Source organism: Pogona vitticeps, chromosome 2 (assembly GCF_051106095.1).
Source record: "Pogona vitticeps strain Pit_001003342236 chromosome 2, PviZW2.1, whole genome shotgun sequence".
NCBI lineage: Eukaryota > Metazoa > Chordata > Lepidosauria > Squamata > Agamidae > Pogona > Pogona vitticeps.
Window position 1 is genome coordinate 290,219,945 of NC_135784.1, and position 131,413 is coordinate 290,351,357.

A 131,413-nucleotide genomic window follows, 5' to 3' on the forward strand; every position below is an offset into this window, starting at 1 on the left:
GAAGACTGCTCTTAAAATAACAGGCTGTAGTGCACTGCAGCATCCCTCTGACAATTTTTATGACCCTCATAACTCTGTCTTCTTTCACAATGCAGTGTAAACTATGAATAATTACTCAAAATCAATAAAAAATAAATTCCAATGTTTTAAACGGAGCTGACTAGAAATGGACATGAACCTTGGTTTGGAGAAGCACGGACTTCCCTTCTCCGCCTCCTCCAGCAGTTGTCCACTTAAAGGCAGCATGGCAGAAATTCCTGTCCCGCCTCCTCATCTGAGTGGGCAGCTACCAGAGGAGGTGGAGAAGGGCAGCATGTACCAGCTGGTGAGTGGGGGAGCCAGCAGGGTGAGTGGGGGGAAGGGAATGCACAGCACCTATGGTGCTGCACCAACAAACTGGCACGAACCTCCGAACCAAGGTTCATGCCCATCTTTAGAGCTGACTCACTGGCTTGTTTAGATCTGGAGGCCTACCTATCACAAGCCCAAGGACCCCCAATGTAGCTTTTACATTGCAAATCCCCTCAAGATTCCTGAAGGTATTATTTGACATTTTCTGGACAATTGAGCTGGATACTTGGAGGTACAACTGTCTGGAGCCCCCTCTGCCTTTAGAAGTTGCTTTCCTCTCGTGCAGGTCATTTTCCTCCATGTACCCTCCCTAATAGGGCAGGAAAGTGCAAGTATAAAGGGGAGTAAACCCCCTAGCAGTGGAGACACACACTGATTATTAATACAGCAAATTTTAGGCCACAGTCATGTACACATTCACCTTGGAATAAGAGCTTCATTTGACTTTCAGAATAAGTTGCTTTTTGCTGTATCGTGTGAACCAACTAAATATATTCTAAGTCCAGGCCACACTGGATTATATGTATTAGCTACATTTTAAACAATAAATGCCTTGCTCATCAGGAAAGACAATAATGCTGGGAAAAACTGAATGAAACAGGAAAAGAGGAGGACCAAATAAGGCATGCATTAAATCAATAATGCCTACAAGAGCTGATCAGAGCTGTTGACAATAGAGCTTTTCTGGAAGCCACTCATTCATAAGGTCACCATAGGTCTGAAGTGGCTTGACAGTATGGAACAGCCACCACTAAACCTTGAAACAAAGTGTTTCCCACACCCTTTCATCATCATCATCATCATTATTGCCTTGATAGCACAGGAGGGGCATAAACTCGTTCAGCACAGCATGCCAGTAGGTGGAAGCCAATGGCTTGTTAGTACTTTTATCCATCCCTCCCACTTTTGATCACTTAGTAAAGCATTCTGTTTTCGCACAAAACATATTGAACTGGAAGTTAATTGGGTCTCTTCCATTCTTTTACATTTTTTTTCAGATGAAGAAATGTATAGCTGTCTCCATATTCTCAGAACATAGGGATGAATATTTCTGCTGTGGCTACCGGAGGATCTCTGTTAACATCTTCAGGTAGATTTGTACAGAGTAAGTGACATCCAGTGGCCACTGCAGCTCATTGCTAGCTCTTACACAAGAGTACTGAATAGTTATAAATTCTGCTCCATCTGACCTCCCAGTTTTACAGAAACTGCAGAGAGGAAACTACTGGGATCTAGGATAGGGAATCAGAAGTTAGAACTGGGTTTTTTCCTTTATTTATTTGGTTTTTTGATGACGGCTTCCAGAATCCTCTGGCTAGCATTACCAATGGGCATGTTATTTCTTCAGTTCTGAGAAGATTCCACCAATGGCTACTAAAAACTTCATCTAGGACCTGAGTTTTTAATCACTATTCCTTCTTCTCAGTTCATCAGTTCACCAAACATGAATCTTTTTATAAAATGTTTACTCCCTTTTGCTGTTCCTCTTCTGTGTACTCTCTTGCATCTGCTTATACATGGAACTCTCTCTCTTTCTCTTTTTTTTCCTCTCTCTCTTCATTTACAGTATTTGGTTGGCAGTCTTTGTTCCATTTAAGTCATTATTAAAGATTCATTTTTGGCTCTCACATTTCCTAGTTGACTGTTTTATTCAACTTCTTTGATTCTTTTCCTATTCCAAGGTCACAAGCTACATCTCTTTCTTGCTTCTTTTGCAGTGCGTGTTCAAGCAGAGACCTATACATGTTTTAAATTACACTGTTTTCAATGGCAAAAACAAGAGCCTTATGACATCTTAACAAGCTTTACTTGGCATGAACATTTTGTGGACTGCAGCCCACTTCATAAGATGCATGGAGTTGGCAGATATTTAAACACACAAGGGTGGGAGGTGGCTTATGAGAGATGGGCAAAGAATAAAAATGCAAAAGGTGATGATCTTAAGAATGTCACAAGAATTGTTATTGTTTTTGCTGGAATGGAACAAGGTGGGCTTTGCAGCCTCAGGAAAATTGACAACTGGCTTGGGTAGCAGATGGTGGAAGTCCAAGGGGTTAGGATGAGCAGCTAATTCTTCCTCTTTAAACCATTCAGCCATTTCACTGAACAATATGCAACATATCCTACATGTTTAACATCCAAAAAAGATAGATCATAATGTTAATCAATCCGGATGACACTGGGTGGGACTGGGATCGTATAAAACATCAATCAGAGGGACAGAAAGGTTCTTCTAGTGTTGTCTGCATCGTTGGAAGGACTACCCTCGGTGAGATTGGCTGGCCTCTTTCCTATGGTGGGAAGTGGAATTTATAGACAATGGCAACATTCCCATTTTCCAATGGAGCAAAAAGGGGTTCCAGCCAGTGTAGGAACACACTAAAGTCATGCATTCTGGGTGAGTCAGTGTCTGGACATCCTTTCCCTGGAGGGAGTTAACGTCTTAGGATCCTCTCAAAAACTCACCTGTCAAAGGCACCTCTAGGGGTCAATGTATTATAATTTCCAAGGTAGGTATACACTACAGTCCCGCTTGTTGGTACGTATATGATTTTGACACTTTATTGTTTGCTCAGGTCAGTAAATGTCTTCCTTCCAGAACTTGGGCAAAGTAGAACAGCACCCAGACAAATCACTCCAGGTTCCAGGTTCACAATAAGATCACTCTCCTCCATGGACCAACGAGCTCTTGCAGCCAGCTTCCCAGTCCTTCAGACATGCATCTCCTCATACAGGGAGCTCCTCTCGGCCGTACTGCCTTCACCACTGGTAGGCCTACACCTCTCATAGTGTAATAAAAAGCTGAGCCTTCCCCTTTCACCACGGTGGCAGCAGTAAGAGTGATGACAGTGACTGGATGTTGGAGTAATTCTGTCCCTTCCTCCCCTCTGTGTATGTAAAACAAAAAATGGAATCAGCTACATGAAGCTAGCCTAGTAAATGGCTTGGAAAAGAAAGATATAAAGATCACTACATTGCAGGAAAGGCTTGTGTCTCTGGAGCCCTCCACATCTTTTTTCCTGCTTCTCCTTACTTGTACTTTCACTTTTTCTCTCTGCACACTCTCTCTACTCTCATAAAGATTACTGGTGGGACTTGGAGGCAGAACATGCCTTCTGCTTCAGAGACGTGGAACAAACTGGTCAGCTTGGTGAAGCCCTGCGCCTCCTGGATCAGATGGGCAGGACACCTCTACACCTTGCTGGGCTCCTTCTCAGCTCCATGGCATTTTTACTTTTAATGTACAGTATATTTGGCCACTAGATAGTGCAAATGACCTTCTTCGGTTTTTAAAAAAATCCGAAGGATTTTGTTAGGAATAGGGGTGTGAGATGAGGGTCGCAAGTGTGGCCCTCCAAAGTGCAAGGAGAGTATGTGCAGCCCCCCAACTGCTCTACATCCCTTGGTCTCCTGAAATGGTTCCTCTACAGCAGTGGTTCTTAACCTTTGTTACTCAGATGCTTTTGAACTGCAACTCCCAGAAACCCCAGCCAGGACAGTTGGTGGTGAAGGCTTCTGGGAGTTGCAGTCCAAAACTTCTGAGTAACCCAAGGTTAAGAACCACTGCTCTACAGGAACCATTCTGTAGTCTCTGCCATTTTGTTCATGTACCTCCTTCGTTTCGTTTCGTTTAGTCGTTTAGTCGAGTCTGACTCTTCGTGACCCCACGGACCAGAGCACACCAGGCTCACCTATCTTCTACTGCCTCCCGGAGTTGGGTCAAATTCATGTTGGTAGCTTCAATGACACTGTTCAGCCATCTCGTCCTCTTCGTCCCCTTCTCCTCTTGCCTTCATACTTTCCCATCATCAGGGTCTTTTCCAGGGAGTCTTCTCTTCTCATGAGATGGCCAAAGTATTGGAGCCTCAGCTTCAGGATCTGTCCTTCCAGTGAGGACTCAGGGTTGATTTCCTTCAGAATGGATAGGTTTGTTCTCCTTGCAGTCCAGGGGATTCTCAAGAGCCTCCTCCAGCACCACAATTCAAAAGCATCAATTTTTCAGCGGTCAGCCTTCTTTATGGTCCAGCTCTCACTTCCATACATCACTACAGGAAAAACCATAGCTTTGACTATTCGGACTTTTGTTGGCAAGGTGATGTCTCTGCTTTTTAAGATGCTGTCGAGGTTTGTCATCACTTTCCTCCCAAGAAGCAGGCGTCTTTTAATTTTGGGGCTGCTGTCACCATCTGCAGTGATCATGGAGCCCAAGAAAGTGAAATCTGTCACTGCCTCCATATCTTCCCCTTCTATTTGGCAGGAGGTGATGGAACCAGTGGCCATGATCTTAGTTATTTTTGATGTTGAGTTTCAGACCGTTTTTTGCACTCTCCTCTTTCACCCTCATTACAAGGTTCCTTAATTCCTCCTCACTTTCTACCCTCAGAGTGGTATCATCTGCATATCAGAGGTTGTTGATATTTCTTCCAGCAATCTTAATTACTCCACTGCCAAGTAAATTATTCTCTTCAACTCTCTTTTGGATGAGAATGGCCACCAAGAGTTGTAAAATGTTCAGAGAGATCTGAGACTTTCAGTCTGTAGAATCAAAGAGATACACTCCATATAATTAGAACTTTAAATTATGGGAAATATCTTGGAATCCAAGTATCCCAGTATTGCAAAACAATCACTTATGGGTAAACCTATACAGAAATTCTGAAGGGAAAAAGTAGAGACCAATTAGTAGAATGGGCCAGACATTTGCCTTAATTACTTTTTAAAGTCTGTATCTTCCTCATTATTCACCCCATGGGGAGAGAGAAAGCGTATCCCGCTTTAGAAACATTTTGTGACCATTGGCAGAAGACGAAAGGCCATCCCTTAAATTTGCAGGAAGTGTTTCAGTTACAAGCATATTCTTCACAATTTAATTATTTGTGGGCATATAAAGCAGTAAAATAATTGGATGCTTGATTAGTCCCATACCCAGCTGTGACGGTCTTTTCTAGCCTTCTTGTTTAAGCAAGGATCATATGTTTGCAGACTGAAGCTTTAATTAATAGAATTATTTGTTTCTTCTAAGTAACTTCAGACCAGCTGGATTATACAAGTCACTGCCATGAGAGCAGAAGAATTTTGGTCACTACTCTGCAGTTGCTGGAATAGCAGTGAAAAACAAGCAGCTCCTAAGGACCTGAATGTCTAAACAAGTGGGCAGCACAAACACTGTCCAATTTTCAAATTCTCCAATGCAGAGGTTTTCCTCAGGGCCTGGAAAGTTTAGTCACTACAGTAGCACCAGCAAAGGTCTTAATTAAATCCTTGCATTCCTGTTGAGCCTGTAGAATTCAGACAGTTTTAACTCTCGTTGATTCTTCTACATGTTTAATTTTAGCAAAGGGCAATTCATATCTTAGCACTTAAATGTTCACAGGGTAGCCTCTATGTTATGATTCCTTCCTTCTACAGCTTGGAAAAGTGGATTAAAACTCTTAAGACAACTTGGACTGGCCATACTGGCTGGGCAATTGTGATCGCTGTAGTCCATAGAAGAAAGTTACCAAGCTCTGCATTCTTAAACTGCTGAAAAGGCAGACCAAAAAAAAAATCATGTTTGGTTGTCATTTACCCAGTTCTCAACATCACACTTAGAAAAGAGTAACTAGCCCCCTCCCTCCGTATCATCACTTTCTCTAGAGGAACAGCAAAGTACTGTACCTGGAGCTTTTAATAGAAATATCATCAACTGTGGGTCCTGATGGCAATTTTAATTGTATTTTAATCATTTTATCTTTTATTGTATTTTAATTGAATTTTAATTGTTGTAAGCCGCCCAGAGACTTTTGGGTAGAGTGGGCAGCATGTTAGTTAGTTAGTTAGTTAGTTAGTTAGTTAGTTAGTTAGTTAGTTAGTTAGTTAGTTAGTTAGTTAGTTAGTTAGTTAGTTAGTTAGTTAGTTAGATAGATAGATAGATAGATAGATAGATAGATAGATAGATAGATAGATAGATAGATAGATAGATAGATAGATAGATAGATAGATAGATAGATAGATAGATAGATAGATAGATAGATAGATAGATAGATAGATAAAGGTGAAAGGTTCTTCCAGACATGATGCTTTCCCTGTGGAGAAAGTAACAATGAAGATAGGATAGGCTAATCATTACTGCCTAATATGTAGCTGAGCACCAGATAAGGAATGACTGAATAGGGCTAAAGTGAATCAATCAGAATGAAGTGAACATGCCTGGCATCAGCACGCAGAATCTGGAGCAGCAGCCACGGTGCTAGTACTGATACCTGATGCAAGTTTTCCATTAACACCTATGAGTCAGATCCCGCCGCTGGTCGCCACTTTTGTGGCAATCTCCTCTGAAGCCCCTATTCCCCCTGGCCTTCACAAGGTTCTCGCCCTTCTTCTTTCTTCGTTGCAACCAGGTATTGCTGCTTTAACACCATTTAATCATGGAAACATTGGTGCTTTTTAAAACTTAAATTATTTATTAGATCAGGGAAGTTAATATATGATTAATATTCGATAGGTAAATCACAGGTTGCTAATCACTTGTATTTGAATCACTTCTACTTTTTACTACAATTTTTATTGTAGCAGGACACTCTGATGTCACTGCCAACTCAGGCCTCTCAGAGTGCCCACCACTCCTCTTCACACTGCTGCCTCCAAATATAATTACTGCTCAAGAAGGACAAATGTTTCTTTTAAAAATAAAACTGGTTTATTGGTTCACAAAATAAAATAAGTAAGTCACAGGAAGATAATCACGATGTAAATCACTGTTTCTTATTTAATCAAACACAGACTTTCCTCACTGACTACTCAGGCTCACAGGCCTTTAAACCAGCTATCTCAAGCTCATCCTTATCCAGTCCTTATCTGTTCCTTATCACTTCACACCCCCTTATATAATTCAGCTCCTCCTCCTTCATCACCACCCTCCGTCACCCCATTGGCTGATGACCCACTGCCCAGCTGTGACGGACAGGTGAGGTCAGGGCTGCCTGTTACATTACCTCCCCCCTTAATAAGTTGTTTCATGGGGGAAAAGCTAAAGTGCTTTCCTCTCATGAACACGGAGCAAAACAACAATACACAATATCAATAAAACAACATTACATTTATCAAACAATTGCATAAATATTAACTAAACATCTTATCTGCCTAGAGTGGTCTTTTAGATCAGATGGGTGGGGTATAAATCAAATAAATAAATAAAAATAAATAAAAAATTTAACTTTACAGCCCTATTAACTCTCTGTTCCATTCTGTTCTTACAGATCTCTAACTCACTTAGTTCACTCTTAAGTTTCACATTGTCTCTCATTCACAGAGTCTCTCCTCATACTCCATACACCAGCCTTTATATCCAGCCTCCTCCCCCCTTGGCTCCGCCTTCCATCCTCTCATTGGCTCCTTTTCCACTATTCAGCTGTGACGGGCAAGTGAGGGCAGGGCTGTTCACTACAGCCACTACTTAACATTTCCCACAAAGTCTTGCAATGTGACTAGTGTGCAGTGGGAAATACAAAATTCTGGCTGGTAAGTGATTGCTACCTCCACAAGGTAACCCCATGGCTAGAAGGAAGAGAATTCTGATGGCAGGCGAGGATGACTCTAGGAAGGTTTTTCCTAAGGGCCTTTTCACATTACAGGTGTTCAAGTTTTTAAAAACTTCCATGGACTAGGACTCAGGAGAACAGGGTTTGAATCACCAGTTGGCCGTGGAAACTCACTTACCTGAAAGCCCTCTTAGGATTACTGTAAGTCAGTTCTGACCTGACAGCACAGAACGAACGAACGAACAAACACGCAAACACAGTTGTTTCCCAGCAATCTTACATTCCTTTTTTATTTTTATTTTTATTTTTTTGAGAACAGCACATTTCAAGAATTCTATAGAACCCTTGGTCTTTTGTTCACTTGATTATTTTTATTTCTATTTTTTAAATAATTTTTTCATGTTCCATAATATAAACACAACTCTACCATTAACGATGCTTCTTCTGGTCCACATACCAATTGCTTGTATATCCAAATTAACAAAAATAAAATAAAATAAAAAATGCTATTTTAAATAAGGAGCACAGTACAGCTTTAAGGCAGCAGCATTAAACATTCCAAGGCTAAATCTGCTGATGTAATTCTTCTTAACCAGGTTAACATGCAGGTTGCACTGAAAAGGTATGGTTCCAACACAAGGAAGATAAGGATACTGACAGGTCCCACTAAAGCTAAAATATAGCTGCCCGAAAATTTCTGCATCAGAATCTTGTGGCTCAGGTGTTCTAACGGAACACTATACTACTGTTCAAAAGAACCTTATTATGCAATTTTAAGAGGTTAGGTAAAGTTAAAGGTTCCCCTTGACATTTAGTCCAGTCGTGTCTGACTCTAGGGAGTGGTGCTCACCCCATCTCCAAGCCATAGAGCCAGCGTTTGTCTGTAGACAGTTTCGGTGGCCATGTGGCCAGTGATTGGACACGGAACGCCTTTACCTTCCCACCATGATGGTACCTATTTATCTACTCGCATTTACATGCTTTCGAACGGCTAGGTTTGGCAGGTGCTGGGACAAGCGAAGGGAGCTCACTCCATCACAATGATTCGAGCGTGGATTCAATCTTATGATTGCTGGTCTTCTGACCTTGCAGCACAGAAGCTTCCGCGGTTTAACCCACAGTGCCACCATGTCCCACTTTAAGAGATTAACTTTCTTTAAAACCACCAAGCACAATCCATCTGTGTATGTTTTCTGCACATCCCAATAAAATAAAAGCACCCAAACCATTGGTTCAGTGGGGGTAAAGAAACTCATAGCTGGATTCAGCCTGCTGTCATCTCTTGATGTTCAATGTATGAGACCCTCATTGTATAAAAACAGGAGGTAGCTAATGAACATGATCTTCATCTGCTATTAAATTAGGTAACAATAAACACAATGGTAAAAATCAGGATTTATAAACAGTCAAGTTGGACAAAGTTTAACTCACTTCATAGTAGTCTGTCTTGCCCAGATGTTAAGGTTTCCTAACACAAGTACAGCTATTTATTTTGCCTCTATCACCACAGACAGTTGCTACATCATTATGCAAACATGACAAATGCATTTTATTAGTCAAACATTTGAGTTCTGTTCAACTGCACCAAACATAATCAAGGCTGCACTGGAAAGCATTAAAGAAAGACTATTTACCATTAAACTGTAGTTAAAATAGTTTAGTTAATTAAATTAAATGGAAGACTGATTATCAGAATCTCTGGTGGTTGTTTCCCCCACCCCGTTAAAGCTTACTGGATTTCCATACTTGCTTGAGTACTTTATTATTTTTAAGAAAAGACATTCCACATGGTCTGGAACAGCATCTCTTTTTCCAGCATTTGAATTCTGTTGGGCCAGAAACTGCTCATTCCCAGCATCTCAAATATGTTGATTACAAATGCATCAAAATCCATTTCAGAAATAGGATATACAAAAAATCCACCTAAAGGGCCACAAAGCCAGTCAAAATTTAAAGTATCTGGTTAGGATTCTGAATAAGTGATCTGAATAAGGATTCTAATAAATGATCAGACAAATTCCGAATGCACCTGGATCCTATCAGCAAACTCTAAAGCCCAAGATTTTAAAATGACAGCACCTCCCTGCTTTTTTTTTAAATGCAAGTTTCCCTTATTTTCACATCAAACCAAAAGGACAATTCCCTCCAAATTCCTGAGTGTTACTGTATTACACATTTAGCTACTGAGGGCAATCTTCTAAAAATGTACAGTTTCAAAAATAGGTTTCCCAGATTCCATTCCCACCCGTCCCAAGCGAGTTCATTTCCAAGTCTGTTTTTCTTCTTATATCTGTACACAAATGTTTACAGCAGTACTGCCCCACCTCAAGTGCCGGTTACCTGCAGTCATCCCACTCTGGTTTGTCTCCTTACCAGAGGAAAAAGGTGCTTGTATGTGTAAATGCTTGCTTGCCTACCTCTGTGTAAGTGTGTGTGAATACTCACTTTACCCCGTCTGTGCCCACTATTGATTGCTGTGCCCCACCAACATAATGGTCAGCAGCCACCGCTGGTTCAGTATGTTTCTGGACTCTAATGATTCTCCCTCGACCTTCATTTTGGAAACACCTTCTAACCCTTGACATTTTACACTGATGAATATAAGACTTTAAGAGAACATTGTACTGGCCAAAGGGTAGCTTTTAACAAAAGGTGTTTAGTTCTGATGGGACTCTCTCACTTTCGACTGCAAGGCATCACAGGTCTTCTTTGCATCACCAAGCAGCATGGCTGTATTGGGTTTGTAGAAGATGGGGTTGTCCACAGCTGCATATCCAACACCTAGGGATCTCTTCATAACAATGACCTGAAACGAGGAACTTCTTTTAGACACAGCAGAAATATAAGTGTTCAATATCAAACCAATCAACTGTTCACAAAATAACTGTTGTTTTACACAGTTGCCTTCATTGAAAAATTTGCTTCAATCCATATTAACTTCAATCCTTACTGCTCCAGATATTTTAAAGTAAGAACAACAATACTCTATTACAAGGTAAAGGTAAAGGTTCCCCTTGACAATTTTTTTGTCTAGTCGTGTTCGACTCTAAGGGGCGGTGCTCATCCAAGCCATAGAGCCAGCGTTTTGTTCGAAGACAATCTTCCGTGGTCACATGGCCAGTGCGACTTAGACACAGCACACTGTTACCTTCCCACCGAAGTGGTCCCTATTTATCTACTTGCATTTGCATGCTTTCGAACTGCTAGGAGCTGGGACAAGGGACAAGCAACAGGCACTCACTCCGTCACGTGGATTCGATCTTACGACTGCTTGGTCTTCTGACCCTGCAGCACAAGCTTCTGCGGTTTAGCCTGCAGCGCCACCACGTCCCTGTTACAAAGGCTACCACAATTCCCTAACTTTATTTGAAAATCACAACCATACATTGAGCACACCCTATGGCTAGTGTGAAGTTCAAGAGCGTTTACACAAGGTCACCATTCCTCTCTTGTGTTTTCCCAGTAGACCTAATCAAAATGGACACATGTTCTTTGCCCCTTTCAGACATTCCAATGTGGGGGACTAGAATTACACACACAAAGACTGGGAGCAGGAAAAAAAAGGCTATTCATGGGTTCAAACTGAAAGCACATAGGGCTCAAATACTTGTGGGATGGAGGCATGCACTTAAGGCCACCCTACACCTCACCACACATGAAAGTCCTGTAGAATTCTGCATGTTCTTTACTTTACTTTACTTTATTTGGACTTATACCCCGCCCCTCTAGACAAAGTCTACTCAGGGCGGCTTACATAAGAGATAAAATACAATAAAATAAAATAACATAACATCGATAATAATAAAAACCATATGCCGTAAATGCATGACACACTCAGTTTCATGTAGCTACAAAGCCTATGCAGACCTTCACGCTGAAACACATTAAGATTGGTAGGATCCCCAGGTGGGATGGAAATGGGATAAGCAATCTTATCTCCACCTTCTACATCACTACTCTCTGAACCCTACATGCCTTCAAGCTGAACGCCTGAATAGTGTTAAGGTTTGTCAATGTTCCGAGATGGGATTTGGTATACGTTAGCTTTTTTTAAAAAAAGTGGAAAAGGGTTTTTCTCTTCAAAATAGCCTCACAACAGTCCCTAAAAATTGTAACACTCTATGTATTTTTTTACTGCTATAAAACCTCATGGGTGACAAAACCATGAATGCAATGTTACTTTTGTTCTGGGAGTAACAGTGGTTAACATTGCTAAGAAAGACACTGATGGTTATAGTAGTGGAAAGCAGCCATATCTTACTACATAATGGCAATGGGCAGCAGAAATGTAAGGTCTTCTTGTCTGTGAAAGTTCAGATTAAGATATAGCAGTTAATCTTTAATGCGCCACAACGTTTTTGTCTTTTTTTCCTTTCATTTTTGCCTGATATGCTAGCACAGACTAACACTATCTCTTGTAAAACTACTGATTTGAAGTAGTGAAGGATAATATTGTTACATACAGCACTGATGCTACCTGTCTGTCATGGGTTTGGAGGGAAAGTTCCATCCTATGGGGAGTGGAAGGCGGGACATCAGGAGGAGGGGCTGTACTGTATAAATATGTGAGGCGTGTGTGGAGAGTTTAGAAGAGACGCTGAGAGACACTGGGTTGTGACGAAGCAGCAGCTGGGAAGAAGAAGCTGTTGTGGGAGTCTGTGTGTCAGACAGGGTACTACTGTGTGTCAGAGTACCAACCTGATAGGTTCAGGTGTCTGTTGGTTAGCCAGAACTGATAGGTTCAGGGTCTGTGCTTCAAGTTAAGGGTTCTGTGTGAACCAAACTGTATGCTTGTATGAGTGAGAATAAGCCACGTTACTTTATCCTATTCACCTGATTGTTTATTTTTCCCTGTGTGTATTTAAAATAAACCTTATTCTTTTTATTGTTTAAAAATCCATCCCTGGTCTGTGTGACTTCTTAAAGGGAATGGTTGGTGGCAGCTTAGTGTAAAAGTGTGGCAGGTCCCAGTAGGTCTGGGTTTGTCACATTGATTGGTGTCCAGCGTGTGGGATACGACTGGTCCAGTTGTCCAGTGGTCCAGCAAAGCCTTGGCAAGTGTGCCCAGAGCAAGGGGGGTCTAGTCAGGGACAGTCTGAGGCGCGTAGGTAATCTTCTAGGTGTACCTCACGGGGAGGTGCGCTAGTAGAAGAACGTGCCAACTGGGGAGACTTAGATTAAGGTGCTCTGAGGCAACCTAGTTTTGGCGGGAAAAAACTGAGGCAAAACTGCGTAGCAACAGTGAGCTAGCTTGCCAGCTGAGAGGCCCAGCAGAGGGGGGTAGGCTCTGACTCGATACTGTTGCAAGTAGTGCTGAAGAACAGCAGCAATCTCTAGGGAAAGCTGGTTCTGAGGCAAGAGGAAAAAAGTGGTCGTTTTATTTTGAGGCTTGACTTTTTAAAGCAGCCTGTTCTGAGGGGGGATTATGCCCTTGACTCGAAGCCAGATGGCCGAAATGAGTGAAGTGAAAGACCCCCAGATTGATCAAGGTTCTGAGGATGAATTTGGCTCAGTGCAAGGTGACAGCACAGGAGAGCAGAACCCAGAACTTAGAAAATTGCTCATAGTCCAACAGCATGAACTGAGGATGAGGCAATTTGAAGTGGAGGAAAGGGAAAGGGAAAGGCAGAGGCAATTTGAAATAGAGAGATTGGAAAGAGAAGAAAGATTAGAGAGAGAAAGAATGGCGTTTGAATTAAGAAAACTGGAAATGATGAACCAGAACAATAATAACAATAGGGATTCTGAGGGAGGCCAACTGTCTAAAGCTGACCTGAAGAAATTCCCTGTGTACCACAAGGGAGATTGTCCTGAGGTGTTCTTTTCCTTAGTGGAAAGAGCGTTTGTGGACTTCTCAGTGAGGGAAACTGAGAAGATGACCATCATGCGATCTTTAATCAGTGGTAGCCTGGCTGAGGTTTATGCCGAGATGCCTGAGGAACTGATGAAAGATTTTGCAGAGTTTAAAAAACTGGTGTTTGCCAGACATGGGATAAATGCGGAGCAGCTGAGACAAAGATTTAGGTCCCTCACCAAGAAACCAGAACAGACTTTTACCCAAGTGGGGGCCCAATTGGTGAGGCTGCTTGAGAAATGGCTATCGCAGGAGGGGACAGAGACCTATGAGCAGCTTAAAGACTTGATAGCACTGGAACAGTTCTATTCAGTCCTGCATGGGGAATTGAAATTCCAGGTGAGGGAAAGGAAACCAAAATCTGTGGGGGAAGCTGCCGAGATCGCAGATTTTATTTCCCAAATAAGAAAGCCCTTGGGTGAGGGGAAATCTGTAGGTAAACCCAAAGAAACCTACAGCAAGTACTCTCAGGGACCAGGGAAAAGCCAGCAAGGGGGAGGGGCCCATGGTGAAGGGAAGCCCTCAGACATGAAAGTAAGACCTCAGATTTTGGAGGGAAAACCAAAACAAGATGAGAGAGAATCAAAATACACCAGAAAATGTTATTTCTGTCAGGGAAAGGGTCATCTAATCTCAGAGTGTGAGAAATTAAAGCAGCTAAAAGGAATGGTGCCTCAGAATTCTAGTGGGACCAAGCCAAAAGCTGTGTTCTGTGTCCAGAAAGAGCAAAGCTCAGTGTCACTGAGGGAGCCTGTTGCCATGGCTACTCAGTCTGGAACAGCTACCTCTGCTGATCAGGCTGAGGAAAATGGTCCTCTTGTGGAAGTAAAGCGCTGCTTGCTGGTGAAAACAGATTCTCAGTTGTTTGAGACAGCAGGGGTGGACGTAGGAATACTTGACCGTCAGTATAGGGGGCTGCGGGACACTTGTTCCCAGGTAACCCTGTGCCATCCAGATATTATTCCTAGGGAGTTTATAATCCCAAATGAGAGCATAAAGGTGGCAGGGATTGAGGGGCAGGTAATCTCTCTGCCAGTAGCAGAGGTACCTGTCAACTTTCAAGGCTGGAGGGGAGATTGGCGGCTAGCGATTTCATCGACTCTGCCAGCAGCCGTGCTCGTGGGAAATGACCTGGCTGAACATGTGAAACGGGTGCTAGTGATTACACGCTCACAAGCCACCACAGGGACAGTTCAGGGGGGTAATGATGAGCCAGAGACAGAAGCAGAGGGGAGTTCAGAAGCTGTGGTGGAAACCTTAACCACAGACAGCAGATTTGGACAGGAGCAAAAGGCAGACGCCACTCTCCAAAAGTGTTTTGAACAGGTGACTGATGCCCAGCTAACACCTGAAACCCCAGTGAGATTTCTGGAGAAAAAGGGGATTTTATATAGAGAAACCCTGAGGAATATCTCAAAAGGGGGAGATGGGATCAGAAGTCAGCTGGTGGTACCTGAAAAGTATCGCCCCATGATCTTACAAAGGGGGCACTCTGACATGTTTGCTGCACACTTAGGGGTGAACAAAACACAGCAGAGAATCACACAGAATTTTTACTGGCCTGACATAGGGAAGCAGATCAGGGAGTTCTGTAAACAATGTGATGTGTGTCAAAGGCAGGGGAATAACCGTGACAGGACCAAAGCAAAGTTGTGCCCTTTGCCTGTGATTGACACTCCGTTCAAATGCATAGGGGTGGATATTGTGGGACCTTTGCCCAAGGCCACAAAGAGGGGGAACAGGTTCATTCTAACCATTGTGGACCATGCCACAAGGTATCCTGAAGCCATACCCTTGACTAACATTGAAACTAACACAGTGGCCGATGCTTTGGTGGGGTATATGTCCAGGATGGGATTTGCCTCAGAGATAATCACAGATTTGGGCGCATCATTCACATCAAAGCTCATGAAACGCTTATGGCAAATCTGTGGAATTAAGCACAAGGAAACCACTGCCTATCATCCGGAAAGTAATGGGTTAACTGAGAAGTTCAATGGGACTCTAATGCGCATGATTAGGGCTTACTTGGCAGAGAATCCAAACAATTGGGACCAGAAGCTGCAATCCCTTTTGTTTGCTTATCGATCAGTGCCACAAGCCAGTACCGGGTTCAGTCCGTTTGAACTTTTATTTGGGAGAAGGGTGAAAGGGCCCCTTGATTTGATCAAACAACATTGGGAGCAGATCACCCAGGATGACCCACGAGACGTTGTGACATATATAGACTCTTTAAGGATTGACCTAAAGAGAAACCTAGAGCTAGCAGCAGAGACCCTGCAAGCTCAAAAGGTCAGAAAGAAAGCTTGGGATGACCAGGAAGGCAGGGAGAGGCGCTTTAATCCAGGGGAGGAAGTGCTTTGGCCTAGGCTCTGCAAAGAGAACAAACTGCAGCTGGGTAGCCCAGAAATAAAATACTTGGGTCACATGGTAGGGGGAGGAGTGATAAAACCCCTGGAGGCCAAAATAGAAGCTGTTCGTGATTGGCCTAGACCCAACACCAAGAAAAAAGTCAAATCATTTCTTGGGTTGGTGGGCTACTACAGAAAGTTCATCCCGAGGTTTAGCGAGATTGCGGCTCCGCTGACCGATCTGACGAGGAAGACGGCTGATGACCGCATCCCGTGGACCAGCGACTGTGAGGCGGCGTTCCAGAGATTGAAGGAGGCGTTAATCAACTATCCTGTCCTGCGTGCTCCAGACTTCGACCGGGAGTTCATAATCTACACCGATGCGTCTAACAGCGGGGTAGGAGCAGTTCTGTGCCAGGAGGATGAGAATGGTGACCAGCATCCAGTGTCCTACCTGAGTAGGAAACTTCAAAAAGGTGAGAGACATTTGGCAACCGTGGAGAAGGAGTGTTTGGCCATAGTCTACGCGATCCAGAAGGCCAAGCCTTACATCTGGGGAAGACATTTTATTCTGTGCACTGACCATTCACCATTGCAATGGTTAAAGACAATGAAAACCCACAATAGCAAACTTATGAGGTGGGCTTTAAACCTACAGGACTATGACTTTGAAGTGAAGGTGGTCAGAGGGTCAGTGAACTGTGTTGCTGACGCCTTATCAAGAAGACCTGAAGAATGAAGACGGCGAAAGAACATGGACTATGTGTATATAATGATGACAAGGTTAAATGTACATGGTTTTTCTGAATTTGGTTTGTATGAATAAAGGTAAATGGATGTATTGTATATGGTAAATGTTTAAATGCCTATTTGCTATGGTTTAACTTAGAATGTAAGTATGAGTAAGTATAATATGGTATGTATAACTGTTGTTGTATATTTTATCCAGGTTGTTTTTTGGTGAAAAGCACGTTAGCTTTCCCCCTACAAAACAACTTATAAAGAGGGGAGGTGTTACATACAGCACTGATGCTACCTGTCTGTCATGGGTTTGGAGGGAAAGTTCCATCCTATGGGGAGTGGAAGGCGGGACATCAGGAGGAGGGGCTGTACTGTATAAATATGTGAGGCGTGTGTGGAGAGTTTAGAAGAGACGCTGAGAGACACTGGGTTGTGACGAAGCAGCAGCTGGGAAGAAGAAGCTGTTGTGGGAGTCTGTGTGTCAGACAGGGTACTACTGTGTGTCAGAGTACCAACCTGATAGGTTCAGGTGTCTGTTGGTTAGCCAGAACTGATAGGTTCAGGGTCTGTGCTTCAAGTTAAGGGTTCTGTGTGAACCAAACTGTATGCTTGTATGAGTGAGAATAAGCCACGTTACTTTATCCTATTCACCTGATTGTTTATTTTTCCCTGTGTGTATTTAAAATAAACCTTATTCTTTTTATTGTTTAAAAATCCATCCCTGGTCTGTGTGACTTCTTAAAGGGAATGGTTGGTGGCAGCTTAGTGTAAAAGTGTGGCAGGTCCCAGTAGGTCTGGGTTTGTCACAAATATTATAGGACATTCCTCTTCTAAGCATTTCTGAAATGTACTACTTTTTTTCACCCACCTGCTTTGCCTTCCACACTTCTAGAACTGGCATTCCTGCGATGATAGAGTTTGGATCTTCCTGGGCAGCTGAATTAACTGTGTCATTAGCTCCAATAACAAGAACTAAATCAGTTTCTGTGGGGGAGAAATATGTATAAGGAAAAGGACACCACACAAAGACACAAACAGTTATGAAACAATCATGAAAATGCAACTGCTAGCAGCACTGTGTTTTACAATAGTATGGAAACACACTGAACTGAATGCCCAAATTTTAACAGGAGCTATGAGCTGACCTAGATGACCTTCCCTAAACCATTTCTCAGATATAGTTAGGAAAGTTTGTTCGTGTCATTTTTTACTCTAGCTTTTCTCCTTAAGAAGTACCAAAGGTGGCTTACATCAGTGAAAGACAATGTTTAAAAGCTTTTTATATATTTAAAACCTTTTTAAATAGTGCCTTTTACAATACAACTTATAAAAAAGGAAAAATAATAACATCAAATTACAAGGCACACATTCAGCAAAGAAATGAGTTTTAATTATATGCTTAAGAAGAACTGGAATTCTTTAGGTGGCCAACTGCAATATTACATTTTTTTACTCAAATTCCAGCAGTGCTTATTCACTCCTGAAAAGACCAAGCACCCTAAAGCAAACACAGAGCAGGGCATCCATCTCTCTCACCTGGAAAGTCTTCATTGATCTCATCCATTTCTAGGACAATATCATATGGTACACCAGCTTCTGCAAGCAATACATTTAGCTGTCCAGGCATACGGCCAGCTACAGGATGAATACCAAACCTGAGTATGGTGAGAGAAAGAGGTGGTGAAATCACATATGTGCTACACCTGAAACATCAAAAACAGTTCCGCTTCTGCCTTTTGTAATCAACCCACCAAAACTTTGACAAAATAACCTTACATTTTAGAGAGAGAGTAATTTGCCCAGCACATCACAGTCAAGCAGCAATTTGAACCCAGGATTTCAAAATTCCAGTTTTCCTCTGAATAAGTACAGTGGTGCCTCGCAGAACGATTGCTTCATACAACGATGAATTCACACAGCGATGGGGTTTTTTGAGGAATTTCCCCCATCGTTTAACGATGTTCTCTATGGGGGAATTTCACTTAAAGATGTCCCTTTTTGCTCATTTAAAAGTGTCTTAAAATGTTTGAAACCTGTTTTAAATGCTTGGATTCCATAGTGCACCTTGTGAAACATGTGCAAACTTAATTTGGTTTTGTTCTGAGTCTTCATTAATTTTTGATGATTTTTTTATTTTCCCCATTTAAATCAATTGAATGGACAGTTCAATTCATTTAAATAGGGAAAACAAAAAAATCACCAAAAATTAAGGACGACTCAGAACAACACCAAATTAAGTTTGCATAGGGTTCAGGAGGTGGGCTAACAATTGCAAGCATTTAAAACCTGTTCCAAACATTGTAAGACACTTAAAAATGAGCGAAAAGGGACATCGGAAAAGACTTCAAAAGCACTGAAGCCGGCTTCAGTGCTTTTGAAGCTCTTCCGTTTTCGCTCATTTTTAAGGGTCTTACAATGTTTGGAACAGGTTTTAAATGCTTGCAATCGTTAGACGGATTGGACGGAAAGTTCAATACATTCCAATGAGAGAAAATTCAAAAAATCACTAAAAATTAAGGACGACTCTGAACAACATCAAATTAAGTTTGCATAGGTTTCAGGAGGTGGACTAACCATTGCAATCATTTAAAACAGTGTCCAAACATTGTAAGACACTTTTACAGGAGCGAAAAAGGACTTCGCAAAGGCATTGAAATGTATTGAGTCGGCTTCAATACATTCCAATATAGGAAACATTGTTTCACTCAATGATGTTTCCTATGGGGATTTTCACTGAACGATGGCAGTCTGTTCCAATTGGAACGGATTAACCAGTTTTCAATTCATTCCTATGGAAAATGGTGTTTCACAGAACGATGTTTCACACAACGTTGATTTTTTTGGAACCAATTAACATCGTTGTGTGAGGCACCAGTGTACCTTTATTCTCCCCTGAATTTCAGAGTAATATAACTGCAATTATGATCTTTGCTGTTTCATTATCAAGTCCGTTCATAATTATTCCTGTCCCCAATTTTCATTTCTCTCATCTCTTTTCAGTATATTGGCCTAATATAACCACAAATACTTTGTGTATGTGTTACAGTGGTGCCTCGCTTGACGAGGATAGTTTGTTCTGTTGAAATCGCTGTTAAGCGAAATCCTCGTCAAGCGAAACGAAAAAGCCCATTGAAATGCATTGAAAACCAGTTCAATGCGTTCCAATGGGCTAAATACCTCAGCGTCCAGCGAAGATCCTCCATAGGGGTGGCCATTTTCAGTGCCTGTAAATCGAGGAATCCGTCCTAAATCCCAGCGGGGAGCCATTTTGCACAGCAGTTGGCCATTTTAGAGCCGCCGATCAGCTGTCTAAAAATCGTCGTCTAGCGAAAAATCAGTTCCTGAAGCAGGGAACTGATCACCTTTAAGCGATTTTTCTCTATTAGAACATCGTTTTGCGATCGCAACAACTTTGTCAAGTGGTTTTGTCGTTTAACAAGGTAATCGTTAAGCAAGGCACCACTGTACATGTTTAATCACTTCCAACTTATGTCAATCCTAAGGGGGTTTTCATGGCATATGAAATGTTCAAGGAGTGTTTTACTATTGTTACTGCCAAGCAAATTTCCATGGCCATACAAAGATCAGAACCCAAGTCTTAGTCCAACACTTAATCCACTATACAATTCTGGCTCTCTTCCATATATGTTACAGCCATTTTAGAAAGAAATAAACAAGCCAAGTAAAACAAACCAATGTGCCTTTCTAAGGTGGTTAGAGCCAGTTCAGAATTCAGCGGCAAAAAACTGTTCCATGTGTAAAATGCACTTGTTGTCAACCATGGATATCTGCTCCTTAGACCTGGCTTCAGTGGTTAGTTGTTGTTTGGAAATGTTCAGGTGGGCACCCACCAGAGGAGCAGAGGCAAGGGAAGCGGGACGCCCACAGAACAGCTGTACAGCCGAACAGCAATTCATGCCCATCTTGGACCCATTACAACACAGAATGCTGTGGGCTCATGTACTTCCCACACAGTTTATCTCTTCAAAGTGAACCATGGTCAGTCAGTATGACATCTGCACCAATGTTAACATTAACTACATTTAGTTCCAAACCAGAATTCACACCAGAAACGAGCATTTATATGCATACTCTGTTTAAACAACAGTTTAGCTGTTACACTGATGTGAATGTAAGACCGCACTGTGGTTAACTGTAGAAGGGAAAAGAAGTGACAAATTCAGAAGAGAAAAAGAGGACAAACCGCAAACCTCTGCAATAGCTTATGTCTCCTAAATATGGGTTCAGAGACTGGGAACCATTACTGTCATCTTCTTAAGCCAAAGAGTTGAGACACAGTGGATACAATGGGAAAGGAAACCTGTGCCCTTAGAAGTGCCACACAATTTCACTGTAGTTTCAGAAATGTTTATTTCTCAGTTTACCACTGAAATGGCTCTGCATCCAAAGGCTAGATATCTTATGATACAGGATAGATCACCCTACCCCAGGATACTCGTGCTTATTCCATTCTTCTAGCTTGCAGTTTCTCCAGACACAGAAAACTGCAACATGTCCCATGGAATAAAATACACGGGTTGCCATAAGGTGGCCCTGCAACTGCTTTGAAGTAAAAAATATACATGCACAGAGATTTATTCAAAAGCTCTCCTACTTCATGTGTGGTTTGCTCCTAAAAGTAGGGACCAATCAGGAGAAAGGCGGCCTACAAATAATGCAAACTAACTAAATAAATAAATATAGCAACACAGGAGGGAGATTTATTTATATATCTACTATCTGGATGGAATGCACTTTGCCAGGTTTCTTCTGAACCTGCAGTATAACCGTGCTTTGGATAACTTTCCATGTACGCAGACCTTCCATTTGCTGAGTAGGTTGTAGAAACATTTACAGTATGTGATTTTGCACTAACTTGGAAGTATCCATCTCCTTCCCTGTTTAAACAAAATCACAAGGACTAGAAACTTGAGGACGGTGGGAAAGGAGAAGAAAGGTCAAAAAGAACAAGATGCTTTTTTCTCACAAAAGCAGATCTGCCAAACTCCACACAGCCCCCAAGTACACTTTATAAAGAAATATTTGCAGCCCTAGAACAGACCAGATGGAGTATCTGATATGCAACAACAAAACAAATAGGACAAAATATTAAGAAGATTAAAGTTTCAAACAACCAGCCACTCAGTAATTCAAGCCACGAGAAACAGACCCTATTCTTTCCAGAAATGCTGAAGTGCCATTGTTTTTAGATAACCTTTTCCACCAAAGCCTGTATGAGAATCCAGGCAAGGAATAAAGTCGTACATAAGCAATATTTTTAGAAGTATAGTTCAGATTTGGATTTGATATTCTAATTATCCCTCTTAAAACACGTGTGCATGTATTTGGGCATGTGCGTGCACAAATGCACATTAATTTGCATAGCTGATTCTTACCCAGGAGAGATCTTGCCAGGAAGACTTCAAAGGTATTACTTTTTGTAACAAGTCAGAGGAGAGAGAAGAGACAGCAGGGCTAAAGCATAGACTTCTTTAGTCCAAACAATTAGGAAACACATATAAATGCAGTCTCACAATGCCTGTTCACTAAAAAATACCCTTCTGCTAGGGATAATACACCTACTATTGGTACTAGACCACAACCTTGCAACAGGTACTGAGCAGGACCCCTGCTATGAAAGCAGGGATTTGGCCTATAGATTGCTACTTGAATATGGCTAAGGGGGAAAGCATCTCATTTAGCTAAGCAGTTTCATCTTAACTGCATACAGTCATGCCCCGTTTTACGATTGCCCCGCATTACGACGAAACCGCATTACGACATTTTTTGCGATCACTTTTGTGATCGCAAAACAATGATCTGAATAGAGGTTTTTCACTTTGCAATGATTGGTTCCCTGCTTTGGGAACCGATTCTTCACAAAACGATGATTTTCGGACAGCTGATCGGCAGTTTCAAAATGGCCAACGGGTAAATAAAATGGTTCCCTGCTGTTTTCTGGGACGGATTCCTCACTGCACAGGCACCGAAAATGGCCGCCCTATGGAGGATCTTCGCTGGATGGTGAGTTTCCAGCCCATTGGAACGCATTGAAGGGGTTTAAATGGGCTTTTTATTTTCGCATTACGTTTTCATTCTACAGCGATTTCGCTGGAACGAATTAACGTCGCAATGTGAGGCACCATTGTATATTATGGCCAGAACAGGGCATAGGCTGGCTTCCGGGTCAGTCCAGTTGCCTGGACCAAGACGCAAAGAGACTGCCTTGTCAATGGTTTCAAATCTGCCTCAAGCAACTACATAAAACATGGCTGAGCAGTTGACAAAACACGAAACTGAACTCAGAAAACATACTTTTCTGGTTTGTAACTCCACTGTTCATGCTGACTGGGGGAGCCGTAATATAAAAAGGTAACTTTTCAAAAGCTATGCTACCTATGTTAGTTATAGTTTCCTATCATTAGGATCTGTCTGCTTCAGCCCTGATGCTCCTATATTCTAAACATCACAGCGCTCTATGTACATGTATGTCCATAAATTCTCTTGTTAATATCATACAATGAAACAAGAGAAAGTATCTTTCTAGGAAAATTGTCAGCATACTAAAAACAGAGAGATTGTATACATTAAAGTAATCAGAAGCAGAATGGTTAGCAGGGCATTTTACACAGCAAATTCATAACTCTTTCCAAGTCTCAGAAATGTTATTGAGCAAGAAGAGATAGGCATCAAACAGATGCAGCTTACTAGGATCGCTTGTGTCTCAGTAACTTTGGCAAAAACTACAAGAAGCGCTATTTGCACATGGATTATTAATTGAATTATAGCAAACAAATTCTGTGACGAGTTGGACGCTTGTGCCTCTCTTGCGCCAGCTGAATGAAAGCATATTCTTTCCAGCTTCATGTAATAAAGAACGTGGCTGCACTCCAGCTGGGCAGCCTTGTGCGTTTAAAAGTGGGGTTTCTCCACTGGGCACTGTATAATGGAAAGAAAACCTGCATGTCTACTAAATATGTGGCCAGCATGAGTAAACACAGCCAATAATAAGCAATACAAAGCGAAGATAACTGTGATTTAAGTTTCAGGATTACATACATTTTGGACAAAGCCGTTGTTATTACTATCACTCTGAAAATTATCTGACATACTTTATGCCACCTTTCCAGCCAACACGTACAGTCTGGTAGATCCTTGTTTTATTTCCCCCAGGCCATTCACTGGATGATTTTTTGGTGAGATGGATAATCTTGGGCCAACCACATTTTCAAAGTCTAACTTACCTCACAATGTTGTGAGGATAAAAGGATAAAGGGGGTGGGGAATTAGAGGCATGTGAACTACCATGAGCTCACTGGAGGAAAGGCAAGACATAAATATAAGGAATATACCAGTTATATCATTCCACATATGCTGTAATATTTAACACTCAAAAGTATTTTCATTATTTTCAGACCTGAAGTGTATCAGCCTATAATAGGAGGTCTACTTCCAATACTGCTTCCTCTGCACTCTTTTCTGTTCATCTATCTAAAACAAGACAGTCCCCACTGGATCATCTTTCCCTATACTGATGGTAAAGACATGTGGGCAACCCACTATGAGCCAGAATGGTTTTGAAAGGTATCTGTAACCAGACATGTGACTGGATAATCCACCCCATATCCACAACAGCCAATCTGGCTAGGCCCTAACTCAAGACTTCTCCACTTACTTCTATCTTTTTTTCCTCATAAGCTGTCAAATGTATGTATAGAGACAAGTGTCTTCACTACAGTGGTAGCAGCTCTACTGTTGGGAGAATGGATGGCTAGAAGGCTGTTAAGACTGCCTGCTTCCTAAAATCCCTCACCCCATGTACACACATACATACACACAAACATTTTATATTCAGGCTGCTTTTCTTGATATCTGGAGATCAGAAAATGTTAAGAGCATCTTGGTATAGACTAATATACAGTCCAGGTTCCAATCTGCACATTTATCACTGCAATGTCAAGAGCATATGTGGAGTTACACAATACTACCCCAAATTTACCTGCTGATGCTAGTCCTACTTGTTTCCACACAAGTCATACACAGCCTGCAGCAGCTCATTGTGGCTAATTTATGAGTTATCAGGACACATGTCAATTATGCAATCAGGTTCATGACTTGGCACCTTGTCAATTAGCTGTCACCAGCCACAGCAAGCTGCACAGGGGTCTAGCCACTCTTTCTTTCCTTACATCACAGATTTCTATGAACAATTTCTCTGGAACTCATTTCTTTTAATTTTGATTTTGTTTCTTGCAACCTATGTGTGGTACAGAAAGCAGCCCCATACACTTAAGCCTTTTGCCAAAGATGGAGGGAAGGGCCAGGGAGAAGAAGGGTTGTATTCCATTCGTTGACTGACATCAACAACGGCATTATCGTTCATCAGCCTTAAAAACACATATGCACAAATAGTGTTTTACAACATATACCTACAAACGTCTGCCTCTGTAATACATTTTTTCCTGCTAAACTGTTCCTTCACTGGAAAATGCTAATAAAATCATCATAATCATAATCTCATGTTGGGCTATTACCAGTCCCAGCAACAAAACAGCAATGGCTTTTGGGGAAAGGACCTCCTCTTTGCTTGTTCCTTCCAACAAGCTTCCCCCCTTCTTTTTAGTCTTCAGCCTTGCTCAATGTAATTATGGGAGAAATCACTCGTGTCTCCTTCTACTACTACCACACTCTTTGAAGTCCATAAGTATCGGAATGTCTTTTCTAGTCTGCAGAATTGTTCCTCCCCTTCTCTGTTCCCTCTGTTTTCTGCCTGAAAAAAACTATTGGTTAATATGCCAAATGTCTGCCAATTGGCTTCAATGATGTCTGCTTCCAAGTTCTAAGTGCAGCCGCTGAGGTCACTATGCTGAAGCACTCTCCAACTGTGGGGCCTGTCGGCTGTTCTGGTGGTCTTTTTGTGGATGTTACATAGTTCTTGCATAGGGCGCCTCTCTTTTAAAGGGAAGTAAAGAGTAAAGAATTTAAAGTAAAGAGGATCTTTGCTTTGTTAAGCAACTGATTAAACATATAGCCCTGAGGCACCAGAGATCATCTTAGAATTCTCCCTCCTACTTTTAACACAAGGCAAGCATCAAGCAGCATGAATTCCCATGACGAAACAAGACAACTCTGCTTATGCAAACATCACCCACTTCTCATACAATTAGGGAGCTCTATGCTGGTGCGTGGCACAGAAAGCCATTGCAAACGTAACGAACACTGCATGGTATTCACTGTCATGTGCCTTGCCACAAGGGATTTCCTGCCCCCAAATAACAGCAGGGCTAACTATCCCTCACATACAAAACTGACCAACACTACAGATTCTGCCCTGGGCATTATCTGAAAGCATGTGCTACAACAACTTTGCTATATGCCTGGGTCTGGTCTTTCCCCGATCAGTTGGGCCCTTACGTGCATCAGTCTGAGACCTTCTACCTCTCCCCCTGCAGCTCTCTGTGGCACTAAACTAGAGGTGGAGGTCACTTTTGCTGGCTAGAGTATTCTGGGAGCAGTTTTTAAAAAAACAACTTCCCGCAACTTTGCACCAAACACCTGCTCTAATGGCTATCTCAGCCTTCCAGAGGTGGTTTATAAGGTGCATTAAGAGTCTGTAGGAGGATGGGGAGGCTGCTGATTCTAGCGGACGCACCAGAATTCACAGACCTGCAGAGTTGGAAACAGGCCAAAACAGAAAGGAAATAAACATAGACAGCCTTGCCTTGAACCATCAAACCACTCTGGATGTTGTGTAGCAAGAAGTCTTCTTTTAAGTAAACAGATAACCAAACAGCAGAGTTTTCTAACTATTTGTGGGCAACATGTAGCTGTGGAAAGAAACAAACCAGAAAAGGATTTACAGTTCTTTCCAAAGATCTCAAAAAGAGAACTGATGAAATGCACCACAATGTCTGAGCAGAAATACATATTGCAGGGGTGCAGGGATCTGGCAATGGCAGGAATGGTGCAAACAGTTGTTAATTATATTGTGCTTTCAGACTGCAAGACACTAAACCTTTGACTTTGCAGGGTTTGTGTGTTTATCTTTTTTCTTTGTTGAGTAGAGCATATTTACAATCTGCTGTTAAACACGGAGGGGGAACCTATGCTTGCAATATTACTGTTTCACATATTCTCAAACTGCTACATAAATTCTAAATTTAGAGTGACATTTATTAGGCTGCATCACTGTAACATCTCACTGTTTCAAACAAGACATATAACACTATGTGGAAAACATTAAAATGGCTGTAGACAATTTAGAGAAAACTGGGCTTAAACTTCTAACGTAAAGCATAAATTAAAAGACCCTTCAGCAATCTAATATTTTAAGGGAGAAAAACGAACATGGTGCAAGGGAAGCCTATGTTAAAACCCCAGTTCCCCTACATTCCAAAGAATGGGAAGAGGCTTCTACTCACCAGAATGTCCTAACTGCAAAAATAAAAGATAGTGATTTGTTTTATCAAACCAAGGCAAATGAAATTAAATAAAGAAATGTTGCTGACTCCCAGGACCTGCTTCCTCACCTTGATGTCTACCAGAAGTGCTCAGTTACAACTCCCATCAACTCTATTCCAATGGATTATGGTGGCTGAGGATCATGGAAGCTGTAGTCCAAATACTTTTGGAGGTCATCAGCATGAGAAATTCTGACCTACAGCGTAAGGATCAGAACTCAGTCCCTGAATGTGTTTTGAATGAAATGCCGGTTTGTAAGTCCGGAACCACAGGTGCTGTGCATTCTCTTCCCCCACTGCCCCAGCTGGATCCCCCCACTCACCAGCCAGGGCATGCTTCTCTCCTCCTCTTCGGTCATTCAGCCAGTCTCTAGTAGGAGCTTCCCTGCCCCACCTCCTTGGCTGATCACCCACTCAGACAAAGAGGCAGAACAGGGAAGTGTGAGCTCCTGCCGGAAACTGGCTGAACAGTCGGAGGAGGAGGAAAGGAGCACATACCAACTGGGGAATGGGGCATTGGCTGGGGAGGCAGGGGAAAGGGACATAAATCACCTGTGGTGCCCTGCTTACAAATCGTCACAAACCTCCAAACTGAAATTCGTGCACATCTCTAGAGGCAGCCTATAACCATTTTTCTGTATTTATTTTAAAATTTATAAACCACACACCAGGGATTTGAGAGACAATGTGAATAATATTATTTTTTTAAAAAAACAATTACACGTGAAGAACTACTTAACCAGAAAACAGAGTAAATTGCAAACAAATCAAAATTCATGATGTCAGTAGTCATAAAAAAAGACTGTTTAACTTCACCCTGAAAAGAAAGAAAGGTACTGTCCTTGCTTAGGACACAATTGGAATCAATGGGTAAAAAATTCGAGGAAGTAAATTTTGAGTAAACTTCTGAAACAACTGAGCTGTAAAAGATATTTGACAGTGGAACAGACTGGGGAAGTCTGGTGGGATCTCTTGGCTAAAAGTACGTAAGCAGAAACTGGAGAGCTATTTGTTAGGGATGTTGTAGTTACAAAGTCTGACATAATGACCTCCAAAGTCCTTTCCAACTCCTGCAGTCTTTGAACCTCTACCCTGGCCCCAGAGTAGGAGGACTCTGGCCTCTCTGTTCTAATAGGGCTGGGAGTCAGCAAGCCAACTTCTTCCTTGTCATAACGCTTTTTGGTACAGTTACAGGAACAAAAAAAATGAAAACAAAAAGAATGAAAGCTTTTTGCAGTTTGAAAAAGACAATCATGAAAAGACAATTCAGCCGTTCCCACTTAGTCCATGAAGGCTTGGAGAATATCTAAAAACACCCACACAAAAAAGGAAAATTCTCCATCACTAATGCTCCACAAAAGCTCTTTTCTGCACAAACTATTGTTCACTTTATACATGTTAGCTACCATGTAGTAAAGCAAGAGGCTGACTACATGGGCATTTAGTCTACTCGAGGATTGCGCTGGTTCACTTTTGAAGACGGTGATCGGATGACTTATTTCTTGGAGTGAAACAGTCCCCCTCCAGAGTGGTCCTATCCATACCTTTCTGAGCCACTGTCAAGGGCTTCTACATTTTTGGTGTAGGTACGGTTGCTCTGGATTGGATCAGTTCCAGTGTAGGTGACTGCTGGAAACAATCCAATTTGAATTTGCCAATACTGTGAAGTGGCTTAATAAGTGAGCCACTTCAAGATATTGCCAAATCAATCACTTTCTCTACTCAGCAGAGGGGAAAAATTAAAAAACATTTTCTTTGCCTTTTCTTAAAGAGCTGGTCAAGAAATTTCTTGCAGTTGAATCCACAGCGGTGGCTTCCGCCCTTAAGAGAAAGCATTTTTTAAAAAAAATAATAAATGATGCAGCACATCAGCAATCATTTCCCCTGCCTTTTTGATAAAGAGCAGAGGAAGTGATTAATTTGCCAATATGCTTAAGTAGCTCTCTTATTAAGCCACTTCACAATATTGGCAGGAACAATTTGCACGTCAACTGTCAGGCCTAAATAGATTACGCTAACCAAGCCTAACCATTTCAAATTGACCCACGTTGGCTCACACCCTGTTGTTAATTTAGCCACACTGTAACATGTGGGGGGTTGTGTGGGAGGGGAAGTTTCAGCATGGAGTGAACAGTGGAGAGAAAGAAGATAGAAAAGGAAGATGGCCCAACGCTAGCAATGGCTTCACCCAACTTTGTCACTTCTATCCACCAAAGACTCCAGCCTCATTCTACCGCTCTTGGAGGTTTCCCAAAGGGAATGCAACCACTGACTCAAAACAGGCTGTCCCCATGGCACCACTTGCATGTGGGAAACAACAACAAAAATACAGATAACAAAGTCATGTCAATACAGATATACAATTATCATCTCTTCTACTATTAACATGTCACCTATTAATTGAGTTAGTTCTTATATACTCCTTCAAGTTATTTAGCTATGAGACATCAGGTAGAATCATGTAAGAAGAGAAGTTTTTAAAAACACTTCCTCAAGGAACACAGCACATGCATCATCAGGATACTTACAGGAATATGTAGTAAGTCACAGGTCACGAACAAATGAACATAGCAAAAAAATTTTTGCTTGATTTTATTATTGCATTAAAGATGCAGGTTTAATAATGATATCAACGAATATTCTCTTAATAGGTTCAGTTAAGCCAGTTCACCATATCCTAACCTCTCTTCTGTAGGTCTGAATCTTTTTGGCAGAAGTATTAATATAAGACACTACACGATCTGTGACCCTCCCTGGAACATGTTCCAACTATGAGTGCTGTTTACCAGAACATCACTGTCTTGGAATCATAGACATCAGGCATGCCGTCAGGACAGCGGTCTGACAGATGTGATTTTTCATAGCATGGCTGAGATATTACACACTGATGACAATCGTATGTCTGTGTTGGCATTTATCTGCTACAGATGTGCAAGTGTGTCACCACATCTGGATGGGGAGTGTGCTGGTGTCCCGAGGCTCTGTCGGCCTACAGAAAGCAGAAGAGTGAGCAGCTGCACTCAATGAACACCATGGGCACGCCATAATGTGATGAAAAACTCAACTTCCCACAAACAGAAAATACAGATTTCTTTTATTAGAGTCCTCTAGGTAACTGCTATGGCCAAAATGGGCTTTAAGATCTAACAGTAACATTAAAAAAGCAAACCAACCAAATTCTATTCACATTTCTCCTGCACAAAGTTGACACACAAAGACAAATCTTTGCCAAAAAAAATGTTATCAAGGAAATAATATAAAATAATTTTTTAAAAAGCTAACCCACTCACAGAAGCATGCTGTATATTTGGGAAAGGAAACCAACAACTGGTTTTGTTAAGTCTCTCAATTCAATTCCTGGCATAAGTTCTGTAGGTTCCTATGTTCTTGCTACCCCAAATAAGAGATAACTGAGCCACACATACATTTATTTGTACTTACTTGTTATAATTCTCTCTGTCACCACTTTAGTGACATTAATGTTACCATTATATAACCCATTTAATTGTTGGAAGATCCAATGTGAACATTTAAAGAGTAAAATGAGCAGCAAAATTATTTAATTCTGACATTTAAAACAACTTTTTACCTTCCGCAATAATATCCCTCTGTGCCCCCTCCCCATCGCCACTAAGCAGAAAACATGACCCCATAGCCATGGCCCTGAAAATCATGCAGAAATAGACAAGTACAAAAGATAGCATTGTTGGAACACAAGTGATACAGTAGTTAAAACTGCACAGGTAATTATTGGAGAATCAGAGTATGTAATTATCACATGCCATTTATCTTAATATGTTTTAATTACAAAGGCCAGTCCAAGGAGAGTAGCCAGGGAGACCATTCTGTATTGCTACTGCCACTAAATAGTCCTAGGCAGCAGCAGAGAGGAAGTGTTCTAGGGATAAGACAAATATTTTGGCATGCAGAACACACCCACTAACTAATGCTGCCTTTGGAAAGATCAAGGAATTGAGATGGAAAAGGATGTGGGATCAGGTCCTTCAGACATACTCAATTATTTTTTTTAATGCAGATATGCTGGCCATGATTTTCTTAAAAATCCAGAATTCCTGTTACTAGATCAACTCAAAAGTCACCAAAAATTGGCAAGCTTTTGAGAGCTCCTGAGTTCTTCAACAGCCAATCTGTTACCAAAGTCTCTTGGAACTTCTGGGGAAAAAGAATAAACCATCCAAGAATTGTTAGTGCCCATTTTTAAAGGCAGGGGGATCAACTGGTTTGGTTATTTCTTCTTCCTGGAGAGCAACCTGAAACCACTGAATCATTGGGTAGAATCATGTTTAAGTGATGGTAACCCATTCCTTTCCTAATGTACTCTGACCATGCAGACACATGGTCAAATGCTTACACATTCTGAATTGACTTCCTAAAGCTACAAACCTAACATGGATTCTGAAGTTCAATATTAATCATATCATACTGATTAATATTGTTGATATAAGGGTTTTAATTTTTTCTATACTACTGTTGCATTCCTTCTCTTCTCCTTTTTTTTTCTTTGCCAGTCATTCCCCTTCTCTGCCCAAAAGATTATTTCAACACTACTAGTTAAATTTACCAGAGAGGACCACAAACCACCAGAGGACCAAATGATCTAAGAGATCTGCATTTAACTTTTCCTTCCATGATTGGCATAGCCATTACTCAACCACAAACCATGTGGTTTCCATGCAAAGTCACATTTTGCCATTTCCAGTTACAGCTGGAAAGCATATCTACAGGAAGGCTACAGCTTAGGTCTGAGCCTTCACAAAAATACTTTATCAAAATGTTTTTCTTGTACGCTTTCTTGAATACATTGGTAGAAAGACAGGAGATGAAAGAGCCAGTGTGATGTAGTAGATAGAACACTGGAATAGGACTGAGAAGACCTCGGACTCAGAAGACCCAAGTTCACATCTCTACCTAGCCATGGAAACTAACGTTGCCATGAGTGCGGTAAACTATTGCTTGACTACTTCACAGACCTCAAAAATTCTATTAAGAGTCACCAAACATTGGAAACAACTTGACGGCACAAAGAACAGATAACAACGAGTGCAAATAAGAGAAAATCTCTTTGGAAAAGTAAAACAGTCTTTTTCTTCCTGTGCAGAAAGACTGAGTTGTGACTCCTGTCCTCTGAAGATGCCAGCCACAGAGGCTGGCAAAACATTAGGAAGAAAAACCTCAAGAACATGGCTAGACAGCCTGAAAAACCTACAACAACCATCGGATCCCAGCTGTGAAAGTCTTCGAGAATACATAAAACAGTCTGTATTGATTTTTCAGAAAATTCCTGGCACATTTTCTTCAGGAGGGTTCCATTTTATAAAAGAATGCTTTCACATAAAGGGCTAGTATCTTTAGACTTCCACATAGCAGCCATACAGTAGAAGTAGACATCATTTCTCTCCCCCTTACCTGACATGTTTGCCTTGTTCGCGCAGCATTTTCACCAAATCAGCAATTGGATACTGAGCCTTTGCTGCACATAGCCCATAACCTGTGGCACAGGGAGAAAAAGTTTCAGCAATGCAATACACTTGGGCAATTGCCCAGTTCAACGGAGGGGAGAAAATTTGGGAACACACCATCTAAATAAATATCCTTGCTACCGCTGTCTTCCCAATGCAGACAATCTTAAACCATGGAAATATAATACAAAAATGTTATGCTGGCTCAGGAAATGTCAGAAATACTCCACGAAGAACATGTGTGGATGATCCCCTATTAATGGACTGCATTTTTTTCACTATATTTTTCAATGAAAATGTTTCCATTTATTTAAAAATGTATTGCTTTGAAATCTATTGTTCAGGCAGGCAATGTGGTGCAGTGGGTAGAGTGTTGAGCTAGGGCTTGGGAGAACTGGGATCAAATCCAAGCTCAGTGATGAAAACTCACTTGGGAGGGGGGAGGTAATGGTAAACTAGTATTTAACATTTGAACAGACAAAATGCAAATCAAATTGAGTAACTGGTATACAAAATCAACTGAATCTAGAATTAAAAGTTGAAATTAAACTTTTTTCCAGACAGTGTCTCTGGAAAGTACCTGAATTAATTAATATCTTTTCTGTCATACTAAAATGTATATACCAACACTTTTTAGTACCTTCATTCCCAACCACCCACTCACTTTTTATCTAAACACCATAAAGACGTATTTGCATTCAACTACTTTGGAAAATTGTTTGCAACTTGCTCCAGAATTGACAAGGGTGAAGTTGAAATATTTTCCAATGATCATGTGATGTAAGGTAAAGGTAAAGGTTCCCCTTGACAATTTGTCCAGTCGTGTCCGACTATAGGGGGCAGTGCTCATCTCCATTTCCAACCCATAGAGCTAGCGTTTAGTTCGAAGACAATCTTCCGTGGTCACATAGCCAGCGCAACTAGACACATTACCTTCCCACCCTGGTGGTATCTATTTATCTACTTGCATTTTGCATGCTTTTGAACTTTTAGGTTGGAAGGAGCTGGGAGAAGCGACAGGATCTCACTTCGTCGTGTGGATTCGATCTTATGACTGCAGGTCTTCTGACCTTGCAGCACAGAGGCTTCTGCGGTTTAACCCACAGCGCCACCACATCCCTGGGAAATGTAAAAGGAAATGCAAATTAGCTCCTTCATTTTCCCTTTCAATTTGGACTCTCCCCCCTTCCACTGGGGACTTCTATTTTGAATTAACTGCAACAATTTGTACAGCGTTTTGGCTGTGTGATTGTTTTGCTCTATAAAAGACCAGGGGTGGTTTTCTGGTAACATAGTAAGTTGGGATGTGATGTTTTAGGGCAGCAGGAACAGTAACTTGTACCATCTTTCTCCCTAGCTGTCCTAAAAAAATTATTTTAAAAATAGACTACGAAGTTTAGCACTAGGTCACCTTATCACTGCATTGCTACATTAGTTTAGCATTCAATCACCTCCGCATAGACAAAAAGAGAGAAAAAATGATATAAAATAATATCAGCTCCCACGAAATCCAGCAGACTACAGTGTTTCCACTTTGGGAAACACCCTTTTTCCTCTACCACTGTGTAGCCCCTTAAACGATCCCAGCAGTTGATGGCAGACTACCAAAAATGAGCCAGGGATTGGCAAGAGGGCAGGATCAAAGGAAGGGGTACTGTAGGCAAGGATTGAACGACACTGGATTGAAGGGCCAGTGTGGACACTAGTTCCAAAACAACTTAGGGTCTTTGTGTGTTCACCTCAACTGAATGTAGTTGCAGATCAAGCTGATGGAAAGCTGAATAGCTCCAATCCAGTTTGCCAATGTACTTGCACCCTTGGGCTTTTACTATATGTTGCTGTATTTTCCAGAATTCCAAGTAAAAAACACACACTCAAATAAAGCTTTCGTTTGATAATCTAAATAACACTAGGTATGCTTTCTGATTTCCCCCAATCCAGTATTTCAGCCCATCCACTTTTATTTGTAAAAACACTTAATATATTTATTCAGCCTGTAAAATTAACAAGGCATTTCAGTTGAATGCACTAACCCCACCTTTTCCATTACAGTAGACTGCAAATCTTAAGCTGTGGACGAGCCTTCAGATATATGGTGCTGTCAATATTTTCACTGTATTAGTAAACCCATCAAGAGAGCCTTTCTATTTTGCAGAGAGAAGCTAAAATCCTCCTGCAGAGCTATGCAAATGGCATAATCTTTGGAGGCAAATTGCTTCAAGTTAAGAAACTGATATGGAGATTATAAATTGCATTGTCTACAGTGATTTCTTATCTCAATTGACCTCCAAACGCTTTACCATCTCTATTGTGCTAGCATAAGCAGGCAAGAGAATTTGGATCAGATATTTATAACTTCCCTACTTTGCTGAGTAGACTTTTATATACAAATGAAGATTTCTTGTTTATGCTCTAGTTTTCATCTTGTTAGGAATGTCATAAGATACAAAGTTCTTATCAATGTGAATCATGGAAATATCTTGGGAAAAGTAAAATAAACCAACACTAACACTGGGGTTCCTAGTGTTAATGATTGATAATTTATTATTAATACTGTGCATTGTTAATTTATTTCTGCTAAAATAAATTAACAATGGTGGCAGCAACTCACAAGACATTTTCAAAATGTCTTCCATTTTGCCAGGGGACCATCTTGAAGTGTGAAGTCAGGTTGGCAGAAACACATTTGGCCTGTAGACTTTAAGAGTTTGCATAATGGAAGCAGAGTAAACATACATGCATATCCTTGCATATGTACTTACACATATTGAAGAATGCCATGTTTTTCCGTGTATGAAACGACACTTTTTCCTAAAATAAAATTGAGGGTCGTTTTATACATGGTAGTAAGGGGAGGGGGGGATCAAAGGGCTTTGATACCTGCTCTCGCCCTCCACTTTCTTTGCAAAAAGCTGCTTTCCCCCTCCACTTTCTTTGCAAAAAGCTGCTTTTCCCCTCCACTTTTTGTGAGGGGGAAAGCAGCTTTTTGCAAAGAAAGTGGAGGGGGGAAACACTTCCCCTCCACTTTTTTGCGAGGAAAGTACTTTCCTCCTCCACTTTCTTTGCAAAAAGCTGCTTTCCCTCTTGCAAAAAGTGGAGGGGGAAAGCAGCTTTTTGCAAAGAAAGTGGAGGGGGAAAGCACTTTCTTCCCAAGAAAGTGGAAAGGTAAAGCAGGAATCAAAGTGCTCAGATCCCTGCCTTCCCTTCCACTTTCTTCTAAAGAAAGAAAATTTGGGTTAGAAAAGTGGGGGTGTCTTATACACAGAAAAATACAGCATCTGCTTATACTCTTGAATGTTATTTTTACAAGCAGCCCCATTTTACCTGGAGTGATTATGATGTTGTTGGCTTCCTTTATCATGTCAACTGCACTGTCAACATTCACTTCTGTATGGGTGCCAGTGATTTCCATTGGCTTTCCCCCAGCTGTTGAAGTTGTGCCATATCCACCAAGGATCACATTAGCAAGGGACCGGTTCATGGCCTAAGGGGGGAAAATAACCACTGAGAGCTTTAAACAAACTGACTTTTGGACTGGAATCCTCTTCACCCACTTTTTCAGAGCTTATAGGACGAGATATCCAGTTCCCCCTTGGCACAAACATAAGCCCTATGCCTTGCAATGCCAGCAAGATAGCAACTGTTGGAACTCTACAAGCGAACCGTTACACTCTGTGCTACACTGAACATGGAGTTCAGCATCATAGGAAACATATACATATTCTGATCATAACACCAGACAGAATGGATGCAGTGCATTGGTAGCTACATTAGAGCGACAGAGCAAAACGAGCAAAGGGCAAAGCTCATTAGTCATTCATCTTCATGCACCAAAAGGAGACACTTTCTTTCAGAGTCACCTTTGGTTGTAAAATTTGCATAGAACTAGATTTATAATATAGGTATCATCACCTGAGGAGCTGTATATGATGTTTCTGAGTTTCAGCCAGTGATAATCTAGTTTTCATTTGCATGTCTGTTTTCTACAGACAAAGGATGCCAGAGGCAAAAATGTTGCCAAGGAATCTATTGCATTTAGCTACTGGGGCACTTTTTTCTCTGGACCATTGTAGTATACGGACACCCACACAATCCCCAAAAGAAGTCTCTCCCTGGCCAGAATCCTACTAGTGCTTGTGTAAGGTTTGTGTAACTTGCCACAGCTGCTTGAAACTCACTGACAAAATGCTGGGGAACGTCTTGGTTGCACAACTAGCCATGTGACTAGGCAGGAAACTGACACACAGCAGCACCTCATCAATTAGTTGTGGCAAGTTAACATAACCCTTATACAAACACCAATGGCTTCTGGCCAATATTTTTCAGCAAATCATAATCCCAAAGCAAAAAAAAAAAATGATACACTTTGCTGACCAGTAGGCTTCCAACCTGGAGGGAGGGATTGGATTTCTCAGTGATTTGTGACATTCTATGGGATTTTTCCACAAATGGGAAAAAGAGAATTCATTCAATAAAAATATGGTTTAATCTCTATAAGAAGCTATAAAAATTCTTGTGGCACCTTAAAGACTAACAAGTTTTGTTTGGCTTACACTTCATGGACTGAAGATCACTTCATATGTATTCATGGGCCGCAGTCCACTTATTTTCTTATGCCAAATAAAACAGTTTTGTCTTCAAGACAGGACAAGAAAGACTAGCATATTCTTTTTTCAAAGATCCAAAGATGTAGATTTGCTGCCACCCAGTGGCCATCTGATAATTCTACCATCGATAGTTTTACACTATATGCTTTCTCTCTTAAGTAAACAGATTGGTTTTGGAATGTCTAGAGTAGCACACATCGTGTCACCACTCTTAAAACACACAACTCTCACTCTTTGTATCAAGTGTGTAATCAAAAAAGAAAGAAAGAAAAGAAAGGAAGTGCATTAACACAAGAAAATAAAACAAAGAATGGTTGTTGTGGGTTTTTCGGGCTCTTTGGCCGTGTTCTTAAGGTTTTTCTTCCTAACATTTTGCCAGTCTCTGTGCTCTGTTACAGTTTGTTGGATAGCTGAGTATTTATAGCTGTGGGATCAGCTTTTGTCTTTTTCAGGAGATTGGATGATTATGGTGATCAGTGTGTTTTTGTTGTAGATGTATTGTTGTGATAAGGGGGAGATATGATCTGTCACTGTGATTGATGGATGTCGTTAGCTGGTCTTTTGTGTGCAGTGATCACCGGTCCTTGTGGCTGGGTAGAGTTCGTTGACCTTTTGCAGGCTGTATTTTTCAGTGCTGGGAGCCAGGCTTTGTTGAGTTTTAGACTTTCTTCTTTTTTGTTGAAGCTCTACTGGTGTTTGTGGATTTCAATGGCTTCCCCGTGCAGTCTAACATAATGATTGCTGGTGTTGTCCAGTACTTCAGTATCCTGAAATAGAATCTCATGTCCAGCTTGTTTTAGGGCATGTTCAGCTACTGCCGATTTTTCCAGTTGTTTTAGTCTGCAGTGTCTCTCATGTTCTTTGAAAACAAAGAATATTCACCCCTTTCATCAAAATGGCCTAGTATTTTTAGTAACTGAAGAGCTTCAAAGCATACAACATACTGCACTGATATTATTTCTATCTTGTTGGGATCATGGTTCGTTTCCAGGCCCAGTTCAAAGTGCTGTTTTTCACTTTTAGGGCTTTAAAGGGTAGAACCAGGAGAAAGAATTGACCTGAGACCAAGTTTAGTACTGCTTGGGGTTAGGATATCAAACAGGAGTATTGCAGAAGACAGACTGAGAGTTGTTGGGGGGATAGCCCTGATGTGCTAGTCATGGGATGCAGTAAGTAGCTGGTTCCATCTACTATCATCCCACTGCAGCTGATGGGACTTGAGGATTGTGGTAAAACAGAGGAGGCAGATCATACAAACATGAAGTCTGTCCTTTCTTTTACTATACTTTCTCCCATATACATTTAAGCACAACTGAGATTTTCATACAAAGCTACACTCTGCCTCAGTGCTATCAGAGGTGCACTAGTAGAGAAAACAAGACAATTATTTCAGTTTGTACACCCAGGATTTGAAACTTGCTGATTAGGAAGGTCCAGCTAACATTCTCTGATGGCCTTTTGGTGAAAGGTTCAGATGTTATTTTCCCAGCAAGTGTTTAGCCTAAACCGTACTCAAAAATCTATTTCCATTTTGTATTATTATGGACCTCAACAGATGGGAAACCCTGACATCTGAGCATTCAGCCTGGAGGCAGGCATTGCATCACGGCCTCTCCCAATTTGAAGAGACCCTTGCCCAGCAGGCTGAGGCAAAGAGGAAGTCACAAAAGCAGCAAAACCAGGGAGCTGGACAGGGGACAGATTGGATTTGTCTTCAGTGTGGAAGAGACTGTCACTCTCGAATCGGCCTCCTCAGCCACACTAGACGCTGTTCCAAGTCCTTCATACAGAGCACGGTACCATAATCTTTTGAGACTGAAGGATGCCTAACTAACTATTATTACTGATAACAGTATACAGTAAATTCTGCATTTCTGTCTTTGCTCTCTGTTTTTGAAAACATCTGAAACTTTCATTACATGGGATCATGGAACCAGAGCATAAATGAGTTGGAAGGAGTCTATAAGGCCATCGAGTCCAATCCCCTGCTCAATGCAGGAATCCAAATAAAAAAGGAATCCAATTTTCATTTCTCCAATCTTTTCATTTCTTCAGTCCTTCCTCCCACCACTTTCCAAAATGGCTGAAATACCTGTCCAGCTCCAGTAGGCTTCCTTAGGACATTTAGCAGCTCAAAAGGAAACCAATTTATATTGTTTCTCTGGAAAGCTGATAAAAGAGGAGGAAAACAATTATCTGAATATCTAAACTTATTGCCCATTACCAGAAAAGCTTTTTTGGCCTCTGATATTTTTTGGCCTCTAAAATGCAAACACATCACTACAAGAATTGCATACATTTAAAACTATTAAAAAGGAGGAGAAACTAAGGAAAAAGAGGAGAGGAGCAGAAGAACAGGTTCAAAATATATAAGCTTTCAAAAACTGGATTAGGAAAAGCTACAGGACAAAAATCTTCCCATGCATAAAAAAAATGACTCATCCTTCTGAACCTGTTGGAAAGAAAGGCACATGTCTGTTCTCCTTACCACACACATGATATAAGAAAGGATGGCACCCGAGGAACCAATTAAAGCGCCCACAATCGTTAGCAGGTTGTTGTTGAGCAGGAATCCCTCAGCACAGAGCGCCCAGCCTGAGTAGCTGTTCAGGACAGTAATAACAACAGGCATGTCAGCCCCTCCTATGGCTGCTGTGAGAGTGACACCCTGTGGAATGGAAGAAAGACAATTATGGAGAGATTGCACTCTTCCATATGCAAATTCATTAGTCCAGAAGTTTTCTGAACGGCTTCCGAAGCCCACAAACATATTCTTCTGTACTCTCCGCTTTTACAGAGGCGTATCCAACTTATTTAATGAATTAACAATTACAGCACAAAAACTCAACTATTTTCTGTGTACTGCCCACAAAGCAACCCCTCATCTCTTTGCTTAGTTCTCAGACTACGTAGGGCTCAGAGACGCTGAAGGCAAATAATGAGGATGGAAGCTACGACCCTTGTCAGAGTCAAACTGGAGGAAGGCTGGAGGGCTGCTGTCGAAACTCCTTTTACCCAGAGCAGCATTCCCTCCCTCTGTAACTACAACGGCACACTCACCATAACAGCAGATAGAGCAGATACAGATCCTAAACAGGTCAGTCCAGTTGCGTAGCTAGGATCAATCATATAGGGAATCATTCCACCTACACTTGCAGCTAGCAAACTAGCATTCAGTAAGTGCCGTCCTGGTAGGAGCAGGGGAGCAGAATTCAAGATACCTGGAAACATAAAACGAAGTCATCTGAAACTCCGGAAATGACCGTAGATTCTAAAAGATAAGGAAGCCTGAAGCCCACCTATTGAATACCAAGACCTATCTCTATTTCCTTCTGCCTTCACTTCTCAACATGGATGTACTTTATGGTTGTTGTGGGTTTTTCGGGCTCTTTGGCTGTGTTCTGAAGGTTCTGAGCAACCTTCAGAACACGGCCAAAGAGCCTGAAAAACCCACAACAACCATTAGACCCCCAGCCGTGAAAGCCTTCACGAATACATGGATGTACTTTGCTACTGAACCAGTATCAACTTGCTTCAAAAGAAAGCGGATGTAGATATTGACAGACTCAACATTCTTTTCATATTAAAACATATACATATATATTTTATTCTCTGACCCCTCTATCTAATAGGTACTGGATACAAGGCAGGGGACTGAATCAGAAGCTCTAGCATAGGCCACTAAAAAGCTTTTAGACAGGTGGTAATTCTTTCAACCTTCAGTGTGAAATTGATGGGAATGAAAAAGAAGTTGGTTGAATTTTAAATTATCAGTAGACTATCCCTTCTGCTTCTCCCTAGATGTCCCAAGATACAAAATGCACTTTGCCACTGAAATATGCACATTTCACAAGGCATGTGGTACATTTCAGTATAATAAAACATGCACGTAACTATGGATACATTTTGAGAAAGTGAACAGCTAGAAATGTGCATGACTGGAAAATGTACACTTAATGAATGGAAAAATGTGTACAATTTTCACGTTCAGAAATGTGAACGAAAATATTAAAAAGTGGAAGAAAGAATGTGCAAATTCCCTCACAAGAGAAAAAAACATCCTGCAACTGAAAAGTGGGACAAGAACATAGGTGCAATTCAGAAACAAGTAAAGGAATTGAGACGGATTTTCACATCACTAGAAGTTATGCCTAAGGTAAACAAAACAAACACAGTAACTTCCACAGCTGGCAAGAAACATGGGATTTTTAGATTTCTGGAAATCATGTGGCATTAAAATCTACAGTTCACAGTTAATATCACAAATGCATGAAAAACCTTCCTGTTCCAGTTTGAGTTGCATCATGCCAAACCTGTTTAGCAAAAAGGGCTCAATTCTCAATGAGGAAGAAAACCTCTGTCTGGGCTCTACCACATCAGAATATTACAAAGACAGATACTAGCTCAGCTCTATCTCTGACATGTTGAGTACTTGTAGCAAATTTCATACATGAGAAAAATTGCAACGGTGTGAACTAGAGATGGGGATGAATCGCCATTTTGGCAATTTGTCCTGCTTCGTGATCTGTCAAAGTTGATGAAGCATGAAGCTCCCCCCCCACCATGAACCGACGAAGCACAAATTTATTCATTGGTTCATGGGGGAGTTAGACAGCCAGAGGCTATCTTTTAAAAAAACTAACCCCCCCGCCGCCACCCTACCCGCCGTTGCCGTCTCCCAATGCCAACGCCCCCCAGCACCCACCACCACCATGCCGCCATCACCGCGGTCTCCAGCTGGCCTCCGCCACTATGGAATGCAGTAAGGGACACTGCCTGCCCTTTGCAAAGATGGCAGCTGCAACCACCATCTTTGCAAAGGGCAGCCTGGATTCACATAAGGCAGGCTAAGGGAATCCAGACTGTCCTTTGCAAAGATGGCAGCTGCAGCTTCCCTAACCTAAATAAAGCCACAGCCTCCATCTTTGCAAAGGGCAGCCAGTGTCCCTTACTGCAGGCCATGGCGGTGAAGGCCACTGCAGCAGGCAGCGATGCATGATGGCAGCACCAGATGGTGGCAGTGGCTAAGGTAGGGAAAGGAAGGGGGTGGGAGATAGGCTGTGGGAGTGGGTGGGTGGCTGCCTATCAGCCCGCCGGCCCATAGGCAGAATGGGAAAGCCATAGGAAGAGAGGAAAGGCTAGACTTCCCTCTCTTCATATGGTGGATGAATAAAAATGGGGAAATATTCATCCCTTCATATTTGTCACGTTCTCGAACTGACAAATATGAAGGGATGAATATTTAACAAATCAGCGATTTTTTACGAATATCGCAATTCATTTTTAATTCGTCCCCATGTCTAGTGTGAACCCATACCTGCACTCAGACATGGTACAAACTCAGACCCAGGTTTACCACCTGGAGGAGCAGAAGAAGAATGAATATAAAACCACTCCATACACATAGGCACACATACATACGTAAAGAAACTGAGTACTGTACATCTTTATCCAAAGAAGAGGGACAGAGAGTTACCCTGTAGCTTTCCATAAGCAACAAGGGAGCCACTGAAGGTAACACCACCAATATATGTGCCAAGATATGCCACAATCTTGGTGAGGTTTGCAGCTTCATCGGTGGCAAAGTGAGGGTACTCAATCATATATTCCGCAACGCAAGTGAGAACAGCAGCCAGGCCAACCAAGCTGTGGAAAGCAGCCACCAATTGAGGTAAATCTGAAATCTGGATACGTTTAGCAATTGTCAGGCCTGCAAAGACATAAAGAGGGAAATATTAGTCACAGTCATGTGTAGACTGCAGAATAACAGAGTTGTTCAGTAAAAGTCTAAGCTATAAACCAGAGACAGGGCAACATTTGGTGCTCTAGACATTGAAGGAATACAATTCCCATGATACCTCACCACTGAGTATCCTGGCTACAACTTATGGCAGCTGCAGTCTAACAACATCTGTATGACCATACAACTCTCCCCGTTATAAGGGATGCATTACCATAAACCTTCAACAGTATTACTACTCACTTGCGATCTCTGTAATTTGGAATAATCTAAGAACCAAGTGCTTAACACAACTGCCATAAAGCCACTTTATATACCTGTCATGGCTTTAGAGTTAGGCAACCTAAAAGCAGTCCACTTCCATGATGCAAGAGAGCCTGCTTTTATTCCTATTATTTCCTATTCTTGCTTTCAAACAAATTTATGAGAAAGATGACTGTTGCAGCCTGGTTCTTTAAGAACAGGTTAAATAAAGATTGCAACTATGGTCTGACAGATTTCCAAGCATGCACTTCAGTCCTGTACTATAGTCCCTTTCTATCTACTACGGCAAAATCCCAAGGGTAACAGAGCCAAACAAGATTCCTGGATCTCTGGTCAATGGAACACCTCCACAGCCATCAGAAATAAGTTGTGAAGATAAAAGGAAGCATGAAAGTATTTTTTTAAAAAAAAACTGGCATCACCTAGCATAAATTGCAATCAGACAGAGATAAATGACTAGAGTGTGCCCAGGGTTTTTCTAGTCCAGGTGATATTTTAGCACTGAACTCACCTATAGTGCCACCAACAGCCATTGCACCCGACATCTGTGCCAGCAGTTCAGGTGATGGTTTCAGACCTCCAAGGGTAGCTGCCAAGCCACCAGCAACACCTATCATGCCCAAAGCATTGCCAAGTCGAGCTGTTCCTTGGGTAGAAAGGCCAGCCAGAGCACCGACACAGCACAAGCCTGAACCCAGGTATATCATCTTAAAATAGAAGTGGAAATAATTACACATATATATTGTTTACAGAGCACCTAAAATTGCTATTAGTTATTTTTAAAAAATTAAGTGAGCAGGCACTGCCTGCAGGCTTCAAATCTAAAGGTAGTGGCCAAAGCAAGATATGTTATGAAGGAGAGAAAAGAGAAATTAGAATAAAATCAGAAGAGTTTGATTTATTACAAACTGGAAATGATAGATTAAAAAAGCATCACAGTTTATGTTAAAAGAATGTACTTCGTAAATTTATATGAGCTTTACAAACTTTCAATATTTTTACATGACTAGATGTCATGTTTCTCATATTCTGGAAATGGATATGAACAGCCAGGCAGCTAGAGATCCCAATTTGTATTTTATGTATTTCAGCCTGCTTCCAAGAAACCACCTGGATGATGAGTTAATCCAAGACCACTCTCGCAGCCTCCTCTTGCATCCCAAGGATACCCTTGATTGCAAAACATCCTTTATTTTCATATAAATAACAGATTGGTAAAACTACCAGGAATGGCTGCTTTTCCCCTTCAGGTGATTGTCCCTGCTCTGAACAAGCTCCCCATAAGCAATCCATGAATTGGAGGGAAATTATAGTGCAAAGGTGTCCTTCGCTATACCAGTCCCAAGAAACAACCTCAACTCCTTCCAAGTCCCCCAGTACACAAAAAGTCAGAGCGCCACCTCCTGGGGACATTGAATGGACTTATCGGAGACCACAAATGAAGGCTTGTGAGAAAACCAAACCCAAAGTCCAAATAGGCATGTTTCCTCTTGACTTCGGAGAAGAATTCAAGAACTCCTGCTCTGACAACATGTGCAAACTGTCTACACAACAGCAGATAGTCATATACATATAAGCAGAAAGCAGAACAAAGCATGCTGCTTATATACCACCCCATAGCTCTTAAAGCACTCTCTGGGTTTTTAAAAGTTAGTTGTGAAGGCTACACATTGCCCCCACCCCCCGCAAGCTGGATAATCATTTTACCAACCTTGGAAGGATGGAAGGATGAGTGAACCTTGAGCCAGCTATCTGGGATTGAACCATGGCTCATGAGCACAATTTTGGCTGCAGCACAGCAGTTTAACCATCGTGCTACGCAGCTCAAAATATTAAGTTTTGTAACTGGACTCAAATGAGCCACACCATAGCAAATGCAGTAGCTAGAATAAGACTAGAGTAGCATAAATTCATACCGTGAACCAAACTGTGAGGAAAAAATGCACACCTTGAAGAAGAAGGAATTCCCAAACGAACACAGATTAAGGCTAGGAATTCAACCTCAAATTGTTGCACCAAAAGGCTCAGAAAGGCTGTAAACCTAGTGACCTTTTTACTGTCCTTTTACATTAAGTAGTATCCCGAATCCCTGAGATATCTTTTTACCTGTTCAACGTTGTACCCACTTTGGAGAGCAGCTCCATATCCTCCCACAAAAACACCAGCAGGTAACAGGTATAAGTAATTATATTCAGGGGGGTCTGTAGGGCGCTTGAACATATCCAGCATCCTCTGTGTGACCAGGAAGCCACCTGAAAACCAAATTGAAGAACCGAGAGGAATCCAAAGGCATTATTAAAGGGGGAGTCCATTGTCCTATTCAAGTCTTATGCCTGGATCTATGGAAGGCTAAATGTGCAGTGGGGAGGAAAGGATATAATTGAATCCTACTAGGAGGTTGTCATTTGGATTATCTTTAATTTCACGTCCTAGAATTCTCCACTCTGGAATTCCACCAGACAAACCCATACCTACAGATACCTAGATGCGGCCCACCTGGGCAAATCAAAGCTGGGAGATTTCACGCTCTAGCTTCCTGTTCAATAAGGAAGTTGCCCCAGCCTGTGAGTGTGTTGAACTAGCAGGCAAAAATCCTGGGGTGGGGACATAGGGGATGGAGCCTATCTACATACTGCCATCCCAACTACTGTACCTGTTTAGCACTACATACGTGAATCACACCACTGCTGGAACAATCCCCCAGCAGGGAGGTGTTTAAACTCCCCTTGACCTGCAGAACAGGAAAAAAAACTGGCAACCCTACAAACCCATCACCCTTAAGGGGTACAGTAGGCTGCCCCTCCAGATGGAAGAGGCTTTTCCCCAAAGGAGAGGAAGAGGGTGAACACCCTGCTTCCCTGCCAGTGAGAACAATGCTGAGCGATGTCAAGGATTCAATGTGATATCCAAGGAGTGCTTGGCTCCCAGGAAAGTGTCTTTATGGCTACTGACTTCCTAGGGAGTGAGCAGGTTCATTAGGATTAGAGCTACACTTCAGGAGAGCTAAGGGTGAACAGCCTACACCTGAACCGTGTGCGAGGTCTCTGGAAGCTGCAGCATATAAGCCTTCCATCTGACAATCAAGCTCACTGCTGAGGGAAATCCTCTTCCTGAGTCCCCGACCTTGCTTACTATCCCATCTGTTCAATATTGTATCCTCTTGATACAACAGATCCTTGCTGTATTCTCCTGCGTATAACTGTTGATTGTCTTGGAACATCTCTTGTAGTATTCCTGCTAGCTTTCCATTTGAACTGGACTGATTAGACTTTGCACTGTCATTTGACACTAAATTTGGAACTCACTGCTTGGAACTGACTTGCTATCTGGCAGGACTTGGCTTGGCTTTGCTGACTCTACTGTGGCTGTGCCCTTCTGGACTGAAACTTGAGCTGCAGTAACAACTCTGAGCTTTATGTGCCTAGAAATACGAATGTGCACTTCAATTTAATAACAATCAACTTCCCCTAGGAAGCATCATTCATGAAAGAAAAGGGGAGTTTAATTAGGAAAACCTGTTGAGGCATTGGTTGCATTCACAGTATATTAGTGATGCAAACTATGGAGTAACACAGGTCCCAAGAGGCCTGCAGCCTGAATCTCTTTGAAAACATTATAACCTTGGACACTGGATCAACAGACACATAAGCCAAACCTGGAATGAGAAAGGACCGCTAATATCCAAAAGGGGCTTCCAGAATCCCCACCACAAGCTCAGCCCACACTGTGACAGCATAAAACTTGTTCCTTACTGGTGCTGTTGACCAAAATGTTTGAGGATTCTTTTTGCTGAACAGGAACTAGGGAGGCAAATTAACCAGCTTGAAACTTTATTTTATAGATTCTATCTGTAAATGCAAGTATATTGTAACTCTCATCATTGTTGTTGCTATTGTTAGGTGTTAGCAAGTTGCCCTAGTAGGGTTTTCAAAGTATGTAAGATGTTCTGGGAATGATTCACTATTGCCACCCCCCAAGTCAGTTTCAATGGCTGAACGGGGATTTGAACCTAGGTCTCATGAGTCTTAATTTGACAATCTATCCACTACACTAGATTGGCTCTCGACCTCTTACTCTAGCTGCTGAAAATCATGACCCAGCTGTTTGGGCCCAGAGATCATGATGATTACCAAGGATGCTAGAAGATGTTCAATACCTGCAATGTTCACAGAGGACACAAAGGCAGCAAGAACTGCAAGGCTCTGAGGCATATTTTCAGGGAGGTATTTTCCCCCCATCAGTGCCAGTCCGCCAACTGCAGTCAGTCCTATATTAAAAAAAAGAATACAACAATCTTTAAGCTCTTGCACCCAGATATGTCACTAGGTGTTAGATACACACTCATTCCAGAAGTGACAGATACTGTCTGCAATAGACAATACCACCAGATCTGCACTGGACTATTTTGTTTTTAAAATAACTATAACTCACGTAATATGCTCCTGAGAACCATAATTTGTTCCTGTAACAGCCATAGAAAGCTAAACAAAATGCTACTTATATAAATTATTTTCAACCCACCTTTCTCCTTAAAAAAGAGTGAAGGCAGCTTACAACAATGAAGATGGTATTTAAGGAGACTTGTGGCACAGTGGTTAAACTGCAGTACTGAACACCTTAATCGTCATCTTCATCATTTCTCAGACATGATTACATGAACAGCCTTTCCTTTACTACACTTTTTAAAAGTCAGCATATGCCTATAGTTGACCATCAGCCCAAACCTATAGCAAACACATTCTCTATTGGAAAAATCGGCCATACAGCCTGGTGGTAATAACAACAACTGTATTTAAACCCAATTACAGGGGACTAAGCTAAAACACCTGTCTTAGACTGCAGTAGCAGTAATTTTGCTGGTCTCTAAGATGCCATAGGAATCTCTCATCTTTCATAAGTATAATTAAAAACCCAACATTTAGGTGAATACATTGATGGCAGTGCAGGAGCATTCAGAACAAGCAGTTATAATTATTCCTGATTGTCTACTATACACATAGAGTCAATAATGCATTTGTATCAGTCATGCATTTGCATACAGTATTTATCTGCAAAATGCTCCTTTTCCATTCAAAATGGCAATGCCCATGTCCACATCGAAACTGAAAGTGGCCAGTACTCTACCTGAGATGGCATTAGTCACGGACATGAGTGGTGAATGGAGAGCAGGAGTCACACCCCACACAGTGTGATACCCAACAATCCCGGCCAAGCCAAATGTTGTCACCATCTGAGTGAATGCTGAATTTGGAGCTGCAACACCCAGCCCAAGCAAACTAGCAAGTCCTATAAGACAAGAGAACAGTAATTAATGACAATATACATGACACTATAGGAAAATGTGCTCCAAGAAAGAAAGGTTCAGCTTGGGTTCATTTTTGAACTCTATATAGAATCATATCCTAAACATGTGCCTTGACTATTGTATCAATATCCCAATGTTCAGTGGAGCTCTCACTGAAAGAAAGTCAATGTAGAATAGGCAGGATGGACTGATGTTAAAGGTTTTCAAAGAGGTGAGCCCCTCAATCTGTCTCAGCATGTTTATAAAATTAATGGAGAAAATATACACAAATTAAGAAAGAGAAACCAAGGAGAAAATATTGTGGTGCCTTAAAGACTAAAGCTCACACTGAAACAAAACTATTCGTCTTTAAGGTGTCATATCATATTTTATTTTATTTTCCTTCTTTTCATTTTTCTCCTTTATAATTTTTGCCAAGAAGTGTTAAGGAGAATGTGTTTGCTCCCGGCCCCCTGAACAACAGGTATACTGTCAAGATATATGGAGCAACACGAGGCGGGGCTTTGTTGCGGTGCTGCCAGCAACTCCAGAGAAGAGCTCTCTGGAAAAAACTGGAACCCTCCGGCCCAGGATCCCCCTTTTGAAATGGGGATCAAAGGAGAGTCTAGAAGAAGTCTCTCTGAAGCAGATGGTGAGCAGCAGAAGGAGAAGAAAGGGAGGCAGACCCGGACTTTTTTCTTCTGAAGAAATCACCGTGCACGGACTGGAGCGGGCGCCATTTTTTGGCACTGAGCCGCGAGGAACCCTTTACCGGGGGAGAGGAGAGCAATCAATATAAACTAATAATATAAAACAAGTAAGTAAGCCGAAGCCTCTGATTTATGAAACAGCCTCATTAAGCTGAAATAAGAATGAAAATATTTGGCTGAAAGAATAAATGCAGCGGCGGGTTTATCTTATCAGTCTGACTCAAAAGCGAAACTAAGCTTCTCCAAGTGAACTCTTAAAACACCAGGCTGATTCTAAAGCCGAGAGTCTGAGATGGAAAAATAAATCTTATGTTTCTGGAGAAGAATCCCAGACAGCAACACCGTCTGACTGGATTTAAGAGACTTCGGTGGATGCAGTGTGGCTGGGATACGTTACTCTTTGCCTTCTCTGGACTTTGGGAACTATAAATAATAGAATCTGGTGGTTTTCGGGAGAAGGAGCTGACGTGGCCGACTGGACTAAGGAGCATTAAGGGGTTAATGAAGATCACAAGACGAGCTCCAAGGACAATCTACTGGACAGTTTGAGACTTTATGATTGTTGTTTTGTTTGTCAGACTGCAGACCACGTGTGTCTAATAACAGAAGCTTGCTGAACCCAGGAGAAGAAGAAATAACTGCGTCACGGTTCTATTTGATATTGTATTTGCTGGGCTAAAAGTTGATTTTTATATTACAATATTTGGATAAAGATTGGAGGGAGATCTAGGGGGAGGATTATGATGAGGGGTTTGAATTGTTGATAAAATTGTGGAAACTGTGGAAGGATTTCTAGGGGGGTGATTATTGTGGTATTTATACAAACCCCAAAGCTTGAGATGGACCCCAAAAATTCAAAAGAACAAATGGAGACTTGGTCTGTTCAATCCCAAAGTTCTGGAATAGTGGTGCAAGAAATAGAAAAGGAATGGCAGATTAATATACAAAGGCTAATATTAACAGGGTTCCAGCGAGTGAATGCAGGTCTTAGCAAAATAGAAGATTTGATGAAAGGGACGAAAGAGGGGACAGTAGATGCCAAACAAAACTTAAATGAAGTTGTACAAACTTTAGAATCGTCTGTATTAGACATGACACCAGGTAATATGAATGCAGTAGAGAGTTATCCAGTGACCCATGCAGCTTCCAAAATTAAAAAGCATTATGACAAAAATCTTAAGGAGGCAGAGATACTGAAAACAGACAATCTTATGGTGAAAATATGGGAAGTGAAAAAAATGGATATTCTGTCAGATGGGCTGAAAGACTGTTCAATTCAAAAAGAAACTGAACGATGGGATGTATTGTATAAATGGCAGCAGCTACCAGACAATGTTGGAATAACATAGAATAAAATTAAAATTAAATGATAAGATAAAAGCAGGAGGGTAATCAAACTGTGAAAAAGCAAAAAGTTGATATGTATTAGTAATATGAATTGATTGGATGATGTTATACTTTATGCTCTCCTATCCCCCAAAACCATTTTTCCTTCTCTATCCCCTCTTTCTTTTTGTACCCTTTATCCCTGTTCCTAAATAAATATATAAAAAAGGAAAAAAAAAGATATATGGAGCAACACCTCCCATGAAGACTTCAGTGTGCAATGGACCTTACACAATTCTGAAGGGTACAAAGGGTTTTAAAAAAAAAATGAGGGCCCTTGCCTTGCACCAAAAGGCGCAGAGTGGGTAGAACTTGAAATTTCACAGGGCAGAAGGATTCAAGCTATAACTCCCAATATCTTTACAGCTTGAATCCTTTTAGGGTGCAGGCTCCACTGAGAGGCCAGAGTATTAAAACCGTTTCTCACCTGCTGTGTAGGCAGAAGCAGTAGTCATAGTTTTCCTAAAAGGTGTAATAGTGGCTGCTTTTTCTGCTTCCAACTCTGCCACTGTCTTCTGCTTCACGGGCGCTCCTTGAGGGATGTTCTTTGGAGGTGGTGCTGGGAAAACCACCTTTCCATCCTGACAAAATATAATTATGGATCTATTCAACAGATTAGTAGGACTTATGCCAGTGATCCACAACACAACAACACCTGGACCAAACAAGCCCCCCCAAAAAATACAGTACAACCCCCATATCCAATGACTTGTTTTCCATGGTTTCAGTTATCCATGGTTTATTCTTAATTATTCGTTTTTGGCCATTGTAAGGCCACATAAACAGCTCCTAGTTTGAGAGCTAGTTCAGGAATTTGCTGTTGCCTCCTCCTCCTCCTCTTGTTGTTGTTGCTGCTGCTGTTTGCAGTGCCTCCATTTCACCCTCCACCCTCCAATGAGCTCCTACTTCATCAACCGAGTACAAAGTGGCAGTGGTGGCAGCAGGAAGAGGCGAGCCACCCATCAATCCCACTTACTACAACTATCACTTTGTTCCCATACCACTGCCACTGCCACCCTGCTCTACAGAAAGTGCCGCAGCTGCAGTATCTATAAGGTTGGCTAGTGTAAGCTGCCCCGAGTAGACGTTGTCTAGAGGGGCGGGGTAAAAACTGAATAAACAAACAAACAAATAAATAAACAAACAAACAAATAAATAGTGTCTGTGGTTTCAGGTATCTGCTGTAGATCTGAAACATATCACCCACAGATATGGCAGGGGGGGACTCCTGTACTTTCTCCCCTTGTGCATTTATTCAAAAGTTAAACAAGAACATGAAATGAGTGATACCATGGATTTGCAGTGGTTTATACTTGGAGAGGGAGCAGTGAATAGCTAGCCTGCACTTTCTGAAGTCCCCTAAAAACAGACTTCCAATGAATCTAGTTGCTGACTAGTGAGAGCTATTCACCAGTGTTAACACAAGTAAGAATCAACAGAACCAAAGTAATTATGTTCATGGCAATAACTTGTCTTTCCAGGATAACTTAAGACATCTGTGAGCTTCCACAGAAAGACCTACAACTTTTGGGCCAGCATGCAGATCTGTGGAGAGCAGATTAAGGCATTCAGGAGTTTGGGTACCCCTATTTCCATCTAACAGACAATGGAGGAGAGTTCTTACACACTAAAGCTCACCCCACCATGAGGATAACTTCTCAGATTTCTCCCCCAAGTTTTCCAAAAAGTGGCACACAGCAAAGAAGAATCAAACAGGAATGCTTTCTCCCCACCTGGAGGGAGAAATCAACAACAACAACAACAAAAGACTACTGTTCTATCCATTCACAAGAGGAGTGGGATGTTCTGGTCTATTAACAATGGGGTGGGGAACCCCTAAGGGACACCATACCCACACAGTTCCAATCTCCTGGAGCAACCGCAAAATTAATAAGCATTCCTGGGCATCCTGTCACTACCACTGCCACTAATCCCAACTAAAAAGGAAGATTCTCTGCTATGCAACAGGACTCTTTCCTATACATGGTGAGACAACATCTATGCCTCCCTGAGGAGGAGGAAGGTGGAGATGCACACTGTGGCAGGGGGTTTTCATAATTTTTTTTTTCCATTTAAAAGGGGCTATCATATGCCAGCATCACAATATCTGCATGCAACAGCTAACCTGGCTCTTGCAATTCAACAGGCTTGGCTCTTCTCTAGCCTGAAGACCTAAATTGGTTGAAGGATGCAGCATTGTATGAACAACACCAAAAAATTGTAGGAACTTTGGTTTTCCTTTAAGATTTTACAACTCTTAGAATCCTCTGCCCAGTATGGCTATTAGAGACTTCTGAAAATTTTAGTTAAAAACAAAAACAAACTTTCCCTAACTTTGAAAATACAGAATCCCTTGTGTATTCTAGTTCCAGTTTTATGAAGACGACTCAAATTGAGGAATTATCAAAGCTGATTGTAAGGCAGATTGCAAAAAAGAAAATTACACTTCCAACCTAAGGAGACAAAATGTATTTTTACCCACCTTCATTACCACTGTTCCTCTAACAACATGGTCCAGAGTACCATAGTCAAATTCATCCTTTAGGTCAAAGTAGAACTTCTCTTTATCCGGGCTGATGGCCTTTAAGAGCTTAGTGATGTTGTTGGAATACAGAGTGCTGGCTTGAGTAGCCATTCTGCTGGGAAGGTCTGTGTAACCTATGTGTGTGATTCCCTATGGGTGCCAAAAATATGAATTCGTGATTAAGTAAGATGAGACACAACTCATTTAAAAAAACCAACAAAAAATCCCATTCCTATGTATCAATATCCTAGAGAAATAATAAATGGCGGTGTTATCAAAATAATAAATTTCCAACTAATTCTGTGGAAAGTAGGGCATAAATGTTATCTTTTGGGCATGATTTAATGGTTTACTTCTACAATATACAGCTGCTTCCTCTAGAACTGGTACAGAAAAGACCCTACCCTCCAGATGCCCCCCAATCAGCCTTAAAAACTGCTCTGTAGGATTAGGAAACGAGGGTGGTAGGCACAGTTACAATGGGAAAAAGAAGGGGGAAAGCCTGGTGTTGGATACCAGATTATACTGTTGAATCGTGGTCATATATACATACAAATATGTATATAGAGATTTTCTATATGCAACATGATTTCTTTGAAGCAGGTCTCCTAAAAAAATTTTAAAAAAACTTTTGAAGTATTTTAAAGGGAGTTATGAATCAGCTACCTGTTTTCTTGGAAGTGTTATCTACTGAATTTTAACGTGTCTATTTAAAGCACTTTCCCCCTTTACAGCATAGTCTTGGCTATTTATATAGGTTAGAACAAGGAACCCAAAATATATGAACATACAGCCCGCTATCAATTTACATTAAAGAAACATGGGTTCATAGCCATGCTCCACTCATTCTAATGAAAATGTCCAGCTACTGACATTCACATCAATTACACAAGCATATAATTATGTAATCCAATATTCTTAATTCTAAATTACTTGGGAAAAGGAATGCTTAAAATTAGAAGTAGGTAACAGATGTGCAGGTACAATCTGAACAAGGCTTGCGGGGGGATTATAATTCTCAGAATCCCTAAACCAAAATGGCCAGTGGTGATGACAATAGGGGGATTCTAGGAATAGCAGTATTTTAAATAGCAGCTTTTCCAAAATCTGTATCCAGGTTACAGCTTTCCCATTCTAAGCTAATAAAACTATGTGCAGTCATTACGACAAAAGTACCTTGTAAACGTAGAGTTCCCCTGGCTTTGTGGTTTCAATGTTTCCTCCTGCTTCAGAAGCCAGATCTACAACAACGGAGCCTTCTTTCATGAGCTCAATCATGTCTTTCCGAAACAATATTGGAGCTTTTTTACCTATAAAATAAATTGGGATATTACAAAACCATCAAATGTTGAACATGAGATCCTTCCAAGATTTCATACTATCCTAATATAATGGTGGTCTTTACATTTATATTATCAATCCTGCCGCCTTGCTTTTATATCATTTTAATCATTATCAATTGTGTTTGTGTCTAACTTTGATTTTATAAGTATTATGTTTATTGTTTTAAATTGTTGTTTGATTATATGTCTGTTTAATGTGTAAACTGCCCAGAGTGGCCTTGGCACTACGTGATGGGGCAGTACACAAGTCAAACAAACAAACACACCTCTCAGAACCAAGCACTGCTGATGTTTTATTTTAAACATTTTTTTAAGTCTGTAGCTAAAGGGCCACATGCTATTTCAGCTCTGTGCATGCATTTTCATACACCATAAACCCATTTTATTCAACTGATCTCATGTCTGCCCATTCAGTGGAACCAGGTACCTTGGAACAGAATAAAGCCCTTCCCATGTGGTTCCTCTACTAAGACTGCAGCAAAGCAGCATGGGAAAAATGAAGAGCTGCCCACTCCCTGAGAGGCGGTTGCTTGGTGCCAAAATTACAAATACAAAACGAAAAAGCGAATGTAGGAAAATAGACTTCTTTAGCCAAAACTACTCTGATTTTACATGAACTATCTAACGGCCTCCATTTGGGAATGCTGTTAAGGCCAACCAATGTTTATACCAAAAGATAGGATTACAGCTTTGGCAAAAACTTGAGCTAACTTTCCCCAACTTGGCACTCTGAGCTAGTCTATAACTTCTGTACTCCTCCAGTTGGCCTAGTTTGTAGGCACAAGTGAGGGAAGGCTGTTTCAAGGTTTTTACCACAAAACACCTGCATGTGTTCCTAGTACAATCCCTACAAGGCAGCTTCCACTAGGGAGTGAAACAAATGGAACAATGGACCAAGTAACGGCTTTGCTCTTTGCTGAATAAGACATTCCATTGGCTCAGGTTGAAATGAAACATTGAGAAGTGTAAAGGGAGATGTTTCAAACACTAAAGTGCGAGGCAAACATTATATTTGCTGAATTGCAAAATGTCAGCTTTTCACTTATTATCTCAAACTTTAAAAAAAATTATCAGACAAAATCATGGAAAATAGATTTATTAGGGGCTATTTGACACAGAAGGTAAATGCAGCAAATGTGTCAGCAAATAAGAGCTAGTGAAGAGCACTTTATTTCCTTAATGCTCCACTTACAAGCTTCCCAAAGATGTCTGGTTGGCCACTGTAAAAAACGGGATGCAAGACTGGATGGACTTTTGGTGTGGTCCAAGGAAGTTTCTTAACCTTCATGGACCAGGAAGAAAAAACATGCACTGAGTGACTTTGGGGGTGTTTCCTAACACCACTTGAATTCTACTGTACTGAAGGATAGTAGTAGGATCAGCAGTGCAAACAGGGTCAGAACATGTATGTCACTTCTATGCCTTTGGGTCATGAAAAGGAGCATGGAACATTTTGTTGTCTTCAGGTGGGAATACTGTGCAATACCTACCTTGTAGGTCTACATCTATGTGAATTTAACAAGCAAATGGGATTCAAGGAGGACTAGAATACCCCATTGCTGGTTCACAAAGGTTAATTTGTTGGCTACTATTTCAAAACTGCCTTTTGCACACTTCTATAAGAGTGAGTTCCAAAAATTAATAGAAATATGTCATTGGAAATACATTACAGATGAAAATAGCATGCCTGTCCAATTGAAAACATACCAGGTATAAGTGCTGTTGTGATAATAATATCAACTTCCTGGCATTGTTTGGCAAAGAGTTTCATTTCAGCTTCAATGAACTCTTTTGACATTTCTTTCGCATATCCTCCCTGACCTTCCCCAGATTCTTTTAAATCAACCTCCAAGGGCTCAGCACCAAGTGATTTGAATTGTTCCAATGCTGCAGCTCTGTAACACAGAAAAAATTAGCTACAAATAGTTAGGAGAGGGGAAAACAAACATATACCCAAAGAAAGAACAACATAATAAAAGCTGAATCAAAGAAATTATTTTTGATGGATTCTTTGAGATAAGAAATCATTGTCATATCACAAAAAAGAACCTTGTAGAAGTTACTCCAGCAGTAACTTAAAATAGATTCAGGGGACCTATCCATGCAGAGACAATTTTATTGTGCGTGATTTCACACACACACCCAAAAAAATGGGGAAAATCCTACTAATTTGGCAGAACATGGAATTTTCAGGCAGCCAAGGTCTCAGTTAAAAGTCATTAACTGCTGTGTGAAAAACCATAACTGTTCTTAACAATGAGTAACTTTACATTTTCATTTAGCAAAATTACAATATTCTTAAGGCTTTAAGCACTACAACTGGTATTAATCAATCCAGTTAGAGGCTTAGAGTTGTATAGAACTGTGGTATGGTGTGCAATAAACTTCTCCAACCCAGCATCTCCTAGACATATTGGAGTACAACTCCCATCACATCTAGCAAACATGCCCAGTAATGAGGGCTGTAATCCAAGTGTCAGATTAGGGGAAACTGTGGAATAAATTATTAAAATGGGGCTTAATCTTTTAATGATGCATTTTGGTGCAACCCAGAGAAAGCCAATACAGGTGCCTTAAAGGTCAGAGAGCTGGTGTGCTATGGTAGCGCTCAGCTACAAAGCTCACTTCCATTAGCCACAAACTTTCTGGCTAGCAGCCAAGTTGTTCTGAGGATCAGATGAAGGCAACACCATGTATGTTGCCCTTCACTGAAGGATGAAACACAAATGAAACAATAACACTGATAGTAACATGATGTTCGTGCACATACCTGGTATCAAACCCACGAACAACAGCTCCCATGGATTTAGCTGCTCCTGCAGATGCTAACCCAGCAACACCACCTCCAATGATCAGAACCTGTGATCCAATACAACATATTACAATTAAGTCATATATTATATAGTATTTTAAACTGTGTTTTATAGTCTTATCTGTTGTGAGCTGCCTTGGGTCCCCTACAGTGAGAAGGACAATAGCTAGATAGCTAGACAGAATAGGCAGACAGACACACACATACACAGACATCAACTGACAGTTTACTCTGAACATTTTGAACATCCCCCAAGCTGAGTCTACCTGGATGCTTTACACACAAGAAATGTCTTTCCAAAGAAGGAGTCAAACAATCACACTTCATCCAGAAGGGTTCTAACAAAATACTATGTCTTTCCAATGCTTTAGGGTTTTTGCTGGAGAACAGGAACTATCAAGTTGTGGTACCATGTTGTGAGAGTGCAAGGAATGGGAGAAGGAGATGTGTTATTATCTGTGAAAGTGCAAAGAGTAGAGGAAAGTGCTAAGATGAATTGCCTCAACCCCTATGTGTTTAGCATCTTTTGGAATGCCATTCTGATTTTATTAGCATACACTGTCTGGTAATCTTTCTAAATGAATGAATATTCTATTGCTCTCTAAAATTTGAGCTCAATGTTTCTTCATAAACCGGAATCTGATATAACTTTTCTTTCTTTCTTTTTCTTTCTTTCCTTTAAAAGAAATATTCAAAAATGAAATGCATGCACACTACAGCACATGAACATAGTATCCTTTAAATACACTGGGCTTAATCCTTTCCCGCTTTTAACAAGAGGGCAATTCAAGATACATGTACATGTACTGTAGCATCCATGCCTCTTGTAACATAAATATTTTGTGCCATGTCTATAGAATGGCTTTGGCTAAAGCCTGAAGTACAAAGGGGTAAATTATTCTATGAAACAGAATTCCAACCAACAGTTATTATAGGCAAGAACAACACTTTTTACCTACCCATGTCTATGACATACCTTAGCTGGAGGAACTTTGCCAGCCGCTGTGATCTGACCCGTGAAAAAGCGACCAAAGTGATTGGCTGCAAGCACAACTGCCTTGTAGCTGTCAGGAAAAAAAACACAAGAGAGAACAGAAGTATCAGCACAGTTTCTCAACCTCACATTTCCCCAGAGGAAGAAGATACAGGCACCTGTACCCTTTGACAGAATCAGTGTAGCATAGTGAGCAGAACATTGGACTACAACTCAGGAGACTTCAGTTCAAATCCCTGCTTAGCCATGAAAACTCACCAGGCAATGACAAATCACCTGTTGGATATCACACACTTTAAAACCCCAACCAGAATAATCGGAAGCAACCTGACAGTATACAACAAATATGTATACTTTATAAATACAGGGTGAGCAGATAGACTTATTTATTTATTGAAATAAGTTATATCTTGCATTTCTTCCAGTGAGTCTGAAGGAGCCATAAACAGTTCTTCTCCCTATTTTATCCCCATAACTACCTCATGATGTCGCTAAAGGTGAAGTGGTTCAAGGTTAGCTCATGAGTTTTACCTTGGGGACTTGAATCTTGCCACTCAAGTTTTAGCCCAATGCTCTAACTACTAAACACACTCCTTATTTAACATCTATCTCTACCTACACAACTACACCCCCTGAACCTTGCCATAATAGCATTGTATATGGTTGAAAGAGAATTCATTACTGAAGTGAGTACAGTCACTAAGCACCGGCAAACAAGACTAACTCTGAACATGTTGCTGACTGGAGAGGCAGAGGTAATGAAGAAAACTAGGAAGCACATCAGAGCTCCTGTTCATGGACATCTTCAACTTGCTACAAGCAGCATGAGCTCTCAAAGACAGCTTGTTTTCATTTTGCCATGGCTCCAGCATATGGAATCCTGGGGTTTGTAATCTGGTGGGATACAATGGTGCCTCGCATTACGAGCGCTCCGTTTTATGACGAAATCGCTTTACGTTAGAGGGTTTGCGATCGCAAAACAATGTTTCCTATAGGGGAATTTCGCTTTGTGATGATCGGTTCCCTGCTTCAGGAACCGATTCTCGCAAAGCGCTGATTTTCGGCCAGCTGATCGGTGGTTTCAAAATATTTATTTATTTATTTATTTATTTAATTTATACCCCGCCTATCTGGTCGTATAAAACATGGCTCCCCACTCTTTTCCGGGATGGATTCCTTGCTGCACAGGCAGCAAAAATTGGCGGGCTATAGAGTATCTTTGCTGGACAGTGAGTTTCAAGCCCCTAGGAATGCATTAATGGGTTTTAATGCGTTTCTATGGGTTTTTTAATTTCGCATTACAACGTTTTCATAAGACAGCGATTTCGCTGGAACGAATTAACGTCATAATGCGAGGCACCATTGTACTTAGAATTTTCTCTTGCAATTCACAGGAGTGCAATAGAATGTCTAGTACACAGCTTTAAATACCTCACCAAACTCTATATCCCAGGATTCCACAGAATGGAGCAGTGGGGATTAAAGAGTCACCAAAGGGATACAGTAGAACTGTGTTTGTTGCTATGTGTTGTCAAGTCAGAACAGACATAGTGCCCTAACAGGGCTTTCCAGGTATGTGAGATAAGGAGAGGTTTTACCAGTTCTGCTCGCCCGCACCCCCAGAGAGTTTCCATGGCAGAGCTGGGAAATCGAACCTAGGTCTCCTGCGTCCTAGTCCAATACTCTATCCACTACACTACACTGGGTACCCATCATAATAATCCTGTGCCATCAAGTCAATTCTGACATTTAGTGATCTTTTTCCAAGTTTTCTAGGTAGTGAGTACTCAGCAATGGTTTACTGTGCTATTTTTCTGGGGAAATCCTGAAACTGTGTAATTTGTCCAAGGTCACACCGGCTAGCTCTTCTGGGATGCCCAGTAGGGGACTGAACACCCAACCTCTGGCTCTGCAGCCAAAAGCCTAACTCTGTAAACTATCCATCCAGTGTGCACTCTGTAGTGCAGACATAATCCTGCTTGATACATGACTACTTAATGATGCAAAAAGACAACAGGTTAAAAAAATCAATATGATCCCATACCCAGCAATGTTGGCCATGGAGCTGAGAGCATCATATCCCTGAGCGATGGTCACACGTGGGACCTGATCCATAGCCAAGACAGTAGTTTTCTTTTCTGACAATTTGTTCAGGAGGTCTGGGTTTTGAGCCGGATATATAAAACTGATCAAGGTACTAGATGGTTTGAATAGATCAACCTCATGCATACCGAGCACAGGATTAAGCATAGGAGCCCTCACCTGAAAGAAGAGAGGGGGGAAGTGTTATGTCACATACGGTCCTAGATCACAACCATAAAAAATAATTTTTATATAGCATTTTACTGTTGTATTTGTTTTGCTAACTATTCAGACAACCTGCATCATGGGGCAGGTACACAAATTCATTAAACACATAATACTGAATACTTGCTAATTTTGTAATATTAGAGAATATACAAGATGCTTCTTACAAAGCACCTCAGTAAATATCCTAAGCACCAGTGAGTAAAGCAGAGCAGTTTTTCCAACAGCACAGATGGGGAATGGGTGCCACATTAAGACCAAACCATACAAGATGCCATTTGAGTAAGCATCAACTATACAGATGGCTTTCTGAAAAGAAATCGTGATTTGGACAGGGGCATAAAAGTATGTTAACCCTTTGGTCTCTCTGGGCTCTCGTAAGTCCAGGGGTTCTATGCTCATTAGCACCGAAGAGGGAGATCACATTTGCAAATAGGAGCTATAAGGCAAGGGTGACTTATATCAGGACTGAAGCAAGATAAAATGAAACTATTGAAATAAAAAAAAATACTAATCATCACAAGTGTCCCAAATCAAGCAGGAAATTACAGCTGCATAAGCCAGGAATTTCTTGAAAAGTCCTTATTTGGCAGAATTTGCCTCCCAACAGATATCAGGATAACTGAAATCTCCCATTACTACTACATTGTGTATCTTTGAAATTCCTGCAATTTCTTATTCAAAAGGTTTATCTGGAGGATGGATGAAGTGCCAGATGATTGGAGGAGGGCTAATCTTGTTCTTATCTTCAAAAAGATAAAAGAAAGAAAGAACTTGGGAACTACAGACCAATCAGCCTGACATCAATCCCAGGGAAAATTCTGGAGCAGATTATAAAGCAAGCACCTTGAAAACAACACAGTAATAACAAGAAGACCACATGGATTGTTCAAGACAAACCCCGTCAGACTATACCTGTATAAACTTTGCTTTTACCTGTGAATTTGCAGCCATTTTTGCAATCTGGCTGCATTCTGAGATGCAATCAAAACCACACTCTGGCTGAAATCCTGTTGTACATTTTCATATGCGCAACAATGATGATGTTAGCAGCAACTATCACTGACTAAAGGCTTCCTTTGGTGATTTCAGGGTTTGCGTGACTTCATTGCATGGTGTATGCCACATGCACCCAAATGCTGCCTTTAATCAGCAATTCGCCACTGATGACATTGTTATTCATGTTGCACACACAGATGTGCAACAGCATTTCAGCCTCTTTTGTCATAGCTATGGCCTGTATACTATTTCCACTATTTCCCACCTTGGAAACATTCAACAAATAATAGATTTATATGATAAGAGTTTTTTTTTTTTAAACATAATTACTTTGAGAACCAGATCCGAAGCTAAAACCTCCTTTGTTCCTTGGATTTGTGCCCCTGCCTCTCTATAATGGTCGTCAGAGAACTTGGAAGCTTCTCCTGCACTTGATTCCACAACAACGTTAAAACCTTGCTTAATCAAGGCCTGGACCCCAGCTGGTGACAAGGCAACCCTTTTCTCGTTCTGAAAAATCTCCTTGGGAATGCCCACGGTTAGCTGCTTGTATGGAATACCTGTAAACACAGAGAAACAAAAAGGCATTGCCTGTCAATGTAAAAAAAAACACCCAACAATCTCCTATGGAAAGTCTCTTGCTCGTACAGTACAAGAGATGCTTCTGACAGAAGCACATTTCAAACAAGTGCTAGTCATACATTCTTAGAAGTATCTGTGCATCTCCTATTTAAAACAAGGTAGATACTAAAAGCTGAACGTAGTACATGCACAGTACTGTTTTTATTGTATAGCCATTTGCCTAAAGGTTTGAGTACAGAAATTGTTCTACGCTTATTAGTTATCTTTAATACAGCTCCTAGGACAAAGTATCTCAATAGTATGGCTGAAATATTCCAGCAAAGAGACCATCTTCTCTGAGGCTAAGTAGCTAATCAAAGGTTTAACCAGACCTGAAGCCAGGTTCCAAAGGTCAGGTTTAAAACACCACTTGCCTGCACACCCTTTTCCCCACAGAACAGTCTCTACAGCAGGGGTCTCAAACATGCGGCCCGGGGGCCATTTACGGCCCGCTGGATGATAGTTTGCGGCCCCCGCCTTGCCTGCCCCCCCGAAGTGCCTACACTTCCTCTGCTGTCAAAAAATCCTCACCTCACTCGCCGGCTCTCCCCCAAGACAGCGCCTCTTGCACCCTCCATCCAGAACTACAGCCAGCCCGCCTGTCTGCCGGCCGGCAGGCTGCAGTTCCAGATGGAGGGTGCAAGAGGCGCTGTCTTGGGGGAGAGCCGGCAAGTGAGGCGCACTGCCGGCCCTTTTCCCTGAGTGCCCGAGCTGCCGCCGCACGATACCAGTGGGGGCTTTTCTCCTTTGGCAAGGCGAATTCTGTGAGGGTTTAAAAATTTTTATGTCATGCCCTCCCCCCCCGCTAGGCAGTCGCCGGCGCTCCCTCCCTTCTCCGCTTCTTCGTCTTGCTGGTGGTGGTGGTGGTGGTGGTGGTAGTGAAGAAGGAGCCGGAGGGCATAGTGGCCAGCGACGAGGGCTTACATGCCCCTCCTTCTCCTCGGAGCCCCAGCCGGGCTAAGGAATCCCCTGGGCGGCTTCCTCAGGCTCTTGCTCCACTTGGTGGGAAAACTGATGCGGCCCAGCCTCACCCAGACTCTGCCTCCAGTGGCCCCCAGGTAAATTGGGTTTGAGACCCCTGCTCTACAGGGATCACAGTTGCTCCAAAATTTGTAACATCAGTCCTAACCTCTCATATGCTAACAAGCACAGACTGTTCATAGTTACAAAGGTTCTTCCTTCCACATATGCCCTTTTCCAATTTAAACAAACAAGAAGGGCACAGGTAAAACAGTTTAATCATTCTCTCAGAGTTGTCCAAGTTTTAGAAACAGCTTCTACAAACATAAAACATGGGGGTGACACATCTTGAACACAAAAGATTAACCATAGAGCCAAGCCACATATCTCTAGTAAGGTTTCATCATTCTCCAATGAAGGACGTTGAGCACAGAAAGCCATGGCTATGGACCAACACCACCTGTTGATGCTGGTGCTTTAACTTCCTTGTAGAACCAGAACCAGAATACATATTGCACACCAAAAATTACTAAAATTTTTGCAGTATACCACTGCTGCTTCGCAAAATGAACAGCAGCAAATATGAATATGAAAGCCTTGCTATGAATAAACCCCAAGGTATTTAAGGACTGTCTATTAGGTATGCATTGATCATTTGAATAAACAGAAATATCTATCTTTAATCATTTAAAATTATTCACTCAATCCAGCAAGTGTACAGGTCTATCCATACTTACCTAGTAGAGCAAAACTATTCTTATAACAACCTACCTGGAAGTAAACCCCAGCAAACTCATGAATTCAGCATGCTTAAAATCACAGCATATATTATGATTTATAGCTGACTAAGCTCTGTGCACTGGCTGACACAGGAACTTCCCTAAATACAGTGTGCCTTGCAGCTCTTGCATTACAGCAGTGTTCCAGACAGACATGGCACTCCTTAATGCACTGGCAGACAAGCAACCATTGTTGTTCTTCTGGCAACAAACGGACTTCTTACAAATTTGTAGCAATGCACTGTTTATCCTTATATTCAGTGTCAGATAATATATCACCTGTGAAGGTGGAAGGACCGAGAGAAAGGCCTCTCCTGAATATCTTAACATTCAAGCAGGCTCGTAAAGGTAGGCATGGTCCTTGAGACAGCTTGAGTCCAAGCCGTTTAAGGTTTTATAGGTTAGAACCAACACCTTGAATTAAACCCGGAAACAGATCAGCAGCCAGAGGAGCTGCAGTAACAGGAGGTGTTATGTGATTCCTGTAACCAACCGACCAACAATCTGACTGCTGCACCTGAGACTGAACACTTCAGCCGGGAGAGCCAAGATCTTTTCTCACCTCAACAGCAGCTCTAGAAGATTGTCAAAAAAAAAATAGCAACGGTAATAAAAGGAGACAAATGAAAGAGATCCTCTTGCTTACACACATCAGTGTAAGGCAGCTTCTGCTGTAGCCATCCAGATTTACAGGAGGCACGGCTACAACAGAAGCTGTAATTTCTATGAACAAGGGCTCATTGATAATCCCACTCTTTTTTTGTCTCCTAGGTGCTTTATTATGGGTTCCTGTTCGCACCATCTTTGTCTTGTGATTTCATTCGTGCTTTTTATTTTATTACTGCTATTGATCTATTGTTATTTCTGTTTGATTTTGTTAGTTGTTAACTGCACAGAACAGTGCAGCTAACCACTAATAAAATGGGGTGCTATAAGAAAGAAAGAAAGAAAGAAAGAAAGAAAGACAGAAAGACAGAAAGACAGAAAGAAAGAAAGACAGAAAGAAAGACAGAAAGAAAGAAAGAAAGAAAGAAAGAAAGAAAGAAAGAAAGAAAGAAAGAAAGAAAGAAAGAAAGAAAGAAAGAAAGAAAGAAAGAAAGAAAGAAAGAAAGAAAGAAAGAAAGAAACTTTGTGTCAGCATCATCACCAAACCTTTAAAAAGAAGCATTGGAGACAAGGGTTGCTCAGTTGAGAGGAATTGACACCCTCACAAGTGCCCCTTCCTCCCTCTCCATTCCACTAACCAATAGTACCCCTACACAGATTTTTCTCCATTGGCACAAGTGATCACATCTGAAATGCTGTTATAGTGTTAACGGAGACATGCTACATTAAAATTTAGTATGATGTGAATTAATTTGCTTGAAAAAAATGCAGAACTGCAAGTGCTGAAGAGAAAAAGGGATTCAGGGAGGAAAATCCAGACTGATCCAAAATGGCTTGTACATCCTGAAGTCAACAGAAAAGAGTAAGAATCTGACTATCTCAATCTCAGAGAATTCCCACATTATTTCTCAATGTAGTTGCCCCCCCAAGCAAGTTTAAGATTACAGCCTAAAAAGTTTAGAAAATATGCTATTACAGATTACTTGCTACTGCTAAAATGGGAAATAAAGCTACAGAACATGTACCTATTTACCAGCTTATTAAACCAACAGCTTCAGAAGAAGCTGCTCACCTTGTTTCAGAGTTCTGCAGAGAGGCCACGAAACAGCCTGATGGAATGAGGTGAAATGAAGACAAAAGGATACAATGAATAGCATGGAGGAATTAGATCAAAACATTTCTATTAAACCTTGTGTCATTAAACGTACGGACATACATATGGCACTACAGGAGAATGGTACAAATCTTCCAAAGAAATTCAAAAGCATCAGATCTACAGCTGCGGCATTCAAAAATTTGAAAGTAAGAGCAAGGAGAACTGCAACCCTGACCCTTCCATGTCCCTATTGGGACTCTATGTGGTTGGAGATATTGAAAACTTAGGGTTGTAACTGGAGAGACTTTACATGGAACAGACTGTACCCTCTTCCAATCATCCTTCACATGAAAAAAGCTACAGGTAATAGTCAAAAGTAGAATTGTCTTCCTCCTTACACTTTCAAATTAACCAGTTTGTGAATGCTTGAAGGAGACTAATTATAAAATAAGTTCTGCTCAGTTTTTACACAGTAAACTGAACACTAGTGAGATACCTATCACTATCTATGCTTCAATCATTGAGGTTAAGGACGTTCTGGGACTAATCATAAGCCATCACGTATTCCTGGCTGTTAAAATGTTAGCTATAGGACTTTGCATGAGAAAGGAACATGCAGCCTTTACCAGAGATAACAATGTCCTGCCAGCATCTCTTTGCTGGGATACTTTCCACAAATTTCTCTTCCTAGAATGGTACGAAGGAAGAAGAAGTCTAGACAGAGCCAGTTCTGAGATGGTCTTTTTCTGTCTAACAACACATATATCAGCTTGTTAGCTGGTGTCTTTGCACAGGTATGCCAGCTGATGATGATGGGGCATGAGATCCAGCACTCCAGGCAGCTGCCAGACTGGAAATGACTGCACTAAATAATCTAGGTTATTTTTATAAGAATGTTGGGAGAAAACAAAGGAGATAACTTACAGGATAGCTTGACTGATATCTGCCAATTTAAACACTTCCTTCAATAGCAATTAAATAGACAGGTTATTTCTGTTAACACCATCTTTCTTTGATCTTCAGCTTCATAATAGCCACAGTCAGAGAAGTGGCTTGCTAGACACTTGCTAATGCACAGGTTGGAAATAAGTTCTTAAAAATCAGTTTGTGATAGAAACTTTTTATGACCTCAGATTTGCTGATTTTTTTTTCACTGACAAATTTAACATTCATTATTTTAAGCACCAATACTGTTAATTTTTTGAAATAATTATTATTAATGTTATTTTCACTTGCTGCTTTGGGGGGGTACTTTAGGGGTCTGGCCTTTTTAAAAAACTGTAAATGCTTTTTTTTAAAGTTAACAACTGAATAATTTACCATATTTATCAACAATTTATGCATCGAATTAATTTTTATACTAATGATTATTGTTCCTAAATGGCTATACCACTAAGCTACAGAAAATCACTTCCTATATTTCTGTTGCTTGAAAAATAAGAGCAAGGGAGTAATAAAAACATTTAACATTCCATAGATCTTCACTTTGGAGTTTATTCCTCACAGACAATTCATGAATCTATTCTTAACCACGGAGAACCACAGCTAGTGCCTGCGTGCCAAGAGACATGGAAGACTGTCTGCAAACATAAAAAGGCACAAGTATAAACATGCCTTTCAGTGATTTAATCAGATAAAAATCTCACCCATTTCTCTCAGATGGCAAGAAAAGCTGTAGTTCCTTTTACAAACAGCAGATCTTTCCACCATGCCAGCTACCAGCCATTAGAGTGCTGAATTAGGATTCAAAAGACAGAAGTCTGAAACCTCATTTGGAGCCACACCCTCTCAACCTAACCTACCTTACAGGAATGTTGCAAGAGTGAAGAAGGAGAAAGGAGAGCCATGTACACCACCTTGAACCCGTTGGAAGAAGGATGAGATATAAAAGCAAGAAACAGACAAAATGACATATAGAAAACGTTGCAGTGAGTGATTCAAGTCATGTTGAGCTTTGCCAGAATTCCATAATCAGTTCCTGGTGCTCCGGACCGATTCCCTATCTGTGGAGTACATTTAAAAATTGTAGGTGGAAATGAGGTGGCATATACTTGCAAAAATGCACTGTATTTGAGAGAATTATGCCATAAACCAACACCACCCAGCATCACTGTTAACAACAGACACCATTCTTTTCATTCCACCAAAACGTCTCAACATTTTTTGGTTGGGTTTGATTTTAGTTTATTTTCTCTATGTTGATTGGTTTTACTTGTTTTTTGATTCATTTACGTCTCTTTTTTTTGTAGCCACCCAGAGTAGTGGCCTGTCACTAGTTGAGTGGAGTATAAGTTCAATAAATAATTAAACATCACTCTACAGTGAGCACACATTAAATGAAGTATTATTTTTGTACTATTTCACAAATAACATCTTATTCAATGTAGTGAAGTGGAGAAAATATAAATGATTTATCCAAGACCTGAAGAGGAATTTCTGTTGTGTCTCCCTAACTAAAAAGGCTTTGTCACATTTGTTCAGAAATAAGAGATTCAGGAATATCTTTTACTTCCTCTTGGTTTTTGTAAGGATATTACAGCAAAATAATTTTAATACCCCAAATCTAAAGGACAGAAATATGACTGCAATGAAAACTGGACATACGATAATATGTGTTTTCATAGTGGCAAAATACCATATTGGCCTATGTGTATTTAGATTGTTAATATAAAGCTGTCTCCCTGAACTCTTGTCATCAAGATGCTCTGGACTGAGGTTACTGTTATCGTCAGCAGGAATGATTATGGCCTCATACTGACTAGGAATGACAGAGGATGTACTCTGCCATATCTGTTTGGTAGCAAAGTAGGGAAAGTTGCCTTAAGGCCACTGTGGCATATCACTTGTCCATTCAAAATTAAGTGCCCTTCCTCCCAAACATTTAATAGCTGAAATCTTGCTCTTCAGCATAGTACGCTGTACTAGAATTGCCATCGTCATTTAGTTGTGTCCAACTCTTCGTGACCCCATGGACCAGAGCAAGCCAGGCCCTCCTATCTTCCACTGCCTCTCGGAATTGTGTCAAATTCATGTTGGTTGCTTCAATGACACTGTCCAACCATCTCATTCTCTGTCGTCCCCTTCTCCTCTTGCCTTCACACTTTCCCAACATCAAGGTCTTTTCCAAGGAGTCTTCTAGAATAGGCCCACTGAATCAGTGGGAATTTGGTGTATCAATACTGCCATAGTTTCCATTGATTCAAATGGGCCTACTCTGCTTCCAACTGACAATGCTAAAGTAAGTCATAACTAGAATAGGCCCATTTCAATCAATGGAACTTATGAAGGAAGGCTCAACAAATCTTCACTGATTTAATGGGCCTACTCTAGTGCAAATTGCTAAGTGAGGCTATAGTCAGCCTAAGCATAAATCATTACTCAAGAACTTTAAACACAGAATCATCGTTGGAAGGGTCCACTAAGGTCATCAAGTCCAACCCTTAATTGTTGTAAGCCACCCAGAGACCTTTGGGTAGAGTGGGTGGCATATAAATTAAATAAATAAATAAATAAAAACCACTTCCTAATGCAGGAATCCAAATTAAAGGAGGTCTGACAGATGGTTGTCCAATTTTCTCTTGAATGCCTTCAGCATTGAAGTGCTCACCACTACCTGAGGTAACTGGTTCCATTGTCATATTGCTCAGTTAAGAAGGTTTTCCTGATAGTCAACCAAATTCTGGCTTCCTATAACTTGAGCCCATTATTACATGTCCTGCACTTTGAGATGATCCAGAACAGATCCTGTCCCTCCTCTGTATGATTAACCTTCAAGCAATACAGAGATGAAAATCTCAGGTGAGATGAATATTGCAGTTAATATACTTTCAAGGTTATACAGTTTTCAAAACCACAGCAAACTCAGCAAAAGTAGTGAAATGGAGATGAATATATCACACTTTATTACGCGTCTGTTCTTGTATGTCTTTATCATATGACTTATCATACATCAAAGTGATGCAAGGCAATAAAACACACAGCCAAGCATTGCCCTTATGCATACCATTGCAAAACTTGTCCTATTCATTTTATTTAACATCTGGGGGGGGGGGTTCTAGTTAAGTATTAGAAAAACGTCAGGACGGTCTACATGCAACACTGTACTAGTGCAGCCAATCCCAAGAGGGGGCCATACAGCCCCCTGAAGGGACCCTGGCAATTTGAAGGGGGCCACAGATTAGAAACAATCCTTTACACACCGCTTTGTAAGGTCTGTTATTCAACTTATTCAATCCTGATTTGGCCTATAGTTCTCTCACGCCCTATTTACAGCTGTGTCCAAAAAAAGGTTGAGAATGGCTGCCCTAGTGGACATTGATTAGTGTAACAGGACTTGCACTCTGGAGCAGGTTTTGGGGTACACTGCAGGATCTTTGAGAGAGTTTTTTCCTCCTCCCTCATTAAAACAGTATTCAGATCACTTTTTTGCATATAAAGAATTTTTTGCAACACACACTACATGTACATTTTTCACTAGCTAATACTGTGTACTTAAACACCATTAACAGCAACAATAAACACCAGGACAGATAGAAACAGTTACATGGTTTGCACCTCAGTCCACTTAGATTCTACATTAAAAATCAAACAAGACTGCGAAAAGAAGTGAGAGATTAAGGAAGGTTAATAGGGATGGGGTGGCTAAGTATAAAGGAGTAAAAGAATGGATTTGCTCAGTTCCATTCAAAGATACATGGTCCACTTTAAGAGAAAGAAAATATGTGTTTTGTGAAACTCAACCTCTGAAGATTCAGCTATACATTCAATATAACTCATTTGCACAAAATAACTACTAGCTTGTTCAGTGAGTTCACCTAATGTCAAGACCAAAGAAGGCTTTGCTACTATACAATAATCCTAAACTGTAATGCATTGCTTCCTGCACTCATTACTCTATATAAACAAAAGAGGTACACTCAAATCACCATTAGTATGGAGATTAATCCTACTACCTATTCCTAGTATTGATGGGTTTTGGTATAGTAATCATGGTTGTCATTCCCATTCTGGATTCTTGCCTTGATCTAGGAGAGAGGAATTAGAAGTTGGTGGTTTCTGTACAAGTCAGCACCACACATTTCAGACTGAACATTGCTATTAAAGTCACATACCTGGTTTCACAGGTGCCTGGCACCATAGTACCTGGTGGGTGCGTAATGTTCGCAGGCTTGATGTCCGCACAATCTTTGCTCTGTGACACACTGTGCTGTTGAAAAGGGGACTGGAGTAACTAATAACGACAGTACGTAGGAGTCCTGCCATGTTGTCTGCAGTTCAGCCCGCAGGATCACCCTGTTAGGAAGCCACACAGCCGTCCTGTTGTATACAAAGCAATTTGTTCTTTAGAAATCAGTGGCACTGGAGATTAAGGAAACATAATGTGTCTGATTTAAAAGGCCAGTTTAGAATCACAATCCATATCTACACATAAACACATCAACAAGGTCCATCACTCTTTCTCTGGAATCTTGATGATCTATGCAGAAATAATACTCTTAGGAAAACACAATACATCCCATACTTTTTATTCTGTTTGGAGGTAATATTCAAAATTTAAATGATGGCCAAAGTCCTATTGGCTTTGCACAAATCCAAAATTGCATAACTGGCATGTGTGATTATTGTGACCAGCTCTTGTGTGTTCCAACATACATACATACATTACACACTAAGTTGTGTGCTGGGGCATGTGACAGATGGCCATAAAAACTGTGAAAACCACTTGTGCAATTTCCCTAAAACGTTAGGGTTCTGGCCAACATGTCTTCTAGCCTTGATGCAAACACATGTAAGTATTTTACCTGCAGTGTAAAAGCACAGCACACAATACTACAGTGACAGTGTCTCCACTGCCTGCTTTCTACTTTGCTTATGCAGTAAATCTTGGATTCTATCTTGAGCATCTCTGTGTATCCCCAAGAAAGCTCAATGCTGAGACTCCAGAGAAGCTGCCTGAGAATTACAGAAAAAATACTGAGTAGACTGACCAAGGTCATCTTCTTATTTTTCAAACTAAATCTAAAAGCAGAACAGCCACCTTCCCATTAAGTTACTCTGATCCTTCATACACTTGAACCCCAGAAACAAAGAACAATTAGCTACCGATCGTTTTTAAAAATGTGTCATATCCATGCATAGGCTTTAACTTTAAAAATATGGAAGACTGGCTTTTGTATAGGATGGATTCAAATACATTTGAATCATGATTTAAATCATGATTTACATTTTAAAAAACATCTTTGACAGGTTAAATTAAAAAATATTTTTTACAAATTTAAATCATGATTTAAATCAATTTGATTTTCTTTCATCCTGCTTTTGTATCAACTCTTACAATACCTACAAACATTCTGAGGTGCAATCCCACAACAATGGAATCAATTAAAGTTTTACCAATGTTTTCAATAGGTTCTAGACACAATTATTATGCCTAACTTTTCAAATCCAGTTACCTGCATTTATGATGTTCTCTCCTTGAAATAAAGGTTGTTAAGATTAAGCATATTGCAGTGTTTATCCTTGAAAAGAAAGACTGGAAACTTTTAAGAAAAACCAAATGTTATACAGATAACCTATAGCACAGATTTCTTCAGCTTAACCTCAAACCATAAGGATACTACATACAGTACTAGCAAATACCAGTATTTCATAACACTGGTACCAGCCGATAATACATAGTCCATAAATTAGTGTCCTTTTCTGCTGCACTATCACTATTTTTACTGCAACCATAGCAACATCCAAAAAACTAAAAATAGTACCTGCATGTGAAAGAGCAGCAATATTCTCACTCCAACACAAGTTGAACTAGTAAAACAGCCGCTATTTGAAAAAACTGATACAGCAAAGACTATGCTTAGCAACATACTAAACATGTAACTATAACCTGCTACAATTTACAAGCTGTACTTACTTAACCTTCAAATGGAAAAAATAAACCCTTGAGCACTACGAAGAAAACAATATACAATCATTCTAATTTTAAAAATAAGCCAAATCATAAGCAAAACTATTGGTGCTATTTTTTAAAAAAAATGAAACAGATTGAAAACTGATCCTCAGTGCAATGATACTTAATAAATGGAGTTATATTATATATCAAGAAAACATCTTCGCAAATTTAATGTACAACTGAAACAGTTGCCAGCAGGCAGTTTCTAACAAAATCCTCATGAACAGAAAACACTGTAACACTGCAAGACAGATGTAATGCCACGTACTCAGATACTGAAAGCATACTGTACAAGAAATAGTCTCTCTGTGTCTCTCTCTCTCTCACACACACACACACACAGAGAGAGAGAGAGTAGAAAGAATATCTGCATAATGGGGGGGTGCTACCCCTCAGAGGCGACTAGATGCCAGATAGAAACATTCATTTAAACAAATAAATCACATTAGTTCCCCGACTATTCATGCATTACCACATTTGCAGGAAACACAAGAAGCAGGAATCCCCATTCATTAGCAAGTTCCAATTGGCTGCTCGCTGAAGGGAACGCTGTGCATAATTTGCACCGGGCACACATGATTGGACACCACTGCTTATCGGTTTCTGACGAGAGTCAAGTTCATTCATTGCGGGAAGGACTTGTGCTCTCTCAGAGTCATGCACTTCTAATTTACGCAGGCTGCCGCCACTGTCCAATTGCCTACCAAGGCACACAATTTCAAGTACAGTAATTGTTCTTCCTAATCATCTGAGCGTGAAAGTGGAGATCAGTGCTCCTGATCAGGGCAGCCACCTTCTTATGACTAATCTTGTCTACTAGACTGCATTTAAAATGTGTTCATTTATTAATTATGTTGCAGCTCTGGGGATACCATCTGCACTTTCAAATAAGTGAGCTTTTTAGTTTTGAGCTCAGATGCACTTACAAGATGCAATTTTAGTTTATATCAATCAAGAGTTTAGTTCCATGCAAGTCTGCATAAGTCTGCAGCCTAAATCATCTTCTCCCAGGATCCCTGAACACAACAATACCAGCATTCAATATCTATTCCCTTGAGAATTTTCTACAGTTCTAGGACACCTGCTACTTACTTTTCTTCATACCCACGCAGGACAACTCTGATGTATATATGGCATCTTCAAATGGGGCTTTTGGCCAGGTCTGAAGATTGCAAAATGACATAGGCCAAGAAGTGGTATGTAAGGCCAGTTTGCAGTGCACAATGCTGTTAATGAGTGAGGTAACTGCATAATCAAACCTCCAGGACACTCACAGAATACATGCCAGAGAACTGTGCCCAAAAACGCAACCTCTCAGCCTGTGCACCAAATAGTCTGAACACAACCTACCTTTTATATTTTAATGAAGTCTGGAACTGATGGTGCAGAATAGCTGAAAGTCAGCATCCTGAATTACGCCTAGAGAACCACAGAGAGTAAGCCAGTAAGAAGATAACTACATTTTTAATAGGTAAAGCTTCGATCCTAAACAAACATCCTTGGCAGCAAATCCTGCTGAACTCAGCCAGACCTCTACAAAGAAAATATAGGCAGAACTAGGACGTAAGACTTCTCAACAATGTCCACATTGAAGGGCCAGGATTATTGGGCCCATAAGACTGTCGCCTTTCACGCACTCCCTTCTTGCTGTTGCCACTTCCATCTTTCTTCTTACCATAGAAAAGCTATTCAGAGAAGGGCTGAAGGGCTGCATTATGTATTTTCATTTACTGTACAACATAAGCAACTGCCCAGCTGGAAACACACGCAGTTTCATAAAGAACGTTTTCTGAATTTTATCTTCAGCAGTTCTAATTGCTAATGACAACCATGATTGTAATGGTGATTGTAATAACAGACATTACCCTCCAGTTTTTCACAGAAATGTGTAACACCAAGAACAGAGTGGCGGCTTTTGAAGTTATGTGGGAAACAAACAAACCCTTGTATGTTTAAATTGCTCTTTCTCAAGCCTGTGGCCAGAACCTCTCCTATCTTTTTATGCTAACAGACCTCATTAAATCTGAAACGGTACAGTGACCAGCCTCAACCAAGGTCATCCCCTCTACTTCTGCTGTTCCTCTGACCTCCACGTAATAGACAGGAAGCCACGTTGACTTTACTACTGTAACCTTCTTCTGACAGACAAAAACAGGCTCCCACTGGCAACTTTTATTTTCCACCTCCCAGTTTGTTTTTGCTACACAGGAGGAAAGCTTCTCTGATTTTCTGCCAGATACCATAAAGGCATTCTCCTCTTCTTGTGGCCAACCCCACCCTGAAGAAGCTGCCTCTTCCTTAGAAGGCATGGCACTTTTCACATGCCCTGCCTTGGAGCGCCAGTTTGGGATGATGATGATCCGGTTGCCCCAATTTTTAGGGTGCCCCAGAAGAGAAGGCGGACCCGTCACAGGGAAGGCCCCCCCCCGAGCTTCAGACAACCCTCAATAATAGCAAAGATGACTTCAGCGCGTTCAAGCTATACGGTGGCGGCTGCAGAAGCAGGGGGCTCCTCGCGAGTAAACCGGCGGCCGGCTGCTTCTTCAGCGGCATCTGCTGGAACAATGAGGGCAGAATGGGAAGCAGCCGCCGTTGCACCTCCTCCTTCCTAACTTCAGTGGGCCTAGAATAGCAACCGAGCGGGGATTCGTTGCTGCCGCCGAAGTGGCCGCTGCTCCCGGTTTATGCATGAAAAGGAACTGGGGGGGGGGGACAGGAAAGTGGCGGATCCCTCTTAAAATCCAACCCCCTCGCTTCGTGCTGGACTCGGTTCCTGTCCACAGAAAGGGCGCAAGGCGGCTTTTGAGCCACGAAGTCCCCAACCCTCACACTCACACTCACACACACACAACTGTGAGGGCTCATGGATGCGAAGATGGAGGCGTGCAAACATCTGCCGCCCTGGCATCGCCCAGTTACCGTCGCGCGTGGAGAGAGACCGGGGGGGGGGGGGGGGAAGTGCAACGGTTTTCATTTTTAGCTCGGCTGCCCCGCCGAAGGCACAGCAATCTGAGCAAGCCAGGGTTTAAAGGAACCAAAGTCAAACGGAACACCGCCTCCCCTCGCCCGAGACACACACACACACACAAGGGGCCTGGGGAAGGAGAGTGGGGCGGGAGAGAGAAAGAGACAATAGCAGCTTCACCTACCCGCCCGCTCCGCTTGCAAAGCCGCGCTCCCACTGACCTTCCCCGGCTCGCCCGAGCCGGCGCGCGGAAAGGGGAAGCCAAGAGCAAAAGCCCCGGCGCCAGGGCCCGGCCAAAAGAGGCGGGAGGGGAGGGGAAGGGAGGGGCGCAGCCCAGGAATGGTTGGAGACCGGAGCGGAGGGGGTGGTTCCCCCCTCCCTAAATAAATAAATAAATAAATAAAACCCCCAGGCGCCCGCCTCCCTCCGAAAATCAGGTCTACGTCGCAAACCAGCGAAGGACGTCACGTGACGAGAAAGGCGCGCTGGCTTCTTTGGAAGCGAGGGGGCGGCAGAGGGTCCCGGGCGCGTGGGGCGAGCGGGGGGGGGGCGGAGAGCTGGCCCGCGCCTTTTGCCGGGCGCCCTCGTGAGTGCGGATGGGGGGTGGGTGCGCGGTGGTGCTGTCGGAGAGCTGGCGCGGGAAAACGGTTCGCATATAGGGCTGGAGGTCTCTAGGAAGAAAAGTGACTCTGTGAATGTTTGGGGAAACCTCTTCGGAACCTTCCTTCCCTCTAGCCCAGGCGCCCCCTCCATTGCACTTCTATAGCATACATGTACGCCCAGTTTGAAGGCTACCTGCCCCTTCAAGCTGGGCGTGCATGCCTCCAAACAGTCGCTAAACTACTGTCTGGTTATTTTCACTTTCTTTTCTCCCTCCTTATTCTCTTTCTTCCTCATATTAAATTTATAATTTCTCCTTTTTCTCCTAATGGCTCTCCACAGGGCTGATTCAAAGTTCTGGTGGGTCCTGGGCAAAAAAATATAATAGTGGGGGGGGGGGGAGAGGGTCTCCCTCCTCCCTCTCTCTCCCTTACCTTCCACCTAAATAGGTCGCACAACATGAATAATGTAATATAACATAATCAAGACTGATTCCCTGAGGTAATCTTGGTAGCAGTAAATTGTGTGGAGAACATGCTGAGGCTGCAATCCAGAGCAGGACCCACGTGGAAGGGAAGGAGGCTGCCTGTTGGGGGGGGGGGGTGTCACAGGACGCTGGGTTCAGGTACAGGAGGAGGTGGAATGCCCTGGATGCTCTGAAGGAATAGCTGCCGCCACCCAACTAAAGGCACTGGCAGGAAGACTGCCTCTGAGTCTAAGCAGAGTGACCCACACATACCAGCCAGCCTTATTCCCCTCCCTTTCTTCACCTGACCTCCATCAGGAGAGGCAGGTCTTGCTGAGGTGCTTGAGCTCCAGGACACTGTTGAGGTGGCTGGGATCCAAGACAGCCATGTGCACTTCCAGGGGAGCAGTGCCCTTGGGGTCCTGGAAGATGTCCTGGAACAGGTCCTCAAGGTGAAGTAGAGCACCCTTCTCTCAGGCAGTGGTGCCCAGAAGCACCTCCCACAAGTGTGCCTCCTGCTTCCGCCGCAATGCCACCCAGCAGAGGATGATCCAGAGGAGCAGAGAGGATGTGGAGGAGGGTGTCATGCCTGCCAGAAGGTCCTGTGGCTCTTCCATGGGTGGGTGGCGGGCAGGAAGTGAGGGCGGTGCATGAGGGAGCTAAGCACTCTCTGCCTGCCATCCAAACCCCATGGCTTGCCGCCCAAGAGCACCACCTGTGTGCACTGCACGACTGCCCCGGGCCAGCCTTGCCCTCTCAGCCCCAACAGCTCCTGACCGGCTAATGCTGCTGCTCTGGCTGCTCCATCCCCCTCTTCATAGTGGGCCCTGGGCAAATGCCCACGTTGTCCTCTGAATAAAGAGAACCTGCCAATTTCATCCATGCCAGGTTCAAGGTTCTGGTACTAGCATATAAATCCCCAAATGGTTTGAGACCTCGCTACCTGTTAGCACATCTTCTTCCAAGTTTTGCTGCCTGTCTTGCTTGGTCCTCCCAAGCCTCACGCCTGTGGGTGTTAACACCAAGATAAGCCAGTAAGGCATCAACAAGGAATAGGGCTTTTTCTGCAGTGGCACCCTCCCTTTGGAATGCTCTCCTGCAGGAAATACCCCAGGCACCCTTCCTTCAGACTTTTAAGAAGCTCCTAAAAACAGAACTTTTTAGAGAAGCATTTCGGGAAGCCCTGCTCAGTTAATGGGAGAAGGGAGGAAAGAAGAAGAAGAAGAATCAGAACACCTTTTATCAACCTATCACTGCTTGTTATGCTGTGTACTAGTAGTTATAGTTATTTACAGCATTTCTTTATAGTGGGATGATTTTATAATATATTTCTCTAGTTATACTGTTGTAAACCACCTAGAGTAGCTGGTCTGCTAGATGGGCAGGTAAAAATCTAGAGATGGACACAAATCAGAAAAACAGTGATCCGTTTTGATTTGTGATTAATCATTAAGAATTTATTATTCCGACAAATTGATGAATTTATTTGTTTTTTATTTTAAAACACTCTAAAATGGCCCCCAAACACCTAAACACCAAATTTACAAGGACACTTCCCCTGGCTGCCTTCTGCAAGCCCTGCAACTGTGGTGAAGTTTGGAAAGTTTGGGTTTTGAAGGACTGAGTTATACATTCACAAGGAACCCCCCTCCCATGGAAAGTTCTCTCCAGGCACCTAAGGGTCACCAAAATTACAGAGAAGCTTCTCCTGACTCTCCTCTAAAGTCCCTCCATATTTGGTGAAGATTGGATTTCAGACATTCAGGTTATGCACCCACAAAGTGGGTCCCCCCAGGAAAGTGCCCTTTAGCAGCTGGCTTGGGGAAATCCATTCTTGACCAAACATGGAGGGATTATAGAGGAGAATCATGGGAAGCTTCTTTGTGATTTTGGTGTATCTAGGTACCTGGGGGGAATTTTCTTTGTAGAGGGCTCTTTGTGTCTCTAGGTGCCTTGTGGGCCATTTTATAGCCTAACGAATCAACTAATCAAAAATTGCAAAAAATTCATTGATTCATGGTCCGTCAGGGGCATTGAGACATATGAATACAAATGGACAAATTAGCAATTAGCAATGCCTTTTCAAGTTCGAAACCTGACTCTTCCTTGGGGTCCCTGAGAGTAGCATAACAGGCGGAACAAAATGGGCTTCTCCATATTTCTCTCTTACACTCCCTAAGCGGGCAGTTAGAAAGCAAACACAAGCACTGCTCCTACTGATATCAGCAGCTCTAGTATCAACAGCTTTGGTGCAAACACCACTACACCTGCACTGCCATCCGATATGGAAGGCATAGCACACCATACCACCTTACCTGCACTGCCATGTCGACCTTCAGGAAACTGGATTTTCCACAGGCCTCCCCATCTTGGTCACCTAGGAGAGACATGGATCCTAAGATGACTAATCATACCTCATCAAGGACCCTTCCAGTCTGGCACCTTTGAAGGCTAAGAAGCACAAGAAAGCCAGAGACAAGAAAGCTGAGAAGCATCTCAAGCACAGGCAATTGCTGCTAGTGCCATCCTATGTTGGTATAAGCATTGAGGTCTCTCAATCTTCTCTGCAACATCCCTATTCACTACCATGTAGGTCACTGTCTGCAGTGATGTCTGTACCAGCTTCTGCTGCTTCTGTATTGACCTCTTTGGCACACCCTATGACTTCCTTCAACCTTGGCTCTTGGTTTACCTCAACATCACAGTGTCCTGGTACAGACCCTTATAAAGCAGGGAGTCTGCCTGTACAAGTCCAAACTTTGTCTCTTCCTTGGGGAATAGTCCCTCAGAACAGCAGAACAGTCATGCCTGCCTCTATTTTCCTTTGCTTCACTATGCCACTGTATGGCACACACAGACCTATTCTAGATCTCAGAGGGCTCCACTAGTAAATCTTTGAGCATAAAGTTTCCATCACTCTGTCTTTGACTCCACTGTTTGATACTGATATGCCTGCTGACATATCTAAACAATCTAACTGACATAGTTCCCTGCTTGGCAACTGATGGCACTTCACTGCACCTCTAATGCTCTGTTGCAGCTTTTACAGTTTTACTCGGCATCATATAAAGTTATGTCAGCCTATTTCTCTGCTTCCCCACGTTTGGGCATATATTCAGCATTGGATGGTGAAGCATCCAACTGACCAGGTCTGAGCAGCCAGTGCCATCCATGTCATACTGATATCTTTCACCTTGACAGAGACCACAAGCGCCACCATCAACTTCTGCTTTTCATAATGTCTCACCTTCAGAGCCATCAGATGTCTCAACAGGAATCGAACCACTTTCTTTTCCAATCACTTATCAATACTCACCTAACCAAGTCAGATATACTGTACACTGTATAGGGCTTGCTGGCCTGCTACTCTCCACATCATAGATAATCTTGAGACCACTCCTTATGAGATCGCTATGACTACTACCAATATTTGGACTACTCTAGACACTCTAATTCACGTCAATATTGTAATTACCACAGAGGCCATCTATCACCTCAAGCCAGCCACGTTCTCTGCATCCAGTCCACAAACGTGCTCCATTTATGCGCACTATCATGTTACCACCCACCACCCTGTACCAAACTGCACCTCACCAGTATACAAAATCTCTCTTGTGACACCTGTATCAGCTGACATTACTCTGCCCCTGATTACTGCATTCCCCATGGCCCTGCCTCCAGTTGTGACTGATACTGCCCCCATCTTGAAAATCTAGGCTGTGCCACACTCAACATAACCTCTAATTGTCAGCCCCGCTGGGTGGGCCTCTGTCTCTTTTGCTCACGACTTTGCCCCTGCATGCACACACAACTCTGCCCCCCTCCCCAGGCTGGGTTCCGTCATGTCAGAACTTAACACAATCACTGTGCAGAGGAGGAAGACATCTGCGCACTGAACACACACACATGCACCCAGTTTAGCAGGAACCTTGGCCACACTCTATTCCACTTGGCCCCAAGTTTACCGAAAAGATGGCCTTCCTTGTCACAGTCATTTCTCCCAGGAAGGTGTCTGAGATCTGTGCTTTCCATTCATGCTGACAAGGTGGTGCTTTGTCCAGATGTTTCTTTCCTTGCTAAAATTGTCTCTTTGTTTCACTTGAATCAAGAGGTAGTTCTCTTAGTATTTTTTCTATAATCCATCTACACCTCTAGGCAAGCTTGACCTTCTGTACTTCCAGGTCTTTGCCATTCATGAAATCTGATTGTCTTTTTTGTTACGGAGGCAGCAAGAAAGGCACACCAGTATCCTACCAGGATTTTGCTCACTTGGTCACAGAGTGCATCTGTCTGGCCTATGATCTCACCTGGGTCTCCTGCCCTCAAGGACTCGGATATTGTGGGGGTGCCATTCCCAAAGTTGCTAAACTGTTGGCTTAATCTACAGTAGTAGGGCAAACCCTCTTGGATGACATCACAGCTACTTCTGAGGGGTGTGGCTACCCATTCTTCTTCTTTCTCATAGGTGATAGAGAGCTTGCTTAAAGAGCCTTTCCTTAGGCCAATCATAATGCCATTATGTAACCATTGTCCTATCTGAACTCTGTAACTTATCTGTATATCACAATCTGTATAACCTATCTGTGAGCTTGTAAGGTTACCCAGTCCTCCTGGGTAGGGTTGCCTACCCAGTCCTCCTGGGTAGGGTTGCCAGATGTCAGGCAAAAGGAGGACATGTCCTCCTTTTTAGCCTAATGTCCTCCGTCAGGCAGGCAAAGATAAAATGTCAGGCTTTTGTATATTTTACGTTATAATTTTGGATGGGAGGGGGAGAGGTTGAAAGACCCCCTTCCCCCTGGCTTTCCCCTCCCCCACCTGCCCGCCCACCCCCGGTATTTTGAAAAAAAGCCTCCATTGAATTTATTTTTAATTTTTAACATGACTGTTTCTTGGTTGGTTCACTAAGAAACATTTATTGGCAGCTATTGTAATAAAATTGTATTGATTGTGGGTTTAATCTGAAATGATTCAAATGAAATATTCAATATGTCCTCCTTTGTCCTCCTTTTTGTCTTTCTATGTCCTCCTTTGTCCTCCTTTTTGTCTTTCTATGTCCTCCTTTTAGTACCCATGTATCTGGCAACCCTACTCCTGGGGGGCAGGGCAGAAGACTTCTAATTGTGCTTCCTCAGACTAGTCGCCCATCAGGAGCACTGCTGGCAGAAATCCCTATGTGTGGCTTACTTCTTTAACTTCTATCTCTAAGAGACTATTTGCTATCCTAATTACTTGTGATCACAAAGCCCATCAGCCTTCTCATTTCGTGACCCCGACAGGATATCACTCAGCCTTATTGGTGGAGTCTTAAGCAAATGCCCTCTGAGGCATTCCATTAGCCACCTTGCCCAGCGTCCACATTTATCAGGCACTATCATCTGGATCTGATTTCTCACTGAGATGCTAGATTTGTCAGGACAGTCCTTTAATCTGGATTGCAGTGACTCTCCCAGAGGAAACAAAGAACATAAGTTTCCACTCCATCTGTCAGAAGAAGTGGACTTTGATTCAGAAAAGGGAGCACTGAAATAAAATTATTAATCTTTAAAATATCACGATATTTTGTCTTTTCCCCATTTTTAAAATTTTCTCTCCCCCAACCTGAATCTTTGCAATATATTGACTTTTGAAGGTGAGAAAAGGAGTTGAATATTTATGATATTTTTCTCAGTTAAGAGGCTAGTAAACCTTGCACTGTGTGCAGCCAAAGGTTGTCCATTTGCTTCCAAATATCACCATGGTTGGAGAGCAAAGACCTTCCACTTCACTTTCATGACTTTTTTTAAAATACAAGTTTAGTTGAAAAATGTAAATTTACAAAATTAAACTCACCAACATTGCTAGTGATTGGACTTGACTGAACAGAACCAAGCCACCTAGCTGCTTTTGTTGTTGTTGTTTAGTCGTTAAGTCATGTCTGACTCTTTGTGACCCCATGGACCAGAACCTGCCAGGCCCTCCTGTCTTCCACTGCCTCCTGGGGTTTGGTCAAATTCATGTTGGTAGTTTCGATGACACTGTCCAAACATCTCGTCCTCTGTCATCTCCTTCTCCTCTTGCCTTCACACTTTCCCAACGTCAGGGTCTTTTCCAGGGAGTCTTCTGTTCTCATCAGATGGCCAAAGTATTGGAGCCTCAGCTTCAGGATCTGTCCTCCAGTGAGCGCTCAGGGTTGATTTCCTTCAAAATGGACAGGTTTGTTCTCCTTGCAATCCAGGGGACTCTCAAGAGTCTCCTCCAGCATCACATTTCAAAAGCATCAATTCTTCGGTGGTCAGCCTTCTTTATGGTTCAACTCTCACTTCCATACATCACTACTGGAAAAAAACATAGCTTTGACAATGTGGACATTTGTCGGCAAGGTGAGGTCTCTGCTTTTTAAGATGCTGTCTAGGTTTGTCATCACTTTCCTCCCAAGAAGCAGGTGTCTTTTAATTTTGTGGCTGCTGTCACCATCTGCAGTGATCATGGAGCCCAAGAAAGTAAAATCTGTCACTGACTCCATATCTTCTCCTTCTATTTGCCAGGAGGTGATGTGGCCAGTGGCCATGGCCTTAATTTTTTTTGATGTTGAACTTCAGACCATTTTTGTGCTCTCCTCTTTCACACTCATTAAGAAGTTCTTTAATTCCTCCTCATTTTCTGCCATCAGAGTGGTATCATCTGCATATCGGAGGTCGTTGATATTTCTTCTGGCAATCTTAATTCCAGTTTGGGATTCCTCCAGTCCGGCCTTTCGCATGGTGTATTCTGCATATAAGTTAAATAAGCCGGGGGACAATATACAGCCTTGTACTCCTTTCCCAATTTTGAACCAACCAGTTTTTCCATTTCCAGTTCTAACTGTTCCTTCCTGTCCCACATATAGATTTCTCAGGAGATAGATAAGGTGGTCAGGCACTCCCATTTCTTTAAGGACTTGCCATAGTTTGCTGTTGTCCACACAGTCGAAGGCGTTTGCATAGTCAGTGAAGCAGAAGTAGATGTTTTTCTGGAACTCTCTGGCTTTCTTCATAATCCAGTGCATGTTAGCGATTTGGTCTCGAGTTCCTCTGCGCCTTCGAAATCCAGCTTGTACTTCCGGGAGTTGTTGGGCCACATACCGCTGAAGCCTACCTGTATAGGGTTGCCAGGTACATGTGTACGAAAAGGAGGACATAGAAAGCCGAAAAGGTGGACAAAGGAGGACATATTGGGGGGGGGCTCTGTGCATGGGGTGGGGTGGGGGGACTGTCACTTTTGGAGTTAGGTATTGGGGAGAATAGCTCTTTGATCATGGGGCAATACCATAACCATTCAACCTACTCAGTCTTGAAAGGTGTGTGTGTGTGTGTGTGTGTGTGTGTGTGTGTGTGTGTGTGTGTGTGTGTGTGTGTGTGTGTGTGTGTGTGTGTGTGTGTGTGTGTGTGTGTGTGTCAAACCCTAGAACAGCCTCCCCTCCGGCAGGCAAGCCAGTGCACTCACTTCACTCCTGTCCATTTTCATCCATCCACCCATCTCTCTCGCACCTTTCTGCCTTATTCAGCTCCTAGGCAGAAGCAGCCATCCACAAGTCGGGGATTCATTACCCAGGGCTGTCAGCCCTAAACAATCAACACCTTATCTCCGATCTCTCTAAAAGAACGGGAGGACTGACAAGTGCCGCAATCAAGCAGTTGGGCTGCAGGGCGTGGGAGAGAGGGAGGAGTGGGGTGGAGATAAAAAAGCCGGACATTTTGAAGTTTTTTAGTTTTGCCTGCTGGACGGAGGACATGATCCTGAAAAGTAGGACATGTCCTCCTTTTGCGGGACGTCTGGCAACCCTATACCTGTAGGATTTTGAGCATAACCTTGCTAGCGTGTGAAATGAGTGCAATTGTATGATAGTTGCAGCATTCTTTGGCACTGCCCTTCTTTGGGATTGCAATGTAGACTGATCTTTTCCAGTCCTCTGGCCACGGTTGAGTTTCTCAAACTTGCTAGCATATTGAATGTAGCACCTTAACAGCGTCATCTTTTAAGATTTTAAATAATTCAACTGGAATGCCATCACCTCCACTGGCCTTGTCGTTAGCCAAGCTTTCTAAGGCCCACTTGACTTCACTCTCCAGGATGTCTGGCTCAAAGTCAGCAACTACACTATCTGGGTTGTCCGGGACATCCAGATTTTTCTGGTATAATTCCTCGGTGTATTCTTGCCACCTCTTCTTGATGTCTTCTGCTTCTGTGAGGTCCCTACCATTTTTGTCCTTTATCATGCCCATCTTTGCACAAAATGTTCCTTTATAATATGTCAAATTTTCCTGAACAGTTCTCTTTTTCCTTTTCCATTATTTTCCTCTATTTCTTTGCACTCTTCATTTAAGAAGGCCCTCTTGTCTCTCCTTGCTATTCTTTGGAAGTCTGCATTCAATTTTCTTTATCTTTCCCTATCACCCTTGCATTTTGTTTCCAATGTGAATTTGGCCCAACTCTGGTCCATGCGGTCACAAAGAGTCGGACATGACTAAATGACTAAACAACAAAAATCCATTTTTTCCTAAAGTATGTATTTTAGTTGCACTGAAGAACCTTAAAAGTAACAGGGAGAGCACTGTTTACTAAAAGACAAATTCCAAAGTCCATATTGATGATACCTTTGCAAAGCCAGCTAAAAATCCTGAAATCGTGCCTTTTCACTTAGCCTCATAGAGGTTTTGCCCCAGCCTGGATTTTCAGAAGTAAAGTTTCAAAGTATAGTTTTATAGCTAATCCCAGTTCTGAATTAAATCTGGTCGGTAGCTAATATCCTTAATTTTCAGGGACTACACTAGATCAGAGAGGAGTGGCAAGTGGATTGGGATCCAATGAAAATTTACTGGGATTATGCAAATTTGCAGTGCAGGAGCACCTGTTTCAGATTCCCAAAGGGAACTGTAGCAATGAAACGGAATGTTTCTCTTCTCAAATACAGTACAGCATGGTTGGCTTTGTGCAAATTGCAAATCTCTCAACCTTGGGCTTCCACATTTGTAAAACCGGAGTACAGCACTGTACATTCTCTTCCTTCCTTATTGTTCTTCGTTGCTATGGTTACGGGGGGGAGCGAGGGGAGGCCTCCAGAACGCTATGGGGCGCTGTGAGGGAAATCGGCCGGCGCAACAAGACCCAAGGAGGAGCGGGAGGGGGGTTCCTTCATTTATTCTGTGTATGTGTGTGTGTGACGGGACTCGGCGAGCCGGAGGGGAGGAACTGAAAGTGAAGCGGACCTCGTCGGGAAGCGGTTGAGGAGCTTGCCCGCCGATCCGGAACCTGCCGCGGCCGGGTGGAGGAGGACTCCTGTTCCCCTCCCCTCATGAGGAAGCGGAAGGCCTGAGGCCGAGCATGGCTGACAACGGCTTCGACCGGGCCCCCGGTGCGGGTCGAGGCCGAGGGGGTGGGGCCCCTCTGGCTCCCGAGAGTGGGGCCCGCTTGGGGATGAGCGGCGGCGGCGGCGGAGGAGGAGGCAATAATAACAGCGGCGGCGGCGGCGGCCGCGGGAGCGGCAGGTTCGGGGCTCCCGAGCAGCAGCTGCTCAAGCCGAGCTTCACGCACCACCAGGAGCCCCTCCGGCCGCCCAAGACGGCGCCTCCGGGAGCCAGCGCCGCCTCAGGTACGTCGCCCGCAGTTCCGCCATCGCCACTCCCGAGTCCTCTGCTGGGTTTCTCCTTCTCAAGTTTTCCTTTGGGCAGAGGGACTCGGGTGACCGAGCCCTCCGCGCCGCCGCCGCCGCCGCCGTGGAGCCCCGGTTAGGGGGCTGGCTGGCTGGCTGGCTGGTTGGGGACCAGCCTGCCTTCCTCCTACGCAGCCACAGGCGGAGAATGCGAAGCCGGCAGGAGAAAGAGGGTTTCCCCCTCACCCCACGAATGATGAGGAAGGACGATTATGGAAAAGGGGGTGACGGGGCAGGGGATCGTGCCTCTCCCCCCACCCACCCACCCACCCCTTTTTAATTTGGTCCCTCTTGCCTTGCACATCGGTATTTCTTCGAAAGCAGTTGTTTTCACACGCACTCGCTAAGTCACTGCTTCTGCAGACAGGACGGGTCGTAGTCACTGTTTTTTTTTTTTAATCAATTAATCTTAGTTAGGCCCACTCTTTCTCCATTGCAGAAAGCGTGCCTAGGATCCGTTTTGGTAATATTGTCGTTGGTTTTAAAATATTCAGTGATACTCAAAATATATTTGGGTCTCGGTCAGTTTGTGTGTTGTCTGCTTGGCTTTGAGAAGAGCCAAGAACCTTATTGAAAAAGTTGGGCTGCTGTCCTTGTCCACAGTTACTTTGAGCAGAAGCCCTGTTTAATATAATGGACATACAGTATTTCCAATTTTTTTTTTTAAAAAAAGGATTCCCCATTGTGAAACATCTTTGCTTTCTGAACTGGTATTACTAGGGCCCTGGTTTAAGTTGTGTAGCCACATAGACAAGGAATGGTACCAACATTATTAGTGTATAAAAGCCTGTCAGTTTTATTTGTATGATGTGCTATTATTTTGTATGCTTGTAACAGTGCATTATTGCTCTATAATTGTATTACTTTTGATAGTGAATAGTGAAGTATATATTGATTTGCCCTTTGTTTTTTGTTTTTCATAATTTTTCACTGAAATGTTAAAGAAGGTACTGTTTTACTGAGGGACTGATGTTGCTGTTGTGTGCTGTGGAGTCAGAACTGATTGATAGTGACCCTAACAGGGTTTTCAAGGTAAATGACATGTTTAATTAGTTGTTTGGCCAGTTCCACACCACCAGTCAGTTTCCATGGCTGAATGAGGATTGGAACCCTGTTCTCCAGAGTCCTAGTCTGTCTGTAGGTGGGGCTCGTCAGCCATGGAAGGCAGCCCATCTAGGAGAAGGAAAACTCCAATTTCAAACCTCCATTGCCTTGTGGCTATATCCACCCATGGAAAAGGCTTCAGGAGTTAACCTCAAGGAAAAATCCGGAGCTGGAGTCCCGAAGGCAGCATGTGTCGTTCTGCCAACTCCTGCAACATTGCTGGAACTAGTTGTATTAGCTCTTGCCTTTCCATTGGACCATTTCAGCAATGTGGAGAGGGGGGATCTGCTGCTTGGGTAACAGCCTATCCTCCATATTACCTTACCCGGGCTTCATGCTCTGGAGAGGACACTCCTCGATTCAGAGCATGTTACCATAGTCTCTCGAGACTGATGGATGCCTATGATGAGTCTGTCTGTCCACTACACCACACTGGACTGAGGGATAAGGCAGAGGAAATACCTATCATTTTAATTTTTTTTCTAATGGCATTTTCATTCCTGATGCTGAAATCCTGTAATAACTTATTATGAAGCAAGTTCTTTAGAATCACTATGAGTAATTTCTGACTAATTTAGGACTGTGACAGAATGGTAGAAATCTAAGTATACACAGTTAAATAAATAAATAGTAGACCAATCCTAAGAATAATTAATAGCCAGTGTGGTGTAGTGAATAGTGTGGTGGACTAGGATGCAGGAGACCTGGGTTCAAATGCCTGCTGAGCCATGAAAACTTGCTGGGGAAGTGAAACTGGTGAAACCACTCTTTAGATACTGTATCTCACCTTGGAAGCTCTGTTAGGGTTACTATATGTTGATTTCAATTTGACCACACAGAACAACAAAGCATAAATAAATACTTAAGAGTCCTGTTTAGTATGCATTGAACTGAGCAGTACATACATGCAAGTAAACCTATTTAGTAAAAGATACTGTATATTTTAAAAAGTTTGAGCTTATAAACTGAAGACAGAGAAACTTCTTGAATTTGAGTCTGTATTGTAGCTATTGTTGTATGGTCATCTTAAGCGGAATAGGAGTCAATGTTTTAAAGCATATGTGTCCTTGTCAAATTTTTATTTAGACCAATTTAACAGTTTCACTCATCAAAAGCCTACTGTCTCTTGTAAATCTTACAAAATATCTGACTGCTTTATTATTCTTAATAAATATTTTAAATTCAGATTGTTTTTCTGGTTCAAAAAGTTTTTCACAGCTGCTTCTTACAGATAGCCAGGAAGAAATATAGGTTGTGGTTAAGAAACAGCTTCATTCTGTGTAATCTTAAATAATTATTATCTTTTTTGGATGCTGGAGCTGGCTGGATAGCTCACTGAGTTGGGTATGTAGTTGCAGAGCCAGGGGTTGGCAGTTTGATTCCCACTGTGCCTCCTGGGAGAAGAGCCAATCTGTGTGGCCTTGGGCAAGCTGCACAACCCCAGGATGCCCCCAAAAGAAGACATTGGTAAATCACTTCTCAGTATTCTGTACCTAGAAACCCCTGAAAATGGTTGCCATAAGTCAGAATTGACTTGCTTGCACATTAGAGTGGGGTCTCTACTTAAGAACGTCCCTACTTAAGAACAATCCAACTTAAGAACAGCTCCATTTGCTAAATTTTGCTTCTACTTGAGAACAGAAATCCAAGATAAGAACAGGAAAAAAAACCTTTCCTGCTCTTTTTTTAACCTTAGGTCATCTTAGGTTAAAAAAAAATTCTCCCCCTAGTGGTAGAGGACGTATTAACCAGCTTTGCATTAGTTCCTATGGGAACGAATGCTTCAATGTACGAACGCACCTCTACATAACAAACAAACAAACAAAAAAAAAAAACAGCCAGAACAGATTAATTGGTTTTCAGTCCATTCCTATGGGAAATTTTGCTTCAACTTAAGAACGTTTCAACTTAAGAACACCATTCCAAAACAGATTAAGTTCTTAAGTAGAGGTTCCACTGTAGTTTCTATGGACGGAAAAGAGCAGATACGGATTAAATGGTTTTCAATGCATTCCTATGGGAAATGCAGATTCAACATAAGAACTTTTCAACTTGAGAACCACCTTCCAATACGGATTAAGTTCTTAAGTAGAGACCCTACTGTATTTTTATTTTATTATCATCTGATATTGGAAGTGCTCAAGAAGTGTTGTGATACAGCCTGCTCACATAAAGGGTGTGCTTATTTTTGTGTGCACTCTGAATTCTATTTGATGTGAGAGCATCTGGTCCAGGAAACAGGCTGCTGCATATTTAGAAGAGATGCTATACGGTGGCATGAGAGTTTATGTTGATAGTTTATAGCATTTAAACATTTAGGTCTGGGATGTTGTTATATGCCATCAAGACACTTCTGACTTATGATTACCCTATGAATGAGTCATCTCTAAATATCCTCTCTTCAACTCTTACAAACTGAAACCTGTGGTTTCTTTAGGGAGTCAGTCCATCTTGTATTTGGTCTTCCTCTTTTCCTGATGCCTTCCACCTTTCTCAGCATTGGTGTCTTTTGCAGAGAATCTTGACTTCTCATGATTTACCCAAAGACAGCCTCAGTTTCAACATTTTTGCCTCCAGAGATAGTTCAAGCTTGATTTGATCTAGGACCCACTCAAGGTACCTTCGAAGGTGCACATAACAGTGCCCTCCTCTGCGCAGGGCTCCTCCACGCACCCACAGTAATCATTTTAAGTTCCTTTGGTTCCAGTTGTGACAAAATCCCATACGGGGGGTGGGGGTGGAGTCACATGTGCAAGGGGCAAAGCGCCACTCAGCAGGGCTGAAAATTAGAAGGAATATTGAACCCACTTGTTTGTCTTTCTGGCAGTCCAGCCTTTCATCCAGCACCACATTTAAAATGAATTAGGTTTTTTTCCCTCTCAACTTTCTTTACTGTCCAGCTGCCACACCCATACATGGTAATTGGAAATACAATGGTGCCTCACTAGACAGTTACCCCACATGACCTTTTTTTCGCTAGGCATTGGCTTTTTGCAATTGCTGTAGCGATTCGCAAAACAGTGATTCCTATGGAGGAATTTCGCTGGACAATGTTTGGTTCCTGCTTCGGAAACCGATTTTCACTAGACGACGATTTTGACAGCACCTTTTGCGCTCACAAAACAGGTGTTTTCAGGACCTAAGCTTCGCAAGACAGTGATTTAAACAGCTGATCGGCAGTTCGCAAAGCGGCTTTCCTATGGCCGATCCTCGCTTGACAACGACGATTTTTTCCCCATTGGAACGCATTAAACAGGTTTCAGTGCATTCCAATGGGGAAATGCTTTTCGCTAGACAATGATTTCGCTAAACAGCGATTTCAGTGGAACGGATTATCATCGTCTAGCGAGTCACCACTGTACAAGAATGTGGATGATCTTTACACTTAATGATCTTTTCTAATTCCTTCATTGCTGCCCTTCTGAATCTCAGATTTTCTAATTTCTTGGCTGCAGTCCCCATTAGGATTGATGATTGAACCAAGGTATACAAAATTTCTAACTATTTCAGTGTCTTTATTGTCAGCATTAAAGTTGTGTACCCTGTTTCCCCGAAAATAAGACAGGATCTTATATTAATTTTTGTTCCAAAAATGCATTAGGGTTTATTTTCAGGGGATGTTTTATATTTTTTCAAGTACAACAATCTACATTTATTCCAATACTGTCATGTCATCTTCTTCTGGTTGCTGCACAATGTTGGAGGGTGGGGTTTCACTAAACTGGGGCTTATTTTTGGGGTAGGACTTATATTACAAGCATCCTGAAAAATCATACTAGGGCATATTTTCAGGTTAGGTGTTATTTTCAGGGAAACAGGGTACAGTAGTTCTTCTGTAGCCATAATTTTGGTCCTAATGTTCAACTGCAGTCCTGCTTTAGCACTTTCTTCTTTCACTTTCCTTAAAAGTTATTTCAAGTCATTGCTGCTTTCTGCTAGCAAGATAGTGTTATCTGCATATCTTAAATTACTGATGTTTCTTCCACCAGTTTTCTCTCCTCCTTCACCTGAATCTCGTCTGGTTTTCCGTGTGATAGTTCTGCATGTAGATTGAACAGATAAGGGGACAAAATGCGCCCTCAGCAAGTGCTGAGTCACATCATTTTTTTTCCAGAACAACCCATAGTTTTTCATGATAATATAATAATGAGATCTTAAAATGGCAGAGTTGGAAGGGATCATGATCTATACAGTTGAAAGCTTTGCTATAGTCTATAAAGCAGAGATTGATCTTCTGAAATACTTTGATGTGCTCCAGTAGCTAGCAGATATTTGCAATATGATCTCAAGTGCCTCTTCCTTTTTAGAATTCATCTTGAACATCAGGCATTTCACACTCCATATATGGTAAACACCTTGATTATCACTTTGCTTTCATGGAAATTAGAGCAGTGCACACCTTAGTTATTGCACTCCTTGGTGTCTCCTTTCTTGGGGATTGGAATGTATATCAATCATTGTCAGTCTGTGGGTCATTTTTTGTTTTCCATATTTGTTGGCATATTGTTGTTAGGATTTTGACAAATTCATTCTCTGTGGCTTGAAATAGTTCTAGTGGTGTTCCATCTACCTCTGGTGGTTTATTTTTTCCTAGCACTTTCAGTGCAGCTTTTACTTCTCCTAGTAGAACTTCAGATTCGTCAACATAAAATTCCTCTTGAAAGGAGTCTGTCATCCTTTATCCCATCTGTATGGGTCTTCAGCTAACTCTTTCCATCTTTTCTTTATTTTCTTGTAATCAGGCAGAGTACTTCCATGTTGATCATTCAGCATTCCGAATCTAGATTTAAATGCTGGGATGGGAAGCTAGAATTGGCCAAGAAAGCAGATTTGGATAACATCAGGATATGGCCAGGCCATATAACATTGTTTTCTGGTGGAAGTACTCAGCCAGAAGTGTGAATTTTTAGCTTCAATGACACTGTCCAACCATCTCGTCATCTGTCGTCCCCTTCTCCTCTTGTCTTCACACTTTCCCAACATCAGGGTCTTTTCCAGGGAGTCTTCTCATGAGATGGCCAAAGTATTGGAGCCTCAGCTTCCATTGAGCACCCAGGGTTGATTTCCTTCAGAACTGGTAGGTTTGTTTTCCTTGCAGTCCAGGGGACTCTCAAGAGTCTCCTCCAGCACCACAATTCAAAGCATCAATTCTTCAGCGGTCAGCCTTCTTTATGGTCCAGCTCTCACTTCCATACATCGCTACTGGAAAAACCATAGTTTTGACTATGCAGATCTTTGTCGGCAAGGTGATGTCTCTGCTTTTTAAGATGCTGTCAAGGTTTGTCATCGCTTTCCTCCCAAGAAGCAGGTGTCTTTTAATTTCGTGGCTGCTGTCACCATCTGCAGTGATCATGGAGCCCAAGAAAGTAAAATCTGTCACTGCCTCCATAGCTTTCCCTTCTATTTGCCAGGAGGTGATGGAACCAGTGGCCATGATCTTAGTTTTTTTGATGTTGAACTTCAGACCATTTTTGACGTTCTCCTCTTTCACCCTCATTAAGAGGTTCTTTAATTGCTCCTCACTTTCTGCCATCAGAGTGGTATCATCTGCATATCTGAGGTTGTTATTTCTCCCGGGAATCTTAATTCTGGTTTGGCATTCATCCAGTCCTGCCTTTCACATGATGTATTCTGCATATAAGTTAATAAGCAGGGAGACTATTTACAGCCTTGTCGTACTCCTTTCCCAATTTTTGTCTGCTCCTAGCAGATGGTAACTTTTGTGAGACTAGCATAGTGCCCTTTGTTGCCTGTAAATTGCTTTTTGTATTCTTTTAGAGATCTACCGTATTTTTCCATGTATATGACCCCCCAATGTATAAAACGACCCCCTAATTTTGACCCTTGATGGAGGCAGGGGAGCAGTTAATGGGCAACTACTTCTCCATCTCCATCTCTTGCTGCTGCTGTCTCCGCTGCTCGACCGATCACTTCCTCTAGTGAGACTGCCGGGCCTCACCTCCAGTTCATGTCACCGCCTTGTCCCCTGCCCTAAGGAGACGACCGATCGCTGGAGGAGATGATCTGGCAGCGGCAGCAGGAAGAGGCGCCCGAGTGCGTGCAAGTGGTTGTTTGCCTTCCACCTCTGCCACCGCAGCGGACAAGGTCTCGACGTGAGCTGATCCCTTCAGTCCCACTGGAGGTAGTGATTGGGTGGGCGGGGGAGGCAGTAGCAAGAGGCGCCCAAGCGCATATGAATGCTCCTTCACCTCCGTCTCTGCCTCCTGCTGTTGCCTCGGGGCCACCAGGGGGGACAAGCCGTGAGCTCTGGAAGAGGTAATTGAGCAGCGGTGGCAGCGGCAGCAAGAGGCACCCGAGCACTCGTGCGACTGCCTCCTTCCATGTATAAAACGACCCTCAATTTTTCTTCTAATTATTTTAGGAAAAAGTGTCGTTTTATACATGGAAAAATATGATAGTCCAGATCTAATAGAAGAAGATATTCTGCTTCAGCTGTCTTTTTAACCTGTCCCTTCCCTTGCATTAGCTATTTTACTGTTTAACACTTGTCCCTTCAAATAACTATATAACAATTTAAGACCTTAATAGCAAAGTCTTGTATAAAGTTATGCCCATGCAAGCTAATTATATCATTGACTGTGAGCTTTTATCACTCATTAAATATCTTCTATTCTTCAAATTCTGAGTCTCCCTTGGGACCCTGAAGAAGCTTTTGGAAGCCTTCAGATGAGGGAGATTTTAAAATCCCAAAATTGTCGCTAATGGCCCTGATCCCTTGGCAGAACCATCAGCACATTTTTTCAGGCATTAAAGACTTCCCCCCTCCCCACTTCTCCTGAGGCTCCCAAAGGTTTCCCTGTGTCAAAAGAGATCCTGAGGGGAGCCTCAGAAGCTTATGAGAGAAGAAATAGTAAACTTCTATTGAGCAATAAAAACCAGCAACTGATGACATCAACTTTGCATGGATGTAACTGTATGCAAACAATGTTGGCCAATATAATCAATACTGTTAGAAATTTTAGTTCATTATGCAGGTAAGTTGTTATTAACAATATGAGAATATTTGTGAGGTTGTGACTGTAAAACTGTAAGGAGTATGCTTGCTTCTCTTTACAAAATGCATGCTTTCTGTGTTTACGGTAACTTGAAGTGTGAGATGTAACTGAAATAGAATAGAACCAAATTAAAATATATTCTTCTGCTTTATTCGCACATCTAAAGATGAAACATCTGAATTAAACTCATAGTTATTTGTCTGGTTTATAATTTTAAAATAGCTGGACAGTATTGTATGGTCTGTCAGAATCTGTTTATAATATAAGATCAGAAATAAATGACTTTAGTTGTCGTTATTGTATTAATTGAGGCATGCTACATTAACATACTTGCATTTTAAACTGCAATTTTAATCATCTTTCAGATCAGGCAAGAGCTACGTCTGTATCAGAAAAAAATTGCGCCAGTTCAGCAATGGCTAAACCGCTGGTGGTTATGGCTCCGATGGGAATATCAAAGCTTTCAGTTGATGCACCTGAATTTTACCCCTCAGGATATACTCCTAATCTTACAGTAAGTATTAAACTTTGTTGTCTCTCTGTTTCCTTTCCAAGCAAATAAAGTAAGTGTATATATTGTTGGGGGGGGGGGGAAGCTTTGACTTCCAGGCATTCTAGCTCACAATTTCCCTTGATCTTGTCGAGGACTTTAAGCATCAAACAATATAATGAAATGGATTTTTTTCACAAGGTGCTGTGGTACCTATTTTTTAAAAAACTTCTTTTTAGAAGTCTTCAATTAATTCAGCTAAGCAAGCAGCAGACAACATGATTCGTCTACTGAAATATTCAGAAAATGCTTCAAGACAGCTTATACCTTTTTATTGCTGAGTGATATGAGGTTATTTTAAAAATCATTATTTTTACTTTATCTAAAAAATTCTTAACCTACTTCATATACAGAATCATGTGTGGTTTTAATATGGTGCAGCTGCCAGTGTACCATACCTTTCAGTATGCTTCCATATTTCTGCATTCCTGGAAAGATAGTCATGTCTCTCTCTTTTCAAACATATACTAGTGAACAGGGCTTTTTTAATAAAAGATGTTCTGTCTTGGTATAGTTAATAATACAGTGGTGCCTCGCTTAGCAATGTTAATCGGTGCAGCAAAAATCGCTGCTAAGCAATTTTTAAAAGCCCATAAAAATGCATTAAAACGCGTTTAATGCGTTCCTATGGACTTAAAAACTAACCTTATGCGAAAATCCTCCATTGCGTCGGCCATTTTCGGTGCCTCTAAAGCGAGGCAAAACAGCAGGCGGCCATTTTGGAACCATCAATCAGCTGGCCGAAAATGGGGGCTTTGCGATGATTGCTTCCCTGCGATCGTCGCAAAGCGAAATTTCCCCATAGGGGCCATCGCAAAGCGATCGCTCTTGCGATGGAAAAAAGTCCATCGCAAAGCTATTTGATCGCTATACGGAGCGATCGCTATGTGAGGCACCACTGTATTTACCTGTTTTTAGCAACAATACTCTTCTGTTGTTGGTTTATAGTGGTCAAAATGCTGTTTATGTATTTATTTATTTATTGCTGTTGATTTTTGTGTCAGATTTGTAGAACCTGCAGTAGCTAATTGATCAAGTGCAGGGCATATCTTGGTTGCACAGTTAGGTACAGCTTCAGGAATGTCATCAATTAGCCACAGGAAGTTCTTCACACCTTATAAAAGGATCTATAGGATATGGGCCAGTAAAAATGCTTTAGTGCTGGATTATTTGATTTGGCATTAATTCTCATAAATATATGTATTTGGCTACTAGTTACTAGTTGTTTCAAAGATATAATGTGCTCGTAAGTACTTTGCCTTGCATCTGTTACCAAATCCTGTCAGGAAGGAAGACTAGTCTTCCATAGGAAGGAGGATAGAAGCAAAATTATGAAACTGAAGCTGTCCTACTTTGAGCATACAGTGGTGCCTTGCTTAACGAGTGCACCGTTTAATGACAAATCTGCATAGTGACGCTTTTTCGCGATCACTAATGCGATCACATTGCGATGTTTAGATAGGCTAAACATCGCATTGCGATGATCGGTAAGCGTTTCGCATTGCGAGGTTTAGAAAACAGCTGATCGGCGGTTCCAAAATGGCCGCTGGGTGCAGAAAATGGCCACCCGCAGCGTTTTCGCGCCCTGCCCTTGCTTACCAGGCAGCGAAAATGGCGGCCGGATGGGGGAATCTTCGCTTACCGGTGAGTTCCCCCCCCCGCATAGCGACGAATCTGGATAGCGACGTTAATCCTGGAACGGATTAACGTCGCTATGCGGGGCACCACTGTATCATGAGACAGCAGGAGTCTCTGGAAAGACAATAATGCTAGTAAAGGTGGATGGCAACTGGAAAAAAGGAAGACCAAATACAAGATGGACTGACTTTCTAAAGGAACCCTCAGACCTGAGACTGCAATAGCTGAGCAGGACTGTTGTGGACAGGACATTTTGGAGATTGCTCTTCGCCATAACTTGGAAATGATTTGATGGCATATAACAACAACAGAGCATGGTAGAAAAATAAAATGAAATTGAATTACCAACATAGGATGGCATATATGATGTAATGGACGTTAGCGGAATCTGATGGGATGAGTCTCATGGCTGGAATGTCATAGCTGAAGGGTATAATGTGGTAAAAAGGAACAGAACAGAGTTGTTGTAGCAGTACTTGTGAAGTAGATCATAGAGATCCAGAGAGATCCGTGGCTTGGAGTTGAAGGCTGTTATATTTAGGCAAAAACCAAAGGAGAGGAAGACAATGTGAATATCCTTGTTAGGTGTGTAATACAGACCTCTGAGTGAAGACTTGGATGATGCTCTCCTAGATCAGATTACCAAACATTCAGAAAGAAAAGAGAAGGAAAACATCATAATAATGGGAGACTTCAAATGGTGTTGATATGTGTTAGAAATCCAGTTTTGTCAAGGATGTAAATTCTAACAAATTCCTTCTTGTCACGCTGAAAGGTTTGTCTTCCAGAAGGTAGAAGAAGCAACAAGGAAATCAGCTGTCCTGGGTTTGGCTCTCACTGCAACGTTCAATGAGATGGAAATGGTAGAAACTGTAGGTGAAAGTATAAGGCCCTCTTGGGACGTGTGTTACTGAGAAAATGGAGCTCTGAAATTAGTAAGATATGCACTCTAGACTTTAAGAAAACTGATATCCATGAGCTAACATAAATCTTGAATGAGACTGCCATGGACAGGAATACTCAGAAGTGAGTTTACAGGAGATGGAAATTTATCAAAGATGAGATATTGAAAGCATAGTCACAGACAATACCTACCAGATAGAAAAATCTGAGGCATTTAAAGAAACTGAGGAGGCTGCATAAAGAGTTTTCAAATGAGCTGAGATTTCAAAGGGGGGGGTGTTCCTTCCAGTATATTCTTCCTGAAAGAATATAAGTGAGTAGTGAATATTTATTTCAAGAATGGTAGCATTCAGAATAAGTTCAGACTTACAGCAAAAGTTAAAAATAGCAGAAAGGAGTTTTCAGCTATGAATGTAATAAGGGAAAGAACAAGGAAGCTTCTGTGGGGAAAAGATGGGAAATGCTAATAGATGAGAGCGAGAATACAGAATTATTTGACACCTATTTCATCTCCATCTTTCTCAAAAGAAAAAACAATGTTCAAGTAGAATAAAATAGACAGTGTCGGGGGCTGTTGCCTATGATAGGTGAAGAGGTGGTTTATCAATTCCCAGCAACTTTAAATAAATTCAGGTATCCAAAACAGCTGAACTGCATCCAAGGCTGCTAAAGTAAATTGTAGATGTAATCTTGGAGTCTCTGTCTGTAGTCTTGGAGAACAATTGAGATGCCTGAGGACTTGAGGCAGACAGAAGTCATTCCCATCTTCAAAAACAGAAGACAGAACATCTGGGCAACTACTGACTTGTCACCAAAAATAGGAAATATTTTTAAACAAGAAATTAATTAGTCAACCTGCAAGCACTTACAAAAGAATATGATGATTACTAAGAGCTGACATTCATTTCACAAGAATGAGTCATGTGTGCTAGACAGTGCTACTGTTAGGTCAATATTCCCTCTACTGTTAGGGGGAATATTCAAAGAGTTCAAAAGTTCCTTATCATAGTAGAGAGAAGTGACATGTGGGGTGCAACAAGGCCCTGCTCCTGACCTGGAATTGTTCAACATCTTTATAAGTGACCTGGATGAAGGAGTAGACTTTGGAGGACTTCAATGAAGTATTAAACATCAGATTTTCAGAAGACACCAAACTTAGAGAGGTTGCTCATACTTCAGAAGACAGAATCAGGATTCAAGATAATCTTAGTAGATTGGAGAAGTAGGCCAAAACAAACAAAGTGTATTTTCAATAGGGGAAATAGAAAAGCATTTAGGAAGGAAAAATCAAATGCTCAGATATTGGATGGATGACAGCTGCTTGGCAATTATGTGTTTAAAGGATCTAGGAATCTTAATGGGGCACAAGCAAAACATGAGTTGAGAATACAGTATGATGCTGCAGCAAAAGATGTTAATGCGGGGCTAACAGATCAACAGAAGTATACTGTCTAGATCAAGAACAATAATACTGCTTTTCTATCCTGCCTTGGTCAGACCTTACCATCAGTTCTAGATAATACATTTTAAAAAAGACATTATCAGACTGGAAGGTGCCCAGAAGAGGGCAGTTGACATGGTAACATACAGTATCTGGAAATCAAAGATTGTTTGAGAGTTTAGGTAATATTTTGGCTGTAGAAGAGAACACTGAGGTGTGATATGGTAGACATTTTCAAATATAAATATTATGTGGAAAATTAATTCAGCTTCTTTTGCCTGGCCATAAAGAGTATTGTACAAATTAGCAACTTTGTATTTCAAGAAAGGAGATTTTGGCCAAACAGTAGAAAGGATTTCTCAATAGTAAGAGCTGGTTAACGGTGGAATGGGCTACCTCAAAACCTGGTGGTCTTTCCTTTATTTAAAGCTTTTAACCCATCTGTTAGCAATATTTTAGTTTTAAGCTTCCTGCTTGGAGATTTCTGTTAAGTCATAATGCTCACAAATGTCTATGATTATTGGGTATTTTAGGATTTGTGAAAGCTATATTATGGTTACCTTTTTTCATTAAGATTAATCTTTGTTACTGTAATAGAATTGTAATGGTTTTGTCTTTATCCAACCCCTACTGCAGAAATGTACTGCTCAAAGTTGCTCTTAGTATTAAGAAAGTAGGTATGCAGAGGATTTTCTGTTTAATCCGAGGTTGCATTATAAAACATAACAAGCATAACAGGACTTGCTTCCTCTCCCCCCCCCCACACACACTTCTTGGCAGTCCTCTGAGCTACTGAAAAATCAGCTCCAAATTATTTTTATGTCTCCTGGGGTTGATTCTAAGGCAAAATGGGAAGGTAGGAGGGGAAATCTTGCCCCAACCGTTGTCCACTGGCAGAAGGATTTCTGTTTCCAAAATGAGACAGTTGGACCGAAGATTCTGTAGTTTAGAATCCAGGCTATTATTGTATGTTTGTAAGCAAGCATGTACAGTGGTGCCTCGCAAGACGAATTTAATTCATTCCGTGGTTAATGTTGTCTTGCAGAAAATTTGTCTTGCAAAACACGTTTTCCAATAGGAATGCATTGAAATGTAATTAATGCATTCTGTAGGCAAAAAAAGTCAGAACAAGTTAAATTTGGTTTACAAAGGGTTTATTAAGTGCTCTTTAAAGCCATACATATTTTGCAGATGATTTCAAAAATTTCAATCAAAAAACTTTAACTTTTTAAACATCATAGAAAAACATTTAAAAATCAGCAAACATGAGGCAGGAACAGAAAACGGAAAACATTCTTCTTGCGAAGCACTGCCATAGGAACATTTGTCTTGCGAGTCATCAACCTCATTGCCAAAGCCATTTGTCTTGTGAGTTTTTGTCCTGCAAGGCATTTGTCTTGCGAGGCACCATTGTAATTGAGTGTGACTAAGAAAATTTCTCTGGGTGACAAGGTAGGGAATCTCTATGAAAGTTGCCTTTTTCCCTTATTTTAGACCATAGCTAAAACTCGGTTAATGATAGAATTCCTGTGCACTTATCTACAATACTATTGTATTCATTACTCAGTTTTCGAGAGCTCTCATTATGTGGCCTTCCTCTTCTCCTTTTTTCCATCAAGCAGCTGAGGCCAGGGCTACAGAGTGTAGAAAAACGGCATATTTTGCTTGCTGTGCAGCCATTACCAGAGTACAGTAGTGTACTTGTGGTTACCTGAAGCAATTGCAGCACCTTCTGACAAGAGAGGTGGATGTTGGGGGCCTCTGAAATATTGCCTAAGGCATTTCAACTGCTTCATTTGTGCTAATATCAAATATTGTCTACCACAGTTATGTACATTTTCTATTCCATGTATCCAATGTGTACAGAAAGAAAAAGAGTCCATTAGGGGTATTTTGTTTCGTTGAATTCATAAAACTTGATTTCTTATTTGCAACTATTATTGTAGATTTATGGAATGGTAGTTTTTTCCCCTATATATCAATATTAAGTAAGGAATGGAAAGATAAAGTTGAAGCTGTTTTAATGAGAAATAGTAATGTTAAGTTTAATTCGAACGTTTCTCTAATTGCTTTTAGGAATCCTCCTCAGAAGATGGTAATGGTGGATATCCAACAATAACAGAATACGTGCAGGATTTTTTAAACCATCTTGCAGAGCAGCCAGCTTGTTTTGAAACTGAAATAGCACATTTTTCAGAAACATTAAATGGCTGTGTTACTACAGATGAAGCTTTACAAGAACTGGTTGAACACATTTACCAGCAGGTAACTTGGGTGTGTGTGTGCATGTGAGTGAGAGAGAGAAATTTACAGTTGGAATATTATTGAAAAATAATTGTAATTCTTAATGCTACAATAACAAAATAATCAATCCAGTTTTTAGTCTCCACTAAAAAAGACCTATTGAATCATTAGGATGCAAATGTTGGAGCGTTTGTTCAAAGTGAATGAAGGTTTGAACTAGTGGGAAGTTTAAGGATTTAAATGGATAAGCTGGGAACGATTATTTGCCATGCTACTTCAGAATGGAAGACAGATGTATGCCTGTTGAATTCTGACCTGAAGAGCAGTGATTATCCATTTGTCTGCTTTAAAACTTGATATGAAATAAACCTTTATTCTATAGTGTGATCTGGAAAAAATTGTTAACTATTGGCTGAACTTTTTTGCCTACAGAATGAAAATTAGAAACAATATGGTTTTTCATTTCTTATCCTAAAATTGACAGTGAGATATTGAAACTCTAGAAATTTTATTAATAAATGTAGCTCCCATGTAGCAAGAAGATTAAATATCAGTTTTTAGTATCATAATTTAATGAATAATTTGATAATTCAGTGAGAAGCAAAAACGAGTGCAGTACTTTCCATGCAGTCTAGCTGAATCATAGAGAATCTGACTTAAAACAAAGTTTCCAATTTTAAGTATGTGAGCAATAATGTTACAAAAAAGAGAAACATATAAAATAAGGATCACAGGATGCTAAAAATGTGTTGGGATGAGAGAGTGACCAGTGAACTACTAAGATGAATGAATGAAAACCAAGAAACAAAATATATAAAACACAGAAAAGTGGAATACAGTAGTCATGTAATGAGAAAGCAGAAGTAGAGATTATCACAAATGATATGTCAGTGTAAAAGAAATGAAAGAAAATATGCAGGAAGGAGAATAACATAATGCAGACCTGGGCAAAGTGCGGCCTGTGGGCCAAATATGGCCCGCGAGCTGCTCCTGTCCAGCCTGCCGGTCATCACTCCTGTCCAGTCCACCCATCACCGCTGAGTGAGCCAGAGCTCCGGCTCCGGTCACCCAGCACGGCAATAAGCAAAACTCGTGAGATCCGATGCTGGGATCTCGCAAGTTTTGACTGTTACTCTTGAGCTGCAGGCTCCGCAGCCTGTGGCTCAAGAGGCCGGAAGCGATCCTTGTGCAGGCAACGTGATGACGCATCACGTCGCCTGTGCGGGATAGAAGACAGTTGGAGAGGAAGGCCATGGGGGAACGGAGGACAGGTGAGTTAAGTCAGTGTCGGGGTTTTGTGTTTTTTTCTCCCCCCTCCCCCCGCGGTGAACGAATTACAACGCTCACATAAACTAGTTCATTCACTGCAGGACCTCACCCATAGTTCATTCACTGCAGGACCTCACCCAATGGGTTTCATTTTATTTTTACCTAAAGTTGGTTCGGCCCCCGAACACAGTTCAGATTTTTCATGTGGCCCCCTATAGAAATAAATTGCCTATTCCTGACATAATGGCGGAAGAACTTCCAAAAGTGGTTAGGATATATTGTTTAGAGCTGCTGTATCTAGAATCAGAGAAACCATGATCATATCAGGGAGAACAACAAAAAGAGTAACAGTATTAATAAGTGCTCTAGTGTCTCATTCAGCCATTAATTATTAGCTCAACAGATACTGTTAGTTCTGTATGCTCTCTAAAGCTTTAGAAATTTTCCTTTTGTAGTCTGGCTAGAGCTGGAATAGTTGCAATTCAAGAATATACGGAAGAACATATTTGCCATTATGTCTTGATAAGACATAGCCATTCTGTGCATGTTACTCAGAAGCAATGCACACTATTTCAGATGTGTTTCTTTCCAAATGTAAGAGTGGGCGATATTTTTTATTGAACTACTTAAAAAATAAACCAAATTCAAAGCTTTCATGAAGAAGATTCCACTTCATCAGATTAAGCACCGTCAATCCATAGACAGTGCAGAAAAAATGTAGATAAGAGTCCAAAAATTGATGGTAGATGTCTGTGCCAATCTGTTTGGAGAGGTGATTTCAGATTTAGATTGCAGATGTCATGTGGGGGAGAGGTGCAGTCTCAAGCATAATCCCTTTTAGTATGGTTGGAATTTTACACCTGGTCTTAAGACCAAAAGATTTGCCAAGAGTTTTGTGATATCCTTTCCCACACATCCGCATTATCTGCTTCCAAAAACACAAATTTCATGTGGGCTGTAGGGCTGGGGGGGGGGGAGCATCACAGAGACATAGCAGTCTCTAGCACAAGATTAGGGTTTTAATTTAGTTTATTCACTAGTTAGAACCTAATTAAAGCAAAATTAAAGTCAAAATTAATGTTTTTACCGGGTGAGCATAGGCAAATGATTCTTCGGTTTATAGTTGTGTCTGGCTGATGGCAAGAGTCCACTCAGCTGGTGACTAGAGTCCGTGTTGTCTTGTAGGTGATCATTAATGATATCTTACATATTCCAGAAAAAAAATAAGGAAAAATTTGTGTGGTTGTTAAGATTACACAAATGTAAGACTACATGGTATCATTATGGGACCACTAAAAAAAATTCAAACAAACTTTTGTGAAGATTCCACTTCATTAAGCTAAACACCATGGATTGTGCATGTATTTAAAGTAATTTTCAAGGAGATAGCTGTGTTACTCTCTTTCAAGAGCAAAACTGTGGTGGTACTTTTAAGATTCACAGGCTTGTTTCAGTGTGCACTTTTGTGGATTGCAGTCCACTTCCTCAGATGTGTGGAGTATAATACAGAATACTGTTTGTTATTGCTAACAGCTGAAAATACTCACAAATATTGACAAAAAGCTACAGCCCATTCTGGACAATAAGATCCCTCTCCTAACTTGGATGTGCTTGCTTATAGACAGAACCCCTGGCAAGCAATTAGTGATACACAACCGGTCACATAACATGGATACAGGAACAAGACTCTGCTACAAACCTTGATGCCCATTTGTTTGTTCATTTTCTAATGCAATCTATGCATCCTTTGGCAGCACACCCCTTGGTATTTTACATGAGGCAGACAGAACAATCTGTAGCAAAGAACAATGGACAGAAATCTCCAGTTAAAGCTACAAAATCTAGTTTCAGAACATTTCAACCGCCCGGAACACTTTCACTGATCTGAAACTAAATATTACAGGGTGTTGGGGACAATTACAAAGGGATATTTAAAGTGGGTTATGTCCATCACTTCCAGTGTGCATTTAAATGCTTTTTTTAAAAAACCCTGGGACTTCTCAGTTTACTATATAAGTATATTAGTAAGTAAACTTTCACTCATTTTTGTGCATAGATGAAATATATTTTCTTTCCAAATCTTTGGCCTCAGAAAGAATCCAGTTGTTACTGAAAGCAGATTTTTTTTATTTTTTTATTATTGGCAAAGATAACCTTTGTGCTAGCTTGTAGAGATTCTACATTGGTTAATGATTCTAATGATTGTCTAAAGGTTTATGTTATAAATTCTCTGAAAGTTTGTTACTTGTATTAATAATGCTATTGCCATTTTGAAAGTATATTCTCTGTATCCTTCTTCACATATCCTATTCTGCGTATACAAAGCTATGCCTTAATACTGTATCCCATGTATCCAAGAATAGGGATTGTAATACAGTACAGTACATAAAAATTCACACTGAAATAAATGTATGAGTCTTAAGATTTTGTTTTGTTTTGTTTTTGTGATACCTTTTAAGCAAGGATACCTTAGTGAGTTAAGAATCTGGCTGTGGAGGTAGAGGTTGGGAGTTCAATTCCCCACTGTGCCTTCAGGGAGAACAGTTAGCCTGTGTGGTCTTGGGCAAGCTGCACAATCCCAAGGGGCCCTCCAGAAGAAAGCTAAAACTGTGGAGAACCAAACAACACACCTTGCCAAATGGATGAACGCTGAAGAGTGTCACTGACCTGGACAAGACTCTAGGTGGACCATCTAGAAGTCACTTAATATACTTCAAAACAAATTAGGAATAATCGAGTAAAATATGGTTACCTAGGTACAGGACAAATTTTCTGTGATTGTGGAGAAATTCAGTTAGTGCAGCACTTAAATGCATGCAATTTATGCCCCACCACATCTATTTAAAAAATCTAGCAAATAGCCAAAATAACACTATTGAAGTAGCCCATGTCTGGTCAAATAAATCTAATTAGATCAATATTTTAATTTGTTTTAATTTTACATATATTTCATCTATGTCCATAATTTTAAATTGTGCAATATTCTGAGACGAATAAAAAAGAGCAAAAAGATTTTTTTTGTCATGCTTTTTAAGCATGTATAGTTTAACGAGTCAGATATCTAGCTGCAGAGGCAGATGTTAAGAATTTAATTCTCCGCTATGTCTCCAAGGAGAAGAGCCTGTGTGGCCTTAAGTCAAGCTGCACAAGCACAGGGTGCCCCCAAAAGAAGACAATGGTAAATTATTCCTGAGTGTACCTAGAAAACCCTGAAAAGGGTCTCCATAAGTCAGAGTTGACTTGATAGTACATGATGATGATGATGCATAGCTTTGTAATCAGTGGCTGAAATCTAGCAGTCAGTCACAACTGAAGTAGGCTTATTGAATCAGTGGGGATTTGGTGAGTCAACTCTGTAAGTTCAATTGATTCAATGGACTTACTCTATTTGCAATCTAATACTGGCTTTCAGTCATTGTCTTTTGGAGCATGGTTCATAATGTGGGCAAGCCTAATTGTAAAGCCCTGTGCAGAAGTGACATACCACTTTTCCAGCAGCCCTGCTCTGTGGGAAGGAGAGAATCCCATGACAAAAAGATAAAAAGTGTTTGGGCTCCCCTGCTTTTGACCTGAACCCTCCCTACGGCCAGCATAGGGCCCCTGAGTGAGTGTGTCCTTGGTCATTAAAAAGGCTGCCCAGCCTATAGTAGATTAGTCAAAATTGGCTTCTCTTTTGGCCTCAATGAAAAACAGAGTTCAGACTACTGACATTCATCAGTTTTCTCTTCAGTGCTCAAATGTAAAGGATAAACAGAAGATTAATATATTTTTAATGATACATTCTAGGAGTATCGAACTTCTGAGATCTTACCTATTGTTTGCTCACATTACATTGTGTCCTGTCATCTTTCTGCTGTTGAAACAGGCTGGTGTTTTATCTTGGAATTGCCTGTTCTGATCTAGTATTGCATAAATGCAGCCAGATTATATTTTCTGTACAGGATTATAATTGTCAAGAAAGAACCCTTTCTGTTTGGGTAGCAAAGATGAGGCCTTTTAGAATTTTTTAAAAGGACAACAGAGGCCTTTAATTGAACTTTGTCAATTAGGGGACTCTAGAGAGAAGTAGAACAACCAGTGTTTAGAGTAATAGTCTGTTGCAAGTTCTGTTAATTGCATTTAGCTTCTCTTTTCTCGCAATTTCAGCTTTACCTATTGTTGACATCTCTCTCTCTTTCTATGTATGAAAAGTGCTATTCCACTATTTTGACTGTTTATTTTCGTTACTGACATTGGAATTTGTGCCTTAGAGAAGGGTAGCTGTTAATATCCTAAAAGGAGATGGTTCAGCCTAAAGAGCGGAGTGTGACCTGTGACTGCACAAAGCTCCCAAAGTCTCTGTGGTCTCCTAGCTGGGATTTTTTGGAGGGGGGGCTAATTCCAAGCCAGGTGTAGCCCTTAAGGTGAATATTTGTCTTCCACATCCCATCAGAGTTGTCTACCTCAAGCTTAATTAAAACTGTGTATAAATAATTTTATTGCAGTTTTGAAAATTACTTATACAGTATATACCAAAGAACTCTTCAGCAGCGATTTACCAAGAGAGTGCCTATATTTGTTTAAGTATGAAGGTTGTATCATTTTAAATGTTCTATTTGGATAAAATAAATATCCTTGGTAGAATAAAGATAGGTATGGTTTGATCAGTACTCATCACGTCCACTATATTGGATTTGTCACCCCATTTCCGTATTGCAATAATCACACAACATGTGGTATCCAGATAGTACCATGGCTTGGAGGTTAATGCTATGTGAAGCTTACAGATGAGTGTTGTCTGTAGAAATGATCTGCAAGCATTTAAACTCTTCCTACTTCCCTGTTACTGTTCTGCTCATTATACTTTCTGGAGCTTAGAAAGTTATTATTCCCAGGTTTTGAAAGTTCTTATTTGTCAAGCAAACAGATCTGCTACAGGTGCTTCTATGTATCTGAAAGTACATTTTGAAGATGGCATTTAAAAGGACAGTTTTTAATATGCAGTGGCTAGATATCAAACTTCATGCTGACTCTGTTCCATGCTTATCTCCATTTATTGGAAATAAATGCAAAAGTTATTGTAACATGTGCTACAAAATCTTTGAACTAAGTAATGTAGGAATTAGAGCCGTAGAGTCTCATGCAAAAGGACTACTTCGTGAGAAGGATTTGAAAATTAAATTAAGTCAGCAATCCATTGCAATATGTTTAGATTCAAAGCTAAGCATAGGTTCATATACAGTGGGGTCTCGACTTACAAACGGCTCGACATACGAACGTTTCAACTTACAAACTGCTCTCATAGGAATATATGGACTCGACTTACGAACTTAGATTCGAGTTACGAACTCTTTCCCCCCCCTTTTTTTAAAGCCAAGTCGTCTTAGGTTAAAAGAAAAAAAGAAAAAAATTATCCCCCTCTAGTGGCAGAAGGCGGAATAGCAGCTTCCCATTGGTTTCTATGGATGAAAAGAGCAGATACGGATTAAATGGTTTTCAGTGCATTCCTATGGGAAATGCAGATTCGACTTAAGAACTTTTCGACCTGAGAACTGCCTTCCAATACGGATTAAGTTCGTAAGTCGAGACCCCACTGTAGTAAAAGTACAGAGGATGCAAAAACTGGAAAGCATGTTCAGAGTTTTGAAAACTGCAAAGAACTAATTTGTGCAAGTAAGGATTGTGTTAGGATAGTAGATTAGCTTTGGGTTTTGTAACTGGTGATGAAAAAAGTGTAATGAAAGTCTTCTAACAATTCAGATAGCCAAATAGTCCAACAGTCTAATCTTGGAGAAATGAAAGCAATGTATGCTGTCGCTTTTGGCTGGGCATCATAGTTATGTACAATTTTTGCTGGAAACTTTACTGAAACTTTGGAAAAAAAGTGGTTTAAAAGGGACAGATGGATATAGTAACTCGTTATTTTATCATAAATTTTCCATATACTATCTAACTGGTGTTTTGCTTCAAACTGCTTTTACTGATGAATTTCTGAAGTTTTAAAAATGCATGTGTTCGTTATCACTGACAAAATTATTACAAGTATCAATGGATGGGCCAAATGTAAACCACCTTTTTCTGGGGGGCAAATAAAGAAGAAATGAAAACCAACCTTGACTGGAAAGGAAAAGAAAAATAACTGATTGACTTTGGAACTTGTAGCCTGCATGTTGTACATGGGTCTTTTAAAACAGGATTGCAAGCTGTGAGATAGGATTTGAATTCAGCCTTGTGTGACATGTATTTATCAGTTCAAGGTAAGAGGGCATGATAACTGCTTTGACTGGAAGCACACTCTTCCCCCTGAAGTTTTGCTGCAGTTGGTGGTGGTAGAATATTAAGTGCCTTGATAAGACTGTTGCTGGTTGTGACAAGAGCAAGAAGTATGTGGAGGAAGCAAAACTCCCCAACAGGAAACCTGTCAAGTTTTTAAAAATCAGCAATGCAAGATCTGCTCATACAGTGCAAAATGGCTTTTATGAAAACTACCCTGTTTCCCATAATATAAGACCTAACTTGAAAATAAACCATAGCATGATTTCTCAGGATGCCCATAATATAAGCCCTACCCCCCCAAAAAAATAAGCCCCAGTTAAGTGAAACCCCATCCTCCACCATTGTGCAGCAACCAGAAGAAGATGACATGACTGTATTTGAATAAATGTAGATTGTTGTACATGAAAAAAAAAACATCCCCTGAAAATAAGCCCTAATGTGTGTTTTGGAGCAAAAAAATAATATAAGATCCTGTCTTACTTTGGGGGAAACAGGGTATTGTTGTGTGAACCTTTTCTACAAAGGTTTCAGAAACTAAAACCAATGGCATCTTCTTCTTTTTCAATAAAGAACTTTGTAAGTTAATCGGGAAGGAAATGAGTTATTGCTTAAAATATAAAAAAGCTGCAAAACATGTCTTCTAATTGGCAGTTAACAAATGACATGAAATTGTCTTGAGAACTTGTTTGACAAAATGAAGGTTGACATTGGCTTTGCAGAAAAAATAAGTTGTTGAAAGAAGTGAAACTGAATAAATGTCAAGTGGCCAAGTTTTAGGGTGTCAAAACAAGATAGTAGCTATTGTTGAAAAGTTGATTAAGAGAAGTCCTTTGAAGTTCAACATGCTTCAAGGCTTATTGCCGCTAGAACTACTATCATTATACACATGCCAAAATTTCAAATTTCAAGAATAGGGAAATAATTAAAACTACTGTACATGCAGCAAATCAACTCAGTGATATAATAGGGGAAAAAATTAAAGCAACAGTACAGTGTTTTAACCACCGCTGGCCACAATGAGTTCACTTCTCACTTTCAAGTGTGTGCTGCAAAACAAGATGATGAACTTGGCCTAGACTTAGACTAGATACAGTTTACAGTGGTATTTTCACAGCCAACAAGTTTCTCAGATCTGTGGAATATTTTCAGAACATACCTCATGCTGCCTCATAGTATCACTTCCACTGAAAATGGGTTTTCAGTTAGTAGAGAACAATGCTAATAGAGAATATGAAGAAAATCTTGCCTGTCAACGTCAGATTTATGATTCTGTTTTGAGTTCTGGAGGACTTCTATCTGTTGCAATTGATGCAAACTTGTTGCAGTTGGTGAGGTACGCTCAGGCACACTACACAGAGCACTTCAAGGCTAAACACCATAAACAACAACAAGAAGTTATGGAGAAAGAAGGAACTTGAGGGGGAAATTAAATGCTAAAAAAGACTGAGAAAAAGAAAGCAAAATGGAAGAAACAACTGATCAGAAACTAAAAGAGAAACAAAAATTTTTTGGAGGGTTACAGCTTTATATAACTTTAAAAAAGAATATTTTTTGCTCTAATTTCTAATGTGTTTTTTATTTCAAAACTGAGTTTCATAATGTGACTTGTTACCATTTTGCATAGAACATAATTTTGTTTTTGTATAATTTTATGTGCCTTTAAAAGAAGAATAAAAATTGCAAGTTTGTTTAAAATATTTTGACCCACTTTTCTCCTTAAAAGCAGAGTGCAGCTTAGAACAATTAAAAGACAATATTTAAGTTAATAACAATAATTATCCACTACTAATATTATTCAAATAATTATTTGAATTGAACTTTTTAAATGTAAATTTTAAAGCAGTAGCAAACGTGATGTTTCTGCAGATAATATTTAAAGCTTCTATAAAATTTCTTACTTTGACAGATATATTTGCATTTGTGACTTGTGCAGTTTTAGGGTAGAATTTTTCATGAAGCAATGTAAGCAATTACTTTTTAAACTTAGGTTTATATGTCAGTTGTGGCCAGGGAAATGGACAGTAAAAGTGTAGTGGGAACCTTGCAGGATGAAGGTATGAGCACATCTTGTACTCAGTCAAGAACTGCTGGCCATTATAAGAGTTCAGCAGACTCAACTCAGTTAAATCTTGTTGATAGTTCCAGTTAAATCTATATAAAGTGGTATATGGAGATAAAAGTGCCAACGTTGTCTAAATCTTAAAATGAATAAAACAGTTACAAAATCATATTGCCAAGGATGTGCACTTAAAAAATGTAAAAATACTCTACTGCTACAGGGCCTGTTAGAGCCAGAATCCAGTCTGTTCAGAGGTTCTTTTCCTCCAGCCTTACTCCCTCATAGAGATTTGTAGATTGCAGAGATAAGCAATTTTTCTTTTCCTTCCTTGCTTCCTTTCTTCCATGTTTTTCTGGAAGAGCTGTGGTGTAGGGCTGGCTTTCTGATTTGAGAAGTTTAAAAATGTTTCAGAGTCGGCAATCTCCTAAAACGACTTGTTTATTTAAAAGGGTGCATTTTAAACTTAATGTTATATGTTAGCATAAAGGAATCATGGTCCTTGTTTGAAAAAAGCACAAGACATTTGGATTGTCCTCAGAAATTAATTTGAATTTTAAAATAGTATCAGTTTTAATAATTAAAAAATGGCCACATTATGTGGTAATTTTAAGAACACCTTGCAAGACATCATGTTGCTTATACAGTATTGTGAGCTAGATATTTATTGGGGCTTGCTTGGGTGAAATGTTGTTCATTCATATATATAAAAAAGGATTGGGAACAGTTTTCAGGCTTGTCCGTAACTTTGCCCCTTAAGAGGGGCAAAGGATCATATGAGCCCGGGAGTTTCTCACTGTTCCCATGAAAGATATTTCTTGTTGATTCCTGTTTAGCAAGAAGGAGGCAGAACTCATGGATGTGAAGCTTGCTTGCAGGGTTCTTTCTTCCCTTGGAAGGCAATGAGTGTGTGAGTGTTTATTTGTTGGGGGGATAAATACAGATTGATTTGGTACCGTTTCCCTGAAAATAAGACCTAACCTGAAAATAAGCCCTAGTATGAGTTTTCAAGATGCTCATAATATAAGCCGTACCCCAAAAATAAGCCCTAGTTAAGTGAAACCCCGTCCTCCACCATTGTGCAGCAACCAGAAGATGACAGGACGGTATTTGAATAAATGTAGATTGTTGTGCATGGAAAAAAATAAAACATCTCCTGACAAATAAGCCCTAATGTGTTTTTGGAGCAAAAATTAATATAAGACCCTGTCTTATTTCTGGGAAAACACAGTAGTTCTTTGAAGAGCTGAGGGGAAAATTTCAGCCCAGTGTTACCTGGGGTGAAGTTTCAAATCACACACACACCATTGGTGGTTGTGCAGCCAGCGGTTGAACTCATCTTAAGTATACCTGAGAGGCTTCTGCCCTGAATTTTTAGGACTCTAATTTATAATTTATTTCTGCTATATTGGTGCACAGCCTGAAGAAGTAGATTTGAATCACGAAAGTTTGCAAATTGTTTGATAATTTTTTTAGTAGTCAAATAAAGTTATAATCTCTGCTGCATTTGTATTATCTTCCCAAAGATTCAATTAGGTGGAGGGAAGAGGCTCCATGACTAGGCTTGATAATTTTCTAACAGGGAACCATGTCCTTTTCCCACTTCCATTTTCTTGCATGGAGGCAATTTCTCTCTAGCAAGTAAGCATTTTCCAAGTACAGTAGGTTTCTATGTTGTACCTTCATATTAGAATTACTATCTACCTTGAACATCTATTTGTTTACTGTAGGATATAACTATAAACCTACCGTGTGCTGCAGATTGTTCTGTTAAGATTCTTATTAGGATATTATTTCAGAAAATTACCAAAAAAGAAAGAAAAGAAGAAATAGTTTGCGTTTTCTAATTACAACTATTTTTGGTTTTGTTTTGTTCTGAAGGCTACATCTGTCCCCAATTTTTCATATATGGGTGCAAGGCTGTGCAATTACCTTTCTCATCATCTCACCATTAATCCACAAAGTGGCAACTTCAGACAATTACTACTTCACAGGTTAGTGTGTGTTTTTATAAAAAATACACCTTTTGAAAAAAAAATTGTTTTCTTGTGTTTTCTTTAATCAAACATGTGATCAAAGAGAGATTGTCCAAAGGAGGTTCAGGATTTTATTCTATTTCTTACAGTATTAATATATACTTTAGAATCTGGTCTTGGGATTGTGTGCCCTATGGACCATGTGCAGCCTGCCAGGGTGCCTGTTCCCCCTAATCCCCCCCCACATTTGGCATAAAGATTGCTAATTACACATCCAGAAGTTTCTGGGGAAGGTTATTTGCTATTTTAAAGGCCTGTGGAGGGGAAGTAGTGTTTCCTTTCCAATCATGTCAGTTTTCAGAAGGGGGGAGCTGCCGTGCAGCAAGGTCCAGGAGACAGTGAATCGGATGAGTGTGGCTTTCCTGACCCTACTCTACAATATTTTTCTCCCATTGCCAGTTAGATTTTTTAAAAGCATTTTATGATGCTTGATTAAAAGCAGAACTATATAAATACATTTCTCTATCTGGACTTCATGTTTTGCCTCATACATTCTAGTACAGTGGTGCCTCACTTAACGATTTTAATTGGTTCCAAAAAAACCATCGCTATGGGAAAACATCGCTAAGCGAAACACGTTTTCCCATAGAGATGCATTGAAAACCGGATAATCCGATCCAATAGGAACGGATTGCCATCCTTAAGCGAAAATCGCCATAGGAAACATCGCTAAGCGATACAATGTTTCCCCCATTGGAATGCATTGAAGCCTATTCAGTGCATTTCAATGGTTTTGCAATGTCCGTTTTTGCTATTTTTAAAGTGTCTTAAAATGTTCAAAAACTGTTTTAAATGCTTGGAATCGTTAGTGCACCTTCTAAAACGTGTGAAAACTTAATTTGGCTTTGTTCTGACTCTTCATTAATTTTTGGTGATTTTTCCCCCCCATTGAAATGCATTGAACCCAAGTTTGACAGCTGTCAAACGGGCATTTCAATGCCCGTTTGACAGCTGTCAAACTTGGGTTCAACGCATTTCAATGGGGGGGGGAAATTCACCAAAAATTAACGAAGAGTCAGAACAAAGCCAAATTAAGTCTGCACACGTTGTACAAGGTGCTCTAACGAATCCAAGCATTTAAAACAGTTTCTGAGTCTTCGTTAATTTTTGGTGAATTCTTTTCTCCCCCATTGGAATGCATTCAAGTGCCCGTTTGACAGCTGTCAAACTTGGGTTCAATGCATTTCATTGGGGGGGGGAAATTCACCAAAAAATTAACGAAGAGTCAGAACAAAGCCAAATTAAGTTTGCACACATTTTAGAAGGTGCACTAACGATTCCAAGCATTTAAAACAGTTTTTGAACATTTTAAGACACTTTTAAAATTGCAAAAATGGACATCGTTAAGCAAAACAGGGGACCCAAAATGCATTCGCTATGCGAAGCATGGTCCCAAAATCGCTAAGCGAAAATCGCCCATAGGAAACATCATTAAACGATGCAGAAAATTCTTTAAAAAACCTATCGTTAAGTGAATACATCATTAAACGAAGCAATTGCTAAGTGAGGCACCACTGTATAGTATTGAAGAGATTGTTCATATTGACAAATCATTAAACGGCATTGATTCAGGTTTTGTGTAGCTTTTAAGAATCTGTTTCCTTTTTTCAATATTATTTTCCTAACCTTACAGAAATTCTTCTTTTAACAGTAACCTTGTGGTATACTTCTGTACATAAAGCAGCACGCATTATATATATATACACACAAATGTACATATGCACTTCAAAGAATGGAAAACAGATTCCACCCTCATCTAAGTAAGTTGTAGCAGTTAATTTAAAGCAAATACAGTGGTGCCTCGCTAGACGATCGCCTCACAAAATGAGGAATTCGCTAGACGATGACTTTTTTGAGCAATGTGCTTCACAAAACGATTGTTCCAATGGGCAATTCTGGGCAATTTTCACTGGACGATGTTTGGGTCCTTGCCCTGCAAGACAGTTTTTTCACTTTTTCCCCCCTAATTGGAACACATTAGTTACATAAGACCTACTTTTTTATCCAAGAAAGTGGGGGAGAAAGTGTATGCTGCTGGCTTTCTGGGAAAAACAGCAGCTTACACTTTCTCTCCCACTTTCTTGGGATAAAAAAGTAGATCTTACATAATTAATATGTTTCAATCGGGGGGGAACCATCTTGCAAAGCATCACCAATGGGGCTATGGATGCAAATTTAAATGGTAGAGGATGGTGAAAACAGCCAGGAACCAAAGGGTAAAGAGATTGTAAAATAATAATAATAAAAAAAGAAATCACAAACATAATGCCCCCATTAACACAAATTATGTAATTGAGTTCCCCACATTTGGGGAAATCACAGGGATCAACAGCACACCCAAAGTGCAGTGGATCAGGCTCCCCCTGGGAAAACCATTTTCTAACATGGTATTTCCCCTAAAAGGTATGAGTTGGAATAGCCCTTGCATCTCCTACCCCCTCTGTCCCCTGACCCCCCCCTAGTCATGGTGACCCCCTGGCTGCACCTCCCACTCAGTACAGGGCTGCACAGCCCCAGTCCTGCCAGAGGCCAAGAGAGCTCCTCGGTGTTTTGGGTTGCCCTGTGGGACCCCCATCAGGGGCTAAGTGTTCCTCACACAATCCTCTAGTGCAGTGGTTCTTAACCTTTGTTACTCGGATGTTTTTGAATTGCAACTCCCAGAAACCCCAGCTAGCACAGTTGGTGGTGAAGGCTTCTGGGAGTTGCAGTCCAAAACTCCTGAGTAACCCAAGGTTAAGAACCAGTGCTCTAGTGCATAGGTATTAGCATATGTTAATACCTTATGCTAATTTCATGTTCTATTGAAAAATTAAATCTTCGTTAAAAACTATCTCTTTTAGATGTCGAAAAGAGTATGAAAATAGAAATGAAGCTGCAAAGGGAGATGAAGCAACAAGGAAAAGATTTCACGCATTTGTGCTGTTTCTCGCTGAACTTTATTTGAACTTAGAGGTAAGAAGATTTTCTGTCTTTTTTTTTAAAAAAATACTTATCCTTAGCCAGAAAATTAGTGAGAAAAATTAGTAAGGGCTCTGTAAGTTAATGGAAACCAGGAAGCATATAAGAATAACATTTTTAGATTTCTTTCACTTATTTACAGGATTGTAATTGCTTGTTTTGTATTGTCAAGTGTACTGTCTCCAATCCATGATGATCCTTTAAATGAGCAACCTCCAAAATGCTGTTTTTAACAGTCCTGTTCAGCTCTTGCAAACTCAAGACTATGGCTTCCTTTATGAAGCCGGTGAGTCTCATATTTGGTCATCTTCTTTTTCTATTGCCTTTAGCTTTTCCTAGCATTATTGTCTGTTCTGTCAAGTCTTGCTTTCTCAAGTATGATAGCCTTAATTTCATCATTTTTTTCTTGTTTGGAAAATCCAGCCTTGATTTTCTCTAAAACTTTTTTTTTTGTCTTTCTGGCAGTACATGGCATCCACAAACTTCTCCTGTAGCTCCATATGTCAAAGAAATTGATTTTTTTTCTCTGACAGCTTTCTTCACTGTCCAGTTTTCACATAGTACATAGTAACCAGGAAAAAGATAATGTTGATGATCTAGACCTTCATCTTCAACAACACATCTTTACACTCAATCTTTTCTGTTCTTCTCATACCTGCCTTTCCAAGTCTTAGTCTTCTTCTGATTTCTTGGCTTCCATCTTCATTTGAATTGATGATTGAACCAAGGAATAGAAAATCTCTAACAATTTAGACTTCTTCATTGTCAAAATTAAGGTTATACAGTGGTGCCTCGACCTAGGACCATAATCCGTTCCAGAAGATAGACATAACTCGAAATGGTCGTAAGTCGAAAAAATGCATTGTGACGCGATTAATCTGTTCCGGCAAAAAAAAAGCAAACCCCATTGGAAGGTGCTGGGGCTTTTAAAAAGCAAAACAAAAATAAAGCACACAGCAAGCCCCATCGGAAGGCGCTGGTGCTTTAAAAAAAAAATTAAGCACACAGCAAGCCCCATTGGAAGGCGCTGGGGTTTTAAAAAAACACTGAAAATAAACAACACAGCAAGCCCCATGGGAAGGCGCTGGGGCTTAAAAAACTAACCAAAAATCAACAACACAGCAAGCCCCATCAGAAGGCGCTGGGGCTGAAAAAATAAACATACCAAAACACACACACACAAATCACAGCAGAGAAACATAACCTCCCCCCAGCCCAAATCCACCCTGCAAACCGGAAAACAGCACCAGGCAGTCTGAAGCCTCCTCCGACGCACACTCTAACCGTTGGGGTTAAAGAGCTACAAAGAAGCTCTTCGTCGACCAATGGTTAGCCCTCCAATTTGAATTCCCTGCCTTTTTTCCTTGGCTCTTTTGAATGCAACTCAAAGCTCCGGCTTTGTTGTTGAAGCAAAATTTTGCGGCGGGAGCTGTTCACATCTCGAAATGGTTGTATGGTGGGATAGTCATAAGTCGAGGCACCACTTTATAGTTCTTTTGTAATTATGATTTTTGTCTTCTTAATGTTCAACTACAGTTTCGTTTTTGCTCTTTGCTCATCTTCATCAGAAATAGTTTCAAATCATTGTCACTTTCTGCCAGTAATTGTCACTTTCTGCCAGTAATATGGTATCATCTGTGTATTTTAAATTATTGATGTTTCTTCCACCAATTTTTTCTCCATTCCTAATCCAGTTTTCCATATCATATGTTCTGAATAAATATTGAATAGGTCAGGAGATAACTTGCATTTCTGTCTGACACTTTTGCCTACGGGAAACAAATCTGTTTCTCTATATTCTGTCCTAACAGTAGCTTCTTGTCTGTAATATAGGTCATGCATCAGGACAATCAAATGTTGGGACACACCCACTTCTTTCAGACCAATCCATAGATTTTCATGATTTATAGAGTGACAGGCATTTTTGTGGTCTATAAAGCATAGACTACAGAAATTATTTGATATGCTCCAGTAGCCAGTATATGTTTTCAATATGATCTTGAGTGATTCTTCCTTTTCAGAATCCAGTTTGAACATCAGGCATTACTCATTCCATATGTGGTAAAAGCCTTTGTTGCAACACCTTAAGCATCACTTTGCATGCATTGGGAAATTAGAGCAATGGTCCTATAATTACTGCACTCCGTGGCATCTCCTTTCTTGGGGATTGGAATGTATATTGAACTTCTCCATTGTTTTGTTTTCCATATTTGTTGACACATTTATGTTAGTCTCAGTATCCCATCTATATCCCATCTAATCATCTCCTGGTGTTTTTTTTTAAATTCTGGTGCTTTCTTACATTGAAAACCTCTGATGGTGTTAATAGACCCTTTAATTCAAATTAATCATTGGCAAGTCCCTTTCGGTATGTTACTGGATGGTGGGAAATGGTTTATTTTACATGCTGACCCAAATCCTCTTGCATTGTAAATTTTGGAGGTGAATTGCCCCGAGTTCAGAAATCACAGTGGTCGTCTGAGTTGTGTCAGTCAGTTTGCAATTAATAATATCTGTGGTGATTTCTTGAGGCAATTTGCCTTCAAAGATTATTCCACTTGCATAGCTATACAACAGGATTTTAGCAGTGACTCTGATTTATGGCGAGTACACAGTTGGTTTACCTGGTTGTAATAATTTGCATTATTTTAAGCTGATGATTCCAAAACTGGCAGAACACTAAGAACTTATTTTAATGGCCTAAATCATAAGTGTTCATACACATTTTTTAATGCTTTTAGATTAAAGGAACTAAAGGTCAGCTAACCAGAGCAGAGATTCTTCAGACTGGACTTCATGAATTATTGAACACGCTTTTTTCTAATCCTGTGGACAACAATTTAATCTGTGCAGTTAAGCTACTGAAAGTATGGTTTTTAAAATTATTACTTGGAGTTTTATTCTTTTTCTTTTTTTCTTTTTGGTTAAAATTTTAGCATTGTGCAGTTGTACATTGGTTCCCCAATAAATATTTGATGCCTGCAGTTACTAAGGATGAATTAGTAAACCTGGACCAGGGACCTGGATTTAGATCCTAATTTATCCATGCAGTGCTTTGGTTGGACATGTCATAGTATCTCATTAAGCTTCCTCAAAGAGTAGTTAACTTTTTAAAAGTTATATATGGCATCCTTAGCTCTTTTATTTATAAAAAGGCTGTAAAAGAACAATTTCTGTGGCATAACACTGAGCCATTTCATGAATGGAGAGCTTATCCAGTCATGAAATGTTATTTACTAATAGTAATTATATGTACTTGTATCACCTGTTCAGTGAAGTAAAATGTTACATTGTCTGAGAAGAAAGACTGGGCTAGAATTTTTTCCAGGTTTCTGTAAAACCCAGAGTAATAGGTAGGTAGATTCCATGTTGTAGGAGGCCTTCAAAATGTCACAGAAGTCAGTCACAAAAAGACATATTTTAGTAGTATTCATTAACAACCATTTATAGTTCTAATGTGTTCTCTTACAAGCATATATAATGGATGATTTGTAGCAAAGACTAAAGAGTGTTACACAGGAAGCTGTTATTACAAAGTACTGTGTGCCCGAAATTCTCTTTCTGTAATTTATGCTGCGGAAGGTTGAAGATATTAACTACAGTGATTTTTTTGGAAATTAAATATTTATAACTTCTCTCCATGGGCTGTCCTGTAATCCTTTCCACATTCAGGATGCTGTAGGACAATGGGACAGGAGAAGGAAGTCTTTAATTACTGAAAATCAAAAACAGTACAAGATTGATTCAGGCAATGGTAGTTTTTGGTAATCAGAAACTCCCCTCTTCTGGCCCAAAGCCTCCACAGCTTCCAGAAGTCAGACATGTTTAATTTCCAAAACAAACAAACAAAAACCTACTGTCATCAACCTTATGTGGCATAGGTTACAGCAGTAGGATTTCAGACAATGTGTCATAAATGCTACTAGAATAGCTGAGCAATTTCTAGTCTTTATAGATGAGCAAAATCACATCCATAGTGGAAGTGCCAGCTCAATCAGAGTATTAAAGCAATATAATTCATACCCTTCCATTTTATGGTGTTTAAAAGCCCCTGTATCATAAATCTATTTTGAATTGATAGGAAAATGATTTTGAAATGGTTTGATCATGCAACAAATAATGCAGAAATATCAATAGCTTTAAAGTCATTTTGAAAATGCCTTTCCTAATAGCATGCATTCCCTAGTTGACAGGGTCTGTGCTAGAAGATGCATGGAAAGAAAAAGGAAAGACTTATATGGATGACATGATACAGAAAATTGAAAATGTTGTCTTGGATGCAAATTGCAGCAGGTAGTAAGAAAATTAAGTGTTTTCATAGCTTTCCTTTTTGCATGATTATTCCTTGCTATTTCTTAAAAATACATAATAGGGCAGTTCTTTAAATGTTTCTGCTCATGTCTGCAGTTGTCATCGAGTTGATACAGTATTAAAATATCTGCCATGTTTAAGTAATATAACGCTTGACTAATTCTGTCCTGTAATCATTAGCTGGCTGCTTTATAACTGTTTGGTTAGCATTTATTTAAATATGTATTTCAAAGCCCTAGAGCAAGGACCCTGAAGGTATAGATGACTGCTATCTGTTCTGGAGCCTGCTTATAATTGCCCAAAACAATTTGGTGTAAAGTAATGGCTCACCACTTGATGCTAATTGCCAGGAGCTACCTTACCTTATTAGATCTCTGTAATACTTTGGACAACACTCAAGAATGATGTGACTTGGGTTGGAACACTGGCTTGGCCATTGGATTGAGTGGAAGAATATGGTTGAAATTTTTACTAGAAAATTAAAGAAGATATGCAGTCTTGCAGCTGAAGACAAGCTAGCTATAAGAGCAATAATTATACCATAACATACTGATATTACACTAATTGCCAGAGGTTTTGCAGGGAACAGGAACATTTTTTCTTGATGCATGAAGAATCATTGATGATTATTTAAAAATCTTTATTTCAAATATTTGTTAATTGTTTTTTTCGCCCAACAGGTCTCCCAAGGCGGTTTATAAGTGAAATAGACAACATTACTTAAAACTAATGTTAAGAACTTTTGAAAAGTAGATTTTTAAAAGCTAGTTTTAAAAACCAAAGGCCATCCAGTTTCGGCTGCCTGCTAAATCTAGCCTGAGTTTGCTGGAGAAGAGTTCGTGTCAGAGGCCCGTTTGCAGAAAAAGCCCTATCTCATCTTCTTACCAACTTTGGCTTTTGTGGTGGTGGAACACATACAGGACCTCTGTTGAACATCTTAAATTATTGGCAGGCTCAGACATGAAAAGGTGATCTTTCAGATGACATGGCTCCTAGCCATTTAGGATTTTGTACGTCAGAACCAGTCTCAGGTGAAATCTGGATAAAGGCAGCCTAGGCAGAATCCGCTTAAGAAGATGACATAACTCAAGGATGATTGCAGAGAAGGCCTAGGAAAATCTGGAGGAACGCTTCTAATGATTACGGAAGATGCTAGAGAAGTTGTAATTGGAAAGTAATTCTTAAGGTTACTGAACTATTTTAGGTCCCAGGTTAAAGTCAGCACTTTGCATTGTGCTGAGAAACAACTTCGGAAGGAGTGTATTTTTTGTTATTGAACTCCTATTTTGAACAGTTATTGTTTTTAATGTATTCTATTTTATCGTCAGATTAAACATTTTCTTAACTGTATTTTTATTTTTCTTTGAAAATAAATTCATAAATAGGGAGGGCGAGCAGCTAAAGAAATTAACAAGCGCAGGTGAAACATATTCATTATATTGTACTGGTTAAAAAACAGGCGGCAGTATTCTGAACCACTTGAAGATTCCACACTGTTTTCAAAGACATTTTTGTTTGTAATGCATTGCAGCGAGTTAGTTGGGAATATGTTGCCCAGTGCAAAACACTGAAAGCTCCGATGTGTGTCATATTTAATACATATACCTCCAGTAACAAAGGCCACATTTGAATGAATTGCATGAGAATCTTCCTTTCAGATTTTAAATTGTTCACAACAATAAAAAGTATGAATGATCAGCACTTTCACATTTATTTATTTTTTAATTAGATTTCTACCCCGCCCATCCTAGATCAAAGATCTATTCTGGGCGGCAAATTGCCTTTGGCAGTGAGTTAGCAGTAAGGTTCAATTCAAAGTTCTGGCTATGACCTATAAACTGGCTTTTATAGGCCAGTTCTCTGCAGGACCATATCACCCCATATGAGTCTCCTCAGCTTTTAAGATCTTCTGGAGAGGTCCATCTCCCAGTCCCACCACCCTCACAAGGTTTGTTTGGTGACGATGCAAGAGAGGGCCTTTTCAGCAGTTGCTCCTAGGTTTTGGAATACACTGTCCCAAGAAACCAGTTTGGCCCCCTCCCTCTTGTCCTTTAATCGCTGGACAAAGACCTTTTTAGACAGAGTTTTAAAGAATAAGGAGTTTGGCGAATGCTGCATCTATTGAATTTAGCTATTTTTTAAATGCTTTTAAAAGTGTTTTTACGGTTTTTAATACTATTATATATTTAATTATTTTTAAGCTTCTATTTTATGGTGTTTTTAGTGGTGAATTGCTTGTGAAGTGCCTTTTTAGTCCCCTATGAGGAGAAAGATGGCTTAATTAATTAATTAATTAATAATACATACAGTAGTTACTGAAAAGCTCTGCAGAAGTCCCCAGAGGTTATTGTTTTAGTTTTGTTGTTTTTCACCCACATGTTCTGATTGCAAACATAGTAAATTTCCGCCTAACATTGAAAGTGTTGTGACTTCTCTGTTATACTTTTGTCTGTTCCAGAGATGTAAAGCATATGCTTCTGAAACTAGTAGAACTACGGTCAAGTAACTGGGGAAGGGTACATATAACCTCAACATTCAGGGAAGCAACTCCAGAAAATGATCCTAACTACTTCATGGTAATAAATAATTCAATCTGTTATTAAATAGATTTATCAGAATATTCATAACAATTGTCAGCATGAGAAATTAGTGGAAATAGAAACTTATCTGTATTCTAATTTTAGAATGAACCAACATTTTACACATCTGAAGGTGTGCCTTTCACTGCAGCAGATCCAGGTATGTAACTGATATAATTTTGTTTAATTTCTAGACAGAAAACAGATGTGGCTTGAGGAACTTAAAAAAAGATAGTGTTGAAAGTTAATGTTTCTTACCCTGTCATTAATTCTTCAATACAAGCTGTCATTGGAAACTTTTTCCAGTTTGGAATCTAAACAATAACTTAATTGTTTCCCAGAAAAGTAGAAGAACAATGGGAAACTTCTTACTCTGTTCATATTGAAATACATCTAATGCAAGGTAGAGACTACACTACCTGATGGTGCTATATGCACAGTAGCATAAAGAGAAAGCACTATTTCTGTTTTCATTTGTTTAGCAGAGCAAAAATAGATGGATGAAGGATGTATTTTCCAGGATTCCTGGACTATCCTACCTTCCTTTTTCATTGGAATGTTTTTTTTTTTTCCTTTTCATGTGAATTGGTGCCATTGCAATGATGTGCTTGGGTACTTTACTTCAGCTAACCTTCTGAAACATGGGCTAAACTTTCAGGGGGGACTTGGGTATACTTCAGGATATTATATTTTATTCAGTGGAGAGATGAAAGGTTGCATTCAGTTTGATTGGGCAAATTAATGTAGTATAACCAGGAAGCAAAATGTTCAGAATACAAATAGGTGATGAAATAGAGTAAAACAGTGTGATATGCCTGAACAAAATGTCAGTGATGTCCATAAAGCTATAGGATGAGCAAACGTTGTATATTACTACACAGTGGTGCCTCGCTTAGCGATGTTAATTCATTCCGAAAAAATCGCTGCTAAGCGATTTCATCGCTAAGCGAAACGCGTTTTCCCATTGAAATGCATTGAAAACCGGATAATCTGTTCCAATAGGAACGAATTGCCGTCCTTAAGCGAAAATTGCTATAGGAAACATCGCTAAGCGAAACGTGGTTCCCCAATTGAAATGCATTGAAACCTATTCAATGCATCTCAATGGGGGAAAAATACAACAACAAATTTAAAAAGAGTCAGAACAAAGTCAATTTTGGTTAACAAAGGGTTTATTAAGTGCACTTTATGATTTCAAACATTTTAAACAGTAAACTTTAACTTTATAAATAACAGAAAAACATTTTAAAAACAGCAAACATGAGGCTGTTTAAACCATCATTAAGCGAAACGGGACCAAAAATTTAATCGCTGTGCGAAGCATGGTCCCAACCATTGCTAAGCGAAAATCAGCCATAGGGACCATCGCTAAACGAAGTGCAAAAACACTCCAAAAAGTCATCGCTAAGTGATTTAATCGCTAAATGGAGTGCCCGTTAAGCGAGGTACCACTGTATTTGTTACAGATATAGAGTGAATAATCTTTGAGGTGCAAATTAATTTTTAAAAACTACAATTGTAGATTATCAAGAGAAATATCAAGAACTACTTGAAAGGCAAGACTTATTTCATGAGTTCGAGGAAAATGGAACAGACTTATCAGGAGCTGGAGATCCGTAAGTTTTTATCTTCAGGCAGATCTTAAACTGCAGCTGTATTATTAGTTCACTTTAATAATTAGAAATCCCAAATTAGGATACCAGTTTTTCAGAACACCCTTATCAAAACTGAGTGTCTATTAACATATTTTGGTACTTCAGTTTAAAAAATACATGCTACTCATATTTGGTATGCTGCTTCTCTTCCCATTTTGCTTCATTGCTTGCTATGGTAGATCACTGAATTTTAATAGAGGTAGAATCATTGCCTTAGTAATAGCGTAGTTGAAGTTCTACTAAAATAGTTCTGTCTTTGAAAAGAATATTTGCAAATTCAGGCAAACTGGCTTGTTTCCAGAGGTGCTGTTCTCAAGCACGAAGTTCCTTCCACTTAAAGGATTGCTGTTTTCAATTTAGCAGAACAGTTTTGAACAAACAAAAGTTGGGAACTGTAGTGCACCCCATTGATTGAAATATTGGGCAAATGGCTCCACATTCTTTCTTATACAGATTCCTCTGCTAGCATTTCTGCAAAAGTTAGTGAAACAGCACAAATGGGTGAACATCTTCCACTTCTTTAGATTCATCTCCAGACTTTTGTTCTGAAGTATTTGCACAATCTGATTCTCTCCATTTGGGCTTGATACTACTGTATGTGGTAATATCTATTATAAAGCAATTACAAGATGAATTGGAGTTGTACAAAATACTATTGTAGCAGTTCAGCACTTCCCATTGCTTATTGCCAGAGCTTCTGGAATTTAAACCTGAGGTATCTTCTGACTGTTTTTATATCCGAGGAGTTAATAAACATCTAACAGCTGAATTTATTGTAGGTATTTCGACGACGACGATGATGAAGATGAGGATGAGATGGACCCAGAAATTGAAGAAGCATATGAAAAATTTTGCTTAGAATCAGAACGCAAAAGGAAACAGTGAGACATGGCACATGAAGATTAGTGTTTGGTTTTTTAAAGAAAAAACAGCATAGATGGAAATAGCAAGTTAGACGCAATGGAAAAGCGTTGTAATGTCCATACCAAACAGAGGAGATTAAGTTTGTCCACATAATAAATTTATGCAATTTCCATTTTGTTAAACAGAATCTGCCAAAAATTGTAAACTTAAAAATCCTGTAACTTTATCAATGTATATATATCATCGTTTATTTCCTGTACAGTTAAATAAACAATGTTTTGGCTGGACTAAATTTTATTTGAAACATGTCATAAAATAATCTACAAATCTGAGCATTGTATTAAAGGTTACACTTTTTTTGAGAGTAAAATCCCACGAACCATAAAGAACACACTGACCTGCTTTTGGAATGGCTTTGTACTGCTTCTCCTCTGTATAGGTAGCTGTCATCCCAAATAGTCGTAATTTCATTATTTTTAGACTCATGGAACATCCAATAACTTTTTAATGTTTTACAATCATGGTCATTGTAAGTTCTGAAGGAAAACTTGCAAATACATATTCTTTTCAAAAAGCTAAATATTGCATAGACATTTTAGATTATGAAAGTTGTAATCAATAAATTATTTCAGTCCAGATGCCATGTTAAGGATCTTCCCAACAATGAATTTGGATGACTAGGAATTTGTCAATTGCTTTTGTGTTCTGTCCCTAAGCGACAGTTTGCCATTGTGCATTAATGGGCCAAACTGTGATTAGTGGTTATCACGATAGCTTCTAAACAACAGTTGGCAAATGCTACATAATAGAGTAAGGGGTGAATCCTCGTTCTCTCATTACTCATACTAAGAAGTCAAAATTTTTCTGCCACTCTTCAGTTTGGTAATTTATGTACATTATACAGTCACTAGTGTTGAGTAAAACAGTTTCACAGTTCATAAAATAACTTCTAAATATAGCTGCTAGTTATTGTATCTTCTCTCTTCATCAGTTCTTGACCCTACAAATTTTTGCCCAGGAAACTTCTACAGTTTTTGTTCCTCCTTTTATATTTAATAGATCAAGTAGAGTCTATTTCTTAACACAAAATGTGTGTGTTGAACTTCCCAAGAAGTAGGTTAAATAACTTATATAAAGAGGTGTTGTAAATATGCATGTAAATAGTGCTGTTTAATATTGCACTGTTATAACTTGACATAGTTTGTGTCTGTTAACACGGCATTACTACATCTTCTGGTTGTTCATTTGTTTAGCTGATTAACATAATATTTTGAAAAATAAACAGATTCATTTTGTTGGGTTTATTTTGGCTTCCTGTTTGTGTCTTTTTTATTGTAACACAGGATTGCCCTAGATCTTTTTTGCTTTTGAGCATCCTTGTCTTTGCCCTTGACATTTGGCACTGTCACTCTTTAAATTAGAATAAGATGGCAGGGTAGTATTGTAATTAATATGCAGTAAAATAAACTGTTGAGAAATCACATTTAAAATTAAAATCTGTAAGAGGAATGTTGTAGATATTTTGAAATTCTTGTTTTGTATGACTGCAGTTGATCCTAAGACACTTGGCTAATGAGCAAAGAAATCCTACCTGCAAGAAGGAGAGTCCAATACCTTTGAAGTTGTATATACAGTGGCAAGACAGAAATCAGGAGTGACTTTTCTGACACCTCTCCCTGTTCAGTCACTTTCCTTTCTCTTAAAATCTTCTTCCATATCATTGATATCTAGGACTGGAGTAGATTATAAGCCAGTGGAGGAGAGCATGTCCATAGCCTCCCAGATCACACCAGCAACACCATTTCCATTCCTCAGGTATCAGAATTCCCATGTCAAAGATAACTTCTACTAGGGCTGTGAGGTGCGATCTTATGTCAAATCTCCTTCAAGATGAACTAGTACCATCCCAGAGAATATCCAAATGCACTTTATTTTTGAGGAGCATTATCCAGAACACTGATTTTCAGTCTTTTCTATTTTGTATGTCTCAGTCACCATTTCAAAGAATCTGACTCCCACCATGATAAAAACAAAAGGACTACTTTTCTCAGACATATTTCTGTATGTACAGACCTTCTCTCATAATACTTATTTAAAATAGAGGGCAGCCTATGCAGAGCCTGTGGGCTGCCTGTGGCCCCAACGGCCCTTGTGGACCCCCAGCCATTCCATATAGCACTCAACTTTTAAAATTTGCTCAAAGTCCTCTTTTGCACTCTTACGGGATGAGGAGGAATCTGTGCCCTTTTGCACCCATTTGCCTCTCAAAGTTTAATTTTTAAAAATGTTTTGGGCCACTAGAGGGAGCAACAGAGCTTTTCAGTTAAAAAAAACTCAGTTAAATCAGTTATGAATTAACAAAACCCACTGTAACAATTTTAAAGTACTGTACATAGCCACTACATTAAAACTAATTGAAAATAATAAACTATGCTAATCAGATTTGCCATGACCTCTTACCTTAACTCCCTGCTGGGAGAATGTAGTTAGAAAATGGTCCTCAGCCTCACTGAGATCACTCACTGTGATTTCAGGTAATTTTTAGCACATTAAAAAAATCAATAGCATTCTTCAGTATAAGCAGAAACTGTTAATGCCATTACTGGTTGGAAATTGTAATTATACTGTTAAAAATAACTTTTATTAATATGGTAACTGTAAAACAGAAATATAGCATTCTACTTGCCGGGTGGGCAAATGAATTGTGAAAATGCTGTGTTGCACCTCGAGTTCTTCTGCACTCCACGAAGGGTCCATGTATCACCAGTGGAAAAGCACTAGTCTGGAGGATCAGATGAGAAAGTGTGGTACTATGTTGCTTTTATTTTTAAAATCCATCCCCTTTACATCTCCCTTTTCAGTTTTTCCCATTTTGACAGCATGCATACTGACTGGCTGCTGTGAAAAACAAACAAACTAGTTTATAGTTCAATGTAGCCTTTATAGAAGTTAAAATGAATTGTGACTACTGTATCTACTAAACACAGCTAGGGAAGTGACACTTGGGAGACTAAGCACTGTAAAATAAGGAATCTATGCATTATCACACGCTGCCTCCATTCCCTCAACATCAAACGCCTGGGAATCCAGAGACAATGCTGTATCATATTATTACAGTATAGATAAACAACCATATTTTCAGTTTTCAGGCTGGGTTGAGGCTGGCCAGTGCCTGGATGAGAGGATGCTTAGGACTCACTTGCGCCCTACCTTAAGTTCTGGGGAAGAAGAGGGAGTGTAACATACACTAAATAACATCTTATATTGCTAAGTAACAACCTGCTCTTGCTTCTTTACATTTGATGCAGCCATAGTTGCTCTGACTGGCTGCAGCAGACTCCACAGATTTCTACCGTTTTTTCCCCTGTTCTATTTAAGGAACATAAATTTTTGTTTAGGTGAAATCATGCACCTGAGCTGCTCTGTAGGAGCAGCTTGGGTTCATGATCTCACCCAGACAACATTTTCTGTTCCTTAAATAGAACTCCAGTCTGTTAAGATTTTAAGCTCAAGATATTGTGAAATCTTTAAGGTGCTTATTTATTAAATTTTTCATTTAAAGAAAAGGTTTAGTTTTAATTGTTTTCAGTAAAACCTGAATTGTTTCCCTAACCAGCCATTTTGTTGATTACACATATATCCCACCAGACTTCAATTTAAGGAGCTGAAGACTTTTGTATATGTTGTTCTCTCCCTCCTTTTCCTAGTCATAACAATTCTGGGCAATAGATTAGGCTGAAACTCAATGACCAGCCCGAGGTCACCCGACCCAAGGTCACCCAGAGAAATTCATGGCAAGCTCAACAGAGATTAAAATCTGAGCCTCCTGGCTCTGGGCCTGATTTCCAGAAACCACACTGGTGTTACCTTGCCCTGCTACCAGCTATCCACAAAAAGTTAGAGGTAATGTAACACTTGTGTCTCCTGTCAACCTAGCAGTTTGAAAGCATGTACAGTGGTGCCTCGCTAGACGATGATAATCCGTTCCACTGAAATCGCCATACTGTATAGCGAAATAATTGTCTAGCAAAAAGCATTTCCCCATTGAAATGCATTGAAACCTGTTTAATGCGTTCCAATGGGGAAGAATCGTCATTGTCTAGCGAAGATCGGCCATAGGAAAGCCGCTTTGCGAACTGCTGATCAGCTGTTTAAATCGCTGTCTTGTGAAGTTTAGGTCCCGAAAACACCTGTTTTGCGAGCACGGAGGGAGCTGTCAAAATCGTCTAGCGAAAATCAGTTTGCGACGCAGGGACCAAACATTGTCCAGCGAAATTCCCCCATAGGAATCACTGTTTTGCGAATTGCTATAGCGATCACAAAAAGTCAATGTCTAGCAAAAAAAAAAAAACCTGTCATGCGGGGTAACTGTCTAGCGAGGCACCACTGTAAATGCGACTAATCAGTGGTCAGGGAACAGGGGTAAATTACCCCAAATGGGGTAAAAATGAAAATCCTGGGGGAAATGAGGACGCGACCCTAACGCTCTTCCCTCCTCCTCCTCCTCCTCCTCCTCCGCCCAGAGGGGGGTCCCCGGCTGCCCGATTGCCCCCTTCCTGCTCCCTTCTCCAGCCTGGCTGCAACCGAGCCACGGTGGATGGTGGCGGCGTACAGCAGCTAAGGCAGCGGCACGGCAGAGGGCGAGGCGGGGGCAAGTGGCTGGAGCGCAGCAGCGTAGAGGAGCCTCTCCTTCCAGTGCCCAGAGAGGTAGATTGCAGTGGAGGGGGGCAGGCGTAGCCATGACGACGGCCCGAGCCAGGCTCAACCTCCTGGTGCCAGGACAACAACGCCACCCCACACCCCGTCCCTGTTCCTGGAGGAGCCCGTGGGGCAGCAGCAACGCTCACCCAGCCACACAGCTTCCTTCAGCGGCGCCTCTGCACTGGCCGGCCAGGCCTGGCAGAGCCTCTCGCCCTCCATGCTGCAGCTGTTGCAGCGCCTTGACGGCGAGACCCAATGCCGCCACCCCGGCGAGCAGCCACCGGAGCGGGTGCTGGAGTGGGAGGCAGCCCTTGATGGGCAAGCCACCTGCTGCTCTTCGACAGGGAGCCGCCCCCGCGGGGCCAAGGACTGAGCGGGGCCCCACCAGGCGGTGGGGGCCCGGGAGGCGAGGCTTCGGTGGTGGCGCTTGACTGGCCGTGCATGACCGAGACACACATGACTGAGATCCTTCCTTTCAAATTAAGGAGGAAATGTTGGTGTATATAAATTTTTTAGGGAGTAAAAGGTAAAAAAGTTTCCTGACCCCTGGAGTAGATAAATAGGTACCATCTCGGTGGGAAGGTAATGGTGTTCCGTGTCTAGTCGCGCTGGCCATGAAAACGGTCTAGGAACAAATGCTGGCTCTTTGGCTTGGGGACGGGGATGAGTATCACGCCCTAGAGTCGGACATGACTGGACAAATTGTCAAGGGGAACCTTTACCTTTACCTAACACTTGTATCAATAACAATATTGGTACTTTGAGAATGTATAAACGGTAGCTGCTAACTGAAATTATTCTCAGCTGGATCCTTCTATTCCTCTATTGAATTGTCATTCATTCCACATTTATATTGCCCCATTAATGAAAACACTCTCTGGACAGTTCACAAGCTATATAATTAAAAATCATACAAAAAATACCACGATATACAAGCAATACAATAAAAACCCTGTCCCTGCCCTTACCTGGTCACGGGGCCACCTCTAAATGTGCATCTTACAGTCTCACTCCACTGTCTGGGGGAATGGACTCAATCCATGAACGTTGACGTTAAAATAACATTTAACCTGTAAAGTGCCACCATGGTTTTCTCTTTTGCATTTTTACTGTTATGTTTAGTTTGTTTGTTTTTGTCTGATGTGCTATCAGTCCCCCAAGCCAGCCATTCTATGGTAGAACAGAAGAGGAAGTAGGTACTCCGACCTCTCTTAGTCCCTCGTTGCTCCTTCCCATCATTCATCCCTATCAATGCAGTTAGTATGGTTTATTTTAGCCACTTCCAAGCCATCTTTCAAAACATACATAACAGTACTGCGTGAGTTTGGGGCAGGTCGCGTGCAAATAGTGGTTTTGGACTACGACTCCCAGAATCCTACAGGACATAGACCTTG

At 40.9% G+C, this 131,413-nt stretch overlaps 2 protein-coding genes and 1 non-coding gene across 7 annotated transcripts; 1 reads left to right on the forward strand and 2 right to left on the reverse strand.

The window, feature by feature from the left end:
• Positions 1–8,131: 8,131 nt before the first annotated feature.
• On the reverse strand, positions 8,132–76,030 carry NNT (nicotinamide nucleotide transhydrogenase). 5 transcript variants are annotated; one of them, XM_072992781.2, is made up of 23 exons: positions 75,891–76,030; positions 74,092–74,160; positions 70,901–71,105; positions 62,058–62,287; positions 60,466–60,683; positions 58,404–58,491; positions 57,386–57,474; positions 56,323–56,510; positions 54,449–54,582; positions 53,231–53,422; positions 51,176–51,329; positions 48,493–48,654; positions 47,525–47,635; positions 45,475–45,620; positions 43,880–44,075; positions 42,841–43,074; positions 40,425–40,585; positions 39,853–40,032; positions 36,082–36,241; positions 32,705–32,786; positions 18,354–18,472; positions 17,686–17,801; positions 8,132–10,677 (listed from the first exon to the last, which is right to left on the reverse strand). In XM_072992781.2, exons 3-23 carry the CDS (start codon positions 71,049–71,051, stop codon positions 10,528–10,530), a joined length of 3,261 nt encoding a protein of 1,086 aa, XP_072848882.2. In that variant the 5' UTR covers positions 71,052–71,105; positions 74,092–74,160; positions 75,891–76,030; the 3' UTR covers positions 8,132–10,527. The 5 variants fall into 5 exon arrangements, with proteins under 5 accessions (XP_072848882.2, XP_072848883.2, XP_078240571.1 ...); XM_072992782.2 differs by lacking the exon at positions 74,092–74,160 and having other exon boundaries at positions 75,891–76,021; XM_078384445.1 differs by lacking the exons at positions 74,092–74,160; positions 75,891–76,030 and adding an exon at positions 73,214–73,356.
• Positions 76,031–85,970: 9,940 nt separating this feature from the next.
• On the forward strand, positions 85,971–126,622 carry PAIP1 (poly(A) binding protein interacting protein 1). Its single transcript, XM_072992780.2, has 11 exons — positions 85,971–86,379; positions 94,925–95,073; positions 101,168–101,356; positions 112,797–112,909; positions 115,792–115,903; positions 118,651–118,776; positions 120,096–120,202; positions 122,679–122,796; positions 122,905–122,959; positions 124,322–124,415; positions 125,234–126,622. Exons 1-11 carry the CDS (start codon positions 86,112–86,114, stop codon positions 125,337–125,339), a joined length of 1,437 nt encoding a protein of 478 aa, XP_072848881.2. The 5' UTR covers positions 85,971–86,111; the 3' UTR covers positions 125,340–126,622.
• LOC144587653 (U1 spliceosomal RNA) lies at positions 115,197–115,362 on the reverse strand. The gene has a single exon (XR_013542823.1). It is a non-coding gene; the product is annotated as a U1 spliceosomal RNA (small nuclear RNA).
• Positions 126,623–131,413: the final 4,791 nt, after the last annotated feature.

Coding starts and splice junctions, on each gene's coding strand:
- NNT (XM_072992781.2), bottom strand. CDS start 71,051: ATGGCAGGACTCCTACGTACTGTCGTTATTAGTTACTCCAGTCCCCTT. Junction 44,076..45,474: donor GTGGGTACAACGTTGAACAG/GTAAAAAGATAT, acceptor TTCTATTTTAAG/ATGATATACCTGGGTTCAGG. Junction 32,787..36,081: donor CAACATCATAATCACTCCAG/GTAAAATGGGGC, acceptor CCTGTGCCACAG/GTTATGGGCTATGTGCAGCA.
- PAIP1 (XM_072992780.2), top strand. CDS start 86,112: ATGGCTGACAACGGCTTCGACCGGGCCCCCGGTGCGGGTCGAGGCCGA. Junction 95,074..101,167: donor GATATACTCCTAATCTTACA/GTAAGTATTAAA, acceptor AATTGCTTTTAG/GAATCCTCCTCAGAAGATGG. Junction 115,904..118,650: donor AACTTTATTTGAACTTAGAG/GTAAGAAGATTT, acceptor TAATGCTTTTAG/ATTAAAGGAACTAAAGGTCA.